We start from the raw sequence: 144,179 nt of genomic DNA on the forward strand, positions 1-144,179 counted from the left end.
TGACTATAAACATGGTAGGGTCGGCGGCTATTTCATGTAGGGTAGGGTAACCTGAACCAGATGCATTTTGGTGCATATGGTTAGTGGCCACCAAGCCGGACAAGTCGATTTTCTCCGGGCACTCCGGTTTCCCCCACAACACAACACCACACTCTCGCGCAACATCGTGCCAATGAGAGTGATTAATATAAGTTGCAATAGCTTCACAATCGTTGTAAAATTAAATGAGTTTAAACTAACTAAATGCATTTTTTAGGGCTTATTTATATTATCCCTGGGCACATAGGTTTGCATATGTTTGGCAGTTGGTAGATATTGTCCTGTACACGCAATGACTAGGTTTTGTTTTATGTAGGGTCATTAAACGTTATTAGTAAGTTGCCCCTGACAAGTAGATGACGTCATTCATTTTTTGGGTAAGTAGGTCACGGTCAACAGTCTGAAAACAGTGCATAATAACTTGGGAAAAGTTTGCATAAGACCATGAAGAGGTAGGTTGCCATCATATGACCTCTATTGTTTTGGGGGTCAGTAGGTCAATGTCAGTTGTTTTTTTGGAATACCAACGTTTGAATATTGTATCATGAAACACACTGTCTTTAGGGTTAGAAAACAGTGTCCACACAATAACTAGAAAATTGTTTAACCTAGGGCTATAACTCCACAAGTAGATTGCCCTACTGTAGAGCAGTAGATTACGCCCATTGTTTTGGGGGTCTGTAAGTCAAAAAACTAAAATGATATTTGTAAAAAATGTGCATCTTCAAAATCGTATGATGTAGGATCTCGATTTATTGAAAAGTTGGAGCATGTTCATTGTTAATATTTTTGTGAACCCACAGTACAGTTAGAGTAATATCAGTGAACAATGAGGTAATATAATGCATTCATTTAAAACTTCCAGCAGTTTATTACATAAATGATTAGCAGTAAGTGATGGATAGACCTGAAGTGCCATCCAGGTCAATGGAATATGCAGTTGTTAATATGCCTATATTCAGCAAGAGCTATCATAAACTATAAGCATATACTGGCCCCCATTATGGTAGACATCAAGTTGTGGAAAAGTGATACAGTAACAGGTAGGGATATGGGTCTTGCACCCGACACATCGTCTTTATGTACTAAACATCTTAACATATCTCTATGCATGACTAAGTTACAGTCTGGAAAACAACTAGACTCTTATCTATGTGTATATTAAATGAAGCATTCCATATTGATTGGACTCTTTAGTGTGACCTTAAACTTTCAGGGACGGAGGTGGGTCTTGCACATGACACATCGCCTTTATGTTCTATACAAGTGCCAATCAATTTTGAAATCACTCTTGCATGACAAATTCATAGCCCATACTTTAATTCTATATGTGCATTTATGCAGCATTCCATAATGATTAAACTCTCTTTGAAGTCGGGTCATTGGTCTTGCATCCGACACATCACCTTTATGACCAAAACTGATGCGCCAATTTATTTTAAAAGTCCTCTATTCATGACAAAGTTACAGCCCAGACATAGACAACCATACTGTATATATATATGCATATATGCAGCATTCCATAATGAAAAACCTGTAAGTGAGACCTTGACCTTTGAAGTCAGACTGTGGGTCTTAAATGTGACAAGGCATTTTTATGTACCAAAACATGTGCCAAACAGTTTTGAAATCCCTCTCTACATTACAAGGTTTCAGCCTGGACACAGAAAACAGGACAGAAAGTGCAATTTTAATATCCCCACTATCAGTGGCATAAAATAATAATAATAATATTAATACTTCAGATTCCTACATCATTAGAAATAATATTTATCAAGATGACTATAATTGAACTAGCTGCTAATATGTTATAATATATAACAATTAACAATGATACCATTCAAGGGACTAGACACCAGATGACAAAATTGCAAGAAAAAAAGAAGAATGTCAAAAACTTAAATAAAATTGAGATCGTTGAACAAATCTTACAAACAATTCGATATTTCCTTAAAAAATGTGACGGTATATTTATCTGTACTCATCATGTGACTTTCACATGCTAAAAATACACACTGCTTGGCTTCCCCAAAGAAAAGACATTGCAAGGAAGCCGAATACTGCTGCAAAACAATGTGGACACAAAGCCCTACAGATCAACATTGATGAAATTTATCAATGGAAACTTTTGGGAGAGGTTTACACTGCTGAAAATGAAAGCAAGTTTCAAAAATGCTTATTGACAATAAAGTGTGTGAAACGATCACATGACTTGAAAGGTGTTCGGAAAAAACATTCCATGTTTTTTTTAAACTGGAATACCAGGCCGCATGTTGACAAAAATTGATGCTACAAGAATAATAACCCTAACCCATCATGCGTTACAGTATATTTAAACGGGGAAGCGACATGATTATTGCGTTTTTTTATCCTGTAAAATGATGTATTATTGGCCTCATTCTAGCTCGCATTGACAATTCTAGGCTTGTTTTGGGGAAATACTGTATTTGCCGATTTGGGGACCATGTGGTGGCTAGTCCCTTTAATGTTTAGGCCTAAGAATAGAATGTTACATTTTACCATATATTACTATGAAACATGTTTTACACAGAACTGAATGATACAATGATAATAAAAAAATACATATATAAATTGCTTATATGAAATGAATACAATTTAAACACACATTATACGATCACAATATAATGCATTTTGAAAAAATGTAGATTTCAAGTAATAACAGCACAGGATAAAGCTTCTGGTGGCCCATTTTATTGCATTTGAAAAAAAAGAACAACGAACAAAGACTCTTTAAATAAGAACACACATAAAATAAGTTTCTATATAACAAATCTATTAATTTCTCTGATACATGCATGTTCCTGCTATTGCCTCATAAACTCTTTATTTCCATCCAATGGCCATCCAAGTACACCAATGCCAGGCTACTGATGTAATAAAACCAGTCAACAAAAGTAGTTAAAGGTTAAATAATACATTTTTAGAGTGTTGGGCCTTGCAACACATTCAGGTGTTGTATCATTGGTAACATGATTGTTATCCAAGTTTCATGTAAATATTTTGATCATTATTTTTATTTTATAAAAATGTTTTTTCTTAAAATTAAAGTTCTTGCATGTATCCTAAAGTGAGATAACACAACTCACAATATAAAGGATTTGTTTCCTTTTATAAACAGACTAGTTTAGGGTATATCAGATTAAAAAAATATTTCTATAATTTGGGGGTTCCAACAGATGATAAATGACAATCCTAAAAAATGGCTGGGGGTATGTCTGAGTATGAGGGATTCATTCCCAAAGCAGGGTAAAGAGGCTAAGACAGCTTTTTAGAATGTTTCCAAAGTCATTCATATTCATTTCAAGGTACTTCATACTGTTTTTGATGCAAATGTCCAAGCAAGAACAATCTACAATGGTCTAAATTTAAAAGCTTGCAATCCTGATTTCAGGATTTAACCTTTTCCTGAACTTTAACCCTCTGATGATTGCTCTAGCAATACGTAACAGTTTTACAATGGACATTTCCTGTCACGTTTCACCTTCCTGATTTTGCAGGGAGATCTGTAGCGAGAGTTGTCTATCAAATTCGTCCACAAAATCGGGGTTCACCTCCCTCAGTTTGATCAAGAAAGTGTTCTTGTCAGCATGTGACCAAGTGTCAAACCACTGTTTAAATAGTTTGATCTGACACTTGAAGATGTTGGGAGGTTTGTCCTGTACGTTCATTGTCTGGAGAGAGTCGAACAGCGAGTCAAGGTGACACGGGATCGCTTTGTCCAGCAGCTCTTTGAGAAAGTCCCGCTGCTGCAGGTGCGACCATTCTGGAAAATTAAAAATGTAAATCATTTTGTTTTAGCTGATATGGCTAAGTGTCATATTAAGCAAAATATTTTTGTATGTTATTCTACAGTTAGTGTACAGATATTCGAGAGCTTACATTCGCATTCTTGATAGCCTCTAAAAAACCAAGATAGTAATCTACCAAACCTTGTGGGTATATGTAGGTTCACACACATTTTGATTTGGTGTGTTGTATTAATATTATGAGATTTAAGTATTGAAAGACTTCTCTGACTACTTCAATGATGATGAAAAACATACTGTTTAATATACCAGTATATATATGGGAAAGTCATGCCAAAGCTATGTTTTCAAAACTTGACATTTATGATTTCTGTAAAACAATACCTGAAAACCAGTGAACAACACACTGTATTTCTTTTTCTGTTGGTGTGAAGGACATCACAATAAACCATTGACCATAACAAGTTTGCACAAGAGACCTGAATAAAAATTAAAAAGGCTAATTAAATAAGAAATGACAATGAACTAAAGATGTAGGCATTTTGTGAGATAACTAATTAAATAAAAAAAAACAAAGAATTATTATCATTATGTATCTATAATGACCATCATATCATAAACATGTATATATAACAAAAATTAATAACAAATCATAACCGTTACATAATTTATGCACCAGTCAATTGTAACCACGGCCCCCCCAGGTCCGGGGGTATACCGGGGATAGCCGGGAAAAAAGGGCCGTGTTTTTACTTTCCAGGTGCCCCCGCAGGGCCGGGTGACCGCCGTGGTTTTGTCATAGCCAAATTTAGCGGAGATTGGGCCTTATATAGAGTCTCTGGGGTGAGGGGGCATTTGGCCGGGGTTTAACCATCAGTTTGTCCCCGCAGGGCGGGGATTTTGCCCGGGGTTGGCTGGACCGAAAGTCAAGGTCCCGGCTATTCCACGGACCTGGGGGGGGGGGGGGGCGTGGTTACAATTGACTAGTGCATTAGAGTCATTGCATGCTTATTCATTTTGCCACCATCATTTAAATGTATAAATACTTTTTGCATGGTGTGGTCCAACAGACGTAACCAGATTAACAGCTAGTCAACATACACATCAACATAGTGTTAAAACCTACTATATAGCTACAGATAGTGTCTTTTTGACAATTAAAACAAATATCAAAATGTATCAAAATGTTTCCCTAATGCTTAAGGCAATGGGTGCAAAAGACTCGTTGACGGCCATTTGGGTGGACAAATTTCTATGGCAAAATCCATGGCCACCTTTCAGCCTTATAACAAATGTACAAGTTAAATGTACCAGAGTTGCATTCTATGTCAGTGGTATGAGTGCACCAAGGCACCTGCAAAGACCACTAGCAGATCGGGGGGGGGGGGGGGGGGGGGCTATCCCAGGTATACCCTGGGACCTGACAATTGACTGGTGCATAATATTACCTATGTTTTCCTGTTTCTATTTATATCAGTAAATGTACATGTAAACCACTATTGACTAGGAGTAGGAACATGTAATAGACTAATACCAAACATTTTATTATACATGTACATAGGTCTCTAACGGTCCGCTGTAGGCGGATGTGCGTTCATAATATTCCGTATAAAACGGAAGTACGTTCGTAGTACGTATGTTAACTTGGTAATATGCAAATTAGCAAAGCCGGGGATCTGTAAGAATAGAGAAGTTAGTGTATATAAAGACCAGTGGACCTCTTCAGGGTCGAGCATGCTTTTCCATGAAGGGATCTGCTGGTGTTTGTTTGGCTCGCACGTTACAAATGGTGGCAGCGGTGGGATAATGACAACTGCCAGAACGGAGTTGCCTTACCCATAACTTAAGATTCCCAGTCTAAGACTCGGGACGAATCTTCTTGGAGGGGAAAGTAATGTAACGGTCCGCTGTAGGCGGATGTGCGTTCATAATATTCCGTATAAAACGGAAGTACGTTCGTAGTACGTATGTTTACTTGGTAATATGCAAATTAGCAAAGCCCGGGATCTGTAAGAATAGAGAAGTTAGTGTATATAAAGACAAGTGGACCCCTTCAGGGTCGAGCATGCTTTTCCCTGAAGGGATCTGTTGCCAGTGTTGGTGTTTCATTGACGTCGCACGTTACAGACCTGTCCTCGTTTATATTCAATGATTGTAATGAGAAAGCTTTTAATAGGCCAATATATTTGAAACAGTGAGCTATAAAATCAGTTAGAACAAAAGCCAAAACAACCATTATTGAATTAAAACTAAAAAAAACTTACGCAGGTTTGAACAAAAATGAAATAAAAGAGCTAATGTGGCGGACAACAGTTCCTAAAGAAAACTGTTGAGTATTGTCTGCTACCTTCGAAATGGCAGAACGTGGGACAGTCACAAAACGTTCTCGTCTCGGTAAAAATAAGAAAAAGGCGTGGAGAAAAGTTGATATTAATGATGTAGAGGAAGCTTTAGAAGACGAGAGACTACAGGAAAGAACCGGGTATGTGTCAATCCTTTAACCTTTTGTTCTCTTGAAAGTTGATTATTACTTCGGATACTCGAAACATTTCGGATAACAAACGAGTTAAAGCCCTTTCACTAATGTATGCATATACAAATGTAGAGTGTTCGAAACCTTACAAATTGTCAGTTTTAAAAAATCTTTATCTTAAATGAAAAAGTGGCAAATGAGAAATGCATGTGAACTGTGATTTGCTATTCCATGACTTTTCAGACTCGCGCGTACTGTAGTTTACCCCTAACAAGTATAAACCATTCTAAGCCATCACAATATTTTAATCATATATGCTTTTATCAGTATCTTTCGATTACATGTTTGTGTAATAATTGTTTTATCAAAAAAATAGATATTTTATGGAAATAAAAGTATACATTAAAAAACAATTATGTCATTTATTTGTATCACTATTTTTAGTTTTTTTACATGTAATGTATGAGCTAATAAATATGGAATGGATTTTTTCTTTTGAAAGTGACTTTTGATAAGTTATTTCTCTAAAGTTGCATTAAATAGTGAAGAATTTCTAAATCTATGATTAACACTGTTTTCTAGCTAATATGTAAGGGTTCATGTGTGCTTGACCATGAATAATAGATGTATGGAAGTATTGCCATATTAAAATCATAAAAAAAACATATTGACTGTACTTGGTGCATTGGCCAATCGAGACCCTCAATGTAATTTCAAGTGTTTATTTTTGCATTACTTATGCCAAGGGTGAACCACAATATATGCTGACCTTCACTGTAACACTTTCTCTAGGACAGAATCAATGCTGTGAAAATCATTTTTAAATGCAAAGGATATGCCATTGCAATTAATTATTTCTGTACTCAAATGTGTTTCCATTTGTGTTGTAGAGGACTGCTTGAGAAGAAGGAAGATGCTTCTTTGTTTTATGTGGATAAGAGTGTGTCACTGCTGGATGTTGGTAAGATCATGTTATTTAATTTGAATGATATTCTTGATAATAAATATGTATATTAGCTTGTCTTTTGGTTTTACGGCCCTTCCTGACCTGGTCACGTACAGATTGTGATTGATACATGGAGAGGAAGTACTGCCAATTAGAGGGCTTTCCGAATCTTTGATGTCAGACTGGGTGGGTGTTTGACCAAAAGGCATTTCCTGTATTTCTGGCTCTGAAAATTGACCATGGCAGGGCTCATTGGTCTTCAATAGATCCCGCCTATTTCGTGTGCACATAGACCCATCTGGGCACTGACCAGTGTATGATCTTAAATTTAACTTGTCAACTACAGTGGCTGGTCTCCAAGTTTTATTTAATTGTTGGATCATTGTATTTTCTCCATATGTTAAGGGCTCTAGTGACCTTGCTTGTCTGTCATAATATTTCTTCCCCTTCTGTTTGTTATCTTGAATACCCTGCCTGACTATATTAGGAGATATCACCTTGGGCATCAGATTTTCGTTAGATGTTGGGAGGATAGAGCGCAATTGTCTGGCCATGTTTAACTGCGCAGGGCAATACCCTGACTCAAGAGGGGTGGTCCGGTATTCTAATATGCCAATAAAAGGATCACGCCCAGCTTCCTTAGCCTTTGTAAGGAGTTTCTTACAAACTGACACATATTTCTCACCTAGACCATTTGACTGACTGTGATAGGGACTAATTGTCTGGTGATTGAAGTCCCATTCTTTTGCAAAATCAGCGAACTCCTGAGAGATATAACAGGGACCACCATCAGATATAACCTTCTCACTAATTCCCCATCTGGCCATTATGCCTTTCATTCTGTTTATGACCGTGGTGCTTTTCATATTGGGCAATTCCTTGACCTCAAAATACCTGCTATAGTAATCCACTATCAGAAGATAGTTCCTGTTTTCCCAGGTGAATAGATCAGTGCCTATAATTTGCCATGGATAATCAGGAATCTCAAGGGGAATTAATGGCTCCTTTGGGTTTGAGTTTCTGTGTTTTAAACAGGTGTTGCATTTTAACACAAGATTGGTAATATCGGCCGATATTCCTGGCCAAAACATAACATCCCGGGCCCTTCTGAGACATTTCTCAACTCCCATGTGACCTGTGTGAATGAGTTCAAGCATCTGAGACTGCATTGATTTGGGGATGATTATTTTATTTCCTTTCATGACTAACCCATCAATAGTAGTTAACTCATCACGGAAATTCCAGAAGGGCATTATCTGGGACGGACACATTTTTCTAGAGGTTGGCCAACCTTGAAGTATAGTCTGTTTCAACAATACTAAAGTCTCACCTTGACTTGTTTTGTCCTTCAATTCATTCAATTTTCTGTCAGATACAGGTAAATGAGACATAACCATAAATTATGTACCTGCATGTCCATGCCTTGTGACAATTCAGGGAACGTTTCATTTAGAAAGTTCCTGCTCAGTGTGTCTGCAACTGGTACTTGTTTGGATGGATAATGTTTGATGTCAAGATCATATTTCTGTAGCTGTAGTAGCATACACTGCAATCGTGCAGCAGCTGTGTTTATTGATTTTTTTGAAAATAGAAACTAACGGCAAATGATCAGTTTGCACGTTGACTTTGTGACCATAAACAAAATGGTGGAACCGCTTGCAGCCGAACAAAATAGCAAACATTTCCTTCTCAATTTGTGCGTAATTGACCTCAGTTTGTGTGAGTGATTTTGATGCATATGCAAGTGGCTTCCCGTCTTGCATTATTGTTGCTCCGAGACCAAACTTGGAGGCATCAACTTGCAATGTTAATGGCTTGCTTTTGTCATAATAGGATGACCTGATTCGGGTCTGTGATGATTTGTTTCATTTTGTCAAATGCATCACTTTGTGCAGTTTCCCAACAGAATTCAACTTCTTTAGACAGTAATTGTCTCAGAGGGGCTGTTACATCTGCCAAGTTTGGGGCAAATCTAGACAGATAGTTTACCATACCTAATATGGTTTCAAGTTCTGATTTATTTTTGGGTGGCTTCATTTTCTGTATAGCCTCTGTCTTTGAGGTTGATTTTTTCAAACCTTCTGATGTGAGAAGGTGACCAAAGTAGTCTACTTCTGATACCCCGACCTCGAGTTTGGTTTCGTTAAAACGAATTCCTTCATCATGAGACCTCTTTAGGACTGCTCTAAGATTGGAGTCATGTTCCTTTCTAGATGACCCATACACTAGTATGTCATCCGCGATGACAGCTACGCCACTAAGACCTTCAAGACAAGCATCAATCTTGACTTCAGACCAAAGGGAACTCGGACATATCGGTACATTCCATATAAGGTGTTAAAACATGTAAGGAACGATGACTCTCTCTCAAGTTTCAATGCCCAATAACCACTCCTAGCATCAAGCTTTGTGAAGTACTTTGCGCCTGAAAGCTGAGGCAATATATCATCCAGAGTTCGTAAAGGGTAATGTGGACGTTGAATGGCCTTATTCAAGTCACGCGGATCCAGACATATACAAATTTTGCCATTCGCTTTTTCGGCAATGACCATTGAACTAACCCAGTCAGTGGGTTCATTGACCTTTTCGATGACACCTAATGACTCCATGCGGAGTAACTCATCCTTGACTTTTTCTTGTAATGCTATAGGGACCTTTCTTGGGGGATGCACCACAGGCTGGACAGTGTGATCAATGTGAATCTTGCATTCACCGACTAGCAGACCAATGCCATCAAACACTTCCTTGTATTCCTTTAATACCATGTCCTTACCTTTAATACCATGTCCTTAGTGAGGGGGTTGACCTGGGAATCTGACATAACTGTGTATGTGAGATTTATGAGTTCAAAGTCAAGGGATGATTGAAGACTTAGCAAAGGACTTGAATGTGTGTCAACTACGTGAAAGTAAACATCCTTTCTTTGGCCAGTTCCAGGATGATTACACCTTAAAGTAATGCATCCCTTTACATTTAACATGCTTCCGTCATAGGCTGAAAGCTTTGAATATGAAGCTTCCAGAACTGACTTTACGCCTATGTCTCTAAAGGTTTTGTATGGCAATATATTCACTTGACTACCAATATCAATCTTGAACTGTACGGACAAATTGGAAGGACCTACCTTGAACTCTGCAAACACCTGCCCATTCCTAACAGTGGACTCCACATTGTCAATCACTAAATCCTTGAAATCGTGAGTACAAGAATTGTCATTGTCAATAACTTCATTTACACTTCTACACACTGATGCAAAGTGGTTCCATTTTTGACATTGTTTTCCCTTTGCGGGACACTGGTGTTGACGTTGGTGTTTCCGCCCACAATTTTGGCAAGTCCGGGTAACGTCTTCTCCCAAAGTGACGCGCTGTTGTCTTCTCTTCTCCAACTGGCCTGAGGAATTGTGACCAGGCTGGCCTGAGGTGTTATGACCAGTAACCCTTCTTGAATGAACCACATTAATGGCTGCTCCTTGCGATGGTGCCTGCATTTCCCGCAGTTGTGCTTGAGCATATTCAAAGCTTTGACATATTTGAATAGCCTTGCTCATGGTCAAATTTTCTCCCATATTAATGAGTTTTTCTCGGATTTTTTGTGATAATATTCCAAACACAATCCTATCCCTGATCATGTCTTCACTGTCCTCATAATTGCAATCCTTCACCATTACTCTCAATTTGGTCAAGAATTCTTCAAAAGAAAGTTCTCCCTGTGTCATATTGTTGAAACGATACCGTGCAAAAACGGGGTTGATCGTTGGCTGTAGGGGTTTTGTAATCGCTTCACAAATTGCTGACAAATGTTCTGTGTCGGACGCTGACAGTTCTAGTGTTTTGTACAGGTCCCAACCCTTTTCACCCATCCAAAGTTGCAAATAGGTGATCAATGTGTACATCCTCATCATGCCCTTTAAGTGGACCCTTAAAAATAAGCTCACAGTGCTCTGTGAACTTCTTCCAAGCTTCCGGAAGATTTAAGCTATTCCAATCCATGCACGGTGTTGGAACACCACTTAACTCCATTCTCACAGTGAACAGTTTATTAGATGCTTAAGCTATTAATTAACGATCCAATGTTAAAAATAATCCACATTTAATACTATATGAGCGATGAGTTCTTTTCTGACACCATGTTATGTTATGAAGAACGACTGCATGTGTTCTAACTATTTATTATTGATACATATGATATTGGTGAGGATGGTACAGCTCTGACTGCTAGAGATAAACTGACCGCCTGTGTTGGCTGGCTGGCCTTATCATACCAGGTGAACTATAAATGGAGGGAGGAATTAATTCATTGCCGTATAATGTTACATTTTGTTTTGAAGAAAAAGAATCGGGGTTATTGGGATAGCCTTGGTGTTGTTTGCAGTGTAGTTGTCATTGTGATTATAGTGCAAAAAACAATACTTTGGCCATAACTAAAATTACATTCAAGATATTTAAATGAAACCTGGTGCATATGTTGTCAGAGACAAAGAGGATCTGTCAAGAGTCGTCATATAATAAACAATTTCATTCAAAGAGTTCAGGAAATTGGTTAGTAAGCTTGTCTTTTGCAAGCTTACTAACTTTTTTTCCTGACAAGTTGAATAAATTTGTGTGTTATAATATGATGACAAGTGTCTGATTCTTTTTATCTCATGCTTTTTTTTACAGTAAAAATATCAAAAAAGACCTACTTGTTTACCTGTGCTGATGATGAGCAAAACCCACAAACTGACAAAGCAATGCCATGTCCTGTGCTACATGCATGGCAGAGTTTTGCCACTTGTTTATGTGAAAGAAAAACACATAATAGAACCGCATGTGCTTTATATCATTGGTACTTTTCTTTTCACTCCTCTGTTTGAGGTAATTTCTATAAAAAAAGGTTTCTTTCACTTTATTTCAATTTTTATTTCTATTTGTACTTTCAGAGTCCTTTTTGCATAGCATTGAAATGTGTTGGAATTGGAATTTTTAAATAATAACATTTTTTTATTCACTTTCAGATAAGCCAAAACAGTCTAACAAACGCAAAGCTCAAGAAAAGCTGAAAGAAATAGAAGTTGCATTACAGCCACCACCCCCAAAAAGGTCAGAGATTGGCATAGCTCTTCTTTATTTGTTATTTGTATTTGTATTATATATTTGTTAATAAATAAGTGATTTCATATTGGCCCTGTTATTTGTCCAAGCGCAACAAATTTTTGGCCAGAAAAGATAATTCCTTTTATTCAGAGTTTCTTTATATCCAGAGTACTTTATATTTATATTTTTTAGGAAAATCGGGCCAAAAATATTTGTTTTATATCCAGAGTTTGGTTATATGGGAAATTTACTGTATATAAGTTTTCACTGTGGGTTATAAGTATTGTCTACAGTAAACTTTCACAGTGTTCCCAGGCTGTTAAGATCAAACTACTTTAAGCATATGTAAGGGTACCAAGTTAACTGTGGTATCATCATTCCCATTTCACTCTCAGGAAGGACAAGCGTGCTCGTGCTGTGATTGACCGGGAGCGGAGTGGACAGCCTACACTGACCCAGAAAGACTCAATAGAGAAGAGGAGGGCAGCCAAGCAACAGAGTTATGCACGCACCAGAAACCGGGTGAAAATGCCGATCGCTGATGTTGATATCTGGGCAGGTACTGTATAAGATATTAATAAAATATGTTTTCATTGCTCTTTCACTAGTTCAATTACAATTAAAGGCAGGTTGATGCAAAAAAACATATTTTTTTTATGCATTATCATGTGCTACTCATATGCCTTTAATGATCAAAACAAAAAAGCATATGATTTGTATAGAGATAAAAAACATTAGCAATATGTTGCCTCTTTTTTAACTGGGGAATCTGTGGTCACGTAGCTATTGATTAAACAAAAAGAATTGAACACAAATCCTATGCTTTTTTGTTTACAATCATTTAAGTAAAAAATACATTAAAAATATAAAAAAATGCATGATCCTACATGTGCCTTTAAGGCATTCTGGTGTGTAAGTTTAAGGAATGTTCTTATTAAAAACATTTATTTATGTTAAGTTGTCCGTCTAATAACAGATTCTCGTCCAGATCATAATTGCATAATTGAAATTCATCTATTATTTCATAATACTAATTGTTCTTTAGCAGAGCAGCTAACTGACAGTAAACCAGATGATGACCACTTTCTCACAGTTACCAAAAAAAAGAGAGTAAAGGTAATTTTGTTTAAAAAAAACAACATACATTGTTTAGTTGCCTAGTTTTCCTGTGGTTTCATTAAAGAAATAACAAGTGATATTAATGTTTTTTTTTCTTTAAGCTTGTTTGTTTTTCAAAGAAAAAAGTTGAATTATAATCATAATGTTTGAGTACACATGTGACCAGTGAGTGTTTTGACAAAACACAGACAATACACAGGTGTAGCAAGGCCCATAACTCTGGCTATAGACAAGTTGTGCCCTAGATCCATTGAGAAAAACAAAAAAGCTTTCGCAAGCTTATAGTTAAATGAACTACTTGTATGTAAGTAGAATTTACAAAAATATGTCCATTTGTGTCTTATTATTTCAACAACTATTATTCCTGTAAGACTGCCAAACAAGGTGATTATTACTAAAAAAAAAATTTAATTACATTGCATGACTTATGCGTGTTTTGTTTTTATACTTAAAAAAATACAAATAAAAAATAAAGTCAGTACAGATTTTGAAATGGAAATGGAAATAACACAAATTATATCAAGATATGACTCGATTTTACATATATATATATATATATATATATATAAATATTAATATAATTTTCCCTCACTGTTGTGTAGGCCCCTGCACGCCTGACAAAGTCGGTGTCAGATGTGCCAGCAGTGGAGACCCCCCACCCTGGGGCTTCCTACAACCCAGCGTTCGATGAATATCAGGTGGGTATGAGAACAACACTGAAGTAGCGAATAAAAGAAACATGTTTTGTTATTGTACACAAAATTGAAGTTTTCTCAAAGAATAGCTTTTTCTAATTTAAAAAAATGATATGACAGATCAATGATCAGGATTTTGTGACATTTGCTTTCTGTGGAATAGCTTCTCTTAAATATGTTTTATTAAATTTTGGAAGCGAATATGTTTATTCATAAATATTAATGTCCATTGAATTTGATAAAATACAAGTACTGTAATAACTTATCTTTATGGTTGCAAATTTATATGAAAATATAACTTTCCTCCTGTGTTTCACCCCCATCATTTGATTACCATGTTTATCTGCAGGCTCTCCTGAAGAAGGCCAACAGTCGCGAGATGGGACGGCAACGGGATGAGGAACGAATAAAACGAGCCCTTGATGAGAAATTCCCTGACGCAAGTGAGGCACCAACAGAGGTAGGCAGAGTTAGATGTAGAACATATGTTTCATATTGTATAGATTTTTCAAGTTGTTTTAATCATGTGACAGGGAGTCTGAAGCTAGCGTTAGAACTGTATTATTTTGTATGATGGTGAGTATCACATCCCAATTATTTCATGTTGTGTCACTGGCACTGTACAACCATATAGATTACAAGTTAGGTTCCACTCGATGTCTGAATATAGATTACCAGTTAGGTTTCACTGGATGTCTGAATATAGATTACCAGTTAGGTTTCACTCGATGTCTGAATATAGATTACCAGTTAGGTTTCACTCGATGTCTGAATATAGATTACAAGTTAGGTTTCACTCGATGTCTGCATGTAGATAACAAGTTAGGTTCCACTCGATGTCTGAATATAGATTACCAGTTAGGTTTCACTGGATGTCTGAATATAGATTACCAGTTAGGTTTCACTCGATGTCTGCATGTAGATTACCAGTTAGGTTTCACTCGATGTCTGCATGTAGATTATCAGTTAGATTTCACTCGATGTCTGCATATAGATTACCAGTTAGGTTTCACTCAATGTAAAGATATAGATTTCCAGTTTGTTTCACTCGATGTCTGCATGTAGATTACCAGTAAGGTTTCACTTGATGTCTGCATGTAGATTACCAGTTAGGTTTCACTTGATGTCTGCATGTAGATTACCAGTTAGGTTTCACTCGATGTCTGCATATAGATTACCAGTTAGGTTTCACTCGATGTCTGCATGTAGATTACCAGTTAGGTTTCACTCGATGTCTGCATGTAGATTATCAGTTAGATTTCACTCGATGTCTGCATGTAGATTACCAGTTAGGTTTCACTTTATGTCTGCATACATGTAGGTTACCTGTTATGTTTTACTCAATGTCTGCATGTAGATTACCAGTTAGGTTTCACTCAATGTAAAGATATAGATTTCCAGTTTGTTTCACTTGATGTCTCCATATAGATTACCAGTTAGGTTTCACTTGATGTCTGCATATAGATAACCAGTTAGGTTTCACTTGATGTCTGCATGTAGATTACCAGTTAGGCTTCACCGGATGTCTGCATATAGTTTGCCATCACCCGATGTCTGCATGCAGATTACCAGTTAGGCCTCACCCAATGTCTGCATGTAGATTGCCAGTTAGGCTTCTGATGTCTGCATCTAGATTGCCAGTTAGAGTTCACCCGATGTCTGCATGTAAATTGCCAGTTAGGCTTCACTCGATGTCTGCATGTAGATTGCCTTTTAGGCCTCAACTGATGTCTGCATGTAGATTATCAGTCAGGCTTAACCTGATGTTTGCATGTAGGTTGCCTTTAAGGCCTCAACCGATGTCTGCATGTAGATGATCAGTTTGGCTTCACCCAAGTCTGCATGTAGATTGCCAGTTAGGATTCATCCGATGTCTATTTGAGTCTCATATTTAGTCCATTATTTGAATGATAAACATATTTCCCCTTCAGGTGACAACTCTCCAGGAGATGTCAGCGGGGCTGTTTGAGGGTGTTGACAGTGATGAGGAGACCCCTGACCCCGATATTTCTAACCTGTCTGTCAACCCACCGATCCGTAGAGAACACAAGAAAGATGAACGACGGAGGAAAAAAGAGAAAGCAAGAAAACAGAAGGTAGTGCTATACATAAAAAATATCTTCTTCTATTTGAGTGTTAATCTGTCTTATTGAATGATCTTCATCTGTATTTTCAAATATTTCATACTCCTAAATCTTTATGGTAGGTTTATTGTTCAGCATTGGACTGTGTTTTCTTTCTTATTTTAGCTCAAAGAAAAGGAAAATCTTAAGGAAAAGAGGAAGAAAGATAACAACATTTTCAGGTAAGAATTTTTTTATTTTAGCAGTACATTTCAATTACAAAGTATGTGCACCAATATGATTGATAGTGTAAGGGTTAGGCTTCAATCTGGTATAACATGTATTATGTATTCGCAGTGTTGCCAGCTAAACAATGATTATGTTTCCTATTACATGACTAGTATGAGCCCTTGTTTTGCAGGTTGAAGTCCATCAAGGCAGAAATACGAAAAGAGACTGAGGAGGCTGGGAAGAAGGCAGAGGAGCGGGCAGAGAAACGAACGCGTGATGGGATGCGGACACGCCGCCTTGCTAAAACAAAGTAAGCCTCTCTGTCTTAATATTACAGAAACATTCAACAGTCAAACTTTTGCAATAGTGTTTTGACTGCTTCTTATTTTCAGACCTGTCAGCTTCTGTACATGTACTTGTATCTGTAAGGATGTTATCCATTATTAGTTTACACACTTTGACATGAAATCAGCTGCATTCACACCATTGGTTGAAGTTTTGGCAATTTCTGATTATATTCAAACACACCATGAAATATAAGATGTGACACACTCTGTAGTATTAACCACAATGAATGGAGCATGTGTTTGCAGGTTTGAGGAGCCGGATATGGAGGTGAAGTTGAGTGACGAGCTGGTGGGATCTCTCCGCGAACTGCGGGTAGGTCAGACAGTCTGGCATGTAAACAATCATGTACATTCATGACCTGTATTGCATGATACATTGTACAATGGTTTATAAGTGTGGTTCCAGTTTTCAGCTCATCTGTTATTCAAAGAAAAGATCAAGGTGTCATAGCTTAGTGTTGTTGTCATTGTCTGCTTTGTCAGCGTCAGGGTGTTCAAATACTTTAACCTTTTCTGAAACCATTCATGATATTCAAATGAAAATAAATGTACATATTGCATGAGACAATAAACACATTCGTATGAAGGCCAATAACTATTGCTGCATCCATTGTTTAGTTATGTCCCTTGATAAGTTAAAGAAGTCATGCAAGACTATGACATAGCCATAACTTATTAACTGCTCAAGTTATTCATATGGAAATTAGTACACAAGTTACTAGTTATAACATGTACACGTATAGTGAAACATATACAGTAAAACTGGGATCGCTCGAGGACGCCGGGGACCGAGCCAAAACCTCGAGGGAATCGATGTTTCGAACGACCCGAATTTCAATTTTCCAGTCTGTTATGAAATATCTTTCAGTGCATTTTAAGTTTGAAGTCGTCAAACCGACTGTTTACTAAGACACCGATTATGTGTTGCGTTGTCGAAATCGCTGATATGTTTAAAGGCTGTCGTATACTAGATGTATACTAAATGTAAAAGAAATATCAATAAATGAATAAATGGAAATGTTTATTTTTACAGAATTGCCCTATTGCAAAGCAAGAAGGAATTCTTTTCAGAAATTCGGATGTTGAATCGATATAGAAGTGTTAATTCATATTTTTATTACTCATTTACATTTCTCACAATTAACTTCTCATAATTATCTTCTCAAATGCCCTTATCAACTACTGTCCTGCGTAAACAGTGATAAACGGTTTTTCACATCTTATCAAATTGCCTTTTAAAACTGTCATTGCAATTTTTACAACTTGGGGAAAAAACACCTACCAATTGTTTGTGTGTTTTGGAACATGCATTCGGGGAAAAATTTGAAGTTATGACCTTGAGGGAGCCATAAGGTTTTGTGCAAGGCTTGTGTACTTTGGACCGACTGTTTTTTGCTCGACTCCTCGACATATTTAGGTTTCAATGCAGCGTAGATGTATTTTGCCGTATATGAAAATAGATGGAAAATAGTTGGGGGCCAAGCTCCGACCTCGAGGGACTGCTGGTTCTCGAATAACCGCTTGTTCGAACTACTGCAGCTTTACTGTAACTGAAACTGATAATTAATATTCAAGAAATGCACCTTCATAGATAAAAAAAGTCATTCAAATGCTAAATTGATCACAACTTAATAACCCTACAAGGTATTGACATGGTTCTTGGTAGACCTATTGTCCCTGTATAAATGTACATGTGTTGCAAGGCTTCATTAATCGTTGAGTTATCCTCCTTTTTGGACTCAAAAACAACAGAGAAGTCTAATAATTCCTTTGGTGGCGTTTGTCTTTTCAGAATGCTTAGGGAAACAAAAGTAGAAACACCATTGTCACAACTTCATAATCATATAATTTTAGAAAAAACATCTTTATTCTAAATTATTTGGTTTTACCTATATGAAGTACCACGAAAAGTACATCAGTATTGGACCAAATATCGCATTTGGGTGGTACCTAATACCTTAGGCAAACATGAGATCTCCTGTTGTTATATTTCAGCCAGAGGGTCACTTGCTGATCGACAGGTTCCAAAGTTTGATGAAGCGGAACAAGCTGGAGCCGCGTGGAGCTCCTGGCAGGTACTGGGTGTTTAGTTTTATATCAGGTTGTAGTGATAATAGGAAGGGATGTGAACAGTTATGTATAAACAGAATTATTGTTTTTTGTTGGAAATATGATTCTTAAATAACACTTCTAATAAGACATATACATCTATTTAGCTTGTCTGCCTCTACTTTCTTCAAAAGCAGAAAGGCTAACGTTGTCATGGCCTTGTTTACTTTGTCATGGTTGTTGTGCCAAAATCCATTCAAGATACTGAAATAAAACTGGTTACACTTGTTGCCAAAGACAATATGTGCAAGAATAGCAAGGGGCATAACTCTGGCTTTAATAGATGAACTTGTTGAATTATGTATCTTTTTTACTAATACAAAAACTGACAAGCGTTGTAATTTGCTTCTCGGCGTACTTGTTGTTGTCTTAATCGTGACTGCATTAGCACCGCGGCGCACTTGTTGTCGTCAAAATCATGACTGCATTAGCACCATGGCGCACTTGATGTTGTCACAATCATGACTGCATAAGCACTGCGGCACACTTGATGTTGTCACAATCATGACTGCATTAGCACCGCGGGGCACTTGTTGTCGTCACAGTCATGACTGCATTAGCACGGTGGCGCACTTGATGTCGTCACAATCATGACTGCATTAGCACGGTGGGGCACTTGTTGTAGTCACAATCATGACTGCATTATCATGGTAGGGCACTTGTTGTCGTCACAATCAAGACTGCATTAGCACCGCGGGGCACTTGTTGTCGTCACAGTCATGACTGCATTAGCACGGTGGCGCACTTGATGTCGTCACAATCATGACTGCATTAGCACGGTGGGGCACTTGTTGTCGTCACAATCATGACTGCATTATCATGGTGGGGCACTTGTTGTCGTCACAATCAAGACTGCATTAGCAGGGCGGCGCACTTGTTGTCATCATAAACATGACTGCATTAGCACCGCGGTCTTGTCGTCATAATAATGACTGCATTAGCAGGGCTGCGCACTTGTTATCACCATAATCATGACAACATTAGTTCAATTAGATTTCATCAGACATTGCAGTCTTGTAAATTTATGTTTTTCAGAAAGCAGAAGCGAAAGTACAAACCTAAAGTGTTTGAGAAGAAATCTCACAAGGATGTTAAGTAAGTTTAATATTTTTCTCTGCTGTACAATAGAGACATCAGAACACAATTATGTTTTTTCATTTGTTCAAACTGATGACTTGTGTCTTTGATCTGTTGTTGCTTTTTTGAAAAAAAATTTGGGAGTCAAGTAGGTGGTTTTGGCATAACAAGTTAGCATTGAAATGTAGGTAGCTTATGTGAAAACTAAGCTTGGGATGGCTTGTTGGGTCGTAGCATCAAGTTGAAGGTAGCTGCTATTAACAATAGAACAATAGATCTATGATTTCTACTCAAGTACTTAAATTGTAAATAATTTAGCATTAAAACTCTGTATATATTCAAGCTTATGTGATGATATACATTACATTTGAAGTTAATGGAATCAAGCTCAAGGTGGCTGTAAGGTAGAAAATGATTTAAGCTAAATAGCCTTTGTTAGAATTGTATGGTGGTGAAATATATTGTGTATTAAACTTTGTAACTTAATTTCTGGGGGGTCAGTATGCTGATAGTCGAAATAGCCGTTACCATTACTCAAACAAAATGTTTTCTGTTTGAAATGAAACTTTTAACAGCAATTTCATATGAAGTTGTACTTTTAGGATAATATAACATGTTGTAGATAGTATTTGGGGTCACTGCTTGTATTGAATGTGCCGTATGTACTGATTGCACTTATTAAACACCTGGTTTTGTTGCATTGCAGCATTTCTGGTTTAAATAATACAGTTATTTGTATAAACAAGTGATTTCAATACTTTATCCAAAAAATAAATTAGTATGAATTTGTCAGTATGGTTGGCTTCTTTTTTCAGGTGACCAGACTGTCTACGCTGTCTTCTGTATTGTTGCTGTTTGTGTATAATAAATGATAAAAGAAAATAAACAGTTATTTCAGTTTTGGTTCAATCTGTTCATCTTACCATTTTCCTTATCCTCCCTATGAAATTAAAGGATATTGATGGCATTTAAGAAATACATTCTACTCATACATTCTACTCATCAGAATCTATTGTGTAGTAATGCCTGTATAGGCCCTTCATTATGGACCGATTCCTGTTAAGGTCACTGCTAGCTCCAGGGTATGAGCCCTGCATTGTAGACAAAGTCGGTCAAGGCCACTGCTAGATCCAGGGTATGAGCCCTGCATTGTAGAAAGTCAGTGAAGGTCACTGCTAGGTCCAGGGTATGAGCCCTGCATTGTAGACAGTCGGTGAAGGTCACTGCTAGGTCCAGGGTATGAGCCCTGCATTGTAGACAAAGTCGGTCAAGGCCACTGCTCGGTCCAGAGTATGAGCCCTGCATTGTAGACAGTCAGTCAAGGCCACTGCTAGGTCCAGGGTATGAGCCCTGCATTGTAGACTAAGTCGATCAAGGCCACTACTAGGTCCAGGGTATGTGCCCTTCATGGTAGACAAAGTCGGTCAAGGCCACTGCTAGATCCAGGGTATGAGCCCTGCATTGTAGAAAGTCAGTGAAGGCCACTGCAAGGTCCAGGGTATGAGCCCTGCATTGTAGACTAAGTCGATCAAGGCCACTACTAGGTCCAGGGTATGTGCCCTTCATGGTAGACAGTCAAGGCCACTGCTAGGTCCAGGGTATGAGCCCTGCATTGTAGACAGTCGGTCAAGGCCACTGCTAGGTCAAGGGTATGTGCCCTGCATTGTAGACTAAATCGATCAAGGCCACTACTAGGTCCAGGGTATGTGCCCTTCATGGTAGACAGTCAAGGCCACTGCTAGGTCCAGGGTATGAGCCCTGCATTGTAGACTAAATCGATCAAGGCCACTACTAGGTCCAGGGTATGTGCCCTTCATGGTAGACAAAGTCGGTCAAGGCCACTGCTAGATCCAGGGTATGAGCCCTGCATTGTAGAAAGTCAGTGAAGGCCACTGCAAGGTCCACGGTATGAGCCCTGCATTGTAGACAAAGTCAGTCAAGGTCACTGCAAAGTCCAGGGTATGAGCCCTGCATTGTAGACAGTCAGTCAAGGCCACTGCTAGATCCAGGGTATGAGCCCTGCATTGTAGACAGTCGGTGAAGGCCACTGCAAGGTCAAGGGTATGAGCCCTGCATTGTAGACTAAGTCGATCAAGGCCACTACTAGGTCCAGGGTATGTGCCCTTCATGGTAGACAAAGTCGGTCAAGGCCACTACAAGGTCCAGGGTATGAGCCCTGCATTGTAGACTAAGTCGATCAAGGCCACTACTAGGTCCAGGGTATGTGCCCTTCATGGTAGACAAAGTCGGTCAAGGCCACTGCTAGATCCAGGGTATGAGCCCTGCATTGTAGAAAGTCAGTGAAGGCCACTGCAAGGTCCAGGGTATGAGCCCTGCATTGTAGACAAAGTCAGTCAAGGTCACTGCAAAGTCCAGGGTATGAGCCCTGCATTGTAGACAAGCAGTCAAGGCCACTGCTAGATCCAGGGTATGAGCCCTGCATTGTAGACAGTCGGTGAAGGCCACTGCAAGGTCAAGGGTATGAGCCCTGCATTGTAGACTAAGTCGATCAAGGCCACTACTAGGTCCAGGGTATGTGCCCTTCATGGTAGACAAAGTCGGTCAAGGCCACTACAAGGTCCAGGGTATGAGCCCTGCATTGTAGACTAAGTCGATCAAGGCCACTACTAGGTCCAGGGTATGTGCCCTTCATGGTAGACAAAGTCGGTCAAGGCCACTGCTAGATCCAGGGTATGAGCCCTGCATTGTAGAAAGTCAGTGAAGGCCACTGCAAGGTCCAGGGTATGAGCCCTGCATTGTAGACAAAGTCAGTCAAGGTCACTGCAAAGTCCAGGGTATGAGCCCTGCATTATAGACAGTCAGTCAAGGCCACTGCTAGATCCAGGGTATGAGCCCTGCATTGTAGACAGTCGGTCAAGGCCACTGCAAGGTCCAGGGTATGAGCCCTGAATTGCAGACAGTCGATCAAGGCCCCTGCTTGGTCCAGAGTATGAGCCATGAATTGTCGACAAAATCGGTCAAGGCCACTGTTAGGTCCAGGGTATGAGCCCTGCATTGTAGACAAAGTCGGTCAAGGCCACTGCTCGGTCCAGAGTATGAGCCCTGCATTGTAGACAGTCAGTCAAGGCCACTGCTAGGTCCAGGGTATGAGCCCTGCATTGTAGACTAAGTCGATCAAGGCCACTACTAGGTCCAGGGTATGTGCCCTTCATGGTAGACAAAGTCGGTCAAGGCCACTGCTAGATCCAGGGTATGAGCCCTGCATTGTAGAAAGTCAGTGAAGGCCACTGCAAGGTCCAGGGTATGAGCCCTGCATTGTAGACAAAGTCAGTCAAGGCCACTGCTAGATCCAGGGTATGAGCCCTGCATTGTAGACAGTCGGTCAAGGCCACTGCAAGGTCCAGGGTATGAGCCCTGAATTGCAGACAGTCGGTCAAGGCCCCTGCTTGGTCCAGAGTATGAGCCATGAATTGTCGACAAAATCGGTCAAGGCCACTGTTAGGTCCAGGGTATGAGCCCTTCATTATGGTACAAATTTGGTCAAGGCTGCTGCTAGGTACAGGGTATTAGCCCTGCATTATGGAACAAGGTCACTGCTAGGTACCAGATGTGAGCTCTGCATTATGGAACATAGTCGGTCAAGGTCACTGCTAGGTCCAAGATATGAGCTCTGCTTTATGGAACCAAGTTGGTCAAGGCCACTGCTTGGTCCCAGATATGAGCTCTGCATTATTGAACAAAGTCGGTCAAGGTCACTGCTAGGTCCAAGTTATGAACTCTGCACTATGGAATGGTAGGTCAAGGTCACTGCTAGGTCCAGGGTATGAGCCCTGCATTGTTGACAAGTCCGTCAAGGCCACTGCAAGGTCCAGTGTATGAGCCCTGCATTATGGAACATTTTAGGTCACTGCTAGGTCCAGGTTATGAGCTCTGTGCTATGGAATGGTAGGTCAAGGTCACAGCTACATGTAGGTCCAGGTTATGAGCTTCGCATTATGAAACTGTCGGTGGGTGCATGTCCTTGGTATGAGTCCTGTATTACGGAATGAAGTTTGTCAATGCTGACAGGTCCAGGGAATGCAGCGAAAAATGCCTAAAACTGGGTTGTGAGGTTTCGAACATATCTCAGCATCCCTGCACTTTCCGCGGCTGGCACCAATTTTGCCATTTAGGGGACGCTATTCGATCACCGCGGTTCCATTCGCCTACAAGGCTATTTTACACTCTGAAATGAAGCGAAAAATGCCTAAAACTTGGGTGTGCGCTTTCGAACATATCTCAGCATCCCTGCACTTTCTGCGGCTGTCACCAATTTTGCCATTTAGGGGACGCCCAAACCTACAAGATGCACCTGCCGGGGTGATCGGGATGATTATTGGGCACCGTTTTCCAACCCCTCACAGTATGACCAAAACGCGACATTTCGTCCTTTTTTCACGTTACCAAAACGAACCCGGTACGGAACTGCGAATCCCGTATTACTCCGGTACCAATATGGCTAGGAGGTTGGTTCTGGTGTTGAAATTTAGGTCTCTCGATTCCCTTCAAGAAGAACCCGTCGGTGCCTGGAATGATATTGGATCGCCGGTTCCATTCACCTACAAGGCTATTTTACACTCTGAAATGAAGCGAAAAAGGCCTAAAACTGGGGTGTGCGCTTTCGAACATATCTCAGCATCCCTGCACTTTCCGCGGCTGTCACCAATTTTGCCATTTAGGGGACGCCCAAACCTACAAGATGCACCTGCCGGAGTGATCGGGATGATTATTGGGCATCGTTTTCGAACGCGTCACAGTATGACCAAAAACGCGACATTTCGTCCCTTTTTCACGTTACCAAAACGAACCCGGTACGGAACTGCAAATCCCGTATAACTCCGGTACCAATATGGCTAGGAGGTTGGTTCTGGTGTTGAAATTTAGGTCTCTCGATTCCCTTCAAGAAGCATCCGTCGGGGTGCCTGGAATGATATTCGATCACCGGTTCCATTCGCCTACAAGGCTATTTTACACTCTGAAATGAAGCGAAAAATGCCTAAAACATGGGTGTGCGCTTTCGAACATATCTCAGCATCCCTGCACTTTCTGCGGCTGTCACCAATTTTGCCATTTAGGGGACGCCCAAACCTACAAGATGCAACTGCCGGGGTGATCGGGATGATTATTGGGCACCGTTTTCCAACGCGTCACAGTATGACCAAAACGCGACATTTCGTCCTTTTTTCACGTTACCAAAACGAAACCGGTACGGAACTGTGAATCCCGTATTACTCCGGTACCAATATGGCTAGGAGGTTGGTCCTGGTGTTGAAATTTAGGTCTCTCGATTCCCTTCAAGAAGAACCCGTCGGGTGCCTGGAATGATACTGGATCGCCGGTTCCATTCACCTACAAGGCTATTTTACACTCTGAATTGAAGCGAAAAATGCCTAAAACTGGGGTGTGCGCTTTCGAACATATCTCAGCATCCCTGCACTTTCCGCGGCTGTCACCAATTTTGCCATTTAGGGGATGCTCAAACCTACAAGATGCACCTGCCGGGGTGATCGGGATGATTATTGGGCACCGTTTTCCAACGCGTCAAAGTATGACCAAAAACGCGACATTTCGTCCTTTTTTCACGTTACCAAAACGAACCCGGTACGGAACTGCGAATCCCGTATATCTCCGGTACCAATATGGCTAGGAGGTTGGTTCTGGTGTTGAAATTTAGGTCTCTCGATTCCCTACAAGAAGCACCCGTCGTTGTGCCTGGAATGATATTGGATCACCGGTCCCATTCTCCTACAAGGCTATTTTACACTCTGAAATGCAGCGAAAAATGCTTAAAACTTGGGTGTGCAGTTTCTTACATATCTCAGCATCCCTGCACTTTCCGCGGCTGGCACTAATTTTGCCATTTAGGGGACGCTCAAACCTACAAGATGCACCTGCCGGGGTGATCGGGATGATTATTGGGCACCGTTTTCCAACGCGTCAAATTATGACCAAAAACGCCAAATTTCGTCCTTTTTTAACCTTACCAAAACGAACCCGGTACGGAACTGCGAATCCCGTATAACTCAGGTACCAATAGGGCTAGGAGGTTGGTTCTGGTGTTGAAATTTAGGTCTCTCGATTTCTTACAAGAAGCACCCGTCGGGGTGCATGGAATGATATTCGACCACCGGTTCCATTCGCCTACAAGTCTATTTTACACTCTGAAATGCAGCGAAAAATGCCTAAAACTTGGGTGTGCGGTTTCGGACATATCTCAGCATCCTTAAACATTCCGCGGTTGACACCTATTAAGCCATTTAAAGGACGCCCAAACGTACAAGATGCACCTGCCGGGTGATCGGGATGATTATTGGGCACCGTTTTTCAACGCGTCAAAGTATGACCAAAAACGCGACATTTCGTCCTTTATTTAACGTTACCAAAACAAAACCCGGTACGGAACTGCGAATCCCGTATAACTCCGTTACCAATAGGGCTAGGAGGTTGTTTCTGGTGTTGAAATTTAGGTCTTTCGATTCCCTTTAAAAAGCAACCTTCATGGTGCCTGGAATGATATTCGATCACCAGTTCCATTCACCTACAAAGGTATTTTACACTCTGAAATGCAGCGAAAAATGCCTAAAACTGGAGTGTGCGGTTTCGAACATGTCTCAGCATCCCTGCACTTTCCGCGGCTGGCACCAATTTTGCCATTTAGGGGACGCTCAGACCTGTTCCATTCGCCTACAAGGCCATTTTACACTCTGATATGTGAAATGCAGCATACAATGCCTTAAACTTGGTGTGCGGTTTCGAACATATCTCAGCATCCCTGCATTTTCCGCAGTTGGCACCAATTTTGCCATTTAGGGGACAACCAACGTACAAGATGCACTTGCCGGGATGATCGGGATGATTATTGGGCACGGTTTTCCAACGCGTCAAAGTATGACCAAAAACGCGACATTTCGTCCTTTTTCAACGTTATCAAAAACGAATCCGGTACGGAACTGCGAATCACTTATAACTACGGTACCAATAGGCCTAGCTAGGAGATTGGTTCTGGTGTTGAAATTTAAGTCTCTCGATTCCCTACAAGAAGCACCCGTCGGGGTGCCTGGAATGATATTCGATCACCGGTTCCATTCGCCTACAAGGTTAATTTACACTCTGAAATGCAGCGAAAAATGCCTAAAACTGGGGTGTGCAGTTTCGAATATATCACAGCTTCCCTGCACTTTATGAGGCTGTCACCAATTTTGCCATTTAGGGGACGCTCAAACCTACAAGATGCACCTGCCGGGGTGATCGGGATGATTATTGGGCACCGTTTTCCAACGCGTCAAATTATGACCAAAAACGCCACATTTCGTCTTTTTTTAACTTTACCAAAACGAACCCGGTACGGAACTGCGAATCCCGTATAACTCCGGTACCAATATGGCTAGGAGGTTGGTTCTGGTGTTGAAATTTAGGTCTCTCGATTCCCTACAAGAAGCACCCGTTGGGGTGCCTGGAATGATATTCGATCACCGGTTCCATTCGCCTAAAAAACTATTTTACACTCTGAAATGCAGCGAAAAATGCCTAAAACTGGGGTTTGCGGTTTCGAACATATCTCAGCATCCCTGAACTTTCCGCGGCTGGGACCTATTTTGCTATTTAGGGGACGCCCAAATCTACAATATCCACCTGCCGGGTTGATCGGGATCATTATTGGGCACCGTTTTCCAATGCGTCAAAGTATGAGCAAAAACTCGACATTTCGTCCTTTTTCAACGTTACCAAAACGAACCCGGTACGGAACTGCGAATCCCGTATAACTCCGGTACCAATAAGGCTAGGAAGTTGGTTCTGGTGTTGAAATTTAGGTCTCTCGCTTTCCTACAAGAAGCACCCGTCGTGGTACATGGAATGATATTCGATCGCCGGTTCTATTCACCTACAAGGCTATTTTACACTCTGAAATGCAGCGAAAAATGCCTAAAACTGGGGTGTGCGGTTTCGAACATATCTCAGCATCCCTGCGATTTCTTCGGCAGCACCAATTTTGCCATTTAGGGGACGCTCAAACCCACAAGATGCACCTGCCGGGGTGATCGTGATGATTATTGGGCACCGTTTTCCAACGCGTCAAATTATGACCCAAAACGCGACATTTCGTCCTTTTTTAACGTTACCAAAACGAACTCGGTACGGAACTGCAAATTCCGTACAACTCCGGTACCAATAAGGCTAGGAGGTTGGTTCTGGTGTTGAAATTTAGGTCTCTCGATTCCCTACAAGAAGCACCCGTCGTGGTACCTGGAATGATATTCGATCGCCGGTTCTATTCACCTACAAGGCTATTTTACACTCTGAAATGCAGCGAAAAATGCCTAAAACTGGGGTTTGCGGTTTCGAACATATCTCAGCATCCCTGCGATTTCTTCGGCAGCACCAATTTTGCCATTTAGGGGACGCCCAAACCAACAAGATGCACCTGCCGGGGTGATCGTGATGATTATTGGGCACCGTTTTCCAACGCGTCAAAGTATGACCAAAAACGCGACATTTCGCCCTTTTTTAACGTTACCAAAACGAACTCGGTACGGAACTGCAAATTCCGTACAACTCCGGTACCAATAAGGCTAGGAGGTTGGTTCTGGTGTTGAAATTTAGGTCTCTCGATTCCCTACAAGAAGCACCCGTCGTGGTACCTGGAATGATATTCGATCGCCGGTTCTATTCACCTACAAGGCTATTTTACACTCTGAAATGCAGCGAAAAATGCCTAAAACTGGGGTTTGCGGTTTCGAACATATCTCAGCATCCCTGCGATTTCTTCGGCAGCACCAATTTTGCCATTTAGGGGACGCTCAAACCCACAAGATGCACCTGCCGGGGTGATCGTGATGATTATTGGGCACCGTTTTCCAACGCGTCAAAGTATGACCAAAAACGCGACATTTCGCCCTTTTTTAACGTTACCAAAACGAACTCGGTACGGAACTGCAAATTCCGTACAACTCCGGTACCAATAGGGCTAGGAGGTTGGTATTGGTGTTGGAATTTAGGTGTCTCGATTCCCTACAAGAGGCACCCGTCGGGATGCCTGGATTGATATTCCCGTATCATGTTATTATTGAACAAATTTGGTCAAGGGCACTGCTACGTCCCAGATATGAGCTCTGCGTTATGGAACAAAGTCGGTCAAGGTCACTGCTAGGTCCAGGGTATGTGCTCTGCACTATGGAATGGTAGGTCAAAGTCACTGCTAGGTCCATGGTATGAGCCCTGCATTGTTGACAAAGTCCGTCAAGGCCACTGCTAGGACAAGTGTATGAGCCCTTTATTGTAGACAAAGTCGGTCAAGGCCACTGCAATGTCCAGTGTATGAGCCCTGCATTATGGAACATTTCAAGGTCACTGCTAGGTCCAGGTTATGAGCTCTGCGCTATGGAATGGTAGGTCAAGGTCACTGCTAGGTCCAGGTTATGAGCTCTGCATTATGAATCTGTCGGTCAAGGTCACTGCTAAGTCCAGGGTATGAGCACTGCATTATGGAACATTTCAAGGTCACTGCAAGGTCCAGGTTATGAGCTCTGCATTATGGAACAAAGTCGGTCAAGGCCACTGCTAGGTCCCAGATATGAGCCCTGCATTATGGAATGGTCAGTCAAGGTCACTGCAAGGTCCAGGTTATGAGCTCTGCATTATGGAATGGTCGGTCAAGGTCACTGCTAGATCCCACATAATTATGAGCTCTGCATTATGGAACAACGTCGGCCAAGGCCACTGCTAGGTCCAGGTTATGAGCTCTGCATTTTTGAATGGTCAGTCAAGGTCACTGCAAGGTCCAGAGTATGAGCCCTACATTGTAGAAAAAGTCCGTCAATGCCACTGCGAGGTCAAGGGTATGAGCCCTCTTTTGTAGAAAAAGTCTGTCAATGCCATTGCTAGGTCCAGGGTATGAGCCCTCTATTGTAGACAAAGTCGGCCAAGGCCACTGCGGGGTCCAGGGTATACGCCCTGCATTGTTGACAAAGTCGGTCAAGGCCACTGCGGGGTCCAGGGTATGAGCCCTGCATTGTTGACAAAGTCCGTCAAGGCCACTGCAAGGTCCAGTGTATGAGCCCTTTGTTTATTTAAAGTCGGTCTAGGCCACTGCTAGGTTCAGAGTATGAGCTCTGCATTATGTAACAAAGTCGGTCAAGGCAACTGCTAGGTTCATTGTATGAGCTTCGCATTATGGAACAAAGTCAGTTAAGGCCACTGCTAGGTTCAGAGTTTGAGCCCTGCATTATGAAACAAAGTCGGTCAAGGCCACTGCTAGGTTCAGAGTATGAGCTTCGCATTATGGAACAAAGTCAGTTAAGGCCACTGCTAGGTTCAGAGTTTGAGCCCTGCATTATGAAACAAAGTCGGTCAAGGCCACTGCTAGGTTTAGAGTATGAGCTCCGCATTATGGAACAGTCAGTCAAGGCTACTGATAGGTCTAGAGTATTAGCCCTGTATTAAGGAATGAAGTTTGGCAAAGCTGATATGGACAGGATTTGAGCCCTTTTTAGCAGCAAAACAAATGACGTTGCTAGAAACAGAAATATGATATACATGACCATTCAAGTATTTTAAGGCAAAATTCTTCATCAGTTCTAACTTGAGCTGTATACATGTTCCTTTCATGTGAGGTCAGGGTCAAAGGTGGCCTGTTGAACATTTGTGACCAAGCCTCAAAATGAAGATGTCACTGTTGAATAATTTTGATTTGTTGAAACCATTTCATAATCTCTCCAACCAGGGATGATCAGATGTGTTTAAAGGCTGGCTTAGTTCCTGGTCTGATGATATATGTTACAAAGTTCAATGTGTACACCAAAGAAAACAAGAGATGTTTGTCAAACATTATGCCCCCCCTGAGCGCCATGTTGTCAGGATTATATGGACAATTGAATGAAATATGCATGGACCGAAATGACAGCTGATTTGTTGCTGTTTTAAGATTATGACCATTAAAGTGTGAGGATAGTGTGTTATGACCGTCATGACCTTTGACTCTATGAACTCAAAATCCAGAGTCATCAGCTGGTCACCAGAAACCTAAATGTCAAGTTTGAGGGCCATGGGTGCAGGCATTGTCAAGTTATCACAAGACAAGTTTTTTTCGTTCAAGGTCACTGTGACCTTGACCTTTGACCCGATGACCCCTTAAATCATAAGGGGTCATCTACAAGTCAGATGCAACTCCAAGTCAAGTTTGAAGGCCATGGGTTCAGGCATTGTTGAGTTATCACTCGGACAACCTTTTACCATTCAAGATCACTGTGACCTTGACCTTTGGCACTATGAATCCTAAAATCAATAAGGGTGATCTACTGGTCAGGCTTCACATCCATGTCAAGTTTAATGATCATAGGTTCAGGCATTGTTGAGATATCAGTGGGGGAAGATTTGTTAACTTTTTTGCATTAAAGGTTACTGTGACATTGACCTTGGCCTGATGACCCCAAAAGTCGATAGGGGTCATCTACTGGGCAGGCCCAACCTTCATGTCAAGTTTGATGACCATAGGTCCAAGAATTGTCGGGTTTGCTTCCAAGGTCACTGTGACCTTGACCTTTGACCCCCAAAATCAATAGGGGTCATCTACTGGTCAGGCCCAACCTCCATGTCAAGTTTGAGGGCCATGGGTGCAGGCATTGTTGAGTTATCACTTGGACAACCTTTTATCATTCAAGGTCACTGTGACCTTGACCTTTGGCCCAATGACCCCTAAAATTAATAGGGACAACCTTCTGGCCAGACTCAACCTCCAACTCAAGTTTGAGGACCATGGGTGCAGCCATTGTCAAGTTATCACTCGGATAACCTTTTACCATTCCAGGTCACTGTGACCTTGACCTTTGGCCCAATGACCCCTTAAATCAATAGGGACCATCTTCTGGCCAGGCCCAACCTCCAAGTCAAGTTTGAGGGCCATGGGTGCAGGCATTGTCGAGTTATCACTCGGACAACCTTTTACCATTCCAGGTCACTGTGACCTTGACCTTTGGCCAGATGACCCCCCAAAACCATAGGGGTCATCTCCTGGTCAGGCCAATTCTCCAAGTCAAGTTTGAGGGCCATGGGTGCAGGCATTGTAGGTTGAGTTATCACTCGGACAAGCTTTAAAATTATTTTACCATTAAAGGTCACTGTGACCTTGACCTTTCACCCGATGACCCCCAAAATCAATAGGGGTCATCTACTGGTCAGGCCCAACCTTCATGTGAAGTTTGATGACCATACGTCCAGGAATTGTTGAGTTATCACTCGGACAAGCTTTGGTCTACCGACGGACCGACCGACCGACATGCCTGTGCAAAGCAATATACCCCTCTTCTTCGAAGGGGGGCATAATAAATATACTTCTCAAAATTGACTTAGGATCCCCTAAGGCTACTACTAACATATCTAAGTAGAAATGATCCACTGGCAGTACTGATACAAGACTTATTCGTCCAGTTCAAAAGTTTGTCTCAAAACTACAGTACTTTTATCAGAATTTTTTTTTAGAAAGTTTAAACAAGCATTTTACATTTCCTTGGAACAGCTATACATTTTGAAACCGAAAATGTGAGTACTTGTATATATATACACATATTGGGAAAGAAATTAATTGAAACTGAAAGTCAAATTTGCTCATGATCTTTATTGTATTTCTCTGAATAGAACAGATGTACAGACATTTAAAACATAACAAAGAATGAAGAGCACATTTCTGTGTACTTACAGAACCTAACACAGTCACCTTTCGCAACTCTGTGGCAAACTTACTTAAACTTCCATTTCTTGCCAATTGTGTTTGTGATGTAAAAGTCAAATGTATGTCTAGTATCACCATTTTGACAGAAATCCAAGTGCTTCATATATGTTTGCCTATATCAGAACCATGTTAAACTTAAGTGCAAAGTTAATCCAGATTTGAACGACTCAATCTATTGTTGATTTCACACACAGCTGATGCACCAGCCAAAACCACATCTGGGAAGATCACTTGTGGACATGCAGAACTTCCAGTACTATAAGCCTGATGGGTTTGTGCCTTTTATGATGCTGGGTATGTGAATTTGATTATATCAAAAGCCAAAATGGCTTGTGCTCAAAAACTTGTATGGTACTGACTGTAGAACTAAGATAGAAATGCATTCGGGAAATCTTAATTTTTCATATTTACTTCAATTCATCCATTATGTGTTCGCTAAAAAAATCAAAGAATGTTATCAAACTTTATTACCATGAAAGTTGAAAGATCAAATTTTTTAAAAATCGCCAAATTTGATTGAATATTACTTTCTTAATACATGAACAATTCTAAATGTATGCGAGACAAACAAAGATAACAATTGTGGCACCTGAAGCTGAAGTCTCATGAAGTACTTGCTATCTTAACCAATCAACGTATCCTACAATGGCTTTTTTAAATTAGTACTTCTGAGTAGTATTAATATATCTTTTTCACAACTATGAACTTTACTCGTCAGATGAGGAAAAATTAATTCAATTGTTCAAGTAACAGGTATAACTGTCTGATTTTTGACACTAGTATAATTAAAACCAATTATTTGTGTTTTCTTTAATAATAGTTTTTTTTATAATCTGATGAAGGCCTTACTCCAAAACATTTAGATATTAAAGTTTTAAAAAAACATATCATGTTTGTGTGATTTTTCATATATCATAAATATTTAAATGTTTATCTTGATCTTACAATATTTTCCCATATGCTTGTTGCTGATGGCCCTACTCGGTATTTGCAAACTATACATGCAGTGGGATTTCCCAAGAAACTTAATGATGTTAACTACATGTATACATCTGTCAATTTTGACTTTTCTGGAAACCATTGATTTGTTATTGCGCTTGGATTCAGCATTTCCAACATGTATAACATGCGTGGATAGCACACCACAACCAATAATGATTTTGTCAGCTTTTCCATTGTAATTAGACAAAAATAATTTGCATCATCATGAAGGCAAGCAATATTGTAGCCACACTTTGAAAAAAACATACATGTACACTGTACTATCAACTGTCCGTCCATGCTTTTTGTGTAACTTTCTGTAAATGCCTTTGATGTGAAACTTTAAAGCATTACTGGGTTTCAACATGTGCATGTTACACTCAACTCTTTAATCATAATTTGATATAACCTGATATAAAGTGAAATTCATTTTTCAAGGTTGATTTCATTGCTCAATTTAATTTCAAACTTATCAATAAAACAATTCCTTCATGACTTAAAATTTTGAGAAAAAAAATCTTTGGCATACTGGAAATACAATTTCTCAAGACTGAACTAAAATACATAGTAGGTACATGCAGGTACATTGTAGGTACATGCAGTCAAGAACTGGTCCTGATATCCTCATTCAAATAATGCTGTGAAGTCCCTACGACAGATCAACACCATCTATGGTGTTTTACACAATAGTGACTCAATTACATTGTGATGCAGCACTAGCAAAACTTCACAGAATGACCAAAACAAGTAGAAGCTTCAATATTAATTAGCTACTCTGTTTGCGCGCATGCTGGCGGTATGTTTTTGGCGGTAAAGCTGGAATATCACTGTTCTCTCCGTTGAAATTAAAAATGTTTTCATTATTATCACTGTTGCGAGAGTCTCTTCCTCCAAAGTAGCGTGGTAATGTAGCACTATGAATCTGCCCTCCATAGCCGGATGTCAACTGTGCCGCACTTTGAGTGCGGGCCTGTATAGGAGGTATTGAGGCTGTCGACGAGCGTGAATACACAGTCTGTGACACTAACGTGGGCGTACGCGGCTGAGTCACGGGGGCAGCCGGAACTTGACTATGGCTATGACTACGACTTAAGGAGTTTGTATTGTACATGGAATCGCGCCGGGGTGGGACGGGTGGCGGCTGATCGTGGTCCGCACGGGGCGGAACCTCCGGGGGCTCGGGGGAAAACGACCGCATGAACACATGATCACTACTAGCAATGCTCGATACAGAGTCTCTACTACTAGCAGTTGTCCGCCTGCGTGGGGGCAGGGGAGGGGGCTGCAACTGCAGCTCAGAGTCTGTTGCCAGGGAAACAAGCTCAGCAGTTGGCACATTTGCTTGACTAACAGTAACTGTGGAACTAGACCCTGAAATAAATTTATGGAAAAGTGAGATTTTATTTTTAAGTTCAAACAAACAAGAACATCTGTACGTAAAATGTGTTTTTAGGAACTTATTTTTCATCACTTAGAACTCTTTATTTCAAAAATGTTTTCACTTATGTCATAACCAAAAACATTTAGGACTCACCCTGCCCTACGGTTACATTAGCAAACACCCCATTATCCCCTCCCACTGTGGTTGCTATGGAGACTGCTCCAGGGCTAATGGGTGTGGTAGGGGTGGGCGGGGTCAAACACTGCGGGGATGATTGGGACTCTTGGTCCTCCTCGATCCGCTGGTACCCCCCACCAAATGGGGTGAAGGAAAATGTGTGGCCGCGAGTGGCATTGTGGCGATCACGTGCCTGGGGACGAATTCCTGGTGACTTTAAGGAATAGTTGTACTTTTTGGGCTGAAAATTATTATTTTCAAAGTACATGGACATGTAGAGTAATGTGATTTGAAAGATGTCTATTCTCAGTAACAGTCTAAAATTCAGATTAAATAACAATGACTGTCATATTCTGATCATATCATTATTACTACTGTGAAGAATTATAGTGCTAAATACATTAAATATTGTTAAGAATTATTACACTTGTATTACATTATTTCTTGAGTCTTTTATGATTTAAATATGTATATTTGTATACATGTTTATTCCGATAGCAATCCCCAACAGTAAATTTAGTAAAGCCAAGGGTAACTTTATAAGGCTTGGCTTAATAAAAGCAACAAATGTTTCAACACTTACAAATTTGGGCACCTGGCGACACCCTCGCGGCTCTATTTCGAGAGAGCGACCGTACAGGTACTCGTTAAACCACTTCTCATCATTCTCCCCAAGGGGCTCCAGATTCTCAATGAAATCCTATCAAAAGATAACAAGTGTCCACATCAAGCATGGATTGTTTTAAAGTTTTTCATACAAATAACAGGCATTTTTTCTTTAAAATATATTGGTATAACACTAATATGACTAGTTCTAATGTTTGCTGTGTCTAATAGGTGAAGAAAACTATCTCTTACTCAATGTTTGTAAGGCATAAACGAAAGATTTAATTGTACAGGAAATAATAAGACTACTGATCCTTCATAGGAAGATCATGTCCAGCCTTCTCTTATAATAAACATTATGTTAATTTATAAAATCACAGCATAACTACTACAATGAATTAAAAATATAAAGGAAATTCATATATTATGAAAATTAAGACTTAGATGAATGTAAAACAAAATAAACAACAAGAGTCCATTACCCGGATGCTTGGTTCAACAGTAAGACAGTATGGCTGGTTCTGGTATTGCTGTATTTCTCCCGTGATCTCTGCCACCTTGCGCCGCTTGCTGAAGTTGACCAGGCCTTCCTGGTTCCGCTTCAGGAAGTCTGGGTTTCCCTCCTCTGTCTTCAAGATGTTTGTCAGGTACATGCCTACCATTGGAGGAAGAATGGGAGGTTAGTTACACACCATTATTTCTACTAAGGTCAAGCAAAATGGACACTGTCTCACCCAATGTCACTGCTACTAAATAATTTCCAGATATTTGGTTGTTTACGGTAACTTGGTGTTAAAATAATTAATTCAAAACAATTAGTTGTCAATGTAATTCATCTTGATTTCTGAAACTTACTTACTTATTGTTAATTCAAGCCACATAGTCAAATGTAATTCAAAACCATTGTGTCTCATGTGCTATGGGGCCACAACAACTGTTTGATTTAAGAGGAATGATAACAGACAGAATATCCCGATTCTGTTGCTTTTCATAGTTTGAGTTGAAGTGATTCAGGCCAAAATAAGGGTACGTTCACTTTGTCCTCTTGAAATTGTTTGCAGAGCCATTTATATACATTTCAAGGTACTTCTTACTGTTTTTAATGTAAATGTCATGCAAAAAGAAACTTTACAACTATTTGATAGTCTGAAATTGAAAGCTTTTGATCATGATTTCAGGATTAATTCTTAATGGCATCATGTCCTTTGGAAGAACTATCAAGAAGATTCATTTCATTGCACTTCTTTAGGTGCACCAATGCACAGGAAGTAGCACAGGTGTATACATGTTGAGCTCTTACCGAGGAAGGGCACACACGGTGGGTTGATGGACCGCAGTTTCTCAATGTACTTCTTGAAGTGATCCGAGTTCAGCTCCTTGTTGTCATTCATCGCCTTCACTAGACGGTGGTTCACTTCCTGCAAAGAAAAACAAGGCAATGCACCCATAGATTTTAGTGCTTACCAACTTCCCTTGCCTCAATTGTGATGAAACCTGTCTCGACTCTTGACTCCAATCCCTGGGTAAGAACCAGTACTGTTGTCTAAAATAAGAAGCCATGAGAAATTGCCCAAGGTTGGGCTTGAACCAACAACTTTTTGGCTGAAAGACAGACACCTTTACACCTAAACCACCAACAAGAGAGCCAACTATCATAAAATACTCCTGTCCTCCTATAAGGACACCAAATTAGGTGACAAGTGGATGTACATTCAGACAAAAAGAGACTGAGATATTATTCTATATTATTTTATGACCAAAATTGGTGATGATAGGACAAAGGCTTGTAAAGAAATTGATTAGACAAGATAACTTTTAGGCAATTTCTATAATTAAAGGACGATAACTCTCCAGTGACTTGTGCGATATGGCTGGTTGTTGAACTTGTCCAAAATAATATGCCCATATACATTCTGACAAAGTTTGGTGATGATTGGACAAAGGCTTCTTAAATTATTGATTGGACAACGTACTTAATGCCGACCGTACACCGCAGGTTCCTTGTTGTCTTTTACAGGCTACAGCCCTGCAGATAAGGTGACTGAGTGGCTATTCCTCATACAGGCTACAGCCCTGTAATGGTGACTGAGTGGCTATTCCTCATACAGGCTACAGCCCTGCAGATACGGTGACTGGGTGGCTATTCCTCTTACAGGCTACAGCCCTGTAATGGTGACTGAGTGGCTATTCCTCTTACAGGCTACTGCCCTGCAGATAAGGTGACTGAGTGGCTATTCCTCTTACAGGCTACAGCCCTCTAATAAGGTGACTGAGTGGCTATTCCTCTTACAGGCTACAGCCCTTTAATTAGGTGACTTGAGTGGCTATTCCTCTGACAGGCTACAACCCTGTAATAAGGTGACTGAGTGGCTATTCCTCTTACATGCTACAGCCCTGTAATTAGGTGACTGAGTGGCTATTCCTCTGACAGGCTACAGCCCTGCAATAAGGTGACTGAGTGGCTATTCCTCTTACAGGCTACAGCCCTGTAATTAGGTGACTGAGTGACTATTCCTCTTACAGGCTACAGCCATGTAATTAGGTGACTGAGTGGCTATTCTTCTTAAAGGCTACTGCCCAGCAGATAAGGTGACTGATTGGCTGTTCCTCTGACAGGCTACTGCCCTGCAGATAAGGTGACTGAGTGGCTGACAGGCTACAGCCCTCTTACAGGCTACAGCCCTGTAATAAGGTGACTGAGTGGCTATTCCTCTTACAGGCTACAGCCCTGTAATAAGGTGACTGAGTGGCTATTCCTCTTACAGGCTACTGCCCTGCAGATAAGGTTACTGAGTGGCTATTCCTCTTACAGGCTTCTTCCTCTTACAGGCTACAGCCCTGTAATAAGGTGACTGAGTGGCTATTCTTCTTACAGGCTACTGCCCTGCAGATAAGGTGACTGATTGGCTGTTCCTCTGACAGGCTACTGCCCTGCAGATAAGGTGACTGAGTGGCTGACAGGCTACAGCCCTGCAGATAAGGTGACTGAGTGGCTATCACTCTGACAGGCTATAGCCTTGCAGATAAGGTGACCGAGTGGCTGACAGGCTACAGCCCTGCAGATAAGGTGACTGAGTGGCTATCACTCTGACAGGCTATAGCCCTGCAGATAAGGTGACTGAGTGGCTGACAGGCTACAGCCCTGCAGATAAGGTGACTGAGTGGCTATTCCTCTTAAGTAAGTATTGTCTGTGGCAACACGTGTACCTAACTTTTTCTATGAAAAACAGATGAGCTAAAAATCACTAAGCTATAATAAAATCACAACTATTTTCTCTCCACCAACATAATATCCAAGAATCTGTTCTGGGAAAACTCTTGTCCTATAGCCAACTTGTTACACTTGTGTATACTCACACTGAATGTGTGTTCCAGTCTGTGTACAGAGGCAGAGTTGAGGGCGCTTACGACCTCGAGAACGCCATTAAAGTTGTTGAGCTCGTGGAAGACAATCATGACCTCTATGCACCGGCTCACCATGGCAACACGCTCCTCCAGGTTCTCTGCCTCTACTATACACTTCTCCAACCAGTACGTAAACTGTCGGAGAGATTCAAATTATATATGACAACAGTTGGACTTAAATCCAAATTCTTCATAAAAGCAGCAACCAATCATATAAAACAGGTTTATTCATTGGTTTGTCAGTTAGCCAAAATGTTTATTCATTGGTAAAAATGAAGGATGCAAACGAATATTCGAATATTCAAATATTCGATCAAACGTTTGGTATTCGAATGTCAAAATCAGTATTCGAATATTCGAAAAAAAAGTTGAATAGATAGAATAAATACATTTTGCCTACGACTCTGTTGATGTGTATAAAGTTTGTTTGTCTTGTTTTTACAGCGATGGGCCCATAATACCAGAGGTGTGAATGTGATGACAAAACAGTATACACACGCCACATGTCATTTAGGGACATATCGTCCAGCACTATCAAGTCCCCTTAATTTTACAGTAACTGGCTATTAGACAAGTGGCATAAAAAGTTTTTTTTTCGGTTAATTTAAATGCTGTTGCCAATTAAGGTTTTAATGAATCGGCCTTCACACCAATGTGTTGTCTTGGCTGCAAATTAAGCTGTGCAACATTGCTCAGATCGCCGTGATGATATAAATGACGTGCTACAATAATGTAGTTACATGTGCGTGCTTTAAACAGTTTTCCATGTTTCGATTCAATGTTCGTGCTTTAAAACGTAAATGTATAGTAAAGTGTTATAGGATATTGTTTCTCTATTGATTAACAATAGAAAAGCCAAAATCCACATATGTTTTTGTTTTATTATTTTACTAGTTCCCGAGATGATTTAGATTTTCCATAGTTATATTTAGTATAGGTCAATCCCAGAACGAGGCAGCATATTCCACGGAAAGACACTCAGGACTAGAAATCCTTCTAATTTCACATTGTTTACAAATATGAAGGCAGTGGAATTGAAATTATTTGATTTTGTTCTTGGTTTGTTCATAATGTATTGCTTTTTTTCTTTCTGAAAATGGGGAATTTCAGAGGCTCATTTCGGGAAAATCAGGGTCTGTCGCGCATACTGACTATGACAGGGTCAAATGCCCCAGCTATTACTTTAGCGAATGATAATAGTAGTTATATTTTTCTTCAACCTCTAAAGGTTGTATGTCAACCTCTAAAGGTTGTATGTGCTATTAAAGCCAGAGTGAATTTAAAAATAAAAAATCCTTCTCACATTATTAGTGAACTCAATCATCTTGAGGAGGTTGGGGGAGGTTTTACTTTTCTCCTTCTTCGTCCACACGCTGCCCACAAGCTCTGATGGTTTAACAGCCCGGTACAGATCAAACTCCAGCAGTGTCACCTGTCGTGCTATCTCTATAGGATGCAGCTGGGGGAGGGAAACAATGGCATGTCAAGGCATTGAACTTTTCAAAGAGAGTTATCTTATTTATTATTTTCCACTTACTGAACAATGTACAAGTAGTAACATTGACCTGAGAATATCAACATTTGAAATCTACTGTCATCCTCTTTTTGTTTCCGGTTGCTTTTCATTAGATTATTTAGTATAGCAAATAACAACTTAACTTTCTAGGACTTACACACATACTTAAGTAACAGGGAGTAACAGGGAGCATGTAACATTGTTAGAACACTTACTGTAAGGAGGTCAAACTTCTCCTTGCTATTCACCAGGTGCCACTCTATGGGAGGGGGCTGCTTCTGGTATGTAAACTCTCGCTCCGTGTTTGGCTGCTCAGTCTGTAATGTTATTGATATTCAAATACTTAAAAGGGCTTTTGCATTAGCACTATTTGTGTTAATGAGTTTTAAAAATGTTTTGCCTTTACTTGATTAACATTGAATTCTTCGCAAAACTTAAGAGCAAAAATATTTATTACTTACAAATTTAATAGATCACTGCGTGAATAATTAGTTCATTTGTACTTGAATAATAGCTTGTGAATCATTGTTCTAAAGTACAGTTATATTTTCGTACAATACAGCCACATACCCTTCTGTTGATGACCTTGAGGATGGAGTCGGCCATCTTCTTCATGGCCTTGCCCTTCACTGTGTCGAGGAAACTCTTCAGTTTCTCAAGCAGGCCCACATCGCGTTCAAAGTCATAGAAATGGTCGTTCACCCAGTGACGCAGCACATTCACCACTCTGGAAACATACCACAAACTTGAACACATACAGCATTACTAGAACCTTTAATGTTAGACATTAGTCAAGAAATGCCATATCATTTTCATCTAAAATACTGTTATATCATATTTAACATCTTAAGAAAATCAAACATTTATATATAAGCAGGATTTCCTGCAAGAAAATCAATTTATAACATAAACGATGATGCCATCATCATAATATAACTTCATAATAATTTTTGATAAATGTGATAACTTTTATAAATGAATAGCATTTTAATTATTTTTTGTGCGTTCAATTGTGCTGTTTTATGTATTCAGCACTAAAATCAATAAATTAATATTAATGATATTAATAGAACATCATCAATTATTCTTGCCCCTATCACACCAATTCAATTACACACTTACCTGAACTGGACGGGTTTCACATACTCCTTCCGGAAACGTTTGAGGTCATCACGGAGCTGTAGGTTCTCGCTGTTGTCCTCGATGACGTTTGCATCTGTTTCCTGGTCTGGCATGTCGGGGATCTCAAACCTGGAAAAAAAAACATTTCAAGTTTGGAAAGGCCCTACAAGAAAAATAATGTTGTGGTTTCTGCCATATGCTGGAAAAAACCAGGCTTGATACCAAATATGTACATGTATATCATTAAATTCTAAACTGTAGTGTTATATGTACAAATAATAGTGACACATGGTTATATTTCAAATAAATATTGTTAATGGTAGTATGTTTTTAAATCTAAGATTAATGTACCGTGTGTATATTGAAAGTGTTGTTTTAGCTCAAGCCAACTGCATCAATAAATTGACTCTATCTCAACTTCTTTTCTTCAACTTAATGTTTGCTCCCAAGGTAAGAACAAAATGATGCAGTTATTGTCTTACTAAAATAAAAGTTTTTTTTCCCAAAGCAGATATAGCACTCACCTTTCAATAAGAAGGTCTAGGAGTTGTTGTGGACTGCAGAAGGAGCGGTATGTTGTGAGGAAGGTTCGTACAAACTTGGGGTCAGCATACATGTGATAGGTGAGGCGCTCTACCAACTTGAGAAGGGTCCCGCCCTTGATGAGAGGACTCTCCCCCGGGCCAGCAGGGGTGTCCTCAAATACTATGTTGTTTTCAGAGTCCTCTATTGCAAACCTGCAAATGTGAATAAGAATCATTATACATGTGTTATCATTATTTGCAGAAGAAAGCACAAATACCCTATGTCCATTACATGTTGGCGGATGCAAAGCTTAAGGAGTTATAGTATTTCGAAATAAACAGAGTATATTTCATTAAAAGGAAAGGAAGGAAGGACGATGAGGATATATATTGAAAAGGGTAAAACCATCTGAACATGTTATTCCCATAAAACATGTAAATAAAGTATGCATGTTAAAGCTTGATAAACCTGTATTCGCTGGCGTCAGGGAGTTTGAGCGGAGTCATCTGCTCCTCCTCACGGAGGATGGCATCCAGCTGCCGTTCGAGCATGGACTTGGTCTGCAGCGAGATGAGTGCGGCCATCCAGTTGCTCTTTTCCTCTGGCGTCTTTGCTACAAGCATCACATGCACACTGTGGTCTCGACCTTGCAGTTCAAATGCATTCTTGTACTCTGAAAACATACATAATCACAGGGATGACAAAAGATGGAAAACCCAAATCCTGTTTATTGGGTATGAGGATGAGGAATTCAGGCCCAGATCTGGGTAAAGGGGCTTAGGCCCGTGGTAAATGTACTAAGAAAGCCATTTATTTTCATTTCAAGGCCCTACTTCCTATTACTAATACAAATGTCTCACAAAAAACAATAGTTACAAAAAATAATACGGCAATCGTGAAGTTTCATCCTGATTTCAGGATTAGTCATGAACTTAATCATTCCTGAATGAATCATTTCGTTTAGTTTCATTGATTTGTTTTGTACATCAGATGTAATTCTTATGTTGAAAGGATCCCTTTTCAAGAGGGTGATATATTCATTATATAAAAATCAAATAAAGTGGACTTTTTACAATTAAAATGCTAATATAATACAAACTTACCGTGATTTCTTAATGCGACAATATTTTCATTAATCTTATAGTTTATATTTCTTTTAAATATAAGTAATATTCTGTATCCTGGTTAATTTTGAAAAACAAATCTTAAGAAACTGCCTTGAAAATGTTGAAATGTCCAATTTTGACCAAGTCCGCAACAATGAAGAAAACATTCAAACTGAGTCAAAAGCAGGCAATTTTAACATATTTGTAAACAAAATGGTTCAGTTGTAAGATATCTAAGAAATACATCTAAACACAAGTGGAGAATTTCATTGCCAATTACCGACTTCCTCATTTAAGTATGCCAATCACAATTTCATTTCTACGTAACTAAATACTGTTTGCCAGTTTGTCAACAATATAAATATCTTTTTTATCTATATATGGAACTCTTTTCCATGAATAGAAAAATCAGTAAAATCATACTTGATCACAACACATTTCCGTCGTGAAAGAGAGCACTATTTAAAACTAAACATACAATTGAGAATATGACAGAACGCCTTTCTGACGTCATGTATCACAGAGTTAGGTGTATCAACTCGTATTGTTGTCGCCAGTGAAGCAGTAGATAGGATGCATGGTTATACATCAAACAAGACATGATATAGAGTAAGAAATGCATAATATTACTTATCATATGTCTCCTTTGATTAATTCCATATTTTAATCAAAATTAAATGTACTGTTGCAGTATAAGAGAAGAAACTACACTTAGCTATTATACAACATTTCCCAGAATTTCAAGCATTTATCTTCTAATTGCAAAACTTTGTATTCATTGTTCATTCTGTATTTTTGGAAGTCCTGGTAAATTCTACTCGTCTACAATATTTCAAGATAGCAGCTGATTTTGAGTAGCCTTTAACGTGTGTTTTTACTGTGTTCATAATTGTTATATGCAGGAACCACAGTTACCAGTTACACAGTCACCAGTCGTGAGTTGAGCGTTACAGCCATTTAGATCATTCAGTTCCATAAACTTGTATGTGTACATGTAGCTGTGAGTGTCATGTACATATTGGTGGTGTTGTTTATTGATATGGGCCACTAAGCTTAAGCAGTATATCATATGAGATGAGCATATTATTAAAACTTTTGTATGATGAGTGTTAAAATAAGACATTTACATTTTACTAATTATAATTTATACTTAAGTTCACAGTATTGATTAAACAATATAGAATCTCTGGAGTATTCATCATATTGGATAGAATGAGAGTAAATTTTGGAAAACGACTTCTCTTTGTGAGACAAAGCCATACATACAACACTATTCCTATGAACTGAATAAACTACGACCCTGCTTGGTCTTATATCGGACTTAGGTCAGGGGTCAGAACTAACCATTATGGGCAAATCGATAAACAAACTTGAGGTGTCTGAGGAGTGACGAATAACCTTGAATGCTGCCTGGTCACAAGAATGGTTAACATTTTTTTGAAGAGAGGCCATCACTTTGAGATTATTGTACATTGCATTTCCACACGCGGTGGTAAGGGTATCACTGTGACATGGTGGGGTTATATTCCGCGGTAACCAACGCGGTGGTAAGGGTATCACTGTGACATGGCGGGGTTATATTCAGCGGTAGCCAACACAGTGGAACGGGTATCACTGCGTTCATCTGATGCTACCATACTAAAACATGCACCCGGCATGTGATGTAGGTATTTTAACAGGTGCTGCGGGTGCAAAAAAAAGGATAATTATAAAAAATTAGAAAATAACACGGTGTGCTGTATAGTGAAGGAAATATTAAAAAGATAACATCCAATGTAAGAATAAAATAGGCAGATTATCAAAATCTGCAAAAAAATCGTGGTTGTAAGTATATCATGCTTAACCAATGTGTGTTGTTTAATTAAAATCAATAAAGTCATTTATAAGTTACGCTGCTAGCATTAAAAATAACAAAGGGCAATAACTCTGTAGTAAGCTGAAATAGTTAATGTTCAGGTACACTGGACATCCTCTCATTGTGCTTAATCTTTGTATGAAGTTGAAATAAATTCTATCCTTTAAATTCATGTTATGCGCAGACAAGAAAAAGGGCAATAACTCTGTAGTTGAACTTAGTGATGTTCCGATGATCAATTATAATCGAAAATTGATTCAATGGTTGGGCCTGAATGCAACAATCAATTGTATTTGGTTTTAATCGATCATTGAAAAAAAAAAAGAGTCGTCGTAAGACAGCGCGCTCGACTACGCCGCTTTGACTTAGAATACAATAACGATGTAATAATACCAAGTTCTGTCTCTTTATGTCAAACCTAACTAAAATTATTTGAAACATAAGGTGACTTTGATGCTGCCCTCCCACCAGCCCGCCCAAACAATGACACAAGTCATTCAAATAACTTGATTTCCCATTATGAAAATGTGGTTAAGAATATACAAATATGCCTTTCAAAGGAAATTAAAAAAAACAACATGGGCCATAACTTGTATTTAGGCTTAAAACGGAGTTATGTTTCTTGTTGTAAGATGGTCGTAAATAATTTTGAATTTTATTAAGTGCATTTAATGAACGGTATAGAAGTTTTTTTTATTAAAATCCCAACTTGCCCTTAACTTTTACTTGCCTAAAACTTTAACCTAAGTCAATCAGGGGCCATAACTCGTATTTAGGGTATGGAGTTATGTAACCTCATTGGGTGATGGTCCTGAACAATTGTGTGAAGTAATAAGTCAATTGAATGAAGGGTATCGAAGTTATTAAACAATATCCCAACCTGCCCTAAAACTTTAACCTAAGTTCCATAGTCAATCAGGGGCCATAATTTGTATAAAAGATAATATGGAGTTATCTAACCTCATTATGTGATGGCTCTGAACATCTGTGTGAAGTAAAAAGTCAATTGAATGAACGGAATTGGAGTTTTAAGTGAAAATCCCAACTTGCCCTAAAACTTTAACCTAAGTCAATCAGGGGCCATAACTTGCATTTAGGATAATATGGAGTTATGTAACCTTATTGTGGGATGGTCCTGAACAACTGTGTGAAGTATTAAGTTAATTGAACAAAGGATATAGAAGTTATTAATAAATATTCCAACTTGCCCTAAAACTTTAACAAGTTCCATAGTCAATCAGGGGCCATAATCTGTGTAAAGAATAATATGGAGTTATCTAACCTCATCATGTGATGGCCCTGAACAACTGTGTGAAGTATTAATTCAATTGAATGTAGGGTTTTGGACTTATAAGTGAAAATCCCAACTTGCCCTAAAACTTAAAGCGGACGCCGACGCCGACACTGGGGCGAGTAGTATAGCCCACCTATTCTTCGAATAGTCGAGCTAAAAATTAATAAAAGAAAAATAATGAAAAAAATATTAGTAAGTGTTCAGATGTTATCTTTAACAAAATGGCTGACGAAAGCCACAATGAGCAAGAAAATGAACTATTTTTTATACAACAACACTTAATTACTTCAGTCATAGACATAAGGTATATGCATATAATGATTCAGAGTTTAATAATGTGCATGAATGAAACTACAATTCAGATTCTATCTAGTATTTTATAAAAACAATTGTACTATTGAATATTGATAATCGGTTACTTGAGTGGAACTGATTATCGATAGTAAAATTGGAACCAATTCCCAACACAAGTTGAACCAGAGTTATGATTCTTGTACACTGCACTTTCTCTCATTGTGTTTTACCATAGCAGTTTAATTAAATACCATCCAAAAGTTATGCTCTGGAAACAAACAAACAAAGGGCAAAACTCTGTAATAAGCTAAAATGGTGTTCTAGTTCTTGAAGACTGCACTCATTGTGCTCTCCCATCATATGAAGTTTAATTAAATTCCATCAAGTACTATTCAAGTTATGCTCCAGACAAGAAAAAGTAACAAAGGGCAAAAACTCGGTAATTAGCTGAAATAGAGGTATGGTTCATGTACACTGCACTTCATTTCATTGTGCTTTACCATCACTTGAATTTAAATTAAATTCCATTCTAAACTTTCAAAGTTGTGCAAAGACAAGAAAAAGTAACAAAGGGCAATAACTTTGTAATTAGCTTAAATAGAGGTATGGTTTTTGTACACTGAACTCCCACTCATTGTGCTTAACCATCGTATGAAGTATAATTAAATTCCATCCAGTAGTTTTCAGGTTATGCTCCGAACAAGAAAAAATCAGAAACAATGGGCTCTGTTATTTGCAGAAATATAGTTAAGGTTCTTGTACACTTCAACAGGCTTTACTATTATAAAAGAAATAATAAAACTCCATCCAAATTGATTCTTTGTTTAGTGTATGGTTCCAAGTTGTTAAAAAACCTACAAGGCAGGAAACACAAACTTAAGATAAAAAAAGAAGCTTATTATACTTAATTCAGCCTTTATGTGATATCTTAAAGATAACACTTAACAGTTGCAAGTCCAATAATTAATATTAACATTACTTTATATGCTAGCATCAAATTTAGTTTTCTTTGCAAAATGTTGGGGTATTTTCCAACATGAGGTCTCTTATTGTATTGAAACTATGCCACATGTATATGCTGTAGTCCTACAAGCCCACGTTCTTGTGAGAAAAAAACTGCTTATTGTCAAATAAAAGCAATGGTGTAGATCACTCCCCTGTATGACCTGTCTTACATACCATCACAGTCTTCCTTGTCACGGACCTCCATCTTGCGTATTTGAAACTTCTCCTTCAGCTTGTACTCCCCCTGCGGCCCAGACACGGACGCCCGGCGCAGGTTCTGCTTACACAGCACGATCAGTGCGTCGAACAGGAACACATGGCGCTCTGTGTTCTTCCCCTTTGTGTGCTTCATCAACACACCGTCTGTGAAAATGAAATGAAGGGGGTATATAAGCATTTCCTGTGTTAACTTTAAGCTTCTTTCAGTGTTTGCTAAGAAAGTTACCAAATGAAACAAGAGCTGTCATAGGACAGCGTGTTCCACTTTATGAGCCTTTGTCTCAGAAATGAAAAAAATAATGATGCTATATGTGCCTGTCAAAAGCAATAAAAAAAGTCATATAAAAAAGTAAACAAGAAACGCCGCAATGCGATAAAAAACAGGTTTTCAATGATTGACAGAAGAACTTTAGCCTTTGTTGTGAGATTCAGTTTCAATTTTTTTTTCAATTTTTTGGCAACGATGACCTTGACGTTGACCCTAAGGGGCCCTAACGCAGTCCTCCATAAACTTTTCTTACAAGTTTGGTCACAAAATGTCAACCCTGACTAAAGTTATTCAGTACCAACTGGTTATCTGTTTTTAGTAACAACTAGATATTGCTTTTTTGAAAAAGCGCTTGTCTCCCCAATTGTGTGCTGAGAATTAATCAATGATGGACATGAAATTTGTACTTTTGGACTGTAGAGGAACCAACAGTGACCTTGAAGTTTGGCCTATTCACCCATATTTAATAGTGAACATCTACTGCATAATATCAGTGATCTCAAAATCAATAGGGGTCATATACTTATCATGACTAACTTGCAAACCAAGTATGAAGTTCCTGGCTCCAAACGTTTCTTAGTTATTGAGCAGAAACCATTTTTAAGGCTAAGGTCACCACCAACATATCGTTTTTTACTTTAAGGAAACAGCGACCTTGACCTTTGACCTTTTGATCTCAAAATCAATAAGGGTCATCTTCTAGTCATGAACAACTAGCATACCAAGTATGAAGTTCCTTGACCAAAAGGATCTTTAGTTATGGAGCGGAAACCGTTTTTTCACCTCAAGTTTACCGCAACCTTGACCTTTGACCTACTGATCACAAAATCAATAGGGGTCATCTTCTCGTCATGACCAACCAGCATACCAAGTATGAAGTTCATGGGTCAGAGTGTTTTATAGTTATTGAGCGGAAACGAAGTGTGACGTACAGACTGACAGACTGACTGACTGCCTGACTGACGGACAGGCAAAAAACAATATGTCTCCCCATGAATGGGGGAGACATAATGACCTTAACCCTTAGCCCATAATGCAATCTTATGAAAGGTCTCCATAACCCCTTTTTATATACCGAGATTGGTCACAATATGTCAACCCTTACTTAAGTTATTCAGTACTAACCATTTTTCTATTTTTAGCAACAGTGACCTTGACCTTGATCCTAGGTGCCCCAAACACAATCACATGAAAGGTCTCCATAAACTCTTCACATATACCAAGTTTGGTAGAAAAATGTCAACACTAACTAAAATTAATTGATACTATAGGTGAGTTTGTCCAAGCCCTCCTGCCGGCCCATCCGAACAATGGCACATGTCATTCTAAAGGTTTCTCTTTGTGAAAACCTGGTTAAAAATATGTGCCAATAAAAAACAAAAAAGTAAAAGAAAAGGCAATCAAGGGCCTTTATTTTGTATTTAGGCTTAATATGGGTTCATAGTTGGCACAGTGAGCCTAAAAAATACCTGAAATCGAGTATGAACTTGCTGCATGATTGCCCAGCCCTCACACACTATGAACTTGCTGCATGATTGCCCAGCCCTTACTAACTATGGACTTGCTGCATGATTGCCCAGCCCTTACCAACTATGAACTTGCTGCATGATTGCCCAGCCCTTACCAACTATGAACTTGCTGCATGATTGCCCAACCTTCACCAACTATGAACTTGCTGCATGATTGCCCAGCCCTCACAAACTATGAACTCGCTGCATGATTGCCAAGCCCTTACCAACTATGAACTTGCTGCATGATTACCCAGCCCTCACCTACTATGAACTCACTACATGATTGCCTAGCCCTCACCCATTTTGAACTTGCTGCATGATTGCCCAACCCTTACCAAGTATGAACTCGCTACATGATTGCCCAGCCCTCACAAACTATGAACTTGCTGCATGATTGCCCAACCCTTACCAAGTATGAACTCGCTACATGATTGCCCAGCCCTCACCAACTATGAACTTGCTGCATGATTGCCCAACCTTCACCAACTTAAAACTTGCTGCATGACTGCACCGCCCTCACCAACTATGGACTTGCTGCATGATTGCCCAGCCCTCATCAACTATGAACTTGCTACATGATTGCCCAGCCTTCACCAACTATGAACTTGCTACATGATTGCCCAGCCCTCACCAACTATGAACTTGCTACATGATTGCCCAGCCTTCACCAACTATGAACTTGCTACATGATTGCCCAGCCCTCACCAACTATGAACTTGCTACATGATTGCCCAGCCCTCACCAACTATGAACTTGCTACATGATTGCCCAGCCCTCACCAACTATGAACTTGCTACATGATTGCCCAGCCCTCACCAACTATGAACTTGCTACATGATTGCCCAGCCCTCACCAACTATGAACTTGCTGCATGATTGCCCAGCCCTCACCAACTATGAACTTGCTACATGATTGCCCAGCCCTCACCAACTATGAACTTGCTACATGATTGCCCAACCTTCACCAACTATGAACTTGCTGCATGACTGCCCAGCCCTCACCAACTATGAACTTGCTGCATAACTGCCCAGCCCTCACCAACTATGAACTTGCTGCATGATTGCCCAGCCCTTACCGAGTATGAACTCGCTACAAGATTGCCATATGTCTCGTCCCTCCCAGCCGTCGATGCTCTTTTGCAGCTCCGACATCTTCTGAACTACGGCCTGCCTTCCAGTCCGACCCTGCATACGTAATGTTGTCTCCCTGAAAATACAGCAAACAATGTGATAAGTAATTATTATCTGAAAATTTCAAAAGTTAGATAAAGATCTGCTTATAAGTTAACAAGTAAGAATTGAATACTTTAAGACTCAAACATTGTTTAATTAATGTATATTTTCAAGTATGAAAATTAAAACAGCATATTCTGTACATATGCTCTCACAAGAAAAGAAATTCTGTCAAACATACGCTCTATTTTGTACAAATAACAATCCTTGAACATTGAAACACATCGTGGTTCAGTGAGGCATACAAGCAGCAATACATTTTCTGGAGCAACAACTAGGCATGTTGAAAGTATCTAGAAAATTTATGCAATCAGATAACATACCAGGGTTTTTTCTTGGCAAGGTTTCCAGCGAAGATGTTCTCAAGCAAATATTTGAGAGTGGACAGGAGCCCACTGGCCTGCTCCAAACACTCCCCGTCCTCATCGTTAGGGCTGTTTGCTGTCAATGCCTGGAGAATAAATAATGGTTCATACACATGTATATTCAGGCAAACTGGTACAAGGCGTTTTACAGTAAACTTAACTTATAATGAACCATTTTGTTGAACTGACAGCAATATCAGCAAAATCACACATATTCACTTTTTACCTGACTCTGGACTCTTGTAAAACTCAAAGATAAAAGATGAGGGCATGACCCTGCTCTTCAAAAACTGACTGTTTGGACTCGCTTTCCAAATTAAAGCAAAATCTCATACTTAAAAGAAGGCATGGCAACGAGTAGTAAAATCGGTACTCAAGTACTCGGATAATCCTTCGATCATGAACTCAAAAAAACTTAAATTGGTGTTTAATATAAATATATCTCACTACAAATATAGAGCATGCGAAATAATATACTTGTCAAAAATAATACAAGTCATGAAATCAGCATATGAACAACACTGAATGATATTAAAAAGAACAAAAATCATCCTCGACACATGATTTTGTCTTAAAAAAAATAATTCATCTATTGATGGTGCTCTTCTTGCTAGTCGTTTGGAGTTGTTTCTATTCATGTTTCAACTGCAGATAATTGAGCATGCTTCTAGATTAACTCTACCCCGTACATTTCATTCAATTTTGTCAATTGCTGTCAATTCCCTTTCAAAAAAAAAATATTGAATGACTCCATAAAAAAATATTTAAGAATGAAATTTCTTCATACTATAATATTAATGTTTACCTTATAAATATGGATAATTCTCAATTAAAGACATCCACAAATCAATGGTGATGATCATTGTAAAAATACACTCATAAACCATAATTTGCGAGTCAATTTTTTGGTTTAAAGTCTCTAATTGGTAAACAATAGAATTATGCAGGAGATGTACTGCTATCAAAACTAATTGACATCAGTGCAAATTGCAAATATGAGTCCATAGTTGACAGTTTTTATAACCTCACAACAACTGTCATTAAATTTGATAAGGTGATTAATGTACGTAGCGGGGATAAGAGGGTCTGTACATTGTGTCTTGGTGGCAACGCACCAGTGCTGTTACATTGTCTGTATGTAGTCTGTACATGTATATCGTGCATAAAGTGCAGTTAAAAATAATTTTGTTTTTTGTTTTTATCCGAGTACTCCAGTAGTAAATAAATATACTCGGATCATCCATCGAGTACTCGGGTATTTGTTGCCATACCTACTTAAAAGCAATTCTCTGCGGTCAGTTCCAACTAAAAAATACTTTTAAATGCTTCAAAATGTTACGTTTGTAATTCTAAAATGAAAATGAAATACTCTGCTGATGTCTTACTTTAATAACTTCAAAGTAATGTAGGCAGTGGTATATTGGCCCTAGTAGCAGCTTTGGTAACACATACTTCATGGAATCCTTGAAGCCACACCCATAACCCTGAAGTATAAGGTCAGAAAGCATTAATAGCAGCACAGTGGGAAAGGTTGAACATATAATGAACTTACTCCACACACTCTGCTTCTATGTTAGATAAATCAAAAACTTTGGTCAACATAAATTATTTTCCCTAGTATAGCAAAATGAAAATTTGTCTAATCTAGAAGACCAATTTACTATTTGACAGAAACTTTGTTAACTTTCTCAGTACCATGAGAGTTTCACTGATGTCCCTTCTCTGTAGGAGGGTGTTGAGCCGATCCTTGCCATTGGGGGTCATCACATCATTAACATACTTCTTGTACACCCCAAACTCCTCACCCTGCAAAATAACAGTCATCAATTAAGACTTCATTTATTATTAAGAATTTATTTTACAGATACACTGAAGAAAAATGGTGTGCTGACAAATTGTATGATGTAGAAGAAATACAGTCCAAACTCGTTGGCTCGATATCTCATGGCTCAATATCCTCGTTTGCTCGAACCAAATTAAAAGAACCAATTTGTTTTAAACTCTATGTTCATATAAAATACAATTTGATGGCTCGATATCTTGAGGGTCAATATTTCTCCACGCTCGATGTCATTTTCGTGGTAAGTAAGAATTTCACACTTTATTTTGTTTGCTTTGGTCGAAGTCATTTTCGCAGCTTCAGGTAAAAATTTCACACCTTGATTTGTTTGCTTGGCTTCATTTACATGTAGCACAAGGCCCTAATCGATTAAAATTGCTTGATTGGTATTATAATTATTATCAAATTCAAATGGTTTAACAGTTTGAGCAAACATGCCATCACTTTAAATTCTGTCTCTCTTTGAAATCCATGTATATATAAATTTCAATGCATTTTGATATGGCAACATTCACATAAAAATATTGGGCTGTAAATAAGTCATGTTGCAAACTGTATGATGTGTGTTCAATAATCATGTCCAGTAAATACTCTTCCTTTGCGGAGATAGCGTAGGAAATAACAATGAACTCTTTGTAATGTCAAAAAAAAAATTCAAATCACATTCTGTAAGCAATCTCGCTTGGCTCGATATTTTTGATGCTCAAAGTATTTTGGCCGGTCCCTAGAATATCAAGCCATCGAGTTTCGACTGTAGTGAGATTCAAGATATCAAAGCTCTGCAAATAGACTTCTTGGTTCTTTAACTTGCTTGATTTAAACACTAATACACAGGATACAACTTCTTTAGGATAAGACCAGTAGTAAGTACACCATTTCCAGAAAAAAACTTGTCCCTCCTGTTTCTCAGTTCTTACCTCAACATTCTACAAGGTCTATAAACTTAATAAACAAGCCCCAGAAATGACAGCAATACGACCAACATAGCTTCCTCATGCTAACCTTGACAAGGTGTGTAGACTTTACAAACAAGACCCATAAATGACAGCACTTGAGACTACCACAACCTCCTTATGCTAACCTATACAAGGCCTGTAAACTAAACAAACAACACCAATAAATGAGAGCACATACGACTTACACAGTTTTAACACTCCTTATTATTTGCCATACTTTATTTCTTAATGTAAAAAAAGGTCATCTGACGAAAAAAAATATACTTTCAAAACTGTACTCATAGTCAAAATTTCATTTTTGTAGCTTTAAAAATAAACAAGAGGGCCATAATGGCCCTAAATCGCTCACCTGAGTAAAAGAGTTTAACCTTTGTAATCAATATAGCTTGATATTTGTTCTCAAAGAATATTGAAAAACTTTCTGGTCAAACATGTTGCCTGGATAATCACTGACAGGACTTGTCACAGTTGCCTGCTAACTGACAGGACTTGTCACAGTTTCCTGCACACTGACAGGACTTGTCAATTGACTGCACACTGACAGGATTTTGTTCAGCTGCCTGCACACTGACAGGACTTGATGATTGACTGCACACTGATAGAATTTGATTCTCATACCTGCACACTGACAGGACTTTGTTCAGTTGCCTGCACACTGACAGGACCTGATAATTGACTGCACACTGACAGCACTTGGTACAGATACCTGCACACTGACAGGACTTTTTCAGTTGCCTGCACACTGACCGGACTTTGTTCAATTGCCTGCAGACTGACAAAACTATGTTAAATTGCTTGCACACTGAAATAACTTTTAGTATAGATACACAATTAACTGACAGGACTTCGTTCAATTGCCTGCACACTGACTAAACTATGTTAAATTGCTTGCACACTGAAAGAACTTTTAGTATAGATACACAAACAACAAACAGTTCACCATCCAATAAAATTTAAATAATTTGCCTTAAGCTCTAAAAATCAAAGAGCAGAACACATTCATATTCTATTATTGCTTCTTCCATCTAGGACAACATCACCATCCTTCAAATATTGTTAATCAAATTTTTCTGTATAAGGCTTATTCACTATTCACACAGAAGATAATATTGAAGCTTAGAATAATCTACATGAAGTTTACAATAATATACATGAAGTTCAATGGAAAAGTATGATTATTAAATTTATCATTAAGTAAAAATGAATTTTTTCTAAAGAATAAAGTGTATAATAATTATTTTAATCTATGAACCTAAAAATAGAACAATAATTACCTTAGAAGTGACTATGTTGAAGATTTAATAAAATTTAAAATCTATTCCCTTGTTACTAAAAATAGAAAGTTATAGCCATATAGCAAGACTTGCTGCCCTTGTTTCAAGAGTAAACTTGACATAACTATCAAATTTTAACAAAATGTATTTATTATGAACTTGTAACCCACTGGATGAGGCCAATTTTTCTCCAGGGGCATTATTTGAATAAACATGGTAGATAACCAATAGACAATGTTACACACCAAATATTTAAGCACAAGGCCTGATAGAATTTGCCAAAAAATTTTTTTTTTATTTTTTCCTTTTGGTTGCCATGGCAACCAGAGTTCTGCATGGAATTCATTTTTTTGAACAATTTTGAAAAAGCACCCACCAAGGATCACTCCAATGAAGTTTCATTAAAATTGTCCAAGCGGTTTAGAAGATGATGATTATAACCAATTGTTGACACTTTTCCTTTTGGTAGCCATGGCAACCAGAGTTCTGCATGGAATTCATTTCTTTGAACAATTTTGAAAAAGCACCAAACAAGGATCATTCCTATGAAGTTTCATCAAAATTGTCCAAGGGGTTTAGGAGAAGAAGATGATTATAACCAATTGCTGACGCAGCACGACGCATGACGGATGACCGACACCCGACATAGACCAATCACAATAGCTCACCTTGAGCACTTGTGCTCAGGTGAGCTAAAAAGTTGGTCAAATGGTCAAAGTCAAGGTCATCCGAGGACAACATTTATGCTCATATGCAAAACTGTTGACATGGTCCAAATTTCATTGCTGTAGCTTTAAAAATATAGAGTTGGTCAAAAGGGGTTGGGCCAGCCAGCTTGGCCCCAGGTGCATAATTTCAACGGTTTTTCTAGGCGGTCATCATATGTTGCTCCACAACAAATATCAAAGATATGAGCCTTGTGGTTTAAAACAAGACGATTTTGAAAATATTTCTTAAATAAGTCTCTAGGAAACTTGTGACCCCCGGGGCAGTACCAGTTTTGAGGGGGCATAATTTGAACAACCATGGTAGCTGATCACTAAATTATGCCTTATTCAAAATAGCAAGGGTCTGCATAGCTGGTTCAGACAAAAAGATTTTCAAACATTCCCAATTTAAGTATACCAAACCTGTGAACCCTTGAGTGTGGCCAGTAATGACCCCAGGGTCATAATTTGAACAAACTATCTACAACCAATTGTGTTTAGATGGATGCGCGAACGACACACTGGCCAATAGAGCTAAAAATGGCCTTTGGCCTTTCAACATGAACAAGGGAGAGAAATTCACAAAATCAACTGCAGTACCAAAAACAGACTTCGCTCATGTAGACTTGGCTAAAAATAGACTAAGCTTTAACAAACAACACCCATAAATGACAGCACAAAAAACTAACACAGCTTCCTCGTGCTTACCTCGGCAAGGCTTGTAAACTTAACAAACAAGACCCATAAATGACAGCACATAAGACTTATATAGCTTCCTTATGCTAACCTCTACAAGGCCTGTAAACTTGAACAAACAACACCCATAGATGACAACACATAAGACTAACACGGCCTCCCCATGTGAACCTCTACAAGGCTTGTAAACTTAACAAACAAGACCCATAAATAACAGCACATAAGACTAACACGGCCTCCCCACTTGAACCTCTACAAGGCCTGTAAACTTAACAATTAAGACCCATAGATGACAGCACATAAGACTAACACAGCCTCCCCACTTGAACCTCTACAAGGCCGGTAAACTTAACAAACAAGACCCATAGATGACAGCACATAAGACTAACACAGCCTCTCCATGTGAACCTCTACAAGGCCTGTTAACTTAACAAACAAGACCCATAAATGACAGCACATAAGACTAACACGGCCTCCCCATGTGAACCTCTACAAGGCCTGTTAACTTAACAAACAAGACCCATAGATGACAGCACATAAGACTAACACGGCCTCCCCATGTGAACCTCTACAAGGCCTGTAAACTTAACAAACAAGACCCATAGATGACAGCACATAAGACTAACACAGCCTCCCCATGTGAACCTCTACAAGGCCTGTAAACTTAACAAACAAGACCCATAGATGACAGCACATAAAACTAACGCGGCCTCCCCATGTGAACCTCTACAAGGCCTGTTAACTTAACAAACAAGACCCATAAATGACAGCACATAAGACTAACACAGCCTCCTAATGCTAACATCTACAAGGCCTGTAAACTTAACAAACAAGACCCATAAATGACAGCACATAAGACTAACACAGCCTCCCCATGTGAACCTCTGCAAGGCCTGTTAACTTAACAAACAAGACCCATAGATGACAGCACATAAGACTAACACGGCCTTCCCATGTGAACCTCTACAAGGCCTGTTAACTTAACAAACAAGACCCATAGATGACAGCACATAAGACTAACACGGCCTCCTAATGCTAACCTCTACAAGGCCTGTTAACTTAACAAACAAGACCCATAAATGACAGCACATAAGACTAACACAGCCTCCTAATGCTAACATCTACAAGGCCTGTAAACTTAACAAACAAGACCCATAAATGACAGCACATAAGACTAACACAGTCTCCCCATGTGAACCTCTGCAAGGCCTGTTAACTTAACAAACAAGACCCATAGATGACAGCACATAAGACTAACACGGCCTTCCCATGTGAACCTCTACAAGGCCTGTTAACTTAACAAACAAGACCCATAGATGACAGCACATAAGACTAACACGGCCTCCTAATGCTAACCTCTACAAGGCCTGTTAACTTAACAAACAAGACCCATAGATGACAGCACATAAGACTAACAAATCCTCCCCATGTGAACCTCTACAGGGCCTGTAAACTTATCAAACAAGACCCATAAATGACAGCACATAAGACTAACACAGCCTCCCCATGTGAACCTCTACAAGGCCTGTAAACTTAACAAACAAAACCCATAAATGACAGCACATAAGACTAACACGGCTTCCTAATGCTAACCTCTACAAGGCCTGTTAACTTAACAAACAAGACCCATAAATGACAGCACATAAGACTAACACGGCCTCCCCATGTGAACCTCTACAAGGCCTGTTAACTTAACAAACAAGACCCATAGATGACAGCACATAAGACTAACATGGCCTCCCATGCGAACCTCTACAAGGCCTGTAAACTTAACAAACAAGACCCATAGATGACAGCACATAAGACTAACACAGCCTCCCCATCTGAACCTCTACAAGGCCTGTAAACTTAACACACAAGACCCATAGATGACAGCACATAAAACTAACGCAGCCTCCCCATGTGAACCTCTACAAGGCCTGTTAACTTAACAAACAAGACCCATAGATGACAGCAAATAAGACTTACACAGCCTCCCCACATGAACCTTTACAAGGCCTGTAAACTTAACAAACAAGACCCATAAATGACAGCACATAAGACTAACACAGCCTCCCCACGTGAACCTCTACAAGGCCTGTTAACTTAACAAACAAGACCCATAGATTACAGCACATAAGACTAACACGGCCTCCTAATGCTAACCTTTACAAGGCCTGTAAACTTAACAAACAAGACCCATAAATGACAGCACATAAGACTAACACAGCCTCCCCATGTGAACCTCTGCAAGGCCTGTTAACTTAACAAACAAGACCCATAGATGACAGCACATACACTAACACGGCCTCCTAATGCTAATTTCTACAAGGCCTGTTAACTTAACAAACAAGACCCATAGATGACAGCACATAAAGCTAACAAATCCTCCCCATGTGAACCTCTACAGGGCCTGTAAACTTAACAAACAAGACCCATAAATGACAGCACATAAGACTAACACAGCCTCCCCATGTGAACCTCTACAAGGCCTGTAACCTTAACAAACAAAACCCATAAATGACAGCACATAAGACTAACACGGCTTCCTAATGCTAACCTCTACAAGGCCTGTTATCTTAACAAACAAGACCTATAAATGACAGCACATAACACTAACACAGCCTCCCCATGTGAACCTCTACAAGGCCTGTTAACTTAACAAACAAGAGCCATAAATGACAGCACATAAGCTTAACATGGCTTCCTCATGTGAACCTCTACAAGGCCTGTAAACTTAACAAACAAGACCCATAAATGACAGCGCATAAGACTAACACGGCCTCCCCATGTGAACCTCTACAAGGCCTGTTAACTTAACAAACAAGACCCATAGATGACAGCACATAAGACTAACACGGCCGTCCCATGCGAACCTCTACAAGGCCTGTAAACTTAACAAACAAGACCCATAGATGACAGCACATAATACTAACACAGCCTCCCCATGTGAACCTCTACAAGGCCTGTAACCTTAACAAACAAAACCCATAAATGACAGCACATAAGACTAACACGGCTTCCTAATGCTAACCTCTACATGGCCTGTTATCTTAACAAACAAGACCTATAAATGACAGCACATAACACTAACACAGCCTCCCCATGTTAACCTCTACAAGGCCTGTTAACTTAACAAACAAGAGCCATAAATGACAGCACATAAGACTAACATGGCTTCCTCATGTGAACCTCTACAAGGCCTGTAACCTTAACAAACAAGACCCATAAATGACAGCGCATAAGACTAACACGGCCTCCCCATGTGAACCTCTACAAGGCCTGTTAACTTAACAAACAAGACCCATAGATGACAGCACATAAGACTAACACGGTCCTCCCATGCGGACCTCTACAAGGCCTGTAAACTTAACAAACAAGACCCATAGATGACAGCACATAAGACTAACACGGCTTCCCCATGTGAACCTCTACAAGGCCTGTAAACTTAACAAACAAGACCCATAGATGACAGCACATAAAACTAACACAGCCTCCCCATGTGAACCTCTACAAGGCCTGTTAACTTAACAAACAAGACCCATAGATGACAGCACATAAGACTTACACAGCCTCCCCACATGAACCTCTACAAGGCCTGTAAACTTAACAAACAAGACCCATAAATGACAGCACATAAGACTAACACAGCCTCCCCATGTGAACCTCTACAAGGCCTGTAAACTTAACAAACAAGACCCATAGATGACAGCACATAAAACTAACACAGCCTCCCCATGTGAACCTCTACAAGGCCTGTTAACTTAACAAACAAGACCCATAAATGACAGCACATAAGACTAACACAGCCTCCCCACATGAACCTCTACAAGGCCTGTAAACTTAACAAACAAGACCCATAAATGACAGCACATAAGACTAACACAGCCTCCCCACGTGAACCTCTACAAGGCCTGTTAACTTAACAAACAAGACCCATAGATTACAGCACATAAGACTAACACGGCCTCCTAATGCTAACCTTTACAAGGCCTGTAAACTTAACAAACAAGACCCATAAATGACAGCATATAAGACTAACACAGCTTCCTAATGCTTACCTCTACAAGGCCTGTTAACTTAACAAACAAGACCCATAGATGACAGCACATAAGACTTACAAGGCATCCCCATGTGAACCTCTACAAGGCCTGTAAACGTAACAAACAAGACCCATAGATGACAGCACATAAGACTAACACGGCCTCCTCATGTGAACCTCTACAAGGCCTGTTAACTTAACAAACAAGACCCATAAATAACAGCACATAAGACTAACACGGCTTCCTAATGCTTACCTCTACAAGGCCTGTAAACTTAACAAACAAGACCCATAGATGACAGCACATAAGACTTACACATCTCCCCATGTGAACCTCTACAAGGCCTGTACACTTAACAAACAAGACCCATAAATGACAGCACATAAGACTAACACAGCTTCCTAATGCTAACCTTTACAAGGCCTGTAAACTTAACAAACAAGACCTATAAATGACAGCACATAAGACTAACACAGCCTCCCCATGTGAACCTCTACAAGGCCTGTAAACTTAACAAACAAGACCCATAAATGACAGCACATAAGACTAACACAGCTTCCTAATGCTAACCTCTACAAGGCCTGTAAACTTAACAAACAAGACCCATAAATGACAGCACATAAGACTAACATCGCTTCCCCATGCTAGCCTCTACAAGGCCTGTCAACTTAACAAACAAGACCCATAAATGACAGCCCAAAGACTAACACATCTTCCCCATGCTTACCTCGGCAAGGTCTTGAAAGCATATGCCGACCTGTGGGGTCTCGTTTTCAGCAGCGACCTCCATCTGCTCTTCTACGGAGGAGAGTAGCTTCGCAGTGAACTGGTAGATATCCAGGATGTTTGAGAATATATTTTCCAGGTCCTAGTTTACAAACAGAGAAAAATCAGTGACGCAATCTCCTGGGTTAAATAAAAACTTGTTTGGGAATAATTTAGCAAAGTCTATATCTGTTAAACTGATTCCCCATGAAGAAAACTATAAAATACAGACCAAGCTGCAAACTTATTACAAGATGAATTCCAACTTTAATCAACGATTTTAGCCATTTTGTAAAAGGAACTGTACTCATAATAGGGAAATATTTTGGCATGTCTGGAAATTTAGAATTTCCATTTCAAAAAATAACAATTGAGTTTGTATAGGTGCTGCAAAAATCCAGTCAAGATATTCCCCATTAACATAATGGTAAAACAATGGGGATTTTTTCTGATTATAAGGAAAGATATTAGACTGCATTATCTTTTAACCTACCTTGCTGTTGGGAAAGTGCCTAGCAAATGGAGCCCGAAACACCTTTATGATCATGTTCAGGTCGTGCAAGTACTGGTTCTCTTCCAGGATAAAGTCCTTTACAATGTCCTCATACGTCAATGACTCTCGTCGTGTGGGCTCGTCTACCAGCGGCAGGGAAACCTCAGTCTCCTCTTGAGAAAACATGTCCATCAGCACCTGAAGACAATATATCAGCATTTCTTCATCAATAAAAGATGCATTTAAACTCTTAAAAAATGCTGTTATCATCAATGCAGGACTCTTATGTCATAGAAAAGATATCATAAAGAGAGATTATAGATTTTACATCAAGATTGAACATTATTAAGTAAATGCTCAATTCACAACTCAACACTGAGAAAAGGCAACCAGTAAAAGGGCAGTAATGTTCAAGATTTTGTATAACCTGTGTTACCTGATCTGCACATATTGCAACTTTTATATCCTGCTGCGTGATTTCAGAATGCTTGATATTCTTCACATAGTTGCCTGTCAACTGGAATACATATTTAAGGTTTATAATCTAGAATCAATAGTGAATTATAAGAAAGTGTTATTTATTTAAGGTTTTGTCGTAGTTTTTCTTGCGTTAATGCTGTATAGTATGTATGCAGTAGGGCATGCAAGCAAGTTCCATGAAGTAATTTGTTCCCTTGCTGCACTGTGTTCATACAGCATTAACGCAAGAAAAAATGTGATCAATACTTATATTAACATTTAAATCATTTTTCATTATGATTTTGCGATCAACTCAACCAACCATAGGTCATTATTGAAATAAAAAATGATGTCATAACACCTTATTAAATTATTCAATATGAACGTCAAGTGTTTTCATACAAAGGACATGGCGAATGTAAATATTTGAGTTCGTTTCACATCAGATTTTACCAATTAAACTGCTGGAAATAATTTGACAATACTGGATAGCATGCACTGTAACACATAATTCATTTCAACTTACCCTTCATTTCCTATGAGGTATTTCAGTAGTCAATTGCAAGAAATATGATAAAATCAATTGATTTCAAAGATGTGTACCTTGAGAATATCTGCAGCGATGTATTCCAGTACTGCCACTATGTACACAGTGACAGTGTAATCTATCCGGTACCCAAGCACCTCCTGCAAGCACAATCAACACACACAGAATAATTATATAACTAAATGTTTTGAACAAATATAACCTTGCAGTACATGACAGTATTAAAAGCAAATGTTAATATGTAAATTGACGATTATCATATGCATTGATTTTAACTCAATGTATGAAACACTGAACAACCCATACACAAAAAAAGGAAGGAACAAAAGACAAACCATACAGATAATACCTAGATAATACCCTACCTTGACTAGAAGAGGGTGGATCTTGTCCACAGGTAAAACAAGAGTTGATTGTTTCTTGTTTCGGCTATCGAAGTTCTTGATAGCCCTATCTGCATCCCGGACGGCCCACTTGTCGATTGGGTCGGGGTATGTTTTTCGAACACGATCTTCAACATCCTGTACAATATGCGGCTCAGAAGCACACAAGGTGGCTAGGAGCTGGATGATTAGGTCTTCAATGTACTCAAGTGCATCTGTTTGAGCTTGAAGGGAAGGATGCACCTGCTTGTGAACCTAAAAAATGAAGTTTATCTTCTAAGTATTACACAATTAGCCAAACTTATTAATATATCTAGTGATAAATTGACAAACTGAAAGTTCAGCATGGACTGATAGAGATAAAGTATGTAGTTTCTTTATGTTTTTAATAAGCAATTCAATTGAAATAAAATACATTAAATAGGATGCCTTTTGATAAATCATGATCTATTCATTACTACATATTACAAAATAATCATAAAATGTTTTTGTTCTAAATATTTCACTCTAGCCATTCTATGTAAAGTTACTTTATCGGGTAACAATTAATCAATGTAGTGATTAGTCTAAAATAATAGACGTGTTACACGGGATTCTTCCAATCCGTAACGTCTAAACGGGAATGTGCAAAAAACGGGGGTGTTTTAAAAATATTGAAATTGTTTTAAGTGAAGTATTTTATGGTTGAAATTGATCATAAAGAGTTATATTCATATTTTGCCATGTAAGTGAAATGTTATTTTGCACTAAACAAGCATTTAATGCATTAAAACAAGTTGTTTACATTTCCAATAAAACGACAGTTGACCGACACAGAAAACAATTATGCGAAGGGGAACAACTCGATACAATCGTAATAACTCGGCCTCCTCCGACAAAGCTTCAAGATAGACCTCGTTGCACAATCGTAACAACTCGGCCATGGCCGAAATGTTCCGAGCGATTTAAAACTGTGCCCTGAAGCCTTGCAGGTACCCTCCATGTATATATCGTTATGTTTTGACAGAATGAAATGAAGAAAAGCCGTCAAACTCATAATTATAACTTGGATATTTATTTTTTGTGTACGGAACTAATGTAAAATAACATTATCTGGTAATATTTCTTGTTTTTATGATATTTTATAGACGCTATATGCTTTAACCTGAAATCCTGATCGGAACAAGTACCCACTTTTGATACTAAACAATTTGTACATGAAGGATTTGCCATATCAAAAATCTAAAAAAATCCGTCAACGTACAATTATTTGGACTATGTAATGATTTACACTTACGTAGAAGAAAATATGCGGTTGACACTATTCTTACCAGCAACCTAATGACATATTCATGCAACTGTTCTGTTTTTTGATAGTTTATAAATTATCTTTGACAGCATTTTTTACAATAATAAAAAAAATATTACCAAATTCAAAGCCCCAAGAAATATTGACTTCCATTTTGGTCTGTTTTCTTCTGAGAAGAAATCGTAGTTATTAGACATGTTTAGATAAGATTTAAGTCAGCAATGCTTCACAAAACAGTCCTGTGGAGTCTGGTGAAAGCATCTTTTGGTGAGATCCTCATCCTGAGAGGAGAATCACTGGTGTGTGACCTTCAACTTATTCCCCCATTTAGAAGAATGGAGTCAGTAACGCAGAATGTCCATTTAATAAAGAGCATAATGAAGTACACAGCCGAATGATTATTAAGTCATGGCTCAGACGGCAGCTGTCTAACACTTTGTTTTTGTTTACAATTTTCTGTTTCTTCCGCATCCAGCACCGGAAGTAGGCTAGAAATTGTACGCATGCGCACACTACTGTCGTAAAAAGATATACAATATTTTGTAGAACTTTGAAATAATATTTCGAAGAGATAAAGTAGTCACAGTATTGAATTGCCATTTTACAAACTGCTCTAAACGCTATGACAAATTTGTATTTGTTTATTAGTTTACGACTGTAAGGTACAATTGCCGTTTTACGTTAAAATCTGTCACTGGTAAAGTGATATGACATTTTGTAAACAAAGTGATTTATTGATGATTTACAGCTTTGTAAAGGAATTCGGTTTATTATGCGCTTGAAATGAACGATTTTGAAGATGAGGAACAGGTTGTCACAGCTTGGTATAAAGCTTTCCGTGCAGGAACCGACCATGATCTGTGGGGTCAGCCAGTAGAAGCCATAGAAGATTACAAAAGGTGTCTCTTCATTACATCTGTAATATTCTGTAAAACAGGTATTTAAACACCTGCTTCTGCCAAACACTGCATGCATCAAACATAAAACAATATGAAAATGCTACCAGAAGTTTGTTTTTAGAGCGCAGTACTGTGGAATATGCAGTTTGCGTAAACCAAGTCAAGTTTTATCGAACCACGGGTTATATTTTAAATAAGAGTAAAGGTAATTTACCAAGGCCCTTTATACATTTGTACTGATGGCCAAGATGTGAGCAATAAATAGTGTTTCAAAGGGACCCAGGTTTAATCCCCATGAGAAGCTATATGCCTTAGTCTAAAATGATAGACGTGTTATACGGGATTCTTCCAATCCCTAATGTCTAAACGGGGGTGTTTTAAAAATATTGAAATTGTTTTAAGTGAAGTATTTTATGGTTTAAATTGATCATAAAGAGTTATATTCGTATTTTGCCATGTAAGTGAAATGTTATTTTGCACTAAACAAGCATTTAATGCATTAAAACAAGTTGTTTACCTTTCCAATAAAACGAAAGTTGACTGACACAGATAACAATTATGCGAAGGGGAACAACTCGATACAATCGTAATAACTCGGCCTCCTTCGACAAAGCTTCGAGATAGACCTCATTATACAATCGTAACAACTCGGCCATGGCTGAAATGTTTCGAGCGATTTAAAACTGTGCCCTGAAGCCTTGCAGGTGCCCTTCATGTATATATCGTTATGTTTTGACAGAATGAAATGAAGAAAAGCCGTCAAATTCATAATTATAAGTTGGATAAAAAAAAAAATGTGTACGGAACTAAAATAAAATAACATTATCTGGTAATATTTCTTGTTTTTATGATATTTTATTGACGCTACATGCTCTAACCCGAAATCCTGATCGGAACAACTACCCACTTTTGATACTAAACAATTTGTACGTGAAGAATTTGCCATATCAAAAATCTAAAAAAAATCCGTCAACGTACAATTATTTGGACTACTATATGCCTATGATAAATATTGGTTATTTCTCAGGAAAGGTAAAATGATTTTTATACGCATATATGAATATTGTCGCACTATAGTGCTAGTTTTATAGCGATGCATTAGAGTGTCAGTCTGCAGAGCGAGAGGTCGTGGGTTTGAACATTGACAGGTGCACATAGCAATTTGTGCAGTCTGTTACATTTGGCAGCCAACGAGGGACCCGTGTTGCATGAGCCTTGAGGTCATTGCAGATTGACCTTTGTCTCTGAAATTTGAGGACAAATTTCTCTGAAATTTGAGGACGAATTTCAAATGGGTAACAGTGTATTCAATATGTATATACAGCGGCACTTATACTGTCTCACTATGGAGCTACCTTTTATAGCGTCTGCCTGCGGTGCAAGAGGTTGTAAGTTCGAACAGGTGCACATAGCAATTTATTGCAGTCTGTTACATATACAAAGTAGAATTAATATATATATATATGTTCATGGGTAAAAAAGCTAGGGCTGGACAACAAATGAGTATTGTCAAAAGATTTATCTTTTTCTTCCAAAGTCTGTGATAATAAATCATGATTTACAAATGTTGAGTATGGCTGCTATTTGCAAAAAAATTCTTTAAATTTTCTAAATAGAAATTTTCTTAATTTATGAAACTAAAACATAATATCAATAGTTTTATATCATGACCAATAAGGCCAGAGTGTAGTCAAGGTGTGCAAAATTATTCAGATTGTCATTTTTTATAAAACTTTTTAATAAATATTGTACAATTGTTGGTAATATTTCTTTTAACTTTAACATGAATCAGTTACGATTATGAAATCAATGATTTATCAAAATGGCCTATCTGATTATTTCCAATTTATGTCCACAATGAAAGGTGCTATGCTGTTAACAGCAATAGTTTATGGTTAATGTCTGATTTTTGATACCTATTATGACAGCTCAGAGCTTATTTATGTTACTTTTTTTCAAAGTGTGGTATTTTTTTTTTAAATAGGACAGGTACCTGCAGGACGTATATTTTGGAGTGTACCTGATGAACAATTTTATTACTTGGTACCCAAGTGGTATAGTAATACCATCTAATGTTTGGTGCTTTTTTGGTGTTTTATGTCACCCTTCTTGTTTCTTCTTGATGTGCAAACCTTCTTCATGGATGGCATTCCCCACCTTTATGAATGAGTTGACATGAACAGAGACAGCATTTTGTCTTTTCAAATATATTTCATATGCCAAGCAATAAAAAGCTTCCAAACTTGACATGGTTGTTAATTTGATATGCAGTGTATATTTTGTAGACGGGTACAAGTGAGTAATTGACAGCCAGCATTTCTTCCTGTCAATGCCCTAATTACCTTTGAATTGAAGTCTTTTTGTCAGTCTCTTTTGCTATTCATAAACTGCCAAAAAAGACCCAATTGTTCCGTCATGAGTTTTTCAGGATTTCAAAAATTATATGCATACATAAGTGTACCAGAATCATGAAAAAAGGTATTGCACACTTTTTTTGAAAAGAGTATAAAAATGATTTTGTTCAATTTCCACATGAAAGGAATACTGTTTTATTTTTTATACAATTACATGAGTGTGTTTCAGGTTGTCAAAGCAGTTCCAGAAATGCTCGTCATCTGACATTTCCAACTTTAGCGATGAACAAAAAGTAAGTTATAGATAAATAGGTCATTATACTATTGATACTTCTCATATAAAAACATATTTCTTCCGTCATGCTTTTCCAGTTATTATGCTTTCATTAAAAAAAAAGCAGTGAGGATTGAGGCTGAATTCTATTTTATTTTAGTTCACTGATAATTTTCTTAAACACATGAATGCAAAGTCCATACATAAGGAACAAGCTGCACATGTGCATCTATTAACTAACAAATGCAGGTACCAACACTTTTCTTTTTTTTCTCCAGAAAATTGTGGGCAAGATAGCCATATGTCTGGAACTGAGGTGTAGATCCTTACAGGTAAATGTTGGTTCTTTCTTTCAAAAGCTTTGACAATAGTACTGGGAAGCTTGAAATACTCAATACTGGTTGAAGGTAACTTTCTCTTTCGTTGTGCTTTCTCTTTATCAACATCCAAAGGACCCCTTTAGAAATAAGGAGGAATGGGTATTGGCAAAACTGTACGTATTAGAATACCTTAGCAGCGTATTTGTATACCTACCATAATATATTTATTGCCAATGAAAATGGATGATGTATGGTAATTATATTAGTTTTAATGTTAATATTATCATGATATCGTTTTCTGTTTTAATTACACTGTAAATGTGATAATGATAATGCTGATTATATTATTTATGTATTTAGTTGTCACATCTGGCTTTGCATCTCTGTATTGTGACAAATTTGTCTACCGAAATGCCCTAATCACAAGCATAATTATTAAACAGATTAACGGTAATGATGACTATTGATTTCTTTCTTTAAACAAGTTATTGTGTTCATTATAAAAACATTTCAAAAAATAAAAAGCTATCAAGCACAATTAAAATGCATTCAAAACAGTCATGCAAACTATATGAAGAGCCGCCAGGGTCAGTTTTATTAATATGATGGGGAGAAGTGATGTTTAAAAGAAACATTATTTTGTGTATGGTATGTTATTTCCTTTGATTATTTTTTTTACTTAACTTCATAACTGTTTTTGTTTTTGAGGTATTGACTTTGACTGTACAAAAGAAACATTAGGATCATTAACTTATTTGATGCCTTCATACTGACTTAGTGCATTTGAGGAGTGTGTGATACTTCTTATTACAAGAAGTTGGTGTTGTGGTGTGAAGTACCATTGGTAGGTGTGTTGTGTAGGACCATTGGTTGGTGTGTTGTGTACGACCATTGGTAGGTGTGTTGTGTAGGACCATTGGTAGGTGGGTTGTGTAGGACCATTGGAAGGTGTGTTGTGAAGGACCATTGGTAGGTGTGTTGTGTAGGACCATTGGTAGGTGTGTTGTGTACTGCCATTGGTAGGTGTGTTGTGTAGGACCATTGGTAGGTGTGTTGTGTAGGACCATTGGAAGGTGTGTTGTGAAGGACCATTGGTAGGTGTGTTGTGTAGGACCATTGGTAGGTGGGTTGTGTAGGACCATTTGAAGGTGGGTTGTGAAGGACCATTAGTAGGTGTGTTGTGTAGGACCATTGGAAGGTGTGTTGTGAAGGACCATTGGTAGGGGTGTTGTGAAGGACCATTGGTAGGTGTGTTGTGAAGGACCATTAGTAGGTGTGTTGTGTAGGACCATTGGTAGGTGTGTTGTGTAGGACCATTGGAAGGTGTGTTGTGTAGGACCATTGGTAGGTGTGTTGTGAAGGACCATTAGTAGGTGTGTTGTGTAGGACCATTGGAAGGTGTGTTGTGTAGGACCATTGGTAGGTGTGTTGTGAAGGACCATTGGTAGATGTGTTGTGTAGGACCATTGGAAGGTGTGTTGTGTAGGACCATTGGTAGGTGTGTTGTGTAGGACCATTGGAAGGTGTGTTGTGAAGGACCATTGGTAGGTGTTTTGTGCAGGACCATTGGTATATGTGTTGTGTAGGACCATTGGAAGGTGTGTTGTGTAGGACCATTGGAAGGTGTGTTGTGTAGGACCATTGGTAGGTGTGTTGTGTAGGACCATTGGAAGGTGTGTTGTGTAGGACCATTTGTAGGTGTGTTGTGCCGGACCATTGGTAGGTGTGTTGTGAAGGACCATTGGAAGGTGTGTTGTGTAGGACCATTGGAAGGTGTGTTGTGTAGGACCATTGGTAGGTGTGTTGTGTAGGACCATTGGTAGGTGTGTTATAAAGGACCATTGGTAGGTGTGTTGTGTAGGACCATTGGAAGGTGTGTTGAGTAGGACCATTGTAAGGTGTGTTGTGCTCAGCCATCACTTCTTATCAATCTATAGAAAATCAATTAAACTGTGCATAAGTGACAAGCACTTACGAAGGTGTGTTGCTCATAAAATGTGTCCTTTCATCTCAAATGTCAATTTCACGCAAGTTAATGCTGCACAATATAGATTTCAAAACAATACTTAATGTTTCAGCCACGCTTGGAGGTCAGTGTTTAAACAACATGGATTTCACAGCTTAACTTTCTGTCTTGGCCATAATTTTTAACTATGAATGGGAATTCAATCAAATTTTCTAGAATTGTAGAGCAATTCTTTGTTACAATGAATAGGATTTTAATCACATAATATGTTATATACAAATAGCTGTCTGTCTGACAATTTTCACATTCCTGTGACAGCCCCTGTTCAATTAATCATGCAATTATACAGTGTACTATATGAGTAATAAAGTAATACTGCATTTTTCTCCAGAACCCAGGAACCTGTGAGGGTATTTCCCTGGATGATCTTAAGAAAATTGGTGCAAGTAAGACTTCTTCCATATATAATCAAAATATAACAAAAAGCGAAAGAGCATGATTATTTTATGATTTATTTTTTGATAGAAAAATGAACACTGTAAATCATTTTTTGCTTGTATTTCAAGAACTATTGAACTACCATGTTTATATTTCCTCTGCAGCTCTTCAGAATCTCTTAAAACAGAAGGCCAAGGACTTCCCGGTGGACGTGCTGGCAGCTCAGTTGAACTCGCGTGAGAGAAACATAGCAGAGTAAGGACAGTTTATGAAGTTCACAATTTCAAGTACTTGTCTGAATTTCTATTTTCTTATGTAAAGTACAAAAAACATTCCTCTCCAACTCTACATTATTCCTAAAAAATACTTTGCTGAACACAGTTTCATCAGGTTTTTACATCTGGGAACTGCCAATTTCTATCCCTGTTTGGATTTTGTGTAGTGTTGTGTTGATATATAGGCCAGAGAGCAACTTTAAAACATATTATTAATCTTTCGGTCCTTGAAGACTTGAATATAGTGTCTTGAAACCAGAAATGCTAACTTATATAAATATAGCATACTCAGTACATAATAAAGCTGTTTGAATTATGCATGGACAGGTATGTTTTGTGTATTATGCATGGACAGGTATGTTTTGTGTATTTCAGACTACCAGACTATGACAATGATGAAGACAGGCAGCCATTACGAGGTTTGTAATGGTATTTTGTTTGGGTATAAATTTAAAACATATTGACATCTTTTATTTTACCTGAATCATCATCCTTTAATTAATGAAGTGTTAAACAGTTTTAAGAAAATAATTTATAAACCCAGTAAAAGTCAAAATACCAAAAGCACACAGTCATCTTTAAACTTTGAGTGAGGTAATTGACCTTGCATTCTATAAAAATGCTTAGATACATGTATAGTGATGTATAGTAATAGAGCATCTACAGGTTACTAATTGCCTGTCTTTTAAATACTAATGTTTGCACCACCCAGAGCGAGGAAGCCTGTTGCCAGAGCCTGTTTCATTTGGAGGCCGGCCGGTGCTGACCATCAGGATCGTGAAGATCGGTCTTAAAGATGCCAAACAATACATCGACCCCTACATGTCCATATATGTGAAAGGTTGGTAAAGTGGTCTATAGACAATACGGTAATAATAATTGAACTTGTTTACTTAATGGGTTTTTATGCCCCCGAAGGTGGGCATATTAAAATCGCACCGTCCGTCCGTCCGTCCGTCCGTCCGTCCGTCCGTCCATCCGTCCGGCTCTGTAACTTCCCCTTGTATGGACAGATTTTAAAATAACTTGCCACATGTGTTCCACATACCAAGACGACGTGTGGCGTGCAAGACTCGTGTCCCTACCTCAAAGGTCAAGGTCACACTTAGTGTTTATTCACAATGGAGTGCTGCATATAAGGACATAACAGTATAGGTTGTCGTGTCCGGGCTGTAACTTTCTCTTGTATGGACAGATTTTAAAATAACTTGCCACATGTGTTCCACATACCAAGACAACGTGTCGCCTGCAAGACCCGTGTCCCTACCTCAAAGGTCAAGGTCACACTTAGTGTTTATTCACAATGGAGTGCTGCATATAAGGACATAGAGTATAGGTTGTCGTGTCCGGGCTGTAACTTTTTCTAGTATGGACAGATTTTAAAATAACTTGCCACATGTGTACCACATACCAAGACGACTTGTCGAGTGCAAGATCCGTGTCCCTACCTCGAAGGTCAAGGTCACACTTAGTGTTTATTCACAATGGAGTGCTGCATATAAGTACATAGAGTATAGGTTGTCGTGTCCGGGCTGTAACTTTCCCTTGTATGGACAGATTTTAAAATAACTTGCCACATGTGTTCCACATACCAAGACGACGTGTCGCGTGCAAGACCCGTGTCCCTACCTCAAAGGTCAAGGTCACACTTAGTGTTTATTCACAATGGAGTGCTGCATATAAGGACATAACAGTATAGGTTGTCGTGTCCGGGCTGTAACTTTCTCTTGTATGGACAGATTTTAAAATAACTTGCCACATGTGTTCCACATACCAAGACGACGTGTGGCGTGCAAGACCCGTGTCCCTACCTCAAAGGTCAAGGTCACACTTAGTGTTTATTCACAATGGAGTGCTGCATATAAGGACATAGAGTATAGGTTGTCGTGTCCGGGCTGTTACTTTCCCTTGTATGGACAGATTTTAAAATAACTTACCAAATGTGTTCCACATACCAAGACGACGTGGCGCGTGCAAGACCCGTGTCCCTATTTCAAAAGTCAAGGTCACACTTAGTGTTTATTCACAATGGAGTGCTGCATATAAGGACATAGAGTATAGGTTGTCGTGTCCGGGCTGTAACTTTCACTTGTATGGACAGATTTTAAAATAACTTGCCACATGTGTTCCACATACCAAGACGACGTGTCTCGTGCAAGACCTGTGTCCCTGCCTCAAAGGTCAATGTCACACATAGTGTTTATTCACAATGGAGTGCTGCATATAAGGACATAGAGTATAGGTTGTCGTGTCCGGGCTGTAACTTTCCCTTGTATGGACAGATTTTAAAATCACTTGCCACATGTGTTCCACATACCAAGACGACGTGTCGCGTGCAAGACCCGTGTCCCTACCTCAAAGGTCAATGTCACACTTAGTGTTTATTCACAATGGAGTGCTGCATATAAGGACATAGAGTATAGGTTGTTGTGTCAGGGCTGTTACTTTCCCTTGTATGGACAGATTTTAAAATCGCTTGCTACATGTGTTCCACATACGAAGACGACGTGTCGTGTGCAAGACCCATGTCCATACCTCTAGGGTGAAAGATACACTAAGTGTTTATTCACAATGGAATGCTGAATATAAGGACATAACAGTGTAGGTTGTCAAGTATGGGTGGTATTTTTTTATGTTCAGAGGCAATTTAAAATAACTTGCGATATGTATTTGACACGTAAAGGCAAGATCAACATTTCATGTACTGACCTTGTTCGTAGGTCAATGTCACATTCGGGGGCATTCGTCACATACTGTGACAGCTCTTGTTAATTTCTGTATTAACAGAATAATTATTAATATGCCTTTCAGATTTTTTATATAAATGAACTCGAGTTGTCATCACATTTTATGATTTTGAATTGTGTACTGCTTTAACCCATATCAAATTAATTTGATGATTGTCCTGTAAATGAGTTGTTTTTTAAGCTGTATATCCATCACGTTTTGCAGGATCTTTATATAACCTGAATTTTCATTACATTATGAGGATGTTTTGTTAGTTCTTTTGTGCTGTTAAATTTAATATTTTATAAAAATAGAAAATTGTTTTAGAACTGTTAGAAATTTGTTTTAGAACTGTGCTTTAAGCAGGATTTAAGAATAATTTAATATTAATGATATCCATACAGGGAGTTTATGTGCTGCACATTTGTATTGTTTTATTGCATGTTTGAGGTTGTTTTGAATATATTTTTAAAAGAAAAATTCAAGATTTGAACTCTTGATAATATTTCATCTTGTCATTATAGCAGGGCATCAGTTTCTATGACTCATGTCAGTTTTTTTATTTCTCTTAATCACAGATTGTGTATACCTTTATGTTTACCAAGGACGGTTTCAGCCACTTGTTTATTGCAGACAGTCAGGGTGCTGATCTAACGAGTCACCAGGACACGCCAGTGGCGAGTGTTAAGGAAGACTCATATGTGATATTCAACGTTGATGTACACATACAGAAAACTCTGGACAGTCTACCTCCTGGTATAGTAGTTTATTAATTCACCTTTAGTCTTTCCCACAGAAATAAGATGTTGTTGCATCATATTTGCCTCGCAAAATTAACTGTAACAGTTTGAGTGTACAGAAGCCCTATTAAAAGATTTAAACTTTTCACCTGACATTACAAACAGGATTATCAAGCAGAAAACAGAGTTATTAGAACTGTCTATATTTAGCAGTGTCTAGATCACAAAGTGAAAAAGGGGCTATATAGGAATCACACGCATTGTTATGTCTGTTCCATCTGTCTGTCCCACTTTTATGTCTCCTCAATAACTTTGTCATTCATGGCGGGATTTTGAAATAATTTGGTAAAAGTGACAATCATTATATGACAATGTTGTGCCCAAGTCTCCTGTGTCTCTAGTGTGAAGGTCACTGTGCGGCTCTGAGTTTTGCGATATAAGCCTTATTGATGATAGTGGTTCATGTCTGGCCATGCTTGGTTAAATTCAGAAATAATTTTGCATATATGACCACCAGAAGATGACACCTGGGTTCTTAAGTTTCACTGTCAAGGTCACTCGCTTGAATGGGTCAAGGTCTCTGTCCATGTTTGAGTTATGTGCCCTTAAACATCAGTTTAACACTTGAGCTATATTGAAGATTTTAGATTTATCTTGTGGTAAATAAGAATTTTATTCCTTCTTATAATCTTAAAACATGTAATACGATTTTTTTTTCAATTTTTGCCTGAGTTAAGCAATCACATCCTGTGTAAAGGCGGCGTGTGAGGATAGTACCGTAAATGACTGGGTATAATACGATAGGGGGTGTTAGACGCAGGCAAAAAAATCCGTGAAAAATCTGAGAAAAAACCTTTTAATCTATGTTTTGGGTTAAAGGTAATCACTTCTGTGATAGTTCTAGTTCCTATTATATCAATAGAATTTCAGATGGGATCTACATGTGTATATTCAAATAGTTAACAAAAAAAGTATTTTATCATTCTCAGTATGCATTGTTTAAGTAAATGTTTCATTTTTGTTTGTACAGTCACTTTGGCAAGATGGTTATTATATTTCTTAACATTTCAGCCCGAACTCAGATTGTGGTAATTTTTTTTTTTCATCTGCATTATTTTCATTTTGTATGATTCTTTTTTATGTAGACATTTTAGGATGTGATGGTGTTGTGACTTTTTCTTTATAAATGTGGTGGTGATCAGTGCGAAGATATTTGCTCCATCTTTGGGTTAAATATGAACATCACTTTACCCATGTTTATGTATATGTGTATGTATATATATATATATATATATGTATAATGTGACTTGAAAGGATATGTATATTGTATTAGATGGGGTAATGATTTATTGGTTAAATGGTTTTTATATTAATTTTATCATTCAGTATTTATCCATTATTAAAATATTTGTGTTAACATTATACAGGTGTAGATACATATATAATTTTAGTATATACTCGTATTAAAAGTTTTATTGTCATACAAAAGTCTAGATAAACTTTTCAAGCCAAACACTTATACACATGGCCGTCAATATGAGCAAGTATATGTGTGTGTAAAAGTATATGTGCAAGTATATGTGTGTGTACAAGTATATGTGCAAGTATATGTGTGTGTGTACAAGTATATGTGTGTGTACAAGTATATGTGCAAGTATATGTGTGTGTACAAGTATATGTGTGTGTACAAGTATATGTGCAAGTATATGTGTGTGTACAAGTATATGTGTGTGTACAAGTATATGTGTAAGTATATGTGTGTGTACAAGGATATTTGTGTGTACACATACATGTGTGTGTACAAGTTAATATGTGTGTGCATGTGTATATATGTCCGTTGTATGTATTTCAGGTTATGCAGTTTTCTTTGAGTTCAAGCATTACAAGCCGAAGAAAGGGAGCGTGAGCACGCGGTGCTGGACAGTCATGGAGAGTGATGAGATTAAGGAGGGAACAGCCGTCCTTGAACTGTGAGTGGCATAGTTCATGTTGTTAGGGGGTTGCTTTTCATTAATAAAAACGACATTTACATGCAAATGCTTTCATATGTAAGAAAATAGGTGGGATAAAAGTAAGAAAAAGGGTTCATCGCTAAAAAGGATTCATTGCTTTATAACAGCTTACTGTTTTGTTTTTTTAACTAATTAAACAGAAGCATCGATTCAGGAGTCGAGTCAACAAAAAATGCAAATAAGGAATTACTGAACACTTATTATCAGAATATTCCTTTCATGGGATGTTTATTCAAAATATGTATTTAAATGTTCAGCCTTGTACCGTTTGATGACTTGCCAGTTGCTATAATCATGTTAATGCCAAGAGGCCCTTAGTGGTGTGTACTAGTTCAAGTGATTTATTAGTTTATATGCAGTGCAGTACTGAATATCAAGGATAGTATTGGTGACTGGATAGTGACCTTATGTGAATGTATTGCAGGTATAAGAAGCCAGCCAACTACAGAAGGAAGAATGTTCAGCTCTTCACTGTCAAGCCGCTCTTCCTGCACTTAAAACTCTCCATTAATCTCTGATGTTAACTATCACCGCATTTCATAGTCCCAAGTGTTCCCACCGTCCTGAATGTTTACAAGCTCATATTTTAGACCTTTTTACATTGGAATAGCTAGGCTCCCTAACATCTTCTCGGATAATCGTAATATTTATAAATATTTTAAGAGTAAAACACATTTTCGAGCCAGTGATTTGATATGGCCTCACTTGTCATCATTCAAACGAAGTCCGCAATCTACATGCAGGAATCTATTTCATGCAGTATGGACAGTAATTAAGTCCATAAAAGCACAATCATTATTAACCATCTCTGAAAGATAATAACAAAATTAAATCCTACATGGGACTTGTGGTTTACAGGAGAAGTTTGACTGTTAGATAATTAGGTGATGGCTTGTCTTTCAAAGGGCTTCTTGCATTCCAAGCATAAATCATAGTTTATCTTATTATAAGTTATAGTTGTCAAATGCATAAGAATTACTCTGACTTCCTATGTTAACTGTGATGCATGAATACAGTGTCTCGGCATTTACATTCAATCAAACAGAATGTTGTTTTTGATAACCAGTGTGATATTTATTTGTCTCAACATAGTTTTACAGTCATATAGCATAGTTTTAGTCACTAACATTCTCATGTATTGCATTTAATACCAAGGTTCAATTAACTTATACTGTGATATGAAATATACTTCAATACTAAATACTAGTATATCGTTCAATTACTCACATATTCTACTATATGTGAACTACTACAATGTTAAATATACTGTCCAGCACACATGTGTACTACTACAATGTAAAAAATACTGTCCAGCACACATGTGTACTACTACAATGTTAAAAATACTGTCCAGCACACATGTGTACTACTACAATGTTAAAAATACTGTCCAGCACACATGTGTACTACTACAATGATAATTATACTCCTCAGCACACATGTGTACTACTACAATGTAAAAAATACTGTTCAGCACACATGTGTATTACTACAATATTAGAAATACTGTTCAGCACACATGTGTACTACTACAATATAAGAAATACTGTCCAGCACACATGTGTACTACTACAATGTTAAATATACTGTCCAGCACACATGTGTACTACTACAATGTAAAAAATACTGTTCAGCACACATGTGTACTACTACAATGATAATTATACTCCTCAGCGCACATGTGTACTACTACAATGTTAAAAATACTGTTCAGCACACATGTGAACTACTACAATGTTAAATATACTGCTCAAAACAGTCATGTTATGTACCACTAAAATGTTCAATATACTGTTCAACACGCACTTTGCACTACTACAATGTTAAATATACTGTTCAGCACATGTGAGAAACACCTACAATGATAAATATACTGTTCAGCAATGATGTGTACTACTATAAAGTTAAATATACTGTTCAACGCACGTTATGTACTGCTACAATGTTAAATATACTGCTCAGCAATCATTTGGATTACAGCAATGTTCAATATACTGCTCAGCAAATATGTGTACTACTACAGTGTTAAATATACTGCTTGAGCAAACATGTGAACTATTACAATGCTAAATATACTGTTTAGCACACATGTGGATTACTGCAATGTTAAATACTAGTATACTGTTGAGCACACATGTGGATTACTGCAATGTTAAATACTAGTATACCGTTTAGCACACATGTGGATTACTGCAATGTTAAATATACTGTTGAGCACACATATAAACTCTTACAGTGTTAAATGTGTACTACTACAATGTTCAGAATACTGTTCAGCACAAATGTGTACTTTTACAATTTTAAATAGACTGCTCAGCACACATGTGAACTACTACAGCATTAAATGTGTACTCCTACAATGTTCAAATAACTGTTTAGCCCATGTGTGTACTACTACAATGTTAAATATACTGTTCAGCACACATGTGTACATTACAATGTTAAATATACTGTTCAGCACACATGTGTACTACTACAATGTTAAATATACTGTTCAGCACACATGTGTACATTACAATGTTAAATATACTGTTCAGCACACATGTGTACATTACAATGTTAAATATACTGTTCAGCACACATGTGTACTACTACAATGTTAAATATACTGTTCAGCACACATCTGTACTACTACAATGTTAAATGCACACATCTGTACTACTACAATGTTAAATATACTGTTCAGCACACATCTGTGCTACTACAGTGTTAAATATACTGTTCAGCACACATCTGTGCTACTACAGTGTTAAATATACTGTTCAGCACACATCTGTGCTACTACAGTGTTAAATATACTGTTCAGCACACATCTGTGCTACTACAGTGTTAAATATACTGTTCAGCACACATCTGTGCTACTACAGTGTTAAATATACTGTTCAGCACACATCTGTGCTACTACAGTGTTAAATATACTGTTCAGCACACATCTGTGCTACTACAGTGTTAAATATACTGTTCAGCACACATCTGTGCTACTACAGTGTTAAATATACTGTTCAGCACACATCTGTGCTACTACAGTGTTAAATATACTGTTCAGCACACATCTGTGCTACTACAGTGTTAAATATACTGTTCAGCACACATCTGTGCTACTACAGTGTTAAATATACTGTTCAGCACACATCTGTGCTACTACAGTGTTAAATATACTGTTCAGCACACATCTGTGCTACTACAATGTTAAATATACTGTTCAGCACACATCTGTGCTACTACAATGTTAAATATACTGTTCAGCACACATCTGTGCTACTACAATGTTAAATATACTGTTCAGCACACATCTGTGCTACTACAATGTTAAATATACTGTTCAGCACACATCTGTGCTACTACAATGTTAAATATACTGTTCAGCACACATCTGTGCTACTACAATGTTAAATATACTGTTCAGCACACATGTGTGCTACTACAATGTTAAATATACTGTTCAGCACACATGTGTGCTACTACAATGTTAAATATACTGTTCAGCACACATGTGTGCTACTACAATGTTAAATATACTGTTCAGCACACATGTGTGCTACTACAATGTTAAATATACTGTTCAGCACACATGTGTGCTACTACAATGTTAAATATACTGTTCAGCACACATGTGTGCTACTACAATGTTAAATATACTGTTCAGCACACATGTGTGCTACTACAATGTTAAATATACTGTTCAGCACACATGTGTGCTACTACAATGTTAAATATACTGTTCAGCACACATGTGTGCTACTACAATGTTAAATATACTGTTCAGCACACATCTGTACTACTACAATGTTAAATATACTGTTCAGCACACATCTGTACTACTACAATGTTAAATATACTGTTCAGCACACATCTGTACTACTACAATGTTAAATATACTGTTCAGCACACATCTGTACTACTACAGTGTTAAATATACTGTTCAGCACACATCTGTACTACTACAGTGTTAAATATACTGTTCAGCACACATGTGTGCTACTACAGTGTTAAATATACTGTTCAGCACACATGTGTGCTACTACAGTGTTAAATATACTGTTCAGCACACATGTGTGCTACTACAGTGTTAAATATACTGTTCAGCACACATGTGTGCTACTACAGTGTTAAATATACTGTTCAGCACATATCTGTGCTACTACAGTGTTAAATATACTGTTCAGCACACATCTGTGCTACTACAGTGTTAAATATACTGTTCAGCACACATCTGTGCTACTACAATGTTAAATATACTGTTCAGCACACATCTGTGCTACTACAATGTTAAATATACTGTTCAGCACACATCTGTGCTACTACAATGTTAAATATACTGTTCAGCACACATCTGTGCTACTACAATGTTAAATATACTGTTCAGCACACATCTGTGCTACTACAATGTTAAATATACTGTTCAGCACACATCTGTGCTACTACAATGTTAAATATACTGTTCAGCACACATGTGTACTACTACAATGTTAAATATACTGTTCAGCACTGTTCAGCACACATGTGTGCTACTACAGTGTTAAATATACTGTTCAGCACACATGTGTACTACTACAATGTTAAATATACTGTTCAGCACACATGTGTACTACTACAGTGTTAAATATACTGTTCAGCACACATCTGTGCTACTACAGTGTTAAATATACTGTTCAGCACACATCTGTGCTACTACAGTGTTAAAAATACTGTTCAGCACACATGTGTACTACTACAATGTTAAATATACTGTTCAGCACACATGTGTGCTACTACAATGTTAAATATACTGTTCAGCACACATCTGTGCTACTACAATGTTAAATATACTGTTCAGCACACATGTGTACTACTACAATGTTAAATATACTGTTCACCACACATGTTTACTACCACAATGTTAAATGTACTTGTCAGCACACATGTGTACTACTACAATGTTAAATATACTTGTCAGCACACATGTGTACTACTACAATCTTATATAATATAATTATATAGAGAGAGAGATCGTTTTGCGCTGTTGTGAAGTTTATTTAAGTGTATAGTATTATTTGTTTATATTGTAACTGAAGGTTGTATATTTACATGTTTTTAGTTCCATTTTGTTATGTAACACAGGGTTCAAAACCACACATATACTAAGCTAAGGATCTCAGTTACTACTTGTTTGATGTGACTATAGTTTATTGCCAAGTTTTGTTGCATGTATCTTAGCTTGAGACTAGTTACAACAAATACACTTTACTATTATGAATTGATTTAGTTTGACTACTGAATATCTGAGTATAATACTACTTTGACCTAATAATGCAGGTAACACTTGTGTTGATCTGATTGTTAGAACTGATTATATCCATCAACAATGAACTTGAAGTGTCATCATGGTCTACATGTATGTTTAAAATGAAATAAGTGTAAGAGGTCTTATTGTTGCAGTCATATAGAAAATGTGTTCAAATTCTATATGATAATGAAATATAATAGTCCGGTATTATTATTGTTGTTTATATTTTTGGAGCTTAATTTACATACATTTAATAAAAACAAGAATTAATAAATCAATCTGAACTTTTTACTGAATACTTTTCAGATTCTCATCATTGAACTATTTTATTATGTATATATAAGATATTATTCACTCACCTATATAGAGTATAGATACATGTAGTATGATACAAAATTATATATTAAAATTATGTAGCCTTGCTTATACAGTTGTATACATGTATATTTTATTTGAATAATACTAATAATAAATAATAAGACATGAAATCACGTTGATTTCTTCCCTTAAATGTTTGAACTTTTAAAGTTCTCTTTGTTGTGTTTTTAAAGAAAAAAAATAATGTGTATTGTTACAGGCTTGTTAGTTATCTTGGACACTGCTGGTCTAGACATACCTGGACGAAAGCAGATGTGTGGGTCTGTCCTGCTAGGATGCGCATGAGCGTGTTTTGTGGCATGTCTGAGACAAGAAAAACATGTTTTGAAGTAGGCCTACAGTAACTACGCGTAGCAATGCCGTTAAAAACTTTAACATCAGCCATATTTAAGGATAATTATTGATATGTAAGTTCACATTAAAACAAGTTATGCACCCCAAGTATGTAAAAAGCATTCACGGCAACAATGGGAATGCCTCCTGTCAGTTGCCATAGCGGTATTCATTTTTAGTACACCCAGGCCCCACCTTTCATCCAAGAGGGTTTGGATTCATCCAAGAGTACTTTCACAAGGCATCTCCAAAAGGGACACGATTTCTGGTTTCTACCCATGAAAAGCAATCGAGAGTGATTCATGTCAGCTTTTAGCTGTAATTGCAATCTAGATAAGTTTTAGTATAGACTGAAATACTCAATGTCCCACAATAACAGATCTGAATGGTGGACGAAGGCCAACCAACTAATATGCACATCGCATTCATTTTATAATGCTTTATAAATCTGTTTTAAATCATATCCTAAATCAAACACTCTGCCGTAGTAGGATATGATGCTCTAGCGAAGGAGGTTATATTCTGATGACTATATTCACTCAAAGCTTGTGTCACACTTATCTCAACTAAAAACGTTTTTAATTGTTAGGATTACATCACCTGGGATTTTTATGACACATGAAGTACGCTTAGTCTCAGGGATTTTAAACTTTTTAGGAAGGTAAGTCATAACCACGATGATTATGAACTCTATCGATTTTGAGGTCAGTGGGTCAAAGGTCAAGGTCGTGGTGACCTTCAGTTGAAAATCGGTTTAAATTTGAATATCTGATGAACGCTTTGGCATAGGGATCTCAAACATGGTAGCATGATTTGTCATGAACAGCTGGTGAACCGTATTGATTATGAGGTCGATGGATCAAAGGTCTTGAAAGTTGTTGGTGACCTTATGCTGAAAATCGGTTTCCGATCAAAATCACCGAGTGTCAATTGATCAAGGTCGTTGTGACTGTACGCTGAAAATACGCCCGTTCCTATCAATAATTGAAAAACGCTTATGCCTAGATACCTCGATATCAATAGAGGTCCCTCAAACATGACCAGCACCCTTACTCACGGTGGAGAACCCACGTGACTTATTTGGTAAAGTGCACGGCAACAAATGTCAACAAGTCTCGATTCAGGTAAGGTTTTTAAAGATAACTTTCTTAATATTTGGAGATTTTTTGTGAAATAAAAACCATTAACCCCGCATTTAAGAGCTCTATCCACGGTAATAAAGAACTTTCTCTAATATCCTAAAGTTTTTCTGAAAATCTTGACCAACTGATTTCTCAGAGTTGAAATCTAAGGCAAAGTACACGGCTTTTGACAAATCTATCGGTTTACCTCATGTAAGCCGTAAATAATTCATACAAAAATCTTATTTTAAGCAAATTTTATGTATTTTAAAGTTTTCAGCGTGTATTGTTGAACTTCTTATAGTTATTTCAAAGGCGACAATGAACTAAAACCAAATTGATAAAGTACACGGACATTTTAGGTTTGATAAAGTACACGGTCGTTTACAACCTTCAGTGTATACACTCATTATTTCACTGACTGGTGCTAAAACGAGTTATTATAAATATATTTATTATTTCTATTCTTCAAATTCATTATTGAACATTGCTCCATGTTTGAAAAGACGCATTGTAATGGAGTGACAATGGAAGAATGAACGCGTTTTAACAGTTAGACCGACGGAGTCGCCTTAATGATGGGCTCATTTTCATGAATCATGGAAACATGTGTTATCACACTAAAATTCAGTCCCGTATTTTAACAATATATTCGCAATTAACATATAAAGGGCTTGAAGTTTTTGTAAAGGATATGTTCCACTTCTTTTTCGTATCGTATATGTAAAACGTGTTTGTATTCATTATACATGGTAAACAGTTTCATTTCAGAATATGAAGACTCCGATTTTATGCAAAGAATGCGGAATGGCATTTCAAAATAAAAAAACAACATCTAGTAGACCACGATAGAAGGCATTCTGGTCGATTGCCATCATTTTTGCGGGAAAGTGTTTACACAGACATAGGCTAGTTTTTAGCTTTTTTTTCGCCGAGAAATAAGAATATGAATATACTAACAGTAATACTTTTATTATGACTTTCCTCGTGTAGAGGTTAAGATTTGCCGTCGTCTGACTGTGTTTTCAACGTTTTTTAGGGGTTGCGTTTTTCACATAATAATGTGGTCTACCATGTTTCAGTGGACAGGGTCGTTCAGTTTTATGGTGCCGATTACACGATCAAACACTCATTGCGTGGCAGTAATATAGTGTTTTTTATAAATCATATTCAAGTACTGACATTGCCAGTATTTCTCGCTAACTTGTGACAGTACATGTCTTTTTTATAGGTGCAGCAATCACGGCGAGACAAAGTTGCACGTTTGCAAATAGTGTGGCAAAACTGCCCTTGCAAGACTTGAAGATACACGAAAGACGCGAAAGCGGCCAATTAAAGCTAACCTGTGGTGTGTGTGGGTTCAAATTGGGTGACACGACCAATCTCAGTGACCAGATTTCTACTAGACACAGGGGTATGACACGTCACAAATGTCTACAGTGTCGCTCAGCATTAAAGTTCAAATCTGGACTGAGCAGGCACGTTAAGGCGAAACACACCTAATGAGGACACATTGAAAGATCACAATGGTCTAGTTAGAAGTGCATTCCAGTATGTTGCCGAGTTAAAATAACGTTTTGATGAGTTTAACATTTTATTAAGATAAAGAGCAAAACATACTGTTACCAAATGGTGCTCTTTCAAAATGTTCGTTTGTCTTGCAGTACTGAAAAAAATGCAGTGTAAAATTAGTATGAAAACGGATTGAGCATAAAACATTTTCACAAGGTTTAGAGATGCATTGTTGTCATTTTCCCATTGATGTCCTATAAACTCTTAACTGCATGTACCTTATATAATTCAGCAAGCTTTGAAACACAATTATTTTGTAATCACATTTAAGCCTTTAGTCTAGAACATTCTAATGTTCCATGCTCAGTTCTAATCTAGATGTTCAAGTCTTAGTCCTAGCCTGTAAGTTGGTAATATAGTGTGCTCTCATTCCTCCTTGCTGTTTCCCATCTAACTCTGAGCCTCCATATTTACAATGAGTTCCTGTCTGCATTGTTCGAACGACCGCAGTTTTACTGATGTAGATCAGATAATATTTGTTCAGACTGAACCAAATAAAAGATTCAGCGTTACCTGAAAGGTATGAACAATATGCTTTAAATGTGGAAATATATATAAACTAATTGCGATGTGCCTATTTTGTTGTTTTATATCACATCAAAATAGGAACATTCATGAAATTTATAATCACCACAAACGGGCCGCTAACTACAGAGATGTTTTATTCGCCGTCAGTCCAGATTATAATTTATAAGTAAAACTATCTGATTTTTGAAGAAATGTATGTATGATTCTGTATTGATCGGCATATTTAAAAGTAATCGAACTTTATTCCATAGACTATCTTTCAACTTTTCATTAAATATGATTGCTAAATATTTAGTTATTTAGGTGTGCGTTATAATGCAAAATGTATTGATACAGCTTAAATAAACCTAAACACTATACATTCTGACTTCACGAATAGAAAATGCTTATATAACGATTAGTTTGTAAACCGCACTCTACTTTCAAACATAAACTAAAATGACCGTGTACTTTATCATCCTAAAATGTCCGTGTACTTTATCAATTTGGTTTTAGTTCATTTTTACCTTTGAAATAACTAAAAGTTAAACAATACACGCTGAAAACTATAAAATACATAAAACATTCTTAAAATATGATTTTTGTATGAATTATTTACGACTTACATGAGGTAAACCGATAGATTTGTCAAAAGCCGTGTACTTTGCCTTAGATTTCAACTCTGAGAAATCAGTTGGTCAAGATTTTCAGGAAAACTTTAGGATATTAGAGAAAGTTCTTTATTACCGTGGATAGAGCTCTTAAATGCGGGGTTAATGGTTTTTATTTCACAAAAATTCTCCAAATATTAAGAAAGTTATCTTTAAAAACCTTACCTGAATCGAGACTTGTTGACATTTGTTGCCGTGCACTTTACCAAATAAGTCACGTGGGTTCTCCACCGTGTTACTTCCTTGACGTCAGTTCAAGGTCGTGGCGATACTGAGCTGAACTTTCGATTTCGTTCAATAACTGAAGAATGCTTGTGTCCAGGTAACTCAAACTTGGTATGTTGGTGAACTGCATATATGCTTCCTTTAAGTCATTTTCAAAAACATTCGCAGCGTCTTTGATGCCTTGCATTAAAATTAGTCTTGTTATATTATTGAATATATTTTATTGGTGAAAAGATAACATCAATAAACCACAAGACATTTTTGATTGAGCAGTCTTGGATATTTTGTTGACGAACTTTTTCTTCAAACTTAATAAAACATGAATTTTGGAAGCATTGTACTTTTTGGCCATCCCTACCCACTTTTGTTCTGTGGAAGGCTTAAATACACACACAATTTAATTTATTATCAGTCATTATTTCAGCCCGAACCGTTTCTGTTTTGTTAATTATTTAATTGGTTTAAGCAATGATTTTAAGCTGTTCAAAACACGCGCTTTGTTGATGTGCGTTCGACTCTGTGTAACTCTATGGGTTTAAAACAGAGTTAAATTTATTCAATACTGCACAAACTACATAAGAGTTACATGCAGAATGCATGCTACAAAATGTGAATGCTGTTCGTATCATATGAGTGTACAAGGCAACCATGTGAACTATCGGGGGAATACTGCGTGAGGAAATAAGTATGTTTCTCATTAATACATATCTCTATATAGCGAACTTATTAAAGATATAAAAATAAGATCTCAAATAGTTTAGCATGACCTACATTTCTATCGAAGCCACGCAAGTTTCACGGTCGATAAGACTCATTGACTCATCGCGAGTCAAGATTAAACTTTAATATATCAGCGTGGTTACAAACCGAAAGTTGTTTAAAGTAAAGTAGTTTTTAAAGTTAAGATGGATGAAAAAGCGCGAATTTTGCACACCAATTTGAAAACATATATAAAGGATGAAATAGAAACAGGAAGTGACCAATACCACGCGTTTGTGGAGAGTATGAAAGGATATGGCGTCCCCAAAGGAAGATTAGCAAACGCCAAATCATTGTATGACAAATTTGTGTTGTTGGAAAACGTCGGTAAACTTGGTGTAGGGAATTATGACAGCCTTCGCCAGATGGTTAAAAGTAGCGGACTTGACGAACTTCTACCGAAAATAAACGAGACGGACAATGAAATCAAGAAGCTGCGGGCTGATTCAGGTATAATACTTGTTCCTTTTAGCAGTACTTAAGGCAAATGTGAGGTTATTACTTGGTCTTTGGCTTGATCCCAGATAGTTACCTAATTATAATATCTAGGTATGTTGAACAATACTGCCCTCAATCAAACTCGTCTTGTAAAACATACGCTTGTAAATATAACTTCCTGTTTATTCTAACAAAGACGATATACCATGATAGGCCTTAGTCTTAGAAATATCGTTATGTACACTTAAAAACTCGTTTTCAGGTGAAAGTACGGGCCACATTGCCCGGAAACGGCAGCATGACCATTCAACAGGAGACGCAAGACTCCCAGGTAGAACTTTTACAAGCGGGGGTTAATTTAACAATGCTGTATAACCTACTGAACAAGCATGTACACAGGCTTACGCCTTTGATTTTAAACATAGCAATATCTCCCTTTTTCAACATACAAAATAGTCAGAAATATATGTCTTCAACGATTACCATTCTTCATGTTGTTCGTTCTCTTTCCAGAGGCGAAGCAGTCCCGTGTTGATGCAGGTGGGTTTTTCCTAGTACACAACCTATATATACACACACTTTAGTGATCGAAGTTTGTAATTGTGTCACATCTTTAAAAACGCAGGACTGGGGAAAGAACACATGTTATTTAAATCTCTTTAAGTTTCTTCGTTTACACATACAATTATATACTTGAAACCTCGGCTTTGAAGGTAGTACTGGGAAAGTAAATTGGAGAACTCCGGAAAGTTGTATTGTGTGTATCAGTGTTTAACACTCAGTTAACTTTTCTTGTACTATACCATTTCAAATAAAACAAAGGGCAGTCTATGCCGCTTAAGGAGCCCCATCTTAGTTTTATTACCAAAGTTTGATAAGGTGATTAGTTTCCTCAAACACTTTGACAAACCTGTTTCCAAAATAATGTTTTGACAGTGCTACGTCAGACGGCCGTATTGTGAAAAGGTTTATCGAAGTGTTTTAAGAAACTAAACTCTCAATCAACCTCTGGTAAAAGACCAAAGGCGGGGCCCCGTAAGCGGCGTAGACTGCACTATGTTTCATTTAAAACCTTGGAAAATAGTGAAGATATCTTTGTTTAAAGTCTTCATTTTAAGCAAAATATTGCCTTCCGACGTAGCATTTATGACGCAATTGATCACGTAGTATACACACACTGAAACTGGGCACGTTAAAGTACCAAGCAAGAGCCGGGGTATTATTAACTGGACTCCCTTGTTTATCATTCTCTTTCGCTCTGTTGCCATTAATTTAAGCTGCTATAAAATCATTGTGTGGGAACGGACACCAGATATAGCTCAAAAAGTAATCAATCGATAAGCGTTTGATTTTGACACATGGACCGTTTTCTATCATTTTTTTTATTTTATGGTGATATATTTAACAAAATCGAAGAGTTTTGAATTACTTGATACTGTGCAATATACGACTATGATGGAAATGTGTCTCCTCTTTTGTATAATAGCACAATTCTCGCCGAAAGTTGAATGATCGCTCACAAATGTTCATTTATGTGGTACGATTTCAAACATAAATCAACAAATTGAAAATAAGAATAAAAACTGAATCGAGCGATTTCATTGTAATTACATAATCTAGTAATGTGTAAAATATCAATATGATATATAATGCTGTTACGGAGATATTCATACCTTTTGATACCCTGGAAGTGTACTGGGGATAGATGAAGCAAATAAATAATTGCACAGGGGATAGCTATTAAGTGGACTGAGGATAGTAACGATGTATTAAGAAAAACGAGACTGTGATAATGATTACGGCTATTATCTATACGCGAGCTCGAGGGAAATTGTTCGAGGTTGTCCATATCGAGGGATGAGAGCAAAAACATGTTGTTGTTCTTTGTATCTGTATGCATTTAAAACTGTTTCATTCATACATATTAGTCAACCATGATGTGTTTTTCACAAGCATCAATATCTATATATTTGAAATACGCCGGTAATCTGATTTATTGAGTAACACAAAACATATGGCCGTAGAATGTATGTGGTGTTTGCTATTCATATTTATAATATTGCTTTGTAAATCAAGTAGGTACGTTTTTGCAAACAGAAAGTCACCAGTAGGGAATGAGATATTGTGATCAAATTTGGAACACGTAAAGCTTTTTTCTAAGCTTGGGTCGATGTTGGTATTACTTAGAACAGAATAATGGTCTCTGCTCGTTCACTTCAGTGAGAAAGAATGTATTGTGACCTACCCTGATATTTACGCAGCTTTCATATATACGTTCATTTAGGAGAGCATGGATCAAACTCATGTTAACTAAAGTTTGCTCAATAATTTCTTTCAAATTGTACTATCACTTTTTGCTGATTATTTGAAAGTTCGAAATAGACATATACATGTCTAATGTATATTAACAGTGTTACTATCAATTTTTGTCCCATTTTACATGTTATCACCAGGACACACATTTCTCAACTTTGAAACTATCCCCAGTACATTATACGGCTATCCCCAGTACAGTACTGTAAACATTTCTAAGGGCATATCATTAACTGTTTAAAAGTTACATTGCCATTTCTTACAATAAAAATAGTTGAGCTTATTGTGAAATCCTTCGATTCAGATTTTTTATTTATTCGATATATTTCCTAAAAATAACAATACTTGTCGAAATTCAGAAAGTTTTGAGGTGATCATCTCAAATTGGAAGAAACATTTTACGAGGTCTGCTAAATCGTAAGCACTTTAAAGTATACCATAGGCCAAATTTAGCATTCAGCTATTAGTTCAAACACTTGCTTCGTTTGTGGATACGGTAGATAACACAGCAAGATCAAGATTACCTCTGGTAAATTAAAACAACTGCATAATTGTCTGTTTACTTATCACTTTTTGAGCTATACCCGGTGTCCCTTCCCACACACTGAAAATGATGTGTCTAAATTGTAGCTGAAGACGACCCTCTCTGGACGCGAGACAGTGAAGGAAGAGGACGCTACGACACCAGGGGCAAGAAAGGGTACCTGCTGATAGTCAACTACAGCGACAATAGAAAAGGTTGGAAAATACAACATTTAAAAGCAGAAATATAAATTCATTAAAATCAACAAACAAATGCATGAACGTACCAATGCGTGACAGTTAAATGGATTCAGTTTTTTATAAGATGTGTAGGAAAATCTTATTTTTATATAGATTCCATTATTTCAAACAAACCTTTGGTACAGTGTACGTTGCACGTGGGATACACTCATTCGGAACCAAAACCTTACCAGGAAGATTTGTCCGACCAAGATTATACGGGAGAAAAATAACGTGTTCAAAACGAGACACATAAAATACGGAGTTTGTCAAGGAGCGCTGGTTATAGACCTTTTTAGACCCCGTTTTAGAAAACATGCCAAGTAGGAAGTGTTATCATACATATATCAGTTTCTAAGAAAAGTATGCGGCCTGGCCAGGTATCAAAGCTGTGACGCCCTGAGAGCAAGTAAGGTGCTCTACCGACTCAGCTTACCAGCTAACCGACTCTGATAACTAACATTCGCCTTGATCTTAGCGAGACTTTACCTTGACAAATACTCATATTAAAAAACAAATATCTGCATTTCAGGTTCGACACGTGATGTCGAAATTCTACAATCCTTCTTTAGAGAAGTGGATTTCGAAGTGGACGAAGCTTCTAATCTTACTCTGCGTGAACTTGAACAAAGATTTACTGACGTGAAACAGCGACTGAATGACACCATTGCCAAAGACAACTTGTACTGCTTCGTATGTGCCATAATGGGCCATGGAAACAAGGTGCGTCCTAAAAATCATGCAGGGTATCCATATAAAATATATATTACTAATAGTTTGCTTTTCACTATTTAATCATGTTTAATCTTATTGTACTGAAATTTCCAATGAATTACAGGATGGAATAGCCACTGCTGATGGTAAAATGATTTCGGAGGAGACAATCAGAAAAAGGTTCACCAACAACTATATTCCTAATTTTGCAGGTATTAAAAGAGCAATACAAATAAACATTTTTAATTATCTGTAGTGATTTAAGAAGTCCAAAATACACTTATTGTTTTATACCTGTGGTTTGAGTTAGTACATAATTCACGTGCTCTTCCATTAAATAATTCAATGGAGCACTGTCGCCAAACACTCAACAGCCAAACACTCAACAAATACCTTGCTGGGCCTATTAGACACTCAACAAATACCTTGCAGGGCCTATTAGACACTCAACAAATACCTTGCAGGGCCTTTTAGACACTCAACAAATACCTTGCAGGGCCTATTAGACACTCAACAAATACCTTGCTGGGCCTATTAGACACTCAACCAATACCTTGCAGGGCCTATTAGACACTCAACCAATACCTTGCAAGGCCTATTAGACACTCAACAAATACCTTGCAGGGCCTATTAGAAACTCAACAAATACCTTGCAGGGCCTATTAGACACTCAACAAATACCTTGCAGGGCCTATGAGACACTCAACAAATACCTTGCAGGGCCTTTTAGACACTCAACAAATACCTTGCAGGGCCTATTAGACACTCAACAAATACCTTGCAGGGCCTTTTAGGCACTCAACAAATACCTTGCAGGGCCTATTAGACACTCAACAAATACCTTGCTGGGCCTATTAGACACTCAACCAATACCTTGCAGGGCCTATTAGAAACTCAACAAATACCTTGCAGGGCCTATTAGACACCCAACAAATACATTGCAGGGCCTATGAGACACCCAACAAATACCTTGCAGGGCCTATGAGACACCCAACAAATACCTTGCAGGGCCTATGAGACACACAACAAATACCTTGCAGGGCCTATGAGACACCCAACAGATACCTTGCAGGGCCTATGAGACACTCAACAAATACCTTGCAGGGCCTATTAGACACTCAACAAATACCTTGCAGGGCCTATTAGACACCCAACAAATACATTGCAGGGCCTATGAGACACCCAACAAATACCTTGCAGGGCCTCTGAGACACTCAACAAATACCTTGCAGGGCCTATTATACACTCAACAAATATCTTGCAGGGCCTATGAGACACCCAACAAATACCTTGCAGGGCCTATGAGACACCCAACAAATACATTGCAGGGCCTATGAGACACCCAACAAATACCTTGAAGGGCCTATGAGACACCCAACAAATACCTTGCAGGGCCTATGAGACACCCAACAAATACCTTGCAGGGCCTATGAGACACTCAACAAATACCTTGCAGGGCCTATTATACACTCAACAAATACCTTGCAGGGCCTATGAGACACTCAACAAATACATTGCAGGGCCTATGAGACACCCAACAAATACATTGCAGGGCCTATGAGACACTCAACAAATACATTGCAGGGCCTATGAGACACTCAACAAATACATTGCAGGGCCTATGAGACACCCAACAAATACCTTGCAGGGCCTCTGAGACACTCAACAAATACCTTGCAGGGCCTATTATACACTCAACAAATATCTTGCAGGGCCTATTAGACACTCAACAAATACCTTGCAGGGCCTATTAGACACCCAACAAATACCTGGCAGGGCCTCTGAGACACCCAACAAATACCTTGCCGGGCCTTTTAAACACTCAACAAATACCTTGCAGGGCCTATTAGACACTCAACAAATACCTTGCAGGGCCTACCAGACACTGAACGAAAGACGCGAAATGTACGATCAGTACAGACAGACCGCACATGGATCAATTTACCTTTTAGAAGTCAATAAATGTTGGGGTTACCTACTTGGAACAGTCAGCGAAAAGGAGTTCAGAAGGGTTGAAACTAGTTGCTGAAAACTCAACCTCTGACTCGTCCAAACTGTTAGTTTATCAATTACTGGACAATTAAGCGATAATAAGCCTTATCGAAGCCAATATTGATCAGCTGGAAGACAATCAAGAATAAATTCAAACAAATCATCAACATGTCAAATGTGACAATGAACAATTTCTCAACGACTCTCTCATTATAAAATGTTACGTTTATCAATATTTTGATAATAGATACAAAACGCTTTTACCAATCTCTCTTTGATGTAAATTCAGGTAAGCCAAAGGTATTTCTGATACAAGCCTGTCGTGGGACGGATTTGCAGGATGGCGAGCAGGTTGAGGATGACGACATCAGTGACGTCACAGCCAAGAACAATGATGTCATTGAGGATGATATCATTGTTACTGTTCCGAACGACGCAGACACACTTATTGCCTTCTCATCCACACCAGGTATGTACATGCATATTGGAAATACTTCAATCGAAATCAACAAAGAATGGCTAGTTTAATGGCACACGATATGGCCATCATGAAGAAACGAAACAAAAGAACCAAAATAAGACATAAACATAATAAATGGTCTAATTGTAGGGTCCCAAACGTGTGTACAAATATCCGTAAAGGAACTACTTAACTACTTAAATGTAAATGAACAGGTCATTTGGTCAATATGAACTTGTTATAATAAAGTTACGTATTCTGAAACTGTATGCACACTTAAACACTAAATAATTTTCTTGAATGTTCACAGGATATAAGTCAACACGAATGACGGTAAGCGGGAGCTGGTTCATCACCACATGTGTAGAGGTGTTCAGGCAGTTCTACAAGACTGACCATCTGGAGGACATGCTGGTCACTGTCCGGGAACGGGTCGCACAGAAGGAAAGGGAGCATTCCAAGAAACAGATGCCGTGTGTGTGGACCTCGCTAACCAAACGATTGTTTTTCAAGAAAACGTCTTAAATGCTTACACACAGCTGGTTCTTCAAGCTATATAAAGAGGGGTAGTTTCTCATTTATATGTGTTCCTTTCAAGCTCAATGAAAACATCGAACGATCTCAACGCTAGTAAGATGGTCAAAAGAGGCTGAAAAGACTCCAAAGTCAAGGATAGGAATAATTTTTAAGTAAAATGGTATGCGAAGTCTTTCACATGGATTTGATAATGTAAAATCATTCAAACAAAAAGCAATCTTAAAACATTTTCAATTCTTTAAGCTTCGAATCATTTATGGATGCAATTAACTGTATTGTTTATTTTTTGTACTTCATATCATATTGCACTTATTTGCATAAACATGTTTATGATGAAAAAATATTGGTCAAACCTATGATTTTAACTAAACCAAAGGTTTCTTAGAAGTTATTTTAGCGACTTACACCTGTGTACGGAACTTGCAGTGGGAAAATGTACACAGACGTAAACAGCTGTAGATAGTGTACATAAATATATATAAATATTGTGTTCATTAGTATGTGATTCCCTTTCGGTGGTGCACGAAATACTTTGTATGAAAAAAAAACACTCTTAAAGGTCAAAAAGGTGCGATATAGCGTCATATTACATGTACTTAAAATAACGCAATAGGGAGTATATATATATAACAGTACAGCTTTAGTGACATACCACACCACCATAAAGGCCCAACTTGAACAGTACAACTTTGGCGATGAACCTCACCGTCAAGTACTTGTAAGCGAAACAGTACAGCTTTTATAATGAATTTCACCTTCAGGCCCATATTTAACAATACAGCTTAAGCGACAAATCTCGGCATCAGGCCCGAATTTAACAGTACAACTTTAGCAACAAATCTCATCGCCAGGCCCTAATTTAACATTACAGCTTTAGCGACAAATCTCGGCATCAGGCCCGAATAAAACAGTACAGCTTAAGCGACAAATCTCGGCATCAGGCCCGAATTTAACAGTACAACTTAAGCAACAAATCTCATCGCCAAGTCCCAATTTAACATTACAGCTTTAGCGACAAATCTCGGCATCAGGCCCGAATAAAACAGTACAGCTTAAGCGAAAAATCTAACCGTCAGGTCCCAATTTAACAGTACAGCTTTAGCGACAATTCTAACCGGCCATCAGGTCCCAATTTACCAGAGCAGTTTTAGCGACAAATCTCACCGTCAGGCCCCAATTTAACAATACAGGTTTACCGATAATTCTCACCATCAGGTCCCGATTTAACAATACAGATTTAGCGACAAACCTCACCGTCAGGCCCCAATTTAACCATACAGCTTTAGCGACAAACCTCACCGTCAGATCCCAATTTAACAGTGCAGCTTTAGCGACAAACTTCACCGTTAGATCCCAATTGAACCATACAGCTTTAGCGACAAACCTCACCGTCAGATCCCAATTTAACCATACAGCTTTAGCGACAAACCTCACCGTCAGATCCCAATTTAACCATACAGCTTTAGCGACAAACCTCACCGTCAGATCCCAATTTAACCATACAGCTTTAGCGACAAACCTCACCGTCAGATCCCAATTTAACAGTGCAGCTTTAGCGACAGACCTCACCGTCAGATCCCAATTTAACCATACAGCTTTAGCGACAAACCTCACCGTCAGATCCCTATTTAACAGTGCAGCTTTAGTGACAATTCTCACCGTCAGGTCCCAATTTTACAGTACAGCTTTAGCGACAAACCTCACCGTCAGGTCCCAATTTTACAGTACAGCTTTAGTGACAATTCTCACCGTCAGTACCCAATTTAACAGTGCAGCTTTAGTGAGAATTATCACTGTCAGGTCCCAATTTAACAGTACAGCTTTAGCGACAATTCTCACCGTTAGGTCCCAATTTAACAGTGCAGCTTTACCGACAAACCTCACCGTCAGGTCCCAATTTAACAGTGCAGCTTTAGTCAGAATTATCACCGTCAGGTCCCAATTTAACAGTGCAGCTTTACCGACAAACCTCACCGTCAGGTCCCAATTTAACAGTGCAGCTTTACCGACAATTCTCACCGTCAGTACCCAATTTAACAGTGCAGCTTTAGTGAGAATTATCACCGTCAGGTCCCAATTTAACAGTACAGCTTTAGTGACAATTCTCACCGTCAGGTCCCAATTTAACAGTGCAGCTTTAGCGACAATTCTCACCGTCAGGTCCCAATTTAACAGTGCAGCTTTAGCGACAATCCTCACCGTCAGGTCCCAATTTAACAGTGCAGCTTTAGCGACAATCCTCACCGTCAGGTCCCTATTTAACAGTACAGCTTTAGTGACAATTCTCACCGTCAGGTCCCAATTTAACAGTGCAGCTTTAGCGACAATCCTCACCGTCAGGTCCCAATTTAACAGTGCAGCTTTAGTGACAATTCTCACCGTCAGGTCTCAATTTAACAGTGCAGCTTTAGTGACAATTCTCACCATCAGGTCCCAATTTTACAGTGCAGCTTTAGTGAGAATTATCACCGTCAGGTCCCAATTTAACAGTACAGCTTTAGCGACAAACCTCACCGTCAGGTCCCAATTTAACAGTGCAGCTTTAGCGACAATTCTCACCGTCAGGTCCCAATTTAACAGTGCAGCTTTAGTGAGAATTATCACCGTCAGGTCCCAATTTAACAGTGCAGCTTTAGCGACAATCCCCACCGTCAGGTCCCAATTTAACAGTACAGCGTTAGTGAGAATTATCACCGTCAGGTCCCAATTTAACAGTGCAGCTTTAGCGACAATTCTCACCGTCAGTACCCAATCTAACAGTGCAGCTTTAGTGAGAATTATCACCGTCAGGTCCCAATTTAACAGTACAGCTTTAGCGACAAACCTCACCGTCAGGTTCCAATTTAACAGTGCAGCTTTACCGACAAACCTCACCGTCAGGTCCCAATTTAACAGTGCAGCTTTAGGGAGAATTATCACCATCAGGTCCCAATTTAACAGTACAGCTTTAGCGACAATTCTCACCGTCAGGTCCCAATTTAACAGTGCAGCTTTAGCGACAATTCTCACCGTCAGTACCCAATTTAACAGTGCAGCTTTAGTGAGAATTATCACCGTCAGGTCCCAATTTTACAGTGCAGCTTAAGTGACAATTCTCACCGTCAGGTCCGAATTAAACAGTGCAGCTTTAGCGACAATTCTCACCGTCAGGTCCCAATTTAACAGTGCAGCTTTAGTGAGAATTATCACCGTCAGGTCCCAATTTAACAGTGCAGCTTTAGTGACAAACCTCACCGTCAGGTCCCAATTTTAACAGTACAGCTTTAGCGACAAACCTCACCGTCAGATCCCAATTTTACAGTACAGCTTTAGCGACAAACCTCACCGTCAGATCCCTATTTAACAGTGCAGCTTTAGTGAGAATTATCACCGTCAGGTCCCAATTTAACAGTGCAGCTTTAGCGACAATTCTCACCGTCAGTACCCAATTTAACAGTGCAGCTTTAGTCAGAATTATCACCGTCAGGTCCCAATTTAACAGTGCAGCTTTACCGACAAACCTCACCGTCAGGTCCCAATTTAACAGTGCAGCTTTAGCGACCATTCTCACCGTCAGTACCCAATTTAACAGTGCAGCTTTAGTGAGAATTATCACCGTCAGGTCCCAATTTAACAGTGCAGCTTTAGTCAGAATTATCACCGTCAGGTCCCAATTTAACAGTGCAGCTTTAGCGACAATTCTCACCGTCAGGTCCCAATTTAACAGTACAGCTTTAGTGAGAATTATCACCATCAGGTCCCAATTTAACAGTGCAGCTTTAGCGACAATTCTCACCGTCAGGTCCCAATTTAACAGTGCAGCTTTACCGACAAACCTCACCGTCAGGTCCCAATTTAACAGTACAGCTTTACCGACAAACCTCCCCGTCAGGTCCCAATTTTACAGTACAGCTTTAGCGACAATTCTCACCGTCAGTACCCAATTTAACAGTGCAGCTTTAGTGAGAATTATCACCGTCAGGTCCCAATTTAACAGTGCAGCTTTACCGACAAACCTCACCGTCAGGTCCCAATTTAACAGTGCAGCTTTAGCGACAAACCTCACCGTCAGATCCCTATTTAACAGTACAGCTTTAGTGAGAATTATCACCGTCAGGTTCAAATTTACTGGGAATCAGACTAATCTCTGACAGTGAGGTGTGATTGAAACCCCATGTACATGACAGTATCATTAAACAAACTCAAAAACTTGGAAAACTATTTTCAATTCAATGATTATTCACATTTGTTTTCCTTACACGGTCGTCCTTTCGTGTATTAACTGTTCTATAATTGGAACATAGATGCATAAATATGTCAATGCTAAATGTTCAAAAATTTCTTTGCCCTCAAACACGAGTAAATAGCTATATACCCACTTTGTTGTACCGTATTTATTGTATATACACTCGTCTGTACTGCATTGTTTGCAGACACGTTGACATTGATCATTAAAACATGTTTTGTTGACGATGTCCATTGCACAAGTCTAAATAAACCGTCTGTCTGTCCTATAATCCTCGATAGCTTATACGGGAACACTCCCGACTATAAGAATACAAGCCCCATTTCGTCGTAGGTTTGAATCTCGCCACCACCAACAAATTTTGTAATTGACCATCCGCGAATCGAATATGTCGCCTGTAGGGAGCGACCATCATTGAACAAAAAATGGCTAATCATGGAACATGGTCCTGAGCTTTTATATTTTGAATTTTAGGGAATATTTGACAAGCGAGCGTAACGTGATGTGTTCCATAAAATTCAAAATATGGAAGATTACAACGTGCAGTTTGACCTCTCATTCCCCATTGGTCCACAGGAAGTGCATGCACTAAGAGCAATGGACTCTAAAGAATGACAATATAAACTGTATTGTAATTAATTTAGATTTTTTTATAATATATAAACTTTAAATATAAAAAGCTAATAAACTGACTTCACGTACTCGTCAACAAGATATATATAGGCATCACCGGCAATGGAATGAGTCCGGTATATGAGTCCGGTATATAGTCATCATCGGCAATGAAATGAGTCCGGTAAATAGGCATCACCGGCAATGGAATGAGCCCGGTTTATAGGCAACACCGCAATGGAATGAGACCGGTATATAGTCATCATCGGCAATGGAATGAGTCCGGTAAATAGGCATCACCGGCAATGGAATGAGCCCGGTTTATAGACAACACCGCAATGGAATGAGACCGGTATATAGTCATCATCGGCAATGGAATGAGTCCGGTAAATAGGCATCACCGGCTATGGAATGAATCCGGTATATAGTCATCACCGGCAATGGAATGAGTCCGATATAAAGGCAACACCGACAATGGAATGAGTCCGGTATATAGTCATCACCGGCAATGGAATGAGTCTGGTATATAGTCATCACCGGCAATGGAGTGAGTCCGGTATATAGTCATCACCCGCAATGGAGTGAGTCCGGTATATAGTCATCACCCGCAATGGAGTGAGTCCGTTATATAGTCATCACCCGCAATGGAGTGAGTCCGGTATATATTCATCGCCGGGAATGAGTCCGGTATATATAGTCATCACCCGCAATGGAGTGAGTCCGGTATATAGTCATCACCCGCAATGGCATGAGTTACGGTATGTAGTCATCACCCGCAATGGAGTGAGTCCGGTATATAGTCATCACCCGCAATGGAGTGAGTCCGGTATATAGTCATCACCCGCAATGGAATGAGTCCGGTATATAGTCATCACCCGCAATGGAGTGAGTCCGGTATATAGTCATCACCCGCAATGGAGTGAGTCCGGTATATAGTCATTAACGGGAATGAGTCCGGTTTAAAGTCATCACCGACAATGGAATGAGTCATGAAACAATATGTACGTTTTTTGTGTTATTAGACAAATTCATTTCTCTTTCCCCGAGCTTGAATGTTTGTTTTTGGAAAACAATTTCCATCTTAACTATATTGTATGACGTTTGATATTTCTAAAGCGTGAAATTGTACCAATGTTGAGAAGTTTCCGTAACTCTTAATCGAGGTCAGCCTTGCTACAAAATGAATTACGTCCCTTACACGGGAAACGCAATTTCACCAACCAAACAGTGACCGTCAATATCAGTATCGTATATTAAAGACGAAAAATATGTTTTTTCCCTTTTTAGCGGCCATTTTTACGAAACAAATATTTCATCATTAACCTGATGACAGTAGATGAAACTGCTGCATATGTACCTGATGATTGCGGCCTAGCGGCGATCACGTACATCTGCTGTTCGGCATGTCACTGAAATATCCATTGCGTTATTACAATCAGAAAGCAAAACGGAATGCTCGGCTAGATATGTGCATGCGGGGTTATCTGCAATGCAGTAAAATGCTGTTTAACACATTTACTTGCTAAAATTATTTTATCTTATTATTATTGCTTTACACATGCAGAAACTGTGTACACCGTATTTGAAATGTGTCGTTTGAATTTCATTAATTGTTTTTATTTATTTAAAAAATAGCCAATACTTAAAAAAATGAATAATACACCTTATTTATCTTTTATAAAATTATCGAAACTGTCTAATAAAAGTATTTTTAAATATATTGCTTAAAAAGTGAAAAGCGTGGCATTAAATTAAAATGTTTTTCTTCATGAAAAACGAATGCGTCGTTGCTGAGAAATTAAACATAATTGTAAGGTGGCCTCAAGACATTCTCATTTTGTGAGCTGTGTGAAGTTAGCTTAACATACGACATTGGACATTGGACATTCAAAATCGAATGTTGTGCTGGCACGACATTGGACATTGGACATTCAAAATCGAATGTTGTGCTGGCACGACATTGGACAATGGACATTCAAAATCGAATGTTGTGCCAGCACGACATTAGACATTGGACATTCAAAATCGAAAGTCGTGCTGGCACGACATTAGACATTGGACATTCAAAAATGAACGTCGTGCCAGCACGACATTGGACATTGGACATTGGGATTTGAAAAAAATGAATGTCGTGCTAGCACGACTTTGGACATTGGACATTCAAAATCGAATGTTGTGCTAGCACGACATTGGACATTGGACATTCAAAATCGATAGTCGAGCTGGCACGACATTGGACACTGGACATTCAAAAATGAATGTCGTGCTGGCACGACATTGGACATTGGGATTTGAAAAATGAATGTCGTGCTAGCACGACATTGGACATTGGGATATGAAAAATGAATGTCGTGCTAGCACGACATTGGACATTGGACATTCAAAATCGAATGTTGTGCTGGCACGACACTGGACATTGGACATTCAAAATCGAAAGTCGTGCTGGCACGATATTGGACATTGGACATTCAAAATCGAATGTTGTGCTAGCATGACATTGGACATTGGACATTACAAATCGAAAGTCGTGCTGGCACGATATTGGACATTGGACAATCAAAATCAAATGCTGTGCTGACACGACATTGGACATTGGACATTCTAAAAAGAACGTCGTGCCAGCACGACATAGGACATTGGACATTCAAAATCAAAACGGTTTGAAATCATCCGCTGGATACTCATTCATTACTTAGATCTGTTCACAAAATGGCCGATTCCTTTTTAATTGGTCACCAAAAGTATGCAAACCTTGTATAAGTTATTTTTCAAACAAAAGTCTTTGATGATTATAAAAGTAATAAAGTGTGAAATGAAAGAGCTAGTTAAAGCGTTATTGTTTCTGTGGATTATATTGAGCAATACAAATATAACACCTTTACTGAACATATTCCGGCTCTCAGCAGGGTGTCCACCTTTGATGGATTAAAACAAATTGAAATAAGACGTGCTGTATATCAACAATTAATGCAATCAACACAATTTATTAGTAAAAAAAAAGAAAACACAATCGATTCCAAAATTGCGTCCCACCAAACAATTATTCATAATAACGTTATACAATAACAATTGTATAGAATCATTATGTAGTGATATATCTACTGCCTTTATGTATACAATGACTATAATTATGTTCAATTTGGATTTCAATTTATTGGTGCTAACATCTGCAACATTTCATAAATATCGCGCTCAATAATTGTTCAAATATAAAACAAACAGTTAAATTCGACAACAGGTCCCGTATTATTCAGCTCATGGACGCGTGAACTGCTTAAATCTATCTTAAAGGATCATTCGAAGTCTCTGTCTATCATGGGTCCAAAATTAATATTTATTAGCTAGACAACTAACCAGCACGACATATTTTGAATGCCCAATGTCGTGCCATTTCGATTTTGAATGTCCAATGTCGTGCCAGCACGACATTCATTTTTGAATGTCCAATGTCGGCCAGCACAACATTCAATTTTGAATGTCCAATGTTGTGCCAGCACGACTTTCACTTTTGAATGTCCAATGTCCAATGTCGTGCCAGCACAGCCATCATCATCATCATCATCATCATCATCATCAATATTACCTTCTAATAACTGTTAAAGCTGAAACACTCAATATTTTCTATTTCATATAGAATCTGCTGAATAAACTGCAAGATTTAAACAACAAAAATGTACTCTGGCAAACCCCGAAAAAATGATTTCTGTTTTTTCTCATTTTAAAATTGTTGAACAAAGTTTGTAATTGCTGTATCCATTTTGAGTTTACATCTAATGTTTTCGAAAAAGAAATACAGGTTTTATTAAGAAAGATGCATTTTTATATCTTCGAAGAAAGTTACGTTTCACTCTGTTTTTATTATTTAAAGGGACTCGCTCAAGTTTGGGAAGGAAAATGATTTTTCCCGGTGAATAATCTGAAAACATTTTTATCTTAATCATTTTAATATTTGATATCAAAATCGCAGAAAAATGCAACTAAAGTATAAAAAGCCTGGTTTTAATGGGGATCGAACCCACGCCTGTACAGTGAAGAAAATACGCCGTAAAAAGTACATGTTACAACACTATAATGAAAAATACAGGGACAAGCTCAGCAGTTGAAAAATACAATTCATGAAATAACCCCTTTAAATGTGTTTCCTTTATTTTATTAAGTTTTCAAGTGAGTAAAAGCCGCTGCTGAAAGCAATATCACTTCGTGTATATTGTGTTGAAATAACATGACATATTATCACTGAACCCTTTCCAGACATCTGATTTGTGATGGATGTAGGCCACCCCATATTTCACTGCCGTATAAAGCTCTCAGTAACCCGAAACTTGGTAGTTGAAGGTAGGATTCCGTCTTAAGCAATAACTCTGTCCGTAAGACCGATAATTGAAGCAAAACGCAGATATATGTGTATATATATCCATTGTTTTGTTATGTTTAATCCTAGTTGTAATTTATTAACATCAACATATTCCGAAATATTGTCCGTGCACATATTTCTTTTTCTTCAGTTTTTACTACTTTGATTAAACACAACAGCATTGCATGTCGGAAAATTAAATATATGTCGTTCTCTTATTTCGTGAATTATGTTCCAAATTATTCAATCAGTCGTCAATAAAGAACAGATACAAGCTCGGGCTAATTCATTGACCTTTGTGAGTCTTACCACGTTAAACCGGGAACTGGTCGAACAGCATGTCCGCCGCCGCGATAGGACAGATGCTGATTTCTAGCTAATACTATGCTGGGGTTGATTTCTCCGGTTCTAAAAATATTTGATAAGTACATCTTTCAAAATTGAAAATTGAAGGTATTTAAAATAAAAATAAAATTCTATTATTTTTATTTAAGTAACTTGTGGTTGCCGCTTAAATGCTTATTCATCAAAGTAACAGTTTTATCGAATATGTCAGTTTTAAAAGGGGCTTAAACCTGGTTCTTCCATTGTATTGTTATCGTAGTAATGCCATGAAAAGCACAAGACCTAGTACTATAAAGGGAAGTAGCCGCTGCGACAATCACCACCAGAACCACAAGGCCTGTGGCAACCACCAACAGATCCACAAGGCCTGCGACACAAAACCACCAGACCCATAAGGCCTGCGAAATCCACCGTAAGACTCGCAAGAACTGCGACAACCACCAGCAAATACTCACAAGGCCTGCGACAAACAACACCAGACTCACAAGGCCTACGAAAACCACCATCAGACTCACAAGGCGTGCGACAAACACCACCAGATTCGCAAGGCCTGCGACAACCACCACAAGACGCACAAGGCCTGCGACAACCACCGCCAGACCCATAAGCCTGCGACAACCAGCACCAGACCAACAAGGCCTGCGACGACCAGCACCAGGCTCACAAGGCATGCGACACTCACCACCGGACCCACAAGGCCTGCGACAGCCACCACCAGACCCACAAGGCCTGCGACAATCACCACCACACCCACAAGGCCTACGAAAACCACCATCAGACTCACAAGGCGTGCGACAAACACCACCAGATTCGCAAGGCCTGCGACAACCACCACAAGACGCACAAGGCCTGCGACAACCACCGCCAGACCCATAAGCCTGCGACAACCAGCACCAGACCAACAAGGCCTGCGACGACCAGCACCAGGCTCACAAGGCATGCGACACTCACCACCGGACCCACAAGGCCTGCGACAGCCACCACCAGACCCACAAGGCCTGCGACAATCACCACCACACCCACATGGCCTGCGACAAGCTCCACCAGACACACAAGGCCTGCGACAACCAGCACAATACTCTCAAGTCCTGCGACAAACACCACGAGACCCACAAGGCCTGCGACAACCAGCACAAGACTCACAAGGTCTACGTTAACCACCACAAGACTCACAAGGCCTGCGACAACCACCATAAGACCCATAATGCCTGCGACAAGCACCACCGGACACACAAGGCCTGTAACAACCACAACCAGACCAAAAAGGCCTGCGACAACCAACACAAGACTCACAAGGCTTGCGACAACAACCATCAGCCCACAATACCTGCGACAACCAGCACAAGACACACAAGGCCTGCGACAACCACCGCCAGACCCACAATGCCTGCGACAACCAGCACCAGACCCACAAGGCCTGCGACAACCAGCACCAGAATCACAGCGCCTGCGACACTCACCAACAGATCCACAAGGCCTGCGAAACTCACCACCGGACCCACAAGGCCAGCGACAACCACCACAAGACTCACAAGGCCTGCGACAACCACCACCAGATCCAAAAGACCTGCGACAACAACCATCAGCCCACAAAGCCTGCGACAACCAGCACAAGACTTACAAGGCCTGCGTTAACCACCTCCAGATCCACAAGGCCTGCGAGAACCACCACAAGACTCACAAGGCCTGCGACAACTATCATCAGCCCACAAGGCCTGCGACAAAAAACACAAGACTCACAAGGCTTGCGACAACCACCGCAAGACCCACAAGGCCTGCGACAACCACCACCAGACACACAAGGCCTGCGAGAACAACCATCAGCCCACAAGGCCTGCGACAACCAGCACAAGACTCATAAGGCCTGCGTTAACCACCACAAGACTTACAATGGCTGCGACAACCACCATAAGACACACAATGCTTGCAACAACCACCACCGGACTCACAAGGCCTGCGACAACCACCACCAGACCTACAAGGCCTGCGACAACCACCACCGGACTCACAAGGCCTGCGACAACCACCACCAGACCCACAAGGCCTGCGACAACCACCACCGGACTCACAAGGCCTGCGACAACCACAACCAGACCCACAAGGCCTGCGACAACCACCACCCGACTCACAAGGCCTGCGACAAACACCACCAGACTCACAAGGCCACTGACAACTACCACCACACTCACAAGGCCTGCGACAACCACCATCTGACCCTCAGGGCCTGCGACAAACACCAACAGACTCACAAGGCCTGTGACATCCACCGCCAGATTCACAAGAACTGCGATATCCACCAGCAGACTCACAAGGCCTGCGACAAACAACACCAGACTCACAAGGCCTGCGACAAACGACACCAGACTCACAAGGCCTGCGACAATCAACACCAGACTCACAAGTCCTGCGACAATCAACACAAGACTCACAAGGCCTGCGACAAACAACACCAGACTCACAAGGCCTGCGACAACCACCACCAGACCCACAAGGCCTGCGACATCCACCGCCAGACTCACAAGAACTGCGATATCCACCAGCAGACTCACAAGGCCTCTTTGTTATATTGAAAACTGTTTTGATAAATTAATGTTCGCGTAATATATAAAACGCACCATAACTTTCCTGGGTTTTTTTACTTTGTGACAAATACATTATTTTATTCATGTTTTTACAAAACACATGTTCATGTTTAAATCTTGTATATTAGCATGTCTCGTATATCATGTAAGTAGTGCACGCAAACCAATGAGGCCACATCTCAACTGATTTATAGGATTGGTATTTGGACCTCAGCATGCCGTGCAGAACTCTTTGAAGTAAGTCTACCTTATGTTGCACGGGATCATAGAAATGTTTGCCTATAAACATATTGCCTTAATATTTATACAATCAAAACGTTGAAAATGTTTCAGAAATAACTGTTTTCAGTCCTAAAAGCTGCATGTGTTAACCTGTAATTACCTGGTATGCGGGGTTGTTTGATTTTCCAAATTATAACTTAGACGTCGCAGAAAGTTAAGAAAAAGGTAAAAAGGCAATTAGAGTATTGCCTATTATGTAAAGGTATCGCAAAGAGAAGTTTGTTTAACCCTGTATCATCACAAAACTCATTTTGTAAGGATTTGTTTGCTTTGAAAAGATACGGGGTCTCAATAGGGCTGCGGGGTTTTCATCGAAGCTCGTGAGAAATATTGTGGCGACTATCATTAATTGTGAGCAAACATCCTCGTATTTTTATCCGCGACAATTGGGTATTGATAGTTCTTGTCTGACTCATTGCCAGATATTTCGGATTACATAACTTGATAAATACAAGTAAACTAGTTTGTCTCCAGTTCGGAGAAATACTGACGAAGATAAATTGGCCATACTTAATTTTTTGTTTGCAGCGGCACAATGAGTTTATTGATATATAGTCTCTACTCGATCTGTTTTCTTCTTGCCTTGTCCATGAGTATCCATTTCTTTTACATGTTGCTGCTCTAGTGTGTTTTGTTAAACTAGTTTACGACACACTGAAAATATACCTCGGGGTCTGCCTATAATAATGTCATAATATACCACGGAAAGCTGATGCATACTAATAGAATAAAGTAAGTGGGCGTAAAAAGCAATCTTAATACGGTCACATGCTGTTTAACTGCGGGATATATTAATATATTAATGCATCTCATTTACACGTCTCCATGAATACGGTCTGTCCCTCTGCATATACGTCTCCGCACCCGTGGTCTGTACCCCTGGACCTACTTATCCAAACCTGCTGTCTGTCGCCCTATACATTATGCGACTTCGCCCCCCCCCCCCCCCCACCACCACCACATGCACACATGCGTCACCAAGCATGTTGCTTATTCACACATGTAGTATGTCCCTCTGAACATGCTTATCCACACTTGTTGTAAGCCCCCCCCCCCCCGCCACATGCACATGCGTCACCAAGCATGTGATCTGTCTCCATATACAGGTGAATCCACGCATGTGGTCTGTCCCCCTGTACTTGCGTCACCACAAATGTGGTCTGTCCCCCAGTGCATGCGTCACCAGACATGTGGTCTGTCCCTGTGCATGCGTCTCCATACCTGTGGTATGTCCCCCTGTACTTGCGTCACCACACATGTGGTCTGTCCCCCTGTGACTGCGTCAGCACAAATGTGGTCTGTCCCCCTGTACATGCGTCACCATACATATGTCCCCTTGTTCTTGCGTCACCATACAAACGGTCTGTCCCCATGTACTTGCGTTACCACAAACGAGGCTGTCAACCTGTTCTTGCGTAACCACACATTCCCCCTGTATTCGCGTCACCACACATGTGGTTTGTCCCCCTGTAATCGCGCCACCACATCTGTGGTCTGCTCCCCTCCCCATGTTCATTCGGTAATGTCTGGCAGACCAAACAACCTACAAGTGTATGCAAGAACTTCTGGTTTCCTGCACGCGGACGTGAGCAAGCGGACCACACACGGGTGGCGGAAGGCGGCGTCGGCGGAGGGGAGGCAACTGGAGGCCACATACTGCCGCCATAAGTAGGCTGTATAGCTTCCACATGAGGCCCCAATTACCCAGCTTTCACAGCCGGCTGGAGCTCAGGCGATGTTTTCTCATACAAATCATTGGATAATTAGTAAAACTATCGTTTTTTATCTAATCCAGAGCCCTATGTTTCCTTGCGCAAATATCTTGTGAATCGTTTCATGTTGGGTAAATATTCTTTTCCAAACAAACTATTGCTGCTTTCGTCTCTGGCACCGAACTAACACGGTGATTTGGTGATAGAGAGATTATCTTGGCGTACATCTACAGTATGAAGTTACGTAACGGCGGTGAACAAATATTTTTCAAAACAGAAAAGGCTTCTTTTCAAGACTCAACATATCAAAAACATCTAGTGCAAAAATCTTGATGTAATTTATTTTTGTTTTGAAAAGGATGAGATGTTTTTAAAAACGGGTGCTTATAGCTCTTAGGAAATTGGCACGCATGAATGTGTACAGTTTTATATAGTCAGACCTCACAAGGACGGTCTAAAGCAATACTATTTTATATTTATTTTTATATATATAATCAGCAAATCTAACGATAGAAAAAAAGATGTGTAGCAGTTGTCCATGTATCACAGGTCATTGTGTTACATAGTCACAGTGTACAGTAAACAAATAACTTGATTATGGGTAGGAGATTATCAATGATATTTGTTTATCAATTTAAACTTATTTTCGGTTAATATTTAAGTTTGTAGTATATGCTTATGCATTGAATCATCTGAACACACTGTGTAGTGTGTTTATTAGTCCACATGGACCATGACCATCTAAATAGTTTGCTAATAATAAATCTTGAATCTATGAACTTGTCGTTGGGAGCAATAACAACCAGTATATCGCCGCTTCAGACGGATTCGTCAACGTTATTCATATCGTTGATGTGTAAAATACGGAAATTGTTTGACCTCTTTTTGCGAAAAAAACAACAAAACAAGTATTATCTTCTAAAAAATGGTAAACGGTGTAGCTGGAATGAAATGGTATACCGTATATAATACGGTGTAGCTGGGATGATAAACGGTGTAGCTGGAATGATAAACGGTGTAGCTGTGATGATACACGGTGTAGCTGGGATGATAGACGGTGTAGCTGGAATGGAATGATAAACGGTGCAGCTGTAATGGAATGATAAACGGTGAAGCTGGAATAATAAACGGTGCAGCTGGAATGGAATGATAAACGGTGTAGCTGGGATGATAAACGGTGTAGCTGGAATGATATACGGTGTAGCTGGGATGAAAAACGGTGTAGATGGAATGATAAACGGTATAGCTGGAATGTAATAATAAGCGGTATAGCTGGAATGTAATAATAAACGGTGTAGCTGGAATGATAAACGGTGTAGCTGGAATGATAAACGGTGTAGATGGAATGATAGACGGTGTAGCTGGAATGATAGACGGTGTAGCTGGAATGATAAACGGTGTAGATGAAATGATAAACGGTGTAGCTGGGATGATAGACGATGTAGCTGGAATGATAGACGGTGTAGATGGAATGATAGAAGGTGTAGATGGAATGATAAACGGTGTAGCTGGAATGTAATAATAAGCGGTGTAGATGGAATGATAGACGGTGTAGATGGAATGATATACGGTGTAGCTGGAATAATAAACGGTGTAGCTGGGATGGTAAACGGTGTAGCTGGAATGATAAACGGTGTAGCTGGGATGATAAACGGTGTAGCTGGCATAATAAACGTTGTAGCTTGAATGATAAACGGTGTAGCTGGAATGATAAACGGTGTAGCTGGAATGATAAATGGTGTAGCTGGGATGATAAACGGTGTAGGTTGAATGATAGACGGTGTAGCTGAAATGATAAACGGTGTAGATGGGATGATATACGGTGTAGCTGGGATGATAAACGGTGTAGATGGAATGATAGACGGTGTAGCTGGAATGATAGACGGTATAGCTGGAATGATAGACGGTGTAGCTGGAATGGAATAATAAACGGTGTAGCTGGAATGGTAGACGGTGTAGATGGAATGATATACGATGTAGCTGGAATGATAGACGGTATAGCTGGAATGATAAACGGTGTAGCTGGAATGTAATAATAAACGGTATAGATGGAATGATAGACGGTGTAGCTGGAATGATAGACGGTATAGCTGGAATGATAAACGGTGTAGCTGGAATGTAATAATAAACGGTGTATATGGAATGATAGACGGTGTAGTTGGAATGATAAACGGTATAGCTGGAATGATAGACGGTGTAGCTGGAATGATAAACGGTGTAGCTGGAATGATAAACGGTGTAGATGGAATGATAGACGGTATAGCTGGAATGATAGACGGTGTAGCTGGAATTTAATAATAAACGGTGTAGCTGGAATGATAGACGGTATAGCTGGATAGACGGTGTAGCTGGAATGATAAACGGTATAGCTGGAATGATAGACGGTGTAGCTGGAATGATAGACGGTGTAGCTGGAATGATAGACGGTGTAGATGGAATGATAGACGGTATAGCTGGAATGATAGACGGTGTAGCTGTAATGTAATAATAAACGGTGTAGATGGAATGATAGACGGTGTAGCTGGAATGATAGACGGTGTAGCTAAAATGATAGACGGTGTAGCTGGAATGATAGACGGTGTAGCTGGAATGTAATAATAAACGGTGTAGATGGAATGATAGACGGTGTAGATGGAATGATAGACGGTGTAGCTGGAATTATAGACGGTGTAGATGGAATGATAGACGGTGTAGATGGAATGATAGACGGTGTAGCTGGAATGATAGACGGTGTAGCTGGAATGATAGGCGGTATTGCTGGAATGATAAACGGTGTAGCTGGAATGTAATAATAAACGGTGTAGATGGAATTATAGACGGTGTAGCTGGAATGATAGACGGTGTAGCTGGAATGATAGACGGTGTAGCTGGAATGATAGACGGTGTAGCTGGAATGATAAACGGTGTAGCTGGAATGATAGACGGTATAGCTGGAATGATAGACGGTGTAGCTGGAATGATAGACGGTATAGCTGGAATGATAGACGGTATAGCTGGAATGATAGACGGTGTAGATGGAATGATAGACGGTGTAGTTGGAATGATAAACGGTGTAGCTGGAATGTAATAATGAGTGTTGTAGATGGAATGATAGACGGTGTAGCTGGAATGATAAACGGTTTAGCTGGAATGATAGACGGTGTAGCTGGAATGATAGACGGTGTAGCTGGAATGATAGACGGTGTAGCTGGAATGATAGACGGTGTAGATGGAATGATAGACGGTGTAGCTGGAATGATAAACGGTGTTGCTGGAATGATAGACGGTGTAGCTGGAATGATAGACGTTGTAGCTGGAATGATAGACGGTGTAGATGGAACGATAGACGGTGTAGATGGAATGATAGACGGTGTAGCTGGAATGATAGACGGTGAAGATGGAATGATAGACGGTGTAGCTGGAATGATAGACGGTGTAGCTGGAATGATAAACGGTGTAGCTGGAATGATAGACGGTGTAGATGGAATGATAGACGGTGTAGCTGGAATGATAGACGGTGTAGCTGGAATGTAATCATAAACGGTATAGATGGAATGATAGACGGTGTAGCTGGAATGATAAACGGTGTTGTTGGAATGATAGACGGTGTAGCTGGAATGATAGACGGTGTAGCTGGAATGATAGACGGTATAGCTGGAATGTAATAATAAACGGTGTAGCTGGAATGATAGACGGTGTAGCTGGAATGATAAACGGTGTAGCTGGAATGATAAACGGTGTAGCTGGGATTATGTTCGATACATATAGAATACAATCAAACAACAAGGCAGTACTGTTACAGTTCGGCAAGAAAAGTTATCCCTGTTTGAAGTCTTCATTTTAAGCAAAATATTGCCGTCCGACGTAGCATATATATGACGTAATTTGTCACGTGGTTTACACACACTGATATTGCATGGTAAACACACCTTATTCGCTATAAATTGAAAAAATAACATGCTGGCCCCAATTTCTCGAAACTTCTTAAGTCTCTTATAACAGGATTAAGCTAAACCCACTATTCTTGTTTTTCAATATTTTGCGTTGTATATACTTTTTTAAATGTTTTAATAATTAAGCGAGTAATTATCATTACGATTATAACAATAAACCATTTGTCATTTATAAAAATAACCTATGGGTATGTATTTTGGCCGATTGAAATAAGCAACTTAAGCCTGTTAAGCTTAAGAAGTTTCGAGAAATTGGGGCCTGGTGTTTAACAAACCGTCTCCGTGGCCTTGTGGTTAAGGTGTCCGCCTACGGAGCGGGAGGTCGTGGGTTCGATCGCGGGCCGCGTCATACCGAAATACATTAAAAGTTGGTACAAGTAGCTCCCTTGCCTGGCCATCGGCATTTAAAGGGTAGTGCCTGGAAACGTGATGTACTCAGTACTGGTTCAACCCAGGAAAGTTGTATCCCGTGTATCGGTGCTTTACACCGAGCACGTTAAAGAACCAACAGGTCTCATCGCAAAGAGCTAGTGTATCGCACCCGGATCTCTTGTATCTTACTCTGTTTCTTCAAGTCTTCCAATGTCTGTATTTGACTGCCTGTATTTGACTGCGAATTGCTGTCACTTCTATATCATATCATGGCGGGGGTCAAGCCATAATGCAGCCAATGGGCGCGGACAGACCTTGCTAAACTCAAATAAACAAACAAATGGTGTTAAACAAGCTTCAGGAGCCACACCGAGGTGTTCCAATCAGCTATCAACTGAACGGAACACATACACGTTTATTATTATGTCCAGGCTCCCGTAACAACATTCAGCCAAATCACAAAATAAAAAGTAGAGTTTCCTGGTTATTGTCAAGATAACTTTCGTTAAAATGACAATTTTATACAAACGATGCCAAAACAAAATTGAGTCCTGTTATAAGGGGCTTAAGATTGTTCAATGAATTCGGACCAGTTGAAAATACACCGACGATTAAAATAACCTAACACGTGAAAATGGCAATAAAGCAAAGAAATGCATTCAACAGACATGTTTCATTTTGAGTCGAAATGCGCCAGGGTGAGGGTTAGCGTTATGTGGTTTTCAAACAAAATAGAGACACTCGGTTGCTCAATCTTGAATACTGTTGAATTTGTTGTTGTACGGTATTGTTTGATATAATTCTGTAAATATATTGATGTATATGCGTGTTGTGAACATAAAGATGTCGAGTGTAAATTGAGGAGGGCTTATTTGAGAAATTTGAGTTACTCTATATTATTAATATCATTATTAATCTGTATATGGTTTTGTGTCAAAGAATCAAAACGATAAAAAACGATAAATAAATGCCGGCGGGGTACGCAACAGGGTAAGCATTATCTTTCGATGACATTTAACTAAAAACATACTATTAGTAACTCAACATATTATTTAAATGTTTTTACTGGCATCCAGTGTTTATTGAGACCTGGTAGACACATGTTTTCAAGACTCTCAGTTTTGGGGCCTCATCACTTTAAATATAAACCAACAAAAACGTTTTACTTGTCTGTGTATTTAAATACTGCGATTAATTTAATTGGTCCAAACCCATCTTATACTGCTACGCCAAAAAAGGATATTATGGAAGCACGTATTTACCAAATCGAATAACTTTAATGAAAAAAGAAGTTGATTCTGGCGTCTTTGTTTACAAGGCAGCGGAAAACTCTCAGCGGAGGGGCGGTCGTCTTTATTTCAATTATCCAAGATTGGTAGACACAAAGTGAGCGGCTTTTCGCATTACCCAAGGGGGATAATTTGTAAATTAATCCAAACTTAATTTATGATTTATATGGCTATATTTATATAGTCTCGCTTATGATATGGAAGAAGAATTGCCATGGGAATATTATGACGGTATTTTTGCTAATACAAAACCTTAAGTAGAAAGAATAAGTCTCTGTATTGTGACAATTTTGATATTTCAATATCTTTAAACGAGGAGAAATATTTCCAGCGTAACTGATAACTTGCGTGTATTGCAACTACTTGTCCTCCGTTTTTGCTTAATTCAGTAAGATTTAAACGTGGCGCGTGAAAATTAAAATATTCACGCGACAAAACATGAAACTATAATTCGGGCACGTCAGGCAAGTTCCATCTTAAAAATCGCCAGCATAGCTACGTGTAATGGAAGGCAAATTAAGTAGCAAATAATTTTCGTTTATTTACCCGGAAAATGCTACCATTTTTCACATTTACAACCATTATTTGATAAGACCCCTGCCGTCTTAGAAACCAAAATTAAATGGTCTCATGAGAGTTCGGATTACCGGGACAATTATCTCAGAATTATCCTTGTCATATTTTCAGGGAAGTAATACCCGTCGCAGCGGTAATAATACCCATAATAATAGGCGTCCAGTCATTAAACAATATTTATGAATCTTTATGGACCTATGCCGAGAAATGTGACAGACTTTGTTCACAAATTTAAGATAGAAATAAAAGCATTTCGTTTCTAGGCTACTTTATTCTAGAAATCATCGTACTCAATTTATTATGTAATTTCACTACATTTACTTGATTAAGTTTTAGATTGTTTTTACAATAGATTAATATGAATATCTTTTTGCCATTTTCCTATTTATTTATTTGTCATTTATCAATGGTTGGTTCATTTCTTGCTTGATTGATAGCTTGATTAATTCATTCGATTGATTGTTTGGTTAAACAATTATTGAGTATTTATGTAAGTTTTGTTTATTCATTATTCATTATTTATTTATTTGTTTATTTATTTATTTATTTATTTATTTATTTATTTATTTATTTATTTATTTATTTCTCTCTCTCTCTCACTCACTCACTCACTCACTCACTCACTCACTCACTCACTCACTCACTCACTCACTCACTCACTCACTCACTCACTCACTCACTCACTCACTCACTCACTCACTCACTCACTCACTCTTTCATTCATTCATTCATTCATTCATTCATTCATTCATTCATTCATTCATTCATTCATTCATTCATTCATTCATTCATTCATTCATTCATTCATTCATTCATTCATTCAGTAGTTCATTCATTTATTTTTATGCATTTATTTATTAATCAATTAATTTATTTATTCATTTTGTCGTTCGTTTGTTCGTTCGATCTTTCATTGATTCTTTTATTTATTGATTGATTTATTGATTTATCCGTTCATTTTATTTGTGTATTTATTTATTTATTTATTTATTTATTTATTTATTTATTTATTTATTTATTTATTTATTTATTTCTTGAATTACTTTCCATTCATTCGATCGTTCGTTCGTTCGTTCTTCGCTCTCTCGCTCGCTCTCTCTCTCACTCACTCACTCACTCACTCACTCACTCACTCACTCACTCACTCACTCACTCACTCACTCACTCACTCACTCACTCACTCACTCACTCACTCACTCACTCACTCACTCATTCATTCATTCAGTAGTTCATTCATTTATTTTTATGCATTTATTTATTAATTGATTAATTAATTTATTCATTTTGTCGTTCGTTTGTTCGTTCGATCTTTCATTGATTCTTTTATTTATTGATTGATTGATTGATTGATTGATTTATTTATTTATTTATTTATTTATTTATTTATTTATTTATTTATTTATTTATTTATTTATTTATTTATTTATTTATTTATTTATTTATTATTTATTTATTTATTTATTAATTTATTAATTAATTTATTTATTTATTTATTTATTTAGTTATTTATTTAGTTATTTATTTATTAGTTATTTATTTATTAAGTATATTTTTTATTTATTTATTCGTTAATTAGTTGGTTGATTGATTTATTTATTTACCTTTTTATTTATTCATTCATTCATTCATTTGTTCTTTCCTTCTTTTATTCATTAATTATTAGTTTTAGCTGAGCGATAAATTTATTGTTGAATTGTAAACTATACCTTTCTGCTACTTATATTTTGGTTAGTGAACATAGTGAAGTATTATAATTATGCTCATGAAGTTATTTTTTTGCCATTATAGTGAAGCAAAAGTACACACAAATAACTTGAATTTAATTAAATACGATATGATTTTCATGTGTGAATATCATATCAATTTTAACTACTTAAAAGTCCATAAATATTCCTATTTCTTTCATGGAACTTTCTATTTTAGAAGTGTCACAATAAATAGGGGAAAACCTTACGCCGGAAAAGTGACAATATTTTAGACAGTATAAGTATAATACCAAACATACCAAATAAGTCAGAAGCTTAATTTTAGTCCATAATTTTAATAATAATTTGAGGTTAGTCTATTGCCCGTTCCACTCAGACGTCACGTTGTCAACAACAACGCAGTGTCCTCAGTGGTCAGCGACTCCATTAGATATCTTCGTTAATTATACAGTGTCTACTCTAGAGGTGGTGTCAGACTTCAGCGCGGACCGCAATAAACTCCCTTTATCATGGATCCTCGGGGTATTATCTCGTTGTAGAAGCTCTGTATAAGCCGCTTACCCATGAGTGACAACCCTACACTCCTGGCATTATCTCAAAGACTTCATAATTAGACGGATTCCATTCTTGGATGTTTTCTACTTAAAACTTTTTGTAAAAAGATAGTTTTATCTCGAATACCGTCTGCTGACATATAGGTTTTAACTCTGTCTGGGAGAAAAACAGTTTCAATTTCATTTTTCTAAGGAAAACTTGTCATAATCGAGAGGTCTATCTTGTATAGCTTGTAAAGCATGTCAATGAAGTAATATACATATACATTTTCTTTTCTGTATCCCGTATTCACTGTGAGACTGTTTTACAGTCATGCAACCTTGCTGTAGAACTGGGAGACTTGTAGAACCCGTCCTGTAGAACTAGGACACCTGTAGAACCAGTCCTGTAGAACTAGGACACTTGTAGAACCCCTCCTGTAGAACTAGGGCACTTGTAGAGAACCCGTCCTGTAGAACTAGGACACCTGTAGAACCAGTCCTGTAGAACTAGGACACTTGTAGAACTCGTCCTGTAGAACTAGGGCACTTGTAGAACCAGTCCTGTAGAACTAGGGCACTTGTAGAACCCGTCCTGTAGAACAAGGGCACTCGTAGAACCAGTCCTGTAGAACTAGGACACTTGTAGAACCCGTCCTGTAGAACTAGAGCACTTGTAGAACCAGTCTTGTAGAACTAGGACACTTGTAGAACCAGTCCTGTATAACTAGGGCACTTGTAGAACCAGTCCTGTAGAACTAGGGTACTTGTAGAACCCGTCCTGTAGAACTAGGGCACTTGTAGAACCCGTCCTGTAGAACTAGGGCACTTGTAGAACCCGTCCTGTAGAACTAGGGCACTTGTAGAACCCGTCCTGTAGAACTAGGAGACTTGTAGAACCAGTCCTGTAGAACAGAACAAGGACACCTGTAGAACCAGTCCTGTAGAACTAGGGCACTTGTAGAACCAGTCCTGTAGAACTAGGACACTTGTAAAACCAGTCCTTTAGAACAAGGACACCTGTAGAACCAGTCCTGTAGAACTAGGGCACTTGTAGAACCAGTCCTTCAGAACTAGGGCACTTGTAGAATCAGTCCTGTAGAACTAGGAGAATTGTAAACCAGTCCTGTAGAACTAGGACACTTGTAGAACCAGTCTTGTAGAACTAGGACACTTGTAGAACCCGTCCTGTAGAATGAGGGCACTTGTGGAACCCCTCCTGTAGAACTAGGGCACTTGTAGAACCAGTCCTGTAGAACTAGGGCACTTGTAGAACCCGTCCTGTAGAACTAGGGCACTCGTAGAACCAGTCCTGTAGAACTAGGACACTTGTAGAACCCGTCCTGTAGAACTAGAGCACTTGTAGAACCAGTCTTGTAGAACTAGGACACTTGTAGAACCAGTCCTGTAGAACTAGGGTACTTGTAGAACCCGTCCTGTAGAACTAGGGCACTTGTAGAACCCGTCCTGTAGAACAAGGGCACTTGTAGAACCCGTCCTGTAGAACTAGGGCACTTGTAGAACCCGTCCTGTAGAACTAGGAGACTTGTAAAACCAGTCCTGTAGAACAGAACAAGGACACCTGTAGAACCAGTCCTGTAGAACTAGGGCACTTGTAGAACCAGTCCTGTAGAACTAGGACACTTGTAAAACCAGTCCTTTAGAACAAGGACACCTGTAGAACCAGTCCTGTAGAACTAGGGCACTTGTAGAACCAGTCCTGTAGAACTAGGGCACTTGTAGAACCAGTCCTGTAGAACTAGGAGAATTGTAAACCAGTCCTGTAGAACTAGGACACTTGTAGAACCAGTCTTGTAGAACTAGGACACTTGTAGAACCAGTCTTGTAGAACTAGGACACTTGTAGAACCCGTCCTGTATAACTAGGACACCTGTAGAACCAGTCCTGTAGAACTAGGGCACTTGTAGAACCAGTCCTGTAGAACTAGGACACTTGTAGAACCAGTCTTGTAGAACTAGGACACTTGTAGAACCCGTCCTGTATAACTAGGACACCTGTAGAATCAGTCCTGTAGAACTAGGGCACTTGTAGAACAAGTCCTGTAGAACTAGGGCACTTGTAGAATCAGTCCTGTAGAACAAGGAGACTTGTAGAACCAGTCCTGTAGAGCTAGGGTACTTGTAGAACCAGTTCTGTAGAACTAGGCCACTTGTAGAACCAGTCCTGTAGAACTAGGGCACTTGTAGAATCAGTCCTGTAGAACTACGAGAATTGTAGAACCAGTCCTGTAGAACTAGGGCACTTGTAGAACCCGTCCTGTAGAACTAGGAGAATTGTAGAACCAGTCCTGTAGAACTAGGGCACTTGTAGAATCAGTTCTGTAGAACAAGGAGAACTGTAGAACCTGTCCTGTAGAACTAGGGCACTTGTAGAATCAGTCCTGTAGAATTAGGAGAATTGCAGAACATGTCCTGTAGAACTAGGGCACTTGTAGAATCAGTCCTGTAGACTTAGGAGAATTGTAGAACCAGTCCTGTAGAACTAGAAGACCTGAAGAACCAGTCCTGTAAAACTAGGGTACTTGTAGAACAAGTTCTGTAGAACTAGGCCATTTGTAGAACCAGTCCTGTAGAACTAGGACACTTGTAGAATCAGTCCTGTAGACTAAGGCACTTGTAGAACCCGTCCTGTAGAACAAGGACACCTGTAGAACCCCTCCTGTAGAACTAGGGCACTTGTAGAACCAATCCTGTAGAACTAGGGCACTTGTAAAATCAGTCCTGTAGAACTAGGAGACTTGTAGAACCAGTCCTGTAGAACTAGGGTACTTGTAGAACAAGTTTTGTAGAACTAGACAACTTATAGATCCAGTCCTGTAGAACTAGGGCACTTGTAGAACCTGTCCTGTGGAGCTAGGCCACTTGTAGAACCAGTCCTGTAGAACTAGGGCACTTGTAGAACCAGTCCTGCAGAACCAGGACACTTGTAGAACCAGTCCTGTACAACTAGGAGACTTGTAGAACCCGTCCTGTAGAACTAGGCCACTTGTAGAACCAGTCCTGTAGAACTAGGGCACTTGTAGAACCAGTCCTGCAGAACCAGGACACTTGTAGAACCAGTCCTGTACAACTAGGAGACTTGTAGAACCCGTCCTGTAGAACTAGGGCACTTGTAGAACCAGTCCTGTACAACTAAGAGACTTGTAGAACCCGTCCTGTAGAACTAGGAGACTTGTAGAACCATTCCTGTAGAACTAGGGTACTTGTAGAACCAGTCCTCTACAACTAGGAGACTTGTAGAACCTGTCCTGTAGAACTAGGGCACTTGTAGAACCAGTCCTGTAGAACAAGGACACTTGTAGAACCAGTCCTGTACAACTAGGTTACTTGTAGAACCAGTCCTGTAGAACTAGGGAACTTGTAGAACCAGTCCTGTAGAACAAGGAGACTTGTAGAACCAGTCATGTACAACTAGGAGAATGTAGAACCAGTCCTGTATAACAAGGAGACTTGTAAAACCAGTCCTATGGAAGTAGGACACTTGTAGAACCAGTCCTGTAGATCAAAGAAACTTGTAGAACCAGTCCTGTAGAACTAGGACACTTGTAGAACCAGTCCTGTAGAACTAGGGCACTTGTAGAACCAGTCCTGCAGAACTAGGGCACTTGTAGAACCAGTCCTGTAGAACTAGGCCACTTGTAGAACCAGTCCTGTAGAACTAGGGCACTTGTAGAACCAGTCCTGCAGAACCAGGACACTTGTAGAACCAGTCCTGTACAACTAGGAAACTTGTAGAACCCGTCCTGTAGAACTAGGGCACTTGTAGAACCATTCCTGTACAACTAAGAGACTTGTAGAACCCGTCCTGTAGAACTAGGAGACTTGTAGAACCATTCCTGTAGAACTAGGGTACTTGTAGAACCAGTCCTCTACAACTAGGAGACTTGTAGAACCTGTCCTGTAGAACTAGGGCACTTGTAGAACCAGTCCTGTAGAACAAGGACACTTGTAGAACCAGTCCTGTACAACTAGGTTACTTGTAGAACCAGTCCTGTAGAACTAGGGAACTTGTAGAACCAGTCCTGTAGAACAAGGAGACTTGTAGAACCAGTCATGTACAACTAGGAGAATTGTAGAACCAGTCCTGTATAACAAGGAGACTTGTAGAACCAGTCCTGTAGAACTAGGCCACTTGTAGAACCAGTCCTGTAGATCAAAGAGACTTGTAGAACCAGTCCTGTAGAACTAGGACACTTGTAGAACCAGTCCTGTAGAACTAGGGCACTTGTAGAACCAGTCCTGTAGAACTAGGGCACTTGTAGAACCAGTCCTGTAGAACTAGGACACTTGTAAAACCAGTCCTGTAGAACTAGGGCACTTGTAGAACCAGTCCTGTAGAACATGGAGACTTGTAGAACCAGTCCTGTAGAACAAGGACACTTGTAGAACCAGTCCTGTAGATCAAAGAAACTTGTAGAACCAGTCCTGTAGAACTAGGACACTTGTAGAACCAGTCCTGTAGAACTAGGGCACTTGTAGAACCAGTCCTGCAGAACTAGGGCACTTGTAGAACCAGTCCTGTAGAACTAGGACACTTGTAAAACCAGTCCTGTAGAACTAGGGCACTTGTAGAACCCGTCCTGTAGAACATGGAGACTTGTAGAACCAGTCCTGTAGAACTAGGACACTAGTAGAACCAGTCCTGTAGAAACTAGGACACTTGTAGAACGTGTCCTGTAGAAACTAGGGCACTTGTAGAACGAGTCCTGTAGAACTAAGAGACTTGTAGAACCAGTCCTGTAGAACTAGGACACTTATAGATCGTGTCCTGTAGAAACTAGGGCACTTGTAGAACGAGTCCTGTAGAACTAAGAGACTTGTAGAACCAGTCCTGTAGAACTAGGACACTTATAGAACCTGTCCTGTAGAACTTGGGCACTTGTAGAACCTGTCCTGTAGAACTAGGGCACTTGTAGAACCTGTCCTGTAGAACTTGGGCACTTGTAGAACCTGTCCTGTATAACTTGGGCACTTGTAGAACCTGTCCTGTAGAACTTGGGCACTTGTAGAACCTGTCCTGTAGAACTTGGGCACTTGTAGAACCTGTCCTGTAGAACTAGGACACTTATAGAACTAGTCCTGTAGAACTAGGACACTTGTAGAACCAGTCCTGTAGAACTAGGGTACTTGTAGAACAAGTTCTGTAGAACTAGGCCACTTGTAGAACCAGTCCTGTAGAACTAGGACACTTGTAGAATCAGTCCTGTAGACTAAGGCACTTGTAGAACCCGTCCTGTAGAACAAGGACACCTGTAGAACCCCTCCTGTAGAACTAGGGCACTTGTAGAACCAGTCCTGTAGAACTAGGGCACTTGTAAAATCAGTCCTGTAGAACTAGGAGACTTGTAGAACCAGTCCTGTAGAACTAGGGTACTTGTAGAACAAGTTGTGTAGAACTAGGCCACTTTTAGATCCAGTCCTGTAGAACTAGGGCACTTGTAGAACCTGTCCTGTGGAGCTAGGCCACTTGTAGAACCAGTCCTGTAGAACTAGGGCACTTGTAGAACCAGTCCTGCAGAACCAGGACACTTGTAGAACCAGTCCTGTACAACTAGGAGACTTGTATAACCCGTCCTGTAGAACTAGGGCACCTGTAGAACCAGTCCTGTACAACTAAGAGACTTGTAGAACCCGTCCTGTAGAACTAGGGCACCTGTAGAATCAGTCCTGTACAACTAGGGCACTTGTAGAATCAATCCTGTAGAACTAGGAGACTTGTAGAACCAGTCGTGTAGAACTAGGGTACTTGTAAAACCAGTTCTGTAGAACTAGGCCACTTGTAGAACCAGTCCTGCAGAACCAGGAAACTTGTAGAACCAGTCCTCTACAACTAGGAGACTTGTAGAACCAGTCCTGTAGAACTAGGGCACTTGTAGAACCAGTCCTGTAGAACAAGGACACTTGTAGAACCAGTCCTGTACAACTAGGTTACTTGTAGAACCAGTCCTGTAGAACTAGGGAACTTGTAGAACCAGTCCTGTAGAACAAGGAGACTTGTAGAACCAGTCATGTACAACTAGGAGAATTGTAGAACCAGTCCTGTAGAACTAGGCCACTTGTAGAACCAGTCCTGTAGATCAAAGAGACTTGTAGAACCAGTCCTGTAGAACTAGGACACTTGTAGAACCAGTCCTGTAGAACTAGGGCACTTGTAGAACCAGTCCTGTTGAACTAGGGCACTTGTAGAACCAGTCCTGTAGAACTATGACACTTGTAAAACCAGTCCTGTAGAACTAGGGCACTTGTAGAACCAGTCCTGTAGAACATGGAGACTTGTAGAACCAGTCCTGTACAACTAGGACACTTGTAGAACCAGTCCTGTATATCAAAGAAACTTGTAGAACCAGTCCTGTAGAACTAGGACACTTGTAGAACCAGTCCTGTAGAACTAGGGCACTTGTAGAACCAGTCCTGTAGAACATGGAGACTTGTAGAACCAGTCCTGTAGAACTAGGACACCTGTAGAACCAGTCCTGTAGAAACTAGGACACTTGTAGAACGTGTCCTCTAGAAACTAGGGCACTTGTAGAACGAGTCCTGTAGAACTAAGAGACTTGTAGAACCAGTCCTGTAGAACTAGGACACTTATAGATCGTGTCCTGTAGAAACTAGGACACTTGTAGAACGAGTCATGTAGAACTAAGAGACTTGAAGAACCAGTCCTGTAGAACTAGGACACTTATAGAACCTGTCCTGTAGAACTTGGGCACTTGTAGAACCTGTCCTGTAGAACTAGGAGACTTGTAGAACCAGTCCTGTAGCACAAGGAGACTTGTAGAACCAGTCCTGTAGAACTAGGACACTTGTAGAACGTGTCCTGTAGAAACTAGGGCACTTGTAGAACGAGTCCTGTAGAACTAAGAGACTTGTAGAACCAGTCCTGTAGAACTAGGGCACTTATAGAACGTGTCCTGTAGAAACTATGGCACTTGTAGAACGAGTCCTGTAGAACTAAGAGACTTGTAGAACCAGTCCTGTAGAACTAGGACACTTATAGAATCTGTCCTGTAGAACTTGGGCACTTGTAGAACCTGTCCTATAGAACTAGGACACTTCTAGAACCAGTCCTGTAGAACAAGGAGACTTATAGATCCAGTCCTGTAGAACTAGGGCACTTGTAGAACCTGTCCTGTAGAACTAGGGCACTTGTAGAACCAGTCCTGTAGAACTAGGAGACTTGTAGAACCAGTCATGTACAACTAGGAGACTTGTAGAACCAGCCCTGTACAACTAGGAGACATGTAGAACCAGCCCTGTACAACTAGGAGACTTGTAGAAACAGCCCTGTACAACTAGGAGACTTGTAGAACCAGCCCTGTACAACTAGGAGACTTGTAGAACCAGCCCTGTATAACTAGAAGACTTGTAAAACCAGCCCTGTACAACTAGGACACTTGTAGAGCCAGCCCTGTACAACTAGGAGACTTGTAGAAACAGCCCTGTACAACTAGGAGACTTGTAGAACCAGTCCTGTAGAACTAGGACACTAGTAGAACCAGTCCTGTACAACTAGTAGACTTGTAGAACCAGCCCTGTACAACTAGGACACTTGTAGAACCAGCCCTGTACAACTAGGACACTTGTAGAACCAGTCCTGTACAACTAGGAGACTTGTAGAACCAGCCCTGTACAACTAGGAGACTTGTAGAACCAGCCCTGTACAACTAGGAGACTTGTAGAACCAGTCCTGTACAACTAGGAGACTTGTAGAACCAGCCCTGTACAACTAGGAGACTTGTAGAACCAGTCCTGTAGAACTAGGACACTAGTAGAACCAGTCCTGTACAACTAGGAGACTTGTAGAACCAGCCATGTACAACTAGGAGACTTGTAGAACCAGTCCTGTAGAACTAGGACACTAGTAGAACCAGCCCTGTACAACTAGGAGACTTGTAGAACCAGCCCTGTACAACTAGGAGACTTGTAGAACCAGCCCTGTACAACTAGGACACTTGTAGAACCAGTCCTGTACAACTAGGACACTTGTAGAACCAGCCCTGTACAACTAGGACACTTGTAGAACCAGTCCTGTACAACTAGGAGACTTGTAGAACCAGCCCTGTACAACTAGGAGACTTGTAGAACCAGCCCTGTACAACTAGGAGACTTGTAGAACCAGTCCTGTACAACTAGGAGACTTGTAGAACCAGCCCTGTACAACTAGGAGACTTGTAGAACCAGCCCTGTACAACTAGGAGACTTGTAGAACCAGCCCTGTACAACTAGGAGACTTGTAGAACCAGCCATGTACAACTAGGAGACTTGTAGAACCAGCCCTGTATAACTAGGAGACTTGTAGAACCAGCCCTGTACAACTAGGAGACTTGTAGAACCAGCCCTGTACAACTAGGAGACTTGTAGAACCAGCCCTGTATAACTAGGAGACTTGTAGAACCAGCCCTGTACAACTAGGAGACTTGTAGAACCAGCCCTGTACAACTAGGAGACTTGTAGAACCAGCCCTGTACAACTAGGAGACTTGTAGAACCAGCCCTGTACAACTAGGAGACTTGTAGAACCAGCCCTGTACAACTAGGAGACTTGTAGAACCAGCCCTGTACAACTAGGACACTTGTAGAGCCAGCCCTGTACAACTAGGACACTTGTAGAACCATCTGAGCACTTGTTAGTATATCACTTTAACAAAGCAAATACGTGTGGCGTTTGATCATAAACTATGCGAACTCTTACTTCGGCTCGGTACATTTTACAATAAAATATTGACGCTTTCAATTATGAATTACTAAATATGTTTTTGATAAAACATCTACTTAAGTAGCTCTTTAAATTCCAAACGTTAAGACTTCGTTTCGAAGAGCTTATGATGACATTAATTCAAACCGGTTAAACCATTATATATATATATGCATATCTGTATCACATTTTTAACAGCATCCTAAAAAATACAACGTTGAACATATGAAACGCATTCCACACGAAAACGTTTCGTTTGTTAACTGTTTTACGGTTATTGCGGTTTTGTTGATGGTCCAGGTGATCCGAAAGTAAAGAAATTATATCAACTAACCACTAGGGCACATTAACTGTATCAACATACAAACATGTTCACTGGGAAACCTCCCCGGGGGGATATTGATACAAGCCCATCCTCATTAGCTCGGCCTACGATGGAAGTCTTGTTTGATTTACCAGACACTAATGCGGGTCTTGGCAGCATAGTTCAAAACTTTGGAACAAATTAGCTGAAAATATGTATACTATGTTTCAATAGTTTTATTGGAAGTCCACAATGAGCTTTTTTAGCCTAAAAATCTCTCCTGTTTGCGATGCTTACAAACACTTGTAACGGAGTTGCGTGGTAAGGTTTTTCATTCATGAAAGGAAAATATTATTACATTCAAACATATCAATTAATGGTTAAGGATAAGATAAATATTGATTACTGGCCCAGGACAACACACAAATATTTCAATCATATAATTTCTTCTTCTCTTTTAATTATCTACTTTCAATTCATCTCCGTGTGCAAAATTGTGGTGGTTGTTTATGCTTTTCTTTTAAATGATGGTAATAGTCATAATTGAATTTGATCATAAATTGGAATCTTTATTTTCAGCCTTTATCATCATTTCAACATATACTGAGAGTGTCTGATTGATATTTGGCGTTTGGAACGTTTTCTCCTAACCTGGAGCATCCTAGTTGCTGGCCAATGTGCTTGTCCATGCTGTTTTGTTGCGTCGTTACTTTACAGAGTTGAAACATTTCAAAAGCTTAAAACATTCCAAGACATGTGTAAACATATATCACTTCATCTCTAAAGAATCTAGCTCAAATAAATACTTATCAAACCATATTTGTATAAAGGTTTTGTTGCCAATGCATTCTTCTTTCTTTGACTTTCTATTGTTGAAATTATTAAGCAAAACTTATAAAGAATACCATTTTGATAATGTTACAAATGATTATCAAACATTAAAATAATGTGGCCCATTTACTACTGGAGAAATCTCTAAATATGTCAAAAGAGAACTACACCTCATGGTGTTAACTAAATATTATACCGATCCCATACCTAGGTTAGATGTGAAATTATTCTAAAGATTAGAAAATAATTACTATGTGTGTAAAATGACATCAGTGAAATAACTTCATGCATTGCCCGTATCAAAATAAATAATTACTAAAACGATAATTATTAGTTTGAGTATACCCTCATGTGATATCATATTGTGGCAATGTCAAGCTTGGAAATTTGAAGTCTAAATCGCCTCGGGGAGTATATATTAATACACAGTTCTCCGTTTTTGTTTCCCTTGTCCTCCCTGGCTCTGTGCGATTGTATAGACGTGGTCCACTGATGTCGCCAGGGCTCGAGTTGCGCCCAATCTTAATTCAAGCCACAATAGCCAAATTAAGACTCATTTCGTGTCAAAATATTGTCAACGATAATTCTATTGTGGATATCTATGGTGCATTACAAATTCCTGGATTAATTGAAATGTTTACTAGTTGGATGAAGGTCTTAGCGGGCAGTCATCATATTGTACGACTATTTATTCATATGATATTTTCTGTACTGATTAAATGATGTAATGCGTTTAAATTATTTTGAAACATTGACCAAATTCAATGTGACACGAGCTTCTATGTAAACAAATGCTAAATGCTTTTCAAGTTGTATGTACATGTTTGGAGACGATTATGTACACTATTATTACACTTGGAGTGTTATGATAAAGTAGCCCAATAATTTGACGATTACTCTCGGAAATATACAAACAAAACGAGATAACGGCGTTAATGCGCTTACCATTGTCTGTAAATCGAAAGTCATTATCCAAACAAATGTACAATCACAAGATATTTAAAATATATTGACTTCCAACTTAAGCTATTTTTATTATATTACATGAAACTAAAGCGCAGTGTCGCAGGACCTTCGTAAAATTTAATTCAGTTACCTGTCCATTTGGTGAGCACACATTGCCCTATGATGTCTTGTAAATTAGCTCTTTGAGCTGTATTAATACTTTGATAGGCAGATGAATCATCAAAACAACGTCTTTTCGCTAATGACGGACTGTCTCCCTTTAAAACTACTAGGTATATAATATACCCCGTTTATGTGGCCAAGATTTACCCCCGGATGTATTTTGGGACGCGTTTGTAAACACGGAATATTTTCAATAAAAAAGCCATTAATTAGAGTTTGAAACTTACATAACTCATATTGATAAAACATTTTCAGTGATCTGTGTTATAAAATATTTATATTTAATAATATTTGGTTTCGCGTAAGTTGCTTCATTCAGTAGAACATTTAAAGGGATTCATAATAAAGCCACGTGTGTCCTCTCATTCAATCAATGTAAGACTGTTAGAAACTTTAAATTCATATGTAAGTTTTTCATGTATGTTTTACCGCCGCAAAAAAGAATCGAGTATGTTTTTAAAATACATATGATAAATGGTGTGTGTTAGCTTTTAAAGATTTTATGTTGAAACGATAGAACTCCAGTGTGAGACTTGTTGAATACGAAGGAAAATCAGAAATAAACTTTTTAATAATTAAAAGTTAACATAATATTTAATAGAATAAAAATATTTGAATTTTTAACAATTTCCTTAATATATACTTTTGTAATTGTATCGAAAACTCATTGAAAACCCTTGCCAAAATCAAAACACCGCCGGGGGCCAATCAGGCGTTTTTATGACATGAAATACATACATACAGTGTGGCAAATTTACCGCACCGCAAATATGAGCTCAAAGACAAATCTCGTGACAAACACGTAACATTATAGTAATTTTCATTAATATATTCTGAAGCGATAAATATGGCTACTATCATACTATGTAATGATGTATCTTTCCGTCTAACATGTATGTATACACAAATGTATCATCGTACAATATATTGTTTCATTTTTTTTTTTTGCTTTGTCTCAAGTTTAAACTGTTATACAATACCTATACAATTGCGAATGCCTTTCAAGAATTTGTCCCCCTCCAACCCCCCAAACTGTTGGTACGCGATATTCAGGGCAGTGCTCTGGACTCAAGCTCCATTATTTTGTATCGCAATCAGGTCTTTTTATCCCATTTTCCGTTTTAAAAACATGCAATTAAAACTCTGAATTACACAGTTTCAGACTAGGGCTGTGTAAACTATTGACCTAGCGCTCTCTATGAAAAAAGTTTTCTTTCATCAAGCTTTGATGTCAGTTGTTCTGTTCTAGATTGGTTCAAATCACATTCCTATTTATGGGGTTAGTCCTTGTGCGTTAGCTTGATGTCATCAACAATGTATATTAAACCTTGCGCCAGGGTTAAGAATTGGTCCCAATCCATGGTTCATTTTTAAAGTCTTATACTAGTTGAATTATTTTTGACTGAAGCAAGCCCGATATGATAACTGAGTATGAGAGTGGTCTAGCAATACGGGTGCAATATTGGTGTCCGCCTCTTACCTGAAGAGGTTGTGGGTTCGAGCCCCACTAGTGGTACTTTTTATGGTCTGTCAAAAAGGACACTAGTACTGATCCTACCCAGGAAACGGTCTCGAGAGTGATTACATAAGCTAACATCACACATTGTAACTTGTTCAAAACATATTTTTATTAGTCTGACTAGAGGTCATTGTTTATATGCATAAAATGTCATATAACCTTTAAAATATGTTTTCTGTCTGAAACTACAGAACACATCCGTTTGACACAGACCTCAACAACATCACAGACCTACAGCATCACAGGCCTAAAACATCATAGGCCAACAAAATCACAGGCCTACAGCAGCACAGGCCTACAGCATCACATACCTATAGCATCACAGACCTATACTATCACAGACTTACACTATCACAGGCCTACACCATCACAGGCCTACTGCATCACAGGCCTACACCATCACAGGCCTACACCATCACAGGCCTACAGTATCACAGGCCTACAGTATCACAGGCCTACACCATCACAAGCCTACAGTATCACAGGCCTACAGTATCACAGGCCTACAGTATCACAGGCCTACACCATCACAGGCCTACTGCATCACAGGCCTACACCATCACAGGCCTACACCATCACAGGCCTACAGTATCACAGGCCTACAGTATCACAGGCCTACAGTATCACAGGCCTACAGTATCACAGGCCTACAACATCACAGGCCTACAACAGCACAGACCTACACCATCACAGGCCAACATCATTACAGACCTACACCATCACAGGCCAACATCATCACAGACCTACACCATCACAGGCCTACAACATCACAGGCCTACAATATCACAGGCCTACACCATCACAGGCCTACAGCATCACAGGCCTACAACATCACAGGCCTACAGCATCACAGACAAACAGTATCACATGCCTACAGAATCCCAGGCCTGCAACATCACAGGCCTACAACATCACTGGCCTACAGCATCACTGGCCTACAGCATCATTGGCTTACATCCTCACAGGCCTACAGCATCACATGCCTACAGCATCACCTGCATTCAGCATCACAGGCATACAACACAACAGGCCTACAGCATCACTGGCCTACAGCAACACAGACCTACAGCATCACAGACCTACACAATCACAGGCCTACAACATCACAGGCCTACAGCATCACAGGCCTACATCATCACAGGCCTACTGCATCACAGACCTTCATTATCACAGGCCTACAGCATCACAGGCCTACTGCATCATAGGCCTACAGCATCACAGGCCTACTGCATCACATGCCTACTGCATCACAGGCCTACTGCATCACAGGCCTACAGCATCACAGGCCTACTGCATCACAGGCCTACTGCATCACAGGCCTACACCATCAGAGGCCCACAGCTTCACATGCCTACAGCATCACAGACCTACAACATCACAGTCCTACAACATCACAAGCCTACAACATCACATGCCTACAGCACCACAGGCCTATGACATCACAAGCCTGCAACATCACAAGCCTACAGTATCACGGGTCTACAGCTTCACAGGCCTACAACATCACAGGCCAACAGCATCACAGGCATACATCAATAAAGGCGTACAACTTCACAGGCCTACAGCCTCGCAGGCGTACAGCATCACTGGCCTAGAGCATCTCAGGCATACAGCATCACTGGCCTAGAGCATCACAGGCCTGCAACATCACAGGCCTACAGCATCACAGGCCTACATCATCACAGGCCTATACCATCACAGGCCTACAACATCATATGCCTACAGCATCACTGGCACACAGCATCACAGGCCTACAGCATCACAGGTCTACAACATCACAGGTCTACAACATCACAGGCCTACAACATCACATGCCTACAGCATCAAAGACCAACAGCATCACAGGCCTACAGCATCACTACAGCATCACAGGCCTACACCATCACAGGCATACAGCATCACAGGCCTACATCATCACATGCTTACAGCATCACAGGCATACAGCATCACAGGCCTACAGCATCACAGGCATACAGCATCACTGGCATACAGCATCACAGGCCTACAACATCACATGCCTACAGCATCACTTCCTACAGCATCACTGGCATACAGCATCACAGGTTTACAACATTACATGCCTACAGCATCACAGGTCTACAGCATCACAGGCCTACACCATCACAGGCATACAGCATCACAGGCCTACATCATCACATGCTTACAGCATCACAGGCATACAGCATCACAGGCCTACAGCATCACAGGCATACAGCATCACTGGCATACAGCATCACAGGCCTACAACATCACATGCCTACAGCATCACTTCCTACAGCATCACTGGCATACAGCATCACAGGTTTACAACATTACATGCCTACAGCATCACAGGTCTACAGCATCACAGGCCTACAACATCACATGCCTACAGCATCACATGCCTACAGCATCACTGGCATACAGCATCACATGCCTACAGGATCAGATGCCTACAGCAGCACTGGCATACAGCATCACATGCCTACAGCATCAATGGCATACAGCATCACTGGCATACAGCATCACATGCCTACAGCATCACTGGCATACAGCATTACAGGCCTACAGCATCACAGGCCTACAGCATCACAGGCCTACAGCATCACATGCCTACAACATCACTGGCATACAGCATCACTGGCCTACACCATCACAGGCCTACAGCATCACAGGCCTATAACATCACATGCCTACAGCATCACAGGCATATAACATCACAGGCCTATAATATCACATGCCTACACCATCACTGGCCTACAGCATCACAGGCCTATAACATCACATGCCTACAGCATCACAGACATACAGCATCACAGGTCTACAACGTCACAGGCCTACAACATCACTTGCCTACAGCATCACAGGCCTACAACATCACATGCCTACAGCATCACTGGCATACAGCATCACAGGCCTACAGCATCACAGGCCTACAGCATCACAGGCCTACAGCATCACATGCCTACAGCATCACTGGCATACAGCATCACAGGCCTACAGCATCACAGGCATACAGCATCACAGGCATACAGCATCACAGGCCTATAACATCACTGGCCTACAACATCACATGCCTACATCATCACTGGCATACAGCATCACATGCCTACAGCATCACAGGCATACAGCTTCAGTGGCCTACAGCATCACAGGCCTACAGCATTACAGGCCTACAGCATCACAGGCCTACAGCATCACTGGTCTATAACATCACTGGCCTATAACATCACAGGCCAACAGCATCACATGCCTACAGCATCACTGACATACAGCATTACAGGCCTACAGCATCATAGGCCTACATCATCACAGGCCTACAGCATCACATGCCTACAGCATCACTGGCATACAGCATCACAGGCCTACAGCATCACATGCCTACAGCATCACAGGCCTACATCATCACAGGCCTACAGCATCACAGGCCTATAACATCACAGGCCTACAACATCACATGCCTACAGCATCACTGGCATACAGCATCACAGGCCTGCAACATCACAGGCCTACAGCATCACCGGCCTACAACAGGCCTACATCATCACAGGCCTATGACATCACAGGCTTACAGCATCACAGGCCTACAGCATCCTTGGCCTATAACATCACAGGCCAACAGCATCACATGCCTACACCATCACTGGCATACAGCATCACTGGCATACAGCATCATAGGTCTACAACATCACAGGTCTACAACATCACAGGCCAACAGCATCACAGGTCTACAGCATCATAGGCCAACAGCATTACAGGTATACAGCATCACAGGTATACAGCATCACAGGTCTACAGCATCACTGGCATACAACATCACAGGCCTACAGATTCACAGGTCTACAGCATCACATGCCTACAGCATCACAGGCCTACAACATCACAGGTCTACAACATCACAGGCCAACAGCATCACAGGTCTACAGCATCACAGGTCTACAGCATCACAGGTCTTCAGCATCACAGGTCTACAACATCACAGGCCAACAGCATCACTGGCCTATAACATCACTGGCCTACACCATCACAGGCCTACACCATCACAGGCCTGAACCATCATAGGCCTACAGCATCACAGGTCTGAACCATCATAGGCCTACAGCATCACATGTCTGCAGCATCATAGGCCTGAACCATCATAGGCCTACACCATTACAGGTCTGCAGCATCACAGGCCTGAACCATCATAGGCCTACAGCATCACAGGTCTACAGCATCACAGGCCTACAACATCACAGGTCTACAGCTTCACAGGCCTACAGTATCACAGGCCAACAGCATCACAGGCATACATCAATACAGGCCTACAGCATCACAGGCCTACAGCACTACAGGCCTACAGCATCACAGGCCTACAACACCACAGGCCTACAACACCACAGGCCTACAACACCACAGGCCTACAGCATCCACATGATTTAACGCTAGAATGTTAGAAAGTATGTACTTTTTATTACAAATGTTTAGCCAATACTTTTCATAGATACTTTCACTGTCACGTGGTACATTGAGGAAGTAAGGCTGATTTGAGTTTGATTTGTCTTATTGTCATGCATTTTTATGCCAACAGAAAAAAGAAATATATTTATTTATAAGAAATAAAACAAACAAAAACACACGTGACCATACACACACAGTATTTTTGTGTCAATGTTGGGTATCGAAGTGGCATAATTGGTCAGCAAATCAGAGAAAGCCAATGTATGATAAGGATAATGGCGTGGGAGCTTGCTCCGAGTTTTAAATGCTTTATTGTAATAATTACTATTATTATTAGTGTATAATTGATTAATTTAATGGGTAGAATCAGATTAATGCTAGTTGGTTTATTATTCTACAACACTTGATTAGTTGGTCCGTAATTTTGTTCTTTGCTCTTGTTATTGGTGTTTCTGTTGTTTTAGCCTATATGTATTATTCATTTATTTATTTACTTTTTATAATCATGATAAAATTGTCCAATGCGAGAATATTAATTCGCCATATATGTATAATTGTGTTTATACTGATTCATTTCCATGCATACTTTTAATCGCAAAAGACATTGCATTTGTACTGTGTAGAACTAGACCCGTCACTGTGATGATGGGTATGACCGTGAATGGTTCACGCTTGTCTACTCCTTGTTGCACGGCCGTGCTAGACTAAACTAGAAGAGGTAATAAGTATGTACCCCTTTATACATGTGGTTAGGGTTATAAATGGGTGTTATTGCAACATATTTCAATAATTTATTAAAACGACTACCTCGATTTCAAATTAAATTATAATGACTGTTGTACAGCGGCAGAGAGAGTATCATTTATAGCCAAATTATTATATTGAGAAAACACATGTGCTGTCTTGTAAGATTGTAGTTTCATATTCCATTGTTCGATGAATATTTTGCTTTTGACTGATAAAACTATTCTAGAATCGTGATCAGAATAGAACATAAAATAGTAAAAGAGCGAACACATCAGTCCAACAGCCATTTGAATTCCACACGGTTATGTCGGAGTTCTACGAATACCTCCTGATAGAGCGACTTCTGAAAACGGTACTGTTGTCAATAATTGATGGAATAATGGAATTATGGAACTATTATTTTGATATGCTTGGGTATACTGTTATGCATAAATCAGTGAAATGTTTGAAAGTCTATTTAAGATAAATTAAAAGCAATGCTCAATTATTTGAAATATATTTTTTATTAGTAAATTTATTCTTGTCTGTCTGATCACAAAATTACTTTATAAGCCATGTTAGCTTTAAACAAGACATACTGTAACAAGTTTAATTCATGCAGATTGATGGCAGCTCGTAACATCGTGACTACTAAATGATGTTTTGGAAGTGTTTACAGTGGCTTCCAGTTATAGGCCCTGTGAGTATTGTAACGTAAAAACAGCCATTTTGCAGTAAATCAAATATATTCAATTGTGTTCATCGAAAAAAAGTTTTCATTTTGGCGTGCTTGCGCACCTTTTTTCATTGTTTTAAACTAGTTGCTTAAATAGTCAAGATTTAATTACGTTATACAAATTACATGTTTTAAAATTTCTATAGAAACAACACTACTTATGGCTGATGTATCACGTCGAAAGGCGAAAATGCAAAACCCCGCCACATGCTACAGCGAAAATGTGCCAGCCCAGTGGCGGTCGGAGTACTTTCGCATAGCAACTTGAACTTGATTTTCAACCTTTTTACTTCCGGTACGCATGCGTGGAGCGAGTTGCGGGGTAAAATGCGAAATCACAAACATTGTCCAAGTGGCGGAAAATGCTCCATGTGATGGAGTCAAATCCGTGAACACGAATTGGCGTTGCAGAAAGCATTCGCATTATTATTTCACATTTTCGCCCCGCCCCCTTGATATATTTTTGCCCTGCCACTTGTCGCATATTCGTGTTTTCGCATTTTCGGTGCAAAAATGGCGAAAAGAAAAGAAATGGCAGTAATCAGCCTCCATAAAAACCCGTTCTAGAAATCAAAAAGGATATCTATTTAATATACCTAAACATTGATACAATTTCTGATTTATAACCGAAGATGCATATATTATATAAATGTATCGGTATAAGAACTACATATTTTTAATTGGAATTAATTGGTGTATGTTGCAAAACAAGTTCAAAGACAATATATAATTAGAATCAAACACTACATAGATACGAAAACATACTGTACGGACCAGTACCATGATCATCTAAGAACAATAGGTACCCGCAATGGGGCACATACCATATGACGCATTCCTCGTGAATCGATGTAATAGGAGGAGATTTGAGAGGAGTACTGACACCAATTAGTGTCACGGACCGCTCTAACATCTTCATTCAAAGAGGCCATTATTATGAACTAAATACACTATAATTCAGTTTCATTTATAAAATAGCTAAACATTTCCCTGTTTCTATTCTATTCGACTATAACCACTTGATTTTGCAACTGTCAGACAAATTTACACGCACCTAAAGTTCGGTTTGGTATACCACAAAAAGTGCCGATTTTTTCTGTATTATAGAAGGGGAGGAGTAGTGTTAAATTTCTACTCTTACATATTGACGATCAAGCTTTTGTGTGTCCATAAAAAGGTTAGAATTGACACCAGAATATTTGTGCTATAATACCGCCCGTGGCATCCCGTGATCTACCTAGATTGGAAAATACAATTACGTTTCAATAAGAACCAACTGTCATATTAAACGCGTCTAAATGCCTTTCCACTTAAAATAATTTTGAAATCGGAAGTGGCTGAGAAGAGCGCACTTGTTCAATATTTATAAAACGTATAAATTGCATTATACGGCATAGCTTTTTTCATTTTTATTTGCTCTGTACTGGCGATATACGGTGCCGCGTTCTTTACCAGCCTCCGTAATTAATTCATTATACGTGTTAATTGATTTAAAAAAGCGCGTCTCTAATTTCTAGCTGTGATATAATAAACATAATTCAGCGCCAGTTCTGTTCAATTGTCAAGTCAAAGATAAAATTGGTATGATTTTAGACGGGTTTTTAAGTATTTCAATACCATTCCAGCACCACAATGCAACACAGGGTGTACTTTAGGCGTATGAATGTAAGCAAGCTTTGATTACTCGTGACGAAAACCTTAGCAACACTCAAACGATGAGAGCACGAACACATAAATTTGTAATACACTTTTGAAAATAGAATATTATTATTGTTTAACATTGGTTTTATTAAAAGGAAAATGTGTTGTTCAAATTTGACATTGAAGCTGGGTGTAACTGCTTGCCCTAGTTTAGTAAAGCATTGAAAGTGATTACGGAATTATCACTTCCAGTTATTTCAGGAACATAATTACATGCTACTTTGTCGCAGACTTTGACATTTGTTTTGGTAAATCATTTTCTCCGAAGTTATGTTAAAAATAAAATCAAATCTGATATTACTAATTGCAGTAAAATATTATATACCGTTTTCTGGTTTGGCTTATATAAGTCAGAAAGTTAGAAAACCTTATTGAATTATTGTGATACCAAGTTAACACTCACATGTATCACAGAATATTTTCCTTTGCTGGTTTCGGGCGTAGAAGACGATTGTTTCCAAGCCCTTAAGCGCGAAACAGTAAAATGATACTCGTCATTCCACTGGTTTAAGCGGTGTATATTATGTTTGTTTCACGGATAAGTGTCTATAGCATATAATAAACAGCCTATATTAGTAGGCTAGGCTCATATAGCGTAGTCTCTCGTTTACTTTGAACACATATTGCTGTTGCATGGAAGAGGACGGGGCCGTTATTTATTTCTTTGCAAATTGGTGAGAATTCTGTCCAAATTATGTTTATACACTTTCTTATTTGTAATCAAGTTTACAATTTAGTAAATAATATGGAATATTCGTGTGGGCCACATTCAACTAATAAGTTGACTTGGGACAAGTAGTTGATTCCATAATAAATAAGGTTACGCTGTCAACCTAAATACTGTCATTGTCACTTCCCTCCCGATCCCCACCCCTCCAGGTAGTGGCTTAAACCTTATTCTGTTCGGAAGAATCAATAAGTTATATTCAATGATTCTGAAGGAACAGATAATAAGAGAATAAACTTTGCATTACCCAAAGTCTTGTAAAATGCCACTAATGTCATACATGGACGCAGAGGAAGAACTTTGCAAGAGTAACACATAGCATTACTAGATGGGGTTCCCAGTAACACATTAGATGGGGGTACAAGTAATATATTAGATGGGGGTACCAGTAACATACTAGATGGGGGTACCAGAAACACATTAGATTGGAGGGGGGGGGGTACCAGTAACACATTAGATGGGGGTACCAGTAATACATATGATAGGGGTACCAGTAATACATTAGATGGGGGAACCATTAACACATTAGATGGGGTACCATTAACACATTATATGGGGTACCAGTAATATATTAAATGGGGGTACCAGTAACATACTTGATGGGGGGTACCAGTAACACATTAGATGAGGGTACCATTAACACATTATATGGGGGTACCAGTAATATATTAGATGGGGGTACCAGTAACATACTTGATGGGGGTACCAGTAATATATTAGATGGGGGTACCAGTAACATACTTGATGGGGGTACCAGTAATATATTAGATGGGGGTACCATTAACACATTATATGGGGGTACCAGTAATATACTTGATGGGGGTACCAGTAACATACTTGATGGGGGTACCAGTAATATATTAGATGGGGGTACCATTTACACATTATATGGGGGTACCAGTAATATATTAGATGGGGGTACCAGTAACATACTTGATGGGGGGTACCAGTAACACATTAGATGCGGGTACCAGTAACACATTATATGGGGGTACCAGTAATATATTAGATGGGGGTACCAGTAACATACTTGATGGGGGGTACCAGTAACACATTAGATGGGGGTACCAGTAACACATTAGATAGGGGTACCAGTAACACATAAGATGGGGGTACCAGTAACACATACGATTGGGGTACCACTAATACATTAAATGGGGGTACCAGTAATATGTTAGATGGTGGTACCAGTAATACATTAGATGGTGGTACCAGTAATACATTAGATGGTGGTACCAGTAATACATTAGATGGGGGTACCAGTAACACATTAGATGGGGATAACAGTAACATATAGCATTGGGGTACCAGTAATACATTAGATGGGGGTACCAGTAACACATTAGATGGGGGTACCAGTAACACATTAGATAGGGGTACCAGTAACACATAAGATGGGGGGTACCAGTAACACATACGATTGGGGTACCACTAATACATTAAATGGGGGTACCAGTAATATGTTAGATGGTGGTACCAGTAATACATTAGATGGTGGTACCAGTAATACATTAGATGGGGGTACCAGTAACACATTAGATGGGGGTACCAGTAACACATTAGATAGGGGTACCAGTAACACATAAGATGGGGGGTACCAGTAACACATACGATTGGGGTACCACTAATACATTAAATGGGGGTACCAGTAATATGTTAGATGGTGGTACCAGTAATACATTAGATGGTGGTACCAGTAATACATTAGATGGGGGTACCAGTAATACATTAGATGGGGGTACCAGTAACACATTAAATGGGGGTACTATTAACACATTATATGGGGGTACCTGTAATACATTAAATGGGGGTACCAGTAACACATTAGATGGAGATAACAGTAACACATATCATTGGGGTACCAGTAATACATTAGATGGGGGTACCAGTGATACATTAGATGGGGGTACCAGTGATACATTAGATAGGGGTACCAATAACACATTAGATGAGGGTACCAGTAACACATTATATGGGAGTACCAGTAACACATTAGATAAGGGTACCAGTAATACATTAGATGGGTGTACCAGTAACACATTAGATGGGGGTACCAGTAACACATTAGAGGGGGGTACCAGTGATACATTAGATGGGGGTACCAGTGATACATTAGATGGGGGTACCAATAACACATTAGATGAGGGTACCAGTAACACATTATATGGGAGTACCAGTAATACATTAGATAAGGGTACCAGTAATACATTAGATGGGGTACCAGTAATATATTAGATGGGGGTACCAGTAACACATTAGATGGGGGTACCAGTAACACATTAGATGGGGGTACCATTAACACATTAGAAAGGGGTACCATTACCACATTAGATGGGAGTACCAGTAATACATCAGATAAGGGTGCCAGTAACATATAAGATGAGGGTACCAGTATTACATTAGATGGGGGTACGAGTAACACACTTGATGCGGGTGCCAGTAACACATTAGATGCTGGTACTAATACCACATTAGACGCTGGTACCAGGCACAAATTAGATGGGAGTACCAGTTATACATAAGATGGGGGGCAGTAATACAATTAATTGGGTGCCAGTAACACATTAGTTGTCGTCGCAGTTAAACATTAAATGTGGGTATCTCTTAATATTTAAATGAGGGCACCAGTTAACAATAACTAGGGGTAACAGTAGAAATGTGTTCCGGTAAAATAATAGATGAGGGAAAAGGCTAAACAGGGCTACATTCTACTCAAAATTTACATTGACAGCTCAATCTCAACAAGTTTTTCTTCTCTTGAAGCAAAATAGCATGGTAAATTCGTGATAAATAGATTCTCGGTTTGTCGTAGAACTCAGCTGGTCACAGTCGGACCAGGACTGCTGTGACCATATTAAGGGTTTATGCTGTGCTTCAAGGGATCTCGTTCCCTTTTCGTTTGCCTCGAAATCATTTTATATGCAATATAACTTTCTTATGATCTTAGAATGAAAACATCTATTTTGTTTATACAGAAAAGATAATAATTTAATAATTAGAATGAGAAACGATGAAAGAAAAATAAAGAATAATTTATTTTCACCATAAACTGAAGAGCATATTAATATGCAGCGCATTTTAAAAACATTTGACAACACACCGTAAACTTTTGGTTAACATGAAACGGACGAGCAAGTGAAATTCTAAATGAAAAAAAACACCAACAAATAATACACATATAATACACATATTTATAAACGCATTGAAATACAACGAAAAATACATATTATACGTACAACATAAAATATCATTGTTAATATTTAAATGCAAATTACAGAAGAAAGAAAGAGAAAAAAAATATGTTCATACGCTAGGAGGGTGTGCTGATCAAGCATAATTACCAATGACTGTATATCCCTATCCAGCATAGTTCAAAAGACATATTCAAATTTATTTTTCGCCAAAACAATAGATCTCGCTTAATCGAAATAATGAATTGAAATTGAAAAACAAGGTTAAAGCAGTTGTATATAGAATGCTTTAATGAATGAATATATACATACACTGTTCATTGTTCATGTACAATGTACTTACACTAATACATATATCTCACCACAAAGTGTTATCCAATACGAAACTCATGAACATTCGACTTATCTGTTAAGTAAATCTACGCCAAAATGTCCTCGTTTATTTATTACAAAATTACAACATATAAAACAAATCGACCATTTCTTCAGACTTTTAAGTGCAATCACCTTAAGCATTTACATTTGCATCACATAGAATTGATTGAACATCAAATCAAGCAATTAATGTCTATTGGCTTTGAGTCTCTAGTCAGCCTGATGTGAACCATTATACAAAATGTATATTTAATCATTATTGATAGGCTTATATTTTAATTTGACAAAATCCAATTCGGTTATTTCAACTTAAATGTGCATCAGTATGGGAAAATCATTTTGTATTTGTGTTAGATGTGGTATATATGAGCAACGCATTCATGGTACCTCATAGTACATCATAGTGCCTCATTGTTCCTCATTGTACCTCATTGTATCCCATTGTACCGCATGGTGCCCAATGGAACTTTATTATTCCTCAATTACCTCATGGTACCTAATGGTAAATCATGGTACCTCATTGTACCTCATTGTATTTCATGGTACCTCATGATACCGCCACCCAATCATTTGGGCCATATAAGGTATCCTTTAGGGCGGGAGGACATGTTTGCATTCATAGAGCGACTTCTAAGAAACATATTGTAGTACTCTTTATTTACAGTTCACCCGCCGGTACCCTTTGTGATGTCAATACGCGGCGAAAATCATATGCAAATACCATCATCATCATCATTCTTGGGACAGTTCTGACTTCTGCAAAAAATACCGGTCTTGGCGATTTTTGGTGTGCCATTCGCTACTTTGTCGCTTCGTTCAGGTTCAAAGGAGTGTCTAGTACCCAGCGTACTCTGCAGAACAAGAGTACGATAATGAAATGGTAAGGGCAGGTTACCCAGGCTAGTTCAAAGGATCGCATCCAAATTCCACTCAAATGCGCCCATCATAGTATTTAATTCTCGTACATATCACTTTATAGTTCTTTTATTGAGTAGAGACTCTGATGTAACTTCCTCAAGCGCTTCAAGAATTTCAGAAGCGCCATTTTCTCGTCTAGCTTCAACTTGAATGTACGCAATTCGTTCAACGCATGTCAGAGTGAACGGTACTTCCGCCATGACGTTACGAAAAATTACTTTACATGTAAATAACGTCACGTTACTCGAATTTTTCCCTCGCAAAAGATGCAATGGTCGGCAATCGTGTCCTATATTTTACAGTGTATGACATAATAAAAAATGAGATAGGACTCGGTTATTTTTTACTTACCCTGGTAATATTAAATATGTTTTCAACGAGGCTTCTTTAATCATGTTTCTGTTGAGTTTATCTTAACATGTTTCCACAGGGCATATCTAAATATGTTTAATTAAGAATATTTAGGCATGTTTCCATTGAAAATTACCCTATCTAAACATATTTCCAGAGGGCATCTCTAGACATGTTTCTTCTGAGCATATCTAAACATGTTTCCAGAGGGCATGTGTGTTTAACTGGTATATATATGAGCAATGCATTCATGTTACCTCATAGTAACTCAGTGCACATTTTTTCATTAAGCATATCTAAACATATTTCCATTGGGCATAAATATGTTCCACATGACATCTTTATACAGTTTTTCATTAAGCATATCTAAACATATTTCCATTGGGCATAAATATGTTCCACATGACATTTTTATACTGTAACAGTTTTCCATTGAGCATATCTAAATATGTTTCTATTGAGCATATCAAAACTTGTTCTCACAGAGCATCTCTCAACATGTTTCCAGAGGGTATCTTTAAACATGTTTCCAGAGGACATCTCCAAAAATGTTTCCATTAATCATCTTTAAACATGTTTCCACGGGGCATCTATGAATATGCTTACATAGAGATTCCTTAACGATTTGCCTGAACACGTTTCCACAGGGGCATTTCAAAAACCATGTTTCTATCGAATGTCTAGGGACATGCGTCCACTGGACGTTTATGAAAATGTATGAAGTTCAATAAGACAAATAAGAAATGTATATGTGAGTGTCTTCAAAGTCATTTAAACAGTCTCGAATTTAATTAAAAGCGGAAAGTTCTACAACAACGAATTGTCCGTCGTAAACCGAAAAACACAATGCAGAACGTTGAATAATTATACTGGTACAAAACTTACTATCGGTACTATACTTGATTATTATTATGATTAAAAATTGTACAAAAATGACAATGCTGTAGTCTGAATAACAAAACACACACTCTGCATACAAGCCGGCAATATGATACATATTTCAGAACCT

The 144,179-nt window shown here is 39.0% G+C and overlaps 7 protein-coding genes across 8 annotated transcripts; 5 read left to right on the forward strand and 2 right to left on the reverse strand.

The window, feature by feature from the left end:
• Window positions 1-2,729: 2,729 nt before the first annotated feature.
• Window positions 2,730-6,113, reverse strand: LOC128209776 (uncharacterized protein C14orf119-like). The gene is made up of 3 exons (XM_052913978.1): window positions 6,071-6,113; window positions 4,191-4,285; window positions 2,730-3,823 (listed from the first exon to the last, which is right to left on the reverse strand). Exons 2-3 carry the CDS (start codon window positions 4,243-4,245, stop codon window positions 3,531-3,533), a joined length of 348 nt encoding a protein of 115 aa, XP_052769938.1. The 5' UTR covers window positions 4,246-4,285; window positions 6,071-6,113; the 3' UTR covers window positions 2,730-3,530.
• An 11-nt stretch (window positions 6,114-6,124) lies between these two features.
• On the forward strand, window positions 6,125-20,839 carry LOC128209775 (ribosome biogenesis protein NOP53-like). Of its 2 annotated transcripts, none has more exons than XM_052913975.1 (14): window positions 6,125-6,288; window positions 7,170-7,240; window positions 12,222-12,306; window positions 12,696-12,859; window positions 13,346-13,416; window positions 14,022-14,117; window positions 14,464-14,574; window positions 16,046-16,210; window positions 16,364-16,419; window positions 16,599-16,718; window positions 17,002-17,068; window positions 18,751-18,830; window positions 19,900-19,959; window positions 20,757-20,839. In XM_052913975.1, the coding sequence occupies exons 1-14, from the start codon at window positions 6,161-6,163 to the stop codon at window positions 20,758-20,760; spliced, it is 1,278 nt and encodes a 425-aa protein (XP_052769935.1). In that variant the 5' UTR covers window positions 6,125-6,160; the 3' UTR covers window positions 20,761-20,839. The 2 variants fall into 2 exon arrangements, with proteins under 2 accessions (XP_052769935.1, XP_052769936.1); XM_052913976.1 differs by having other exon boundaries at window positions 13,349-13,416.
• Window positions 20,840-32,531: 11,692 nt separating this feature from the next.
• Window positions 32,532-65,449, reverse strand: LOC128208759 (son of sevenless homolog 2-like). Its single transcript, XM_052912317.1, has 23 exons — window positions 65,077-65,449; window positions 63,652-63,924; window positions 63,343-63,426; window positions 62,717-62,797; window positions 62,281-62,478; window positions 61,750-61,890; window positions 53,223-53,333; window positions 52,913-53,011; window positions 51,486-51,613; window positions 51,006-51,136; window positions 48,107-48,295; window positions 42,847-43,051; window positions 42,378-42,590; window positions 41,854-41,982; window positions 41,302-41,458; window positions 40,947-41,048; window positions 40,519-40,674; window positions 39,168-39,350; window positions 37,111-37,228; window positions 36,293-36,465; window positions 35,788-35,904; window positions 35,181-35,445; window positions 32,532-35,017 (listed from the first exon to the last, which is right to left on the reverse strand). Exons 1-23 carry the CDS (start codon window positions 65,152-65,154, stop codon window positions 34,413-34,415), a joined length of 3,936 nt encoding a protein of 1,311 aa, XP_052768277.1. The 5' UTR covers window positions 65,155-65,449; the 3' UTR covers window positions 32,532-34,412.
• Window positions 65,450-65,572: 123 nt separating this feature from the next.
• LOC128209122 (axin interactor, dorsalization-associated protein-like) lies at window positions 65,573-79,686 on the forward strand. The gene is made up of 10 exons (XM_052912994.1): window positions 65,573-65,856; window positions 68,440-68,503; window positions 68,763-68,816; window positions 71,162-71,216; window positions 71,373-71,463; window positions 71,859-71,902; window positions 72,196-72,324; window positions 74,844-74,966; window positions 76,803-76,920; window positions 77,387-79,686. The coding sequence occupies exons 1-10, from the start codon at window positions 65,741-65,743 to the stop codon at window positions 77,478-77,480; spliced, it is 888 nt and encodes a 295-aa protein (XP_052768954.1). The 5' UTR covers window positions 65,573-65,740; the 3' UTR covers window positions 77,481-79,686.
• A 7,912-nt stretch (window positions 79,687-87,598) lies between these two features.
• On the forward strand, window positions 87,599-95,500 carry LOC128208993 (caspase-3-like). Its single transcript, XM_052912779.1, has 8 exons — window positions 87,599-88,244; window positions 88,495-88,563; window positions 88,746-88,772; window positions 91,176-91,283; window positions 91,840-92,030; window positions 92,146-92,233; window positions 94,303-94,482; window positions 94,784-95,500. The coding sequence occupies exons 1-8, from the start codon at window positions 87,941-87,943 to the stop codon at window positions 94,996-94,998; spliced, it is 1,182 nt and encodes a 393-aa protein (XP_052768739.1). The 5' UTR covers window positions 87,599-87,940; the 3' UTR covers window positions 94,999-95,500.
• Window positions 95,501-104,112: 8,612 nt separating this feature from the next.
• On the forward strand, window positions 104,113-107,116 carry LOC128208378 (adhesive plaque matrix protein-like). The gene is made up of 3 exons (XM_052911939.1): window positions 104,113-104,182; window positions 104,964-105,692; window positions 105,804-107,116. Exons 1-3 carry the CDS (start codon window positions 104,113-104,115, stop codon window positions 107,114-107,116), a joined length of 2,112 nt encoding a protein of 703 aa, XP_052767899.1.
• Window positions 107,117-131,741: 24,625 nt separating this feature from the next.
• On the forward strand, window positions 131,742-133,232 carry LOC128208379 (histidine-rich glycoprotein-like). The gene has a single exon (XM_052911940.1). The coding sequence runs from the start codon at window positions 131,742-131,744 to the stop codon at window positions 133,230-133,232; it is 1,491 nt and encodes a 496-aa protein (XP_052767900.1).
• The last annotated feature ends 10,947 nt before the right edge of the window (window positions 133,233-144,179 follow it).

Source organism: Mya arenaria, chromosome 11 (assembly GCF_026914265.1).
Source record: "Mya arenaria isolate MELC-2E11 chromosome 11, ASM2691426v1".
In the NCBI taxonomy this organism is placed as follows: Eukaryota; Metazoa; Mollusca; class Bivalvia; order Myida; family Myidae; genus Mya; species Mya arenaria.

Coding starts and splice junctions, on each gene's coding strand:
- LOC128208993 (XM_052912779.1), top strand. CDS start 87,941: ATGGATGAAAAAGCGCGAATTTTGCACACCAATTTGAAAACATATATA. Junction 88,564..88,745: donor AGGAGACGCAAGACTCCCAG/GTAGAACTTTTA, acceptor TTCTCTTTCCAG/AGGCGAAGCAGTCCCGTGTT. Junction 92,234..94,302: donor CTATATTCCTAATTTTGCAG/GTATTAAAAGAG, acceptor ATGTAAATTCAG/GTAAGCCAAAGGTATTTCTG.
- LOC128209122 (XM_052912994.1), top strand. CDS start 65,741: ATGAACGATTTTGAAGATGAGGAACAGGTTGTCACAGCTTGGTATAAA. Junction 71,217..71,372: donor TCTTAAGAAAATTGGTGCAA/GTAAGACTTCTT, acceptor TTTCCTCTGCAG/CTCTTCAGAATCTCTTAAAA. Junction 71,464..71,858: donor CGTGAGAGAAACATAGCAGA/GTAAGGACAGTT, acceptor TGTGTATTTCAG/ACTACCAGACTATGACAATG.
- LOC128208379 (XM_052911940.1), top strand. CDS start 131,742: ATGCCTACAGCATCACTGGCACACAGCATCACAGGCCTACAGCATCAC.
- LOC128209775 (XM_052913975.1), top strand. CDS start 6,161: ATGGCAGAACGTGGGACAGTCACAAAACGTTCTCGTCTCGGTAAAAAT. Junction 16,719..17,001: donor CGCCGCCTTGCTAAAACAAA/GTAAGCCTCTCT, acceptor ATGTGTTTGCAG/GTTTGAGGAGCCGGATATGG. Junction 18,831..19,899: donor CCGCGTGGAGCTCCTGGCAG/GTACTGGGTGTT, acceptor TATGTTTTTCAG/AAAGCAGAAGCGAAAGTACA.
- LOC128209776 (XM_052913978.1), bottom strand. CDS start 4,245: ATGTCCTTCACACCAACAGAAAAAGAAATACAGTGTGTTGTTCACTGG. Junction 3,824..4,190: donor TGTTGTTCACTGGTTTTCAG/GTATTGTTTTAC, acceptor TTAATTTTCCAG/AATGGTCGCACCTGCAGCAG.
- LOC128208378 (XM_052911939.1), top strand. CDS start 104,113: ATGGATGTAGGCCACCCCATATTTCACTGCCGTATAAAGCTCTCAGTA. Junction 104,183..104,963: donor CCGAAACTTGGTAGTTGAAG/GTAGGATTCCGT, acceptor ATCCACCGTAAG/ACTCGCAAGAACTGCGACAA. Junction 105,693..105,803: donor ACCAGCACAAGACTCACAAG/GTCTACGTTAAC, acceptor AACCACAACCAG/ACCAAAAAGGCCTGCGACAA.
- LOC128208759 (XM_052912317.1), bottom strand. CDS start 65,154: ATGTCTAATAACTACGATTTCTTCTCAGAAGAAAACAGACCAAAATGG. Junction 41,459..41,853: donor GTGAAACCCGTCCAGTTCAG/GTAAGTGTGTAA, acceptor GTATGTTTCCAG/AGTGGTGAATGTGCTGCGTC. Junction 35,018..35,180: donor TAATGTAACCGTAGGGCAGG/GTGAGTCCTAAA, acceptor AATTTATTTCAG/GGTCTAGTTCCACAGTTACT.